General features: G+C 39.6%; 2 protein-coding genes across 4 annotated transcripts; one reads left to right on the top strand and one right to left on the bottom strand.

Annotated features, from left to right (window-relative positions):
- Positions 1–32,094: 32,094 nt before the first annotated feature.
- On the bottom strand, positions 32,095–40,307 carry dhcr7 (7-dehydrocholesterol reductase). The gene is made up of 8 exons (XM_042418432.1): positions 40,205–40,307; positions 39,194–39,300; positions 37,372–37,594; positions 37,156–37,246; positions 36,787–37,000; positions 33,619–33,823; positions 33,184–33,315; positions 32,095–32,975 (listed from the first exon to the last, which is right to left on the bottom strand). Exons 2-8 carry the CDS (start codon positions 39,298–39,300, stop codon positions 32,511–32,513), a joined length of 1,437 nt encoding a protein of 478 aa, XP_042274366.1. The 5' UTR covers positions 40,205–40,307; the 3' UTR covers positions 32,095–32,510.
- Positions 40,308–59,886: 19,579 nt separating this feature from the next.
- LOC121896885 (protein MTSS 2-like) lies at positions 59,887–137,775 on the top strand. Of its 3 annotated transcripts, none has more exons than XM_042410966.1 (15): positions 59,887–60,584; positions 82,211–82,272; positions 82,790–82,863; positions 113,144–113,228; positions 113,968–114,059; positions 114,991–115,065; positions 116,359–116,367; positions 118,919–119,076; positions 119,633–119,740; positions 119,845–119,942; positions 121,529–121,676; positions 122,402–122,476; positions 126,360–126,542; positions 127,190–127,355; positions 127,841–137,775. In XM_042410966.1, exons 1-15 carry the CDS (start codon positions 60,498–60,500, stop codon positions 128,719–128,721), a joined length of 2,301 nt encoding a protein of 766 aa, XP_042266900.1. In that variant the 5' UTR covers positions 59,887–60,497; the 3' UTR covers positions 128,722–137,775. The 3 variants fall into 3 exon arrangements, with proteins under 3 accessions (XP_042266900.1, XP_042266887.1, XP_042266893.1); XM_042410953.1 differs by having other exon boundaries at positions 121,391–121,676; XM_042410959.1 differs by lacking the exon at positions 116,359–116,367 and having other exon boundaries at positions 121,391–121,676.
- Positions 137,776–144,179: the final 6,404 nt, after the last annotated feature.

The following is a 144,179-nucleotide window of genomic DNA, read 5'->3' as shown; positions in this document are numbered from 1 at the left end:
GTCACTTTTGAGTGAATTCAGCAACTATGGTGTCGCATTTTGTTAACAACTTCAACAACAAAGTGTTTCCAATTCATTACTGCTCTGATGTGTGCTTCCGACTGGGTTCTTCTCCATAACAATGGCAACTGAGGCTCATGGGTATTTTAGTATTCTTAGCTGTTGGCCAAAATCATAGACAAAACATGATTTCTCAGAAAAGGAGTTGAAATAATTGAAGCCGGTGGTTATGATATAAACCTCCAGTAAAAGATTGTTCAAGAGTCCTGTGTCTTTATGTGAAGAAATGCTAAGGATAGATTGCTTAAAGAAAATTTTGAAATGGGAATACCGAATGGGAAACAGCACCTCCCAGTTTGCAACTCAATTGTATGATGTTTCTAGAGGATCCACTGACTGCTAAATATTAGAGTTCTAACATGACAATGATCTCTGTCTCCAGCCCTGTTGAAAATTTCTCATCAGTTACCATCCACTGCTTGAAGGGTTAAAGGTCAAGCACCCACAAGTGAATATGACGAGTTTATCTCTGCAGGGTCTCTGAAGTTGATGTGTTTGACCCACCAAAATGTCTGGATGTCTCCTCATTAGACTCAAGGGCACAGGTCATGGATGTCTGCTTCACATAAAAGTGGTGACTTGCTCTCTGCCTTTCTTCATGTCCCAAAAAGACATGAAAAAACAGCATTTACTATATTGAGTCAGCTGAGGAGCAAAAATAACAGGAGGTGAGAGTGAATCAAAAGAGGAGAAAATAGGAAAAAAAAGCAGTTCAATTTTATTGTACGTGCTCGGGAAAATAAGTTCAAATGTTTTTAAGACAATGTTTGCGCTGATGGAGAGTTTAGTCAATAACACCCCTTTAACAAACATCTATAACACTTTATTTTGTGTGAGTGTGAGGTCCCAGTGCATCCAGCCACCAAAACACTTCAACTGAAAAGTAATTATCTCCAGCACTCAGTGTGATACTGTTGTATGTACAATCAAATAAACTTTACTGAAAGCATTGTTGAAGCAGGTGTGTTTATTTGGTGTATCGCCAAGATCTATTTTATTAATGTCTGTACGCTAAATATGAAGCTACAACATGGAGATGATTAGCTTAGCTTAGCATGAAGACTTATAACAGGGGGAAACAGCTAGCTTGGCTCCCTCAAAAGCTAACAAGGTCTGTCTAGCAACACCTCTATAGTTCACAAATAAACATACTATGTCACATTTGTTTAATCTGTATAAAATATAAATGACAAGTTGTGGTTTTACAGGAGATTATGTGCTATCTAGGTGCTGGTAGGCTGTTTTTTGTTCTTTTTACTTTTGGACAGAGCCAGACTGAGAGTGGACAGACATTAAAGTGGTATCAATCTTCTTATGTAACACTCAACCCGAAAGTTAGTATGTGTATTTTCCAAAGTGCCCTTTAAGTGACATTTCCTATAAAGAAAGTTTCCAAACAAGTTCCTTTGAATTAGCAAAAAGTGAGCACTCTGGGAGGATAGGTTCCTCACACATAATGTGTGATGATTCAGTCTTGGTCACAAGCCATTTGGTTAATAGTCCTGGTAAACTTGGTTTCATGGATGTTTACTGGACATGGTAGTGTTTTATTGTTTTCCAGTATTTGACATCATTAAGGTGTGAGACTGATGGGCAGGGTGGTGACTAATATTGTTCTGTGTGTTCCTGTCTCACCACAGCACACACACGCACACACACACAGACACGAACCCACACACACACGCACACACAATGCTTACTATGCTGTACTGCATTTCTTTCCATTTGTATGTTTGACTTTTTTTTAGGACAATCACTTGTCACTTATCACTAGATTTTTGAAAAAGACATCCTTATGAAGATTAAAGTGTTAATTTTGTCCAATGGTAACTTTATAACTTTAAATTAAGAATAGAAAATAAAGCTTCCAAAAATATTGATCCTTACATACAAGGCTGCATAATTATATAAAAGCTTATGCTGTCTTTGAAGTCTGTTGCTCTTCACAAACACACATACACACTTCCTTCAGAAGCAGCACGTAGTCACAAACGTAGTTTTAAGAGGAAGGAGGTGATGTCACCTGAACCTCTTCCCCTGCCTTCCGCTCTGCACCTCCACACTTCCACCACTTTTCTCTATCTTCCGTCTGAAATGCCTGTCGTTGCGTAAGGGAAAAGTAAGCAAAAAACCCATCTCCGCCCAGAACTTCACTTTAACAGCAGTGAACCAGATCAGATAGAGGAGGGATGTGGCTGCACCAAAATGTAACTTGTCTTGATAAAGGAAAAAGAGAGGAAGGGAGGAATTAAATCCATGGTGAACGAGCAAACAAATAATGAGAATAAAATAAGAAAAAAGTTGCTGTGATAACAAAAAAACCAGGAACAGCCATTACAAAAGCTTTGATAACATCTACCTCAGTGTGAACTCATGGGTCACACATAATTACGAGTTAGCATTCCCTATTCAGTTTCCTTACTTAAGCAAGCCTGACATTAAAGAGCTGCCACTTTATGTGTGTGCACCTGTGTGTGTGTGTTTTGTGCATGTGTGTGTTGCTCCATCATTTACTCCACTCTACCTGGCTGTGATGAATTGGTATGACCTGTCACCCCTCCATCAGAGTAGTTGATGGTGAGTTATGCCTGTGGGTATCTCTGCCAGCTAAATCATTTAGCTGGAGTGACTGCTGGTAAAACATCATAGAAAAGACTTTTATTAAGCAGTGCTGTAAGGAAATATAATAGCTTATCAGCGCTTTGAACAGCAGCTGACTATTATACTGTATGTATTAAAATGTGACTGAAAAATGATCATACAAATACACATATATGAACAGTCTTTTGTACACTGGCGTCATCATCTTTGGATCAATTTGATAAGTCACAGGACAACACTGCATTATGTGGGCTTAAAGGTATAGTCCAGTGATTTACTGTATGGGGGGGGATTCGCAAGATACACATTGAAAAAGAATGATGTGTAAAGTGGGACTTTTGAGAGAAGAAATAACACATCTTGCTTCTATAAATTAAAAACTGAATTCAAATGCAATAAAACATACCCTTGTTGAATTCAGTCCACTCAGGGGTTTTCTTGATATGGCCTTACTTGGTCTGGTATGACCAGTAGCATCTGGTGGCTAATGTTAGCAAACTTAAGATAGATATTAACACTCCCCTCGACTTGTGGCTGCTGTTTAGGGCTGCAACTAATGATTTTTTCATTATTCATTATTAATCTGCGGGTTATATTCTAGATTAATTGATTAATCATTAATTCTATAAAATATCAGATAATTGTGAAAATTGGCCACAGTCCAAGGTGACACCTTTAAATATCTCATTTTGTCCAACCAACAATTCTCAACCAAAAGATATTCAGTGTTCAAAAATATAAAACAGAGAACAGCCTTAGTCTATAAGGACTAATATAAGGACTTAGTCTAAGTCCTTATATTTCAGAAGCTGGAAAAAACAACAAAGACAAATATTGTCTTATTGATTAATCAACTGATTGTTGCAGCTCAACTGCTGTTCAGGAAAAGTTACATAGTAAGCCAAAATCAGGATAACCCTGATGACATCATCAGGGTCATTTTTCTTAGACTTCATGTATAAAATCTGTGGAGTGCACCTTTAATGCAGCAAAACACAAATACCAGCTCATTTACATTGGAGACACTCTTAATACACTTATGCTGTTGAGAAATGCTGATTTAACTTGAAGTGATACATTTTCACCATATGTATTGTATGTTCACAAAGGGCAGCTAAATTCAGCTCATCTACTTCAGAACCTGTACTGACCTCAAATATTTTCACGTCCTGGACCCAATTAGAAACTGTCAGTGTCCAGATCCAGATTTGACTGATATGGGGGCTGCACATAGAACGAATACTGTTTTTATTTCTACTGAAATACACAGAGGGTGATGAAAATGAAGACAAAACCAGAATCAAGAAGGAGCAAAGGTCATAGTCAGAACACATTGCTTAATAGGGACCATTACACTAAAATGGGATCATTTGTCATTTTGCTTGAGGACCTGCACTTTGAGAGCCAATGGTCTGGAACCGCAGTGGTCAGATAATAAGCCACTGTTTCCCCTTCCGCCCCTCTTCCTTTCCTTCCTCTTTTCTCTCTTCTCTTTCTAACCTTCTTTTTTCCCCGAGGCTCTTCTCCTCTTTCCTACTCTCCAATCCATCATGATTTTGCTCTTTGCCCTTGTGGCTGTCAGAGGGGAAAGAGTGGTCATAGTGGTGAGTGAATCATGCCTCTATAGTATTTTCTAAAATACCCATAAAAACCTATCCAAAAACTTCAGTTATAATACCCATTAACAATGACAGCAATAAACACAGCAATAAATACAGGAGAGTAAGGCTGCTTATTATAGCTACTGAAGTGCCAGCAGAGATGAGCACTAAAGTAAAAGCAATCAATAAGTAAATCAATGAGGGTAGTGATTTATAGAACCAGAATGGCTTGAGTTCAATACATATTATACTTCCTCAGGATATTTGTTGCAATGAAAAAAAGATATACAGTTACCCTTTCTTCCAAAGAAGGAGAGACTAACAAACAGAGTGAACAGGGGAGTAATACAGAAAAGACAAAGATGTAAAGAAAAGTAAACCATAAAATATGACAGTATATCAATATATAGTTGTCACAAAATTATCATACATTTGAATAAACTGACCGTTGTTGAATTAAGTGTATTATTAAAATCTAAGCTTCACAAAGAAGAGACTTGTTGCAGAGCTGTTGTATTTGATTGCATTAGATTAGTGGCTCCCCTTCCGGGGGTTGGGAACCCCCCAAGGGGTTGCAAGATGATTGGTGAGACGGAAGATGGATTGCCTTTGAATTTTATACAGACATTCATGGTCCCCAGAGAATGAATCCTGCTGACTTTGGTGAGCCACTGAATTTTCCTCTAACACCACCATGAGGTCAGATGGATGGCCATGAAATTTGGTTTAGACATTCATGTTCCCCTCAGGGGGAATTATAATAACTTTGGTGACTTTGGTCCCATAACATTTCCTCAAACACATCAAGTCAAAATTTTGATTTGCCCAATGCTTTGGTTTATGACCTTTATTAACCTCAGTACTTGTGTTTAATTCAAATTAGCATGCCAACATAGTAAACGATGGTGAACATACAAAAAGACATAACCTGCTGCACATCAGTATGTTAACATTGTCACTGTGATTAGCATCTAGCTCACTGCCTCTTGGAGTCGCTTGTATATTACTTTTTAAAGACATCTTAGTTTTTTGTGAAATACTGGAAAGTATATGACCAAGGCTCCAGACTAACTTTTTTCACCACTGTCCTGGAGCTGCCCTGAAAAACAATTTTAACCATCTCAAAGTGAATGTAAACTGTCCCAAAATCAAAATGTTGTTTCTTGAACATGAGAGAAAATAATATGTAAAAGAAACACTCACTGTATGAGTTATTACATTGAGTGGCGGCTGTGGCTCAGGAGGTAGAGTCCACTAATCGGAAGATCGGCGATTTGATTCCCGACTCGTCCAGTCCACATGTCGATGTGTCCTTGGGCAAGACACTTAACCCCAAATTGCTCCTGATGCCTGTGCCATCAGTGTGTGGATGTGTATGAATGATTAGATTTCCACTGATGGGCCGGTTGGGACCTTGCATGGTAGCCCCTGTACCATTCAGCGTATGAATGTGTGCGAATGGGTGAATGTGATTCGTAGTGTAAAAAGCGCTTTGAGTGGTCGGAAGACTAGAAAGGCGCTATACAAGTACAGTCCATTTACCATTTACCATTTATTATGGTCATGACTAGAGCTCTTACCACTACATAAATAATTGCAGCTTATACATAAACACTGCAATTCCACAGAAATTTCCAGCAGATCTTACTTATCTGAACCTCATGGTCCCAACCCCACTTTCTGCCAGTCCGCTCGCTGAGTGAGAATTAGCCAATAGCCAGTGAATCATGGCATTGATCCCTCCAGAGGAAATAGCCATTGAATTAAACAGTAAGGTCACTAACAATGATGGGGACCTTCACTCTTCACTCACCTCCTGGGAATTGATCAATCCCCTTAAAAGTGGCTCAGTAGCTTAATATGAAGCTCAACTTTCCACGGCTGCATAAACACACACACACATACATGAGCACACATAAACACAGTACAGTAACAGACACACCCATAAACAGAGCAGGCAGCAGGACTATATGAAAGACGATATGCCTGTTTACTTGTTGACCTTTCAATGAACTGCGGTCGGTCTGCCACCCATGGCGCAGTGTCCCTCTGTGTAGGCTGAATAGCTAGATGTAATTACCCAACTCATATGGAAATCCTCTGAAACACAAGAGAATCACAACAGCCAAGCAGGGTAGGCAGACTCAATCTGATCAAGCCCTGTAATTTACATAAATCAGGATGAGACACATGAAAGAATCAAATGAAATATAAAAAGCCTTGTGTTTATTGTCTTTGCTTTGTGTGTGTTTGTGTGTGTGTGTGAGAGAGAGTGTATTCTGTATTCATATGAGTGTGAGAGACAGAAAGTAGGAGGCAGTAATTACAGTAACATCAACCTACATTAGAGATAGAGATTGAGATGGATGGATGAATAAGGGATCAAAGAGACAGAGTGGGGCGCATGAGCTGAGGGCAGCGATGATAAGATGGACAGTCACGTGTATGCAACCGAAAAACAGTTTCATCTTTAGGAGAAACTTGAAGACATTCAGAAATTAAAATTTTGGACGCCAACATCCAACATAATGTCAGCTGTTAACAATCTACAGCTGACTGTCAGCATATAGTACTATACACTATAATTGTAATGGATAACTCTGACTTATATTATCCTGACATCCGGTCTTTGGCTGTGTTGTTGGTCTTATTGCATGCCAAATATTTACACAGACGTATCCTGCTTGTACCAATAGGACGCTGATGTAAATGGCTTTTCCCATTTGGCATATACTCGTAAATCCAATGAATGCAGCATTATTTCCCATTACAGCCATTTTAGACTTGAAGTAGATTGGGAAGCTGCATGAAAGCCCAGCTATGGGCTGCTATTTTTAAAACACCTTGTGAGTCTGACCAACACTTTTAATTTTGCCGATTTCCGCTTTGACAATGCAAAAAGAAAATTAAAATATTTAAGAATTCAGAGCAATATGGGCCATTTTTTGAACGGTTTCCTCTGCCTGACATTGCTTGCTACTTTGATAAAGACAAGGTCTACTTGATGTTGTCACTTTACTGGAGTACTGCTATACCAACTCTGTGTGTAGAGCCAAGCATTATTTTAATTTTTTATTCGCTAAAAGTGATGTAGGTGCTAAGAATTTAAAGAGGTTCTTCCATAAAGTTGGAAGCCTTGAGAGAGACAGATAAAAAGTCAGTCAATTCAGCAGACACCAAAATATCCTGATTTTTTTGTCCCTAATATGGTACAAACTCCAAAAACACAGAGTTCTACACATCCCTCGACAGAACTTTAGTGTCTTTTGTGAGACGTTCCCTGAGTGGTAAACACCCACATCATTCAAATGACATGCCTCCAGTTTGTAACACAGAGTTTTTCTCCCAAGCCCCATCTGACCTTTCCAAAATGTATGTTTTGTTTTCAGATTTTGTAAAGGTCCTTCCAGAGCAGACAACATTATACAACTGATAATAAATGGGCGTCATGACGAGTAAACTGATATTTATGAGTCAAAATCAAAGCAGTGCCCCATAAAACTTCCATTGTATCCAGTTTGATCAGCATCATTTACTCCGGTTACTTTGTCAAATTGTGCAAGAAATTGTCTGCTATTAAGGGAATGTGATGTGAGAATTCACCAAATGTCACCAAATGTCACTACGGGTGCACAGTGGAAGAAAATGTCAATACTGTAATTTAACTCTTTTGTCATTAGTGTCATTTACATCTTTGTATCCTTGTGTGTGTGTGTGTGTTGGTGTGTGTGTGCAGGAGAGTACACACACACACACACACAAGCCCTTGTCTTTGGTGACCCTGGAAACTGGTCTCCTTAGTAACACTGACTCATTTCCTGGTTAGCATGATTGGATGATGCAAGTCAACCGATGTCCCCTTTGGGATCTTCATAATGAACTCTGTCTGGCACTCTGTCTAGATTGGAGCAAGGTACTCAATGGGACTGTAGGGAATGAGGAAATGACTTACATTAAATAAATAAATATGAAATAAATAATGAATTCATACATGAGTAACACAGTAAATATATACATTAACCAATAAATGTGATAAATGTGAAATATGATAATGAAATAACTTAATAAACTAAAAACTATTAAAGATGCTGTCTTCATTCTTATTTTTACAATTGTATTGGACTAAATCTTCATGTTAAAATGTTTTATAATTTCATAGTGACACTTTCATTTTATAATGGCGCTTTGACAGAGTTGTTGTGACCAATTTCCATCTCCTCACCCTTCAACCAATCACATGATGCATGCTGACATTTCAAAAATAATGGGTTAACCTTTAATAATAGAGTTCACACACACACTCTCAACACAGAACCTCATTAGATGCACAAACGCTATCTGGTTTTCCACCAACCTGGGTTCGTTCAGTTTTACCTCTGTCGTGTTTTTCCTGGTTAGAATAAAACAATTGTGGTTTGGTTTTAATGCAAAAAACAAAAAAAACTTCTCTGTGTCAGGCATGGCTCATTTTAAACAACTGCATTTGCTCCGGGCTTTTAAGTCTGACTAATTGGTCCCTAAATAATTAAAGACTTTCATTGCAAAATGACTTATCTCCCATTTGTACGAAAGTGACGCCTACTTTTACAAAATGATTGATGGCACCATTTAAAACAAATTATGGTTCTTTGTAAGTCCTTGACTGACAACATTACAATACTTCCACAGACTAGAATCACATCTATACTTCATTAGAGATAATGAATGATAAATCAGTTTATTGGTGTAGTTTATTATTATTTGGATGTGACTTGATCAGAGTTTGTGACCACTCTGTATAGTGCAAGAAGCAGGACAGATGCAGTGATATCTGCACACTGATATTGTTTGGATGTGAAAAGGAAGCGCTTCAATGAGAAATAGGTCAAGATAAAGCTGCCAATTTCTCCACAAATTATGTCCCGCACTTTTTTTGTTTGCTTTTACTGGGAGGAGTGCGGAGAGGGTTGAGGCACAAATACCTATCTGTTTGCCACAGGGGTCACAATTACCTGGGGGCTGCTAGCCAGGGTGTTCTCTCTGAGGGGGGCCGCTTGAACATGTAGCCCAAAAAAGTTCAATTTGCTTTTACAGAGCTGGTAGTGAGTAGTCGAGATGGGCAACAGTCAGTCTAGATCTGTGTTTTGACTTATTGAAGTTCATTGTTGAGAACAGTTTTTCAGAAGGAGAAAGGGTCTGTAAACATCTGGAAAGTGGAGCTGTCAGACTTGAAGTCAAAAAATCAGTGTCATGCACTGTGGGAGGTCTGAGTGCTCTCAGTCCTGCTAAAATGTTTATGTTGACGAGTTGTGCAATTTAGATGGGGCTTTATAAATGCTAAATGTGAATGTCAGCTTTTACGCAACAATTTCACAACCTTACTAGAACAAAAGCTTTAGTAAAAATAATAATGGGAAATTAAAACTAAAATTAAATAACTTTTATTTAATTTATTAAATGAATTTGCAGGTTGGATCTAACAATAAATTGGAAGCATGTGCAGGGCCGTATGAAATTGTCTGGCGAGCCAGATATGGCCCATGGGCCAGCAGTTTGAGACCTCTAGTTTACCATGAAGGACAAAATTTTGGCTCACCTCCCACAATGCTCTGTGCCAAGGGAGCGGGGCAGTGCATTGGCTGACCTCACAACTTGGCTAACTTTCTCCTTCTCTCTCCCTCTTCTTCTGTTTTTCTCTCTCTCACACACACACACAGCAGTTGTTGCTTAAAGATGACGTATTCTGCACATATCCAGGTCTATATTTATATTCTGGGACTCTACTGGGATATCTTTGCATGATTTACAGTTCCAAAAACTCCTTATTTATCTTATACTGACCCTTTACCCAGCCCCTCAGTTCAGCCTCTGTCTGAAACAGGATATTTTAGCTCCTGTCTCTTTAAGGCCCCCCTCCTGATGACCCACTCTGTTCTGATTGGTTAGCCTCTGGAAGTTGCATCATGGCCAACTTCTGGCCACTTGGGAGGCTACGTAAACAAACCATGAAACAAAATGTAGAAACAGGATTTTACTATTTTTTCCTGTTCTTTACTCCAAATGTCAACTTCTCAAATGTTCTCATGTTCAAGACAGAATCCAATGTGAAATATGAGAAATGGACAATGTGAACAACACATGGAAAAACTTAGCGACAACCTTAGCAACTAAGGCTACGGAGCTGACACCAGCTCGTCAGCAAGGTAGAAAAAAACAAACATGCAGTCCATTTACCATTTAATCATCATCTCTCTTCTCAACCTAGCATCCACTACTTTTTCCCATAACTTCATGCTGTGGCTGATCAACTTTATATCTCTGCAGTTACTACAGCTTGGCACATCACCCATATTCTCCTTATTCACCCCTTATTCTTGAAAATCAATACAAATACACTTCTCCTCTGCTCCTCAAGCATCCTCTCACTTTCCAAGACTGTGTTAAACAATCTAGTGAATAACTCCACTGCCATCTTTCCTAAACATCACCATGCCTCCACAGGTATGTCATCTGGACCAACCACCTTTCCACTTTTCATCCTCTTCATAGCTGCCCTCACTTCCTCCTTGCTAATCCACCACACTTCCTCATTCACTATCCACACATTTTCTTCATTCATCAGCCCTCAAAGTTCTCCTTCCACCTTCTCTACTTTCTCCATCTCTCTGGCTATCTCACTTCTTTTTCACCAACCTCCTCCTGTGTATACTTTCCTGTACTTCCTCATTCCATCACCAAGTCTCCTTGTCTTCCTTCCTCTGTCCAGATGACACACCAAGTACTTTCCTAACTGTCTCCCTCACTGCTTCTGCTGTAGTTACCCAGCCATCTGGCAACTCTTCATCTACCACCCAGTGCCTGGAGTCTTAACTCCTCCCTGAACTTCACACAAGAGTTTTCAACTTCCACCATCTGATCCTTGGCTTTGCCTTCATTCTCTTCCTCTTCTTGGTCTCCAAAGTCATCCTATAGACCAACATCCCGAGCTGCCCAGTTATGTTCTCCCCTGCCACCACCTTGCAGTCTCCAATCTCATAAAACCAAAACTATGAGCTGAGAGATGCTAAAACACTTTTAGAGATGAGGGGAACTATAGAGTCAGTTGACAATATTTGTGTTTGTCACTATAGCAGCTTGGATTAATACTTGGTTTAGCTAAATCCTTGAGTTATTTTTAAAAAAAAACCTATCAAACACTGACTATACACAACAGCCCAATATCTATTCATTGAAAGGTCAACATCAGTCTGCTTTCAGTTTTACTCAGTGTATCAGCCTGAGGCTACACAGGTGAATAAGCAGGAATAAAGCCAATGTAGAGTCATCCTGTCAATCAATACAGCTGCTTGCTGTGTCTGTGGTAACCTGCTTGTCTTGTGTATAATACTAGAAAACTCTCCCATTGCTGTTCTTTGTGAGTGATACATCCCACGCCAATTTTTCTTTCCCGATCACAGTGTGAAGTCACTGTTGGCTAAACTGACTGTTACCACATAAAACCTATATGTCCCCCTCCCCTGTCCCACATGACCCCAGCTGTGTTTACTGTCTGCTACTGTGTTTGATTCCCAGGACCTAGAGACAGGAGATCCTGGGAGAAACAGCATACACAACCACAAACACACACAGTAGCTTGAATGGATAGATGACTGAAATCCAGGACACAGAAGGCCAATCGATCAGTACAGTGGTAAATGATAAAGTCTTTGTGCTCACAGGAACTGTACAATGGATTATTTTGTAACATTTGCAGAACAGTGTGTTCTCCCTCTAGGCATCAGCACAACGAAGGAAGAAGAAATTATTTTAAAGCCAAGATCTTTATTAAAAACAAGAGAAATTCTGTTCAGGAAAATGTCTGTGAAAATGAAAAGAGTTTTTTTTAGATCTTGTAACAGATGAACAGAACCGTATCTTAAGCAAGACATTTAAACTGTCACTACACAGTAACCAGACATCTCTAGCTGCCAACCACCCTGACCAGTATTGTTTTACAGCAGGTTAGATTAGACTAGCCATTATTAATCCTTAATTAGATTGGTGCAGCGGAAAAGTGATGCGATTGAGTGGGAATAAAAGATCAAATATGAACACACAAATGAAATAGAAAGTAATTTGTTAGAAGAAAGAAACAGTTCACGAGAGGACAGTTTCATCCCACAGAAACCAGAGAGGAGAAAGAGCTGCTATATTGGTTACACTGAAAAAAATTAAAAGAATGAATCACATGAAGAAAGTTTTACCTCTTTTGTTGTTAAACTTTTTATACCACCCAAATGACTGTCTGGCATCCACAAAAAGCCAGAGGAAAGATTTAATTATTTAGGTTAAAGTTGAACTGATATTTTTTAAAAAAGTTAGAAAAAGAAGAAAGAAATCAGTAGTATATATATCCTAGGTATTTGTTTTGACTGGTATACTTATATGTTAAAAATTGTAATTACCAAAACAAAGAAATTTAAGTTTTATGTATTTTTTCTGCGGTTACAGCACCCCTACATGTACATACCAACTTTTTTTTTTTTTTTGGTTTCAATTGAGAATGTTGATACGATAATTTGATTGGTGCACTATCGTAATATTACTTCAATTCCGCTGCCAGAAACTGGCCACACAGGCAGTTGTTGCTGGTGGGGCTGACAGAAATAAGCTAATTTGGAGCAGAAAAAGCAGTTTTTACACATGATATGTGTAGGGGTGGAAAAATCTCCTGTATTAACATAATATGCCAACAAGAATGTATGTAATTATGTGTACACCAAAAGTAATAATGTAGTCTGTAGGTCCTCTTTAAAGAAAACAGATTATCTGCTGTGCAAGGTGAGGCATTATGAAAATAATAACAGGGAGCACAATCAAAAGCAGCTGGTTGAACAAGATGAAGGGTCTTATAAAACAAAGAAAGTGATTTAAGGGAAGGGGAGAACAAAGAGGAGGTTAATTATTGAGACAGATGGCACAAAACGGCACACATTAACCATTAACCAATCACAAAGGTTTAACGAATGAGGTAAGCGGTGAGGTCAGTACCTGTAACCACTTCAGCATTGGAGTTAATGTTTGAGGTCGAGTGATTTAGGAGTGAGGGTCTGTTCCCTGAAACCATGTTTGTGTGTGTGTGTGTGTGTTTGCATTAGTGTCAGCAAGTGTTTGTGCATGCTTATATATGAGGTCACATGTTTGTAAGGAGGCACTACTTTAACAAGGGACCATTTAACAGAAATATAAAAATTCTTCTTTTAACGTCTAACAGTGTAACATGTAATTACATAGAAGAAAATTACACCTGTAAACATTTTAAAATGAACATTAAGGCAAATATGTTGTGACCGATGTTGTTTGACTTAGATGTGTGTGTGTGTGTGTGTGTGTGTGTGTGTGTGTGTGTGAGACACCTGACATAGTGCTCAGCAGAACAGAGAAACCCTATCGCTGCCAAAAGTGCATCATAAGGGATGTCTGCACATAGAGACCGAGTGTCACCTTGGACAATTTAAGAGGTATGTTTCCTTTACTCAGCCATATGCACAGGCACACACATACACACACACACACACACACAACAGGACATAGCAGACGCCACCAGTACATTAGTTTGTCTGTGACCAAGGCGGTCATTATTAGAATAGTTGCTGTTGATGCAGACCTTCATTTAAACCTGGCTAATGGCTCACTGTCGCCTGCACATACCCCCACACACACTCGCACACCGATAATTATACATTCCAGGGACACATTGTCTCAGTATGGCGATTCTCTATGCCAGTCTGTCTCCATGTGTCCATCACTCTTTTCCCGTCTCACTGCAGTATTTCTCTTGTTAAGTTTCCATGTAGTCATTACCTCTATCATCTGGGTTGGACATCCCTGAATGATATGCAGTTAAGTGAACCGGTGGTAAACACATACACACGCACACACACACACACACATACGTTACAAACTGTACTTTCTAATGGCAGGCCTTCATTACATCCATTGCTGTGCCACTTACCCCACCCTTACATCGACCTTCATGTGACCTGCAGAACATGCCATGTTTTCGGGAGATTATCCCTCTCTATAATAAATGAAAAGCCAACAATGTCATCATTTTGAATGAGTTGAACTACAGGTGTGAAAACCCCAGCATTCTTACCAGTTCGATGAGAAGACCACTATGACTCTTTGTTTTAAGTAGGGAGCTGCAGTGTTAGCTTAGCATAAAGACTAGAAACAGGAGGAAACAGCTAGCCTGGCTCTGGTAAAGGTAAAAAATCCCCCCTTTCAACACCTATTAAACTGACTAATTAACACACTGTATCTTGTTTGTACACAAATGGAAATGAAAAACTGGGGAGTTATGGGCTGTATTCTTAATTCCTGGTCTAAATTCCTGCTGAACAACAGGTGGGAGAAATGACTTCCTTGAGTCTTATTGTCATCGTGATGTTGCATGCTAACAGGCTATTTGCTGTAGTGAGCCAGGATAGCTGTCTCCCCCTGCTTCCAGTCTTTATGAGAACTCCTCCTGCCTCTGGCTCCATACATACAGATGTGAGAGTGGTACCAGTCCTCTTATCAGCGAAAAAGCATTTTATGTCCAACTATTCCTTTAACCCTCTAATACAATCCAATTCTAATCTCAATCCTAATCCTTAAATAGTCCATTGTAGAAATAAGAACCAACAAATTGTCCTCACTATAAGTCTCTCTCTCTCACACGCACACACACACACACACACACACACACACACACTCCTCCTCTCACCCCCTCTGTGCTGCATTTTGTCCTCAGGCAGCATTATAAAGACTGTCATGTCTGTCAGAGACACACATGAACCAATGGATGATGGTTGATGGACCACTTTCATTTTAACATTCTTGACAACTGAAAAATAACACTCATCACGCACATGAATCCATACGTACCAAACACACACACGCAGTCATACCATGTACATACGCACATGCACGTATACATACTATAGATACACATCAGTTGCCCGCCCTGCCTCTCTCTATTTAGGGCTTGTCCTTTTTCTTGTCCGCTTCCAGATCATAACTCCAACTCCCCCCTCCCCTCCTCTACTCCCCCCCTCACTGCCTGCAGAGCCTCCGCAAATGAGATAAGAGCACTAATGTGATTGGGAGAGAGAGAGAGGGAAAGAGAGACAGAGATAGAGAGAGAGAGAGACTTTCTAATTTAATAGAAACTCCATCAGGCTAATGGAACTGTGGACTGACCGCCCAGCCTCCTACATACACACACACACGCACACACACACACACACACACACACACACAGTCATTTACTCTTCACTATATTGTACCTTGCGAGCGTGGGAACCTATTAGCATTCACCACAATACGTTGGGCCACCGAGTTAAATGAATACGCAGAAAGAGGGGACATGGGGGGTTGAAATAGAAGGATAAACCAATGAGTGTGATAGATGGACTGGCAGGGAAGAAAAATGAAATGATACTTTTAGATGGATGTTCAAGGAAAAACAAAAAGACCCCAAATTAGAGGGAACAAAGCACAAAGTGAGGCGGAGAGACGACTGATGTGGCGGTCACTCCGTGTAGACAGTTCACCAATTATGGCCGCGCAGGTTTCTGGTACTTGTTGAGGATGGGACAATGTGAATGGACACTGAGAAGGTGGAGTCAGTTTGGAGGAGAGGTGGGGATGACGGATGGCTGTTCACTCGCAATCTGTCTGGCACAACGGTAATAAATGAGTGTACTCCTACTCTTGCTATCTTACACACACAAACACTGCTGATTCTCATTCACACAGAGGCTTGTCGGCTGATTTATTTCCACTTACGCTCTCAAGTGCGGAAATTTGGACGAGTGACAAAAAGTACAAACAGGACGTGTCCTTGAGCAGCACAGTTCTTGCTCTTCTCTCTCTGTTGTTCTCTCTCTTTTCGTCTTCTTCCTTTCAGCCGCAGCACTTTTCTTTCACCTCTGGTCTGTCTGTGTCTTTTTTCTCATTTGACTTCCTCATTTATTAAAGTAAAGCTAGTACATTATGTCCCGCAGATGTTTCCCTACCCGTACCCTACGGGATGTCATCACATCTTTCTTGTTTGTGACCCTGATGAGACAAACGATCAGAGTTTGAGTAGCCATGTACAGCAGCAAACAACTCAGACAGAATGACGGTTTGTATAGCCAAATACTTTCAATCTGAAACACAGATTAGTTTAGTTTAGATAACTTTAGAAAATGAATGTGATTTTAAAAGATAAATAATTTATCTCTAAACAGAAATTCACAAGACCTCTTCAAAGGTCCAGATAGGAATGAATGCATTCTCTGTAAGTGTTGTATATTTGCAAGTAATGTTACTTAATGTTGAGAGGGGAAAAAAAGTATTTCTACTCCAAGTCTGAATTTACAAGTAGGACATCTACACTGAACCTGGCAGGTAGTCAAGTCCTCTTTTTTTCTGTCACTACTTGCGCAAGAAAGACATAATCTCGTACAAATGCACAAAAGCACATTTCTCAGAAATGATCGTTTGACCGATGAAATCTGCGTCTCTGTAAAGTTGTAAGTCGTCACCACAGGCGGAGGTCACAACAAGGAAGAGTCTTCTTTTCCCTCTGTATAGAGTCTTCGTTCAAAGCAAACTGTTTCATCTGACCTGGCTTGAGTTGTTCTTGTGTGAAATTTATTCAAACTACTGTTTTGCATCATAATTTCGCTTGGAGGGAGGCGAGCAACAGGTATAAATATGTCTGCTCTAACATAGAAAATTAGACAAGAGGAACTATCAGAACAGCTGGAGTAAACCAAAATATAATACGACTAAATGTCTTTAAAACTCAATAATCACATCACTAAAATTTTACTAAAACTAATGTACATTTTTATCTAAAGGCTAAGGTGCTAAAATGTACCAATGTATATATTGGCACCTGATTGTACACATCACATGTAGTAGTATGGATTACATGTGCATTTAAAACAGCATAAACACTATGAAAGCCTGATTCTGACTAAAAAAAACTGACCTGATAGTACATCTTAGCAGTTTTCTGGCATTTTTGAAAATCATAGGCTGGCCTAATAAGAGTGATAATTAAAGGTCAAAAATGTTATCCTAAATAGCATGATCAAATTTTAAATCGCACACATTTGTCTCTGTGCTTAATTACTTAATTGGCTTCATTGGGTTGCTGTGGTTAAGGTCAAAATATTCAACCTGATTGAGATATTTCCAACAGTAGTTTAGATTTTGATAAACTCCCTCCTCAGTGTGTAAATATGACTCAAATATCGGTGTCCTTTTAACAGCACAAGCTGTGCTTGAACCGGCACAGCGAGCAAAACAAGAATTAACATAATTGCTGGTAAAGCATGACTAGAACAAATAATTAGAGAGGAGTGGCATAAGGTGTGCAGACATAAAAATACAAGACAAAGTCAGTACAGCACATCATCTGGATAGACAACGTGGACTCAGACATCCTCAATCTGGCTAAGTAATACAATTAAACTGAAGTAAGCAAGCAAGCGAAGAGGACTGTCTCTGTCTGCAACTGTTGTGCTGTCTCACATATCATCTCTTTTTCTTTAGTCATTGTTGTTTTTGGTAAGCAAATGCACATAAGAGAGAGGATGTGGAAGCTGTTGCTCTCAGAGGAAGAAGAGGCAGGGATTTGATCACCAGACTGATTACTGCTAATATCGTTTGTAATGAGATTACTACATACTGGATCATAAAGGGTCCATTGTGTGTCACATTAATTTTTGCATGTGTGTGGTAAGGCTGGTAACAAGATCCATAACCGTCTGAATGCATTATACATTCCATCTCCTCGTAGCAGCCAAGATTTATAAAGAGATTCATACCCAGGCACATGCAGACAGACACCAACTCCCACTGGCAGCCACACTAATATCTCACTGTGACTCTGGGATCAAATTTTTATTGCTCTTAGTCTAGATAAATCTCTCCACTAAACCTTACTAGATTTCAGGTTTGTGTGTTTGACATGAATAATTACGTGCAGCATCCAAGCAGATCCCACTGTAAGTCATGAAACCTCTAGCTGATCCCTAAAGGATGCATCAGCTGGTGTACAGGATTAGATGACTCAGAAGGGAAATAATAAATATTATTAATTTCATAAACATGCTAGTTTGGAGATGTTTCTCCCATATATGTGTCTCTGATGGTTCGTGTTTTGTTTTCACCTTCAGATGGCATGAAATTTGTTGATACTGTAAGTAGACAAATTGCATCAACTACTGTCAGATAATTAGCTTTAAACAATAAGGCTGGTGCTATTTTACATGTTTGTTATTCTGAACAAATCCCATGGAAAAAAAACAAAGAATTGATCTGTCTAACAAGTGTTGCCTGTGTAGCCGGTGCCTGATAAATCTTATTCCTCTGTGAGATAGAGGTCCATTTTTGTCCAAAAAACACACCAGTGAACCGCATTGTTGCACTGGGTTACCTGTTCCTTCATTACCATGAACACACACACTGTAGTTTATTTTGAGGTAATCTCACAAACAGCATCTTACTGCTATAAAGACTCACTACTGCATCAAATGTGTATTTGTCCGCAGCTGAAAATAGTCCTCAACAATTCCACCTGTTTGAGTAACGTTTGCTACAAACTGCAGTGCACAGCTGTTTTAGAAAATTACATGGCCAGTTCAAAAAATGAAAACCTGTATTTGTGAGCCAATTTCAAAGATTTATGTCTTCAGTAGGAACAAATGGGCTTGGGGCTGACTGTAGACAATAAGAAAAATACAAAGTAACACTAGCCTTATCTTTTAAGCTGTACTCACTTGGTCTTCACATAAGACCTGACCTGGCCCAATAAGACATCAGCCTCTGGCTCAACTAACAGCGATGAACCAAGAAGCATTTTAAAGCGATCGTTCGACGTTTTAAGAAATACGCTCATTTGCTTTCTCTCCAAGAGTTAGATGACAAGATCGATACCACTCTATTTATGTGAGGAAGGCACTGAAACCTGCTCACACTTTGCAACACGTGAGACACTATTTCTGCCCCTATCTGTGTTATTAGTAAATCAGTCATTGATCAGCCAACAGGAACTTTGGATTACTATAATAAATATCCAATTACATGCTGGTGTGACGGGCCCAATTTTGTTAGTTTATCTATCTTGTGCATCTTTTTTCTTTCAAACACACACTCACAAATGCATGTGCACACACCCTCCTAGCACATACACCCCCCACACCCACACACACAGACTCCACCCACAGCTCATTTCCAGTAATGGCAGGTTCAGCTAACCGACTAACCCGTCATTGTGTGTGTGTCATGTACCGAGAGTGTGAATGGGAAGATGTGTGGATGGAGTTGTATAGGAACAGGGTGTGGAAATGTGAAGATTCGTGCCAAGGGACTGGTCCACAGGAACACACACACACAAACACATGGGGGTCCGGGCAGGGTGGGGTGGGGTGGGGGGCCCTGTGGACGAGCTGGGAACATAAATGGCAGACGGGCCTCAGAGTGGACTCTGATGGGCACTGTGCCAGCTGGCTGAGGAAGCTGGTGTGTGTGTGCGCTTTTAAGTGTGTAAGTGTGTGTGTGTGTTGGAGATAAACCCTGAGAGAGAGATTTTTAAGAGTGTCCAGATCAATCACTGCTAACTGTCTTTACTATAATATGTGTTCACTTTGTATTGTCTTAACCTTCACCTGCAACAGTTCCTGAACAACACTGACTGAATGTAGATATTAACTATACGAAGCCTCATTCAGCTATTCATGGCAGCAGCTGTTTTGGCATTAGCCACATAAATCCAGTGACATTCCCTCCTTCTAAAAACAGCTCGCTCACAAAGCCCAGCCACTAGATCACTGTGGCAGCCGCTGATGGGAATCAGCAATGAGGCCTATTTAGCCTGGCACAACGACAGAGGAGACAGAAGTGTGTTCATGAATGTTGAAACATACTTTCATTGCCCTCGGACGTTTTCATGTTTTAATTTAATAACAAATATAATGCAAAGTAGTCAATCTCTTTTATAGGACACACCCACTATAAATCGTCACTTGTACAGCCAATTGTTGCTTGGGGTGTTCCTTTGTCTTCATGGTGAAGGTTTTGCCACAATACTGACTCAAGAAAAGTTAGACTTTCCCAATACTGGTGTATTTATACAATCCAAACCCCTTAGCAACTCACAGGTGATCTTCATTTTACTAATTATGTGACTTCTGAAACCTCTGTGAAAAGGTGTTTGAAAAGCATACATCAAGGGATGGATAGAAGAACATTTCTGAGTCACCGAACATCCCTTGGAGTCCAGTTAAATCAGTGGAAGGAGTATGGCACAGCTGTAAATCTGCCTCGAGAAGGCCTTCCTCCTAAACTGAGACTAGTGATGAAGGCCACCAAAAAACCTGTGACAACTCTGAAGGAGTTATAAGCTTCAGAGGTTGAGGTTGGAGAGACTGTGCATACAACAACAGCTGGCTGGGTTCTTTAAGCTTTATAGGAGAGTGGCAAAGAGAAAGCCATTCTTAAAAAAAACCTTGCATGACATCTAGGCTACAGTTTGCCAGAAGACAAATGAGATACCAGGTTCAATGGTCTGATGAGACCAAAATTGGTCTGTTTGGCAATCACGGTCTGGCAAACACTGCACATTATCATAAACACAGCATCCTCACTATGAAGCATGGTGGTGGCAGCATCAACCTGTGGGGATGATTCTCTGTAACAGGCACTGGAAGAGTTGAATGCAATAAAATACAGTGAAATGCCAAGGGAAGACCTGATGCAGTCAACAACATTAATGTGTTAGTGGCCAGGTCAACGTCCACATCTCAATCCAATGGTGAATTTGTGGCTAAACTGAAAAAAGCTGTTCACTAGAGCTGTAATGATTAGGTCGAACAACAGAAAATTAATCAACAACTATTTTTATGATCGATTGATCATAATTTTTTAAGGAAAAATTACAAATATTTGATGGCTTTGGGTTTTGGACTGTTGGTTTGACAAAATAACACATTTGATGATGTCACTTTGGGCTCTTGGAAATTGTGTGGCCATTTTTCACTGTTTTTTAAGCCAAAACAATTAATCAATTAATAAAAAAATACTCACTGTTCATTCACGACCCCCATGCAACCTCACAGAGGTTGCGCAAAGCTGATGGAGACCTTATGAGGGGCATTAAAGGGGCTTTTTACATTAAATCCACTTGAATTCAATGTTGTAAGTCCTTATTATCATCTACCTGTACATACAGTACTGTGCAAGTGTTTTAGGCACTAAAAGTGAAGTGAGGATGCTTTCAAAAATAATGTGATGAATAGTTTTTATTTATCAATTAACTTTATACAAAGTGCAGGAAACAGAAGAAACCTAAATGAAATCAATATTTGGTGTGAACAACTTGCCTTTAAAGCAGCAGCAGTTTCCTCAGCGCACCTGCACACAGTTTTTCAGGTACTTGGAAGGTCAATCTTGAATCTTGGAGAAGTTGCCACAGTTCTTCTATGGATTTAGGCGTCTCAGCTGCTTCTGTCTCTTCATGTAATCCCAGACTGACTTCATGATGTTGAGATCAGGGCTCTGTGGGGACCAAACCATCTGTTGCAGGACTCCTTGTTCTTGTCGATGAAGATAGTTATTTACGAATCTGGCTGTATGTTTGGTGTTATTGTCATGCTGCAGAATAAATTTAGGACCGAACAGATGCCTTTCTGATGATGTTGCATCATGGATAAGAATCTATACATCTAAAGTGATACAGCATAAAAATGTGCCTGCTGTCTCACAAACCCCCCTCCCCTTTACACACACACACACACACACACACACACACACACACACATATCTGCTCTTCCTGCACATACACACAGGAATACATGCATGCAACTGTGCACAAAGTGGGTCAGATAACACAAAAGAAGTAAAGAGGGAAGGGAATCAATGGGATTTCTCCTGGAGATCAAAAGTAAATAAACACAAACACACAGGCACACATGCACAGTTTTATTCTCAGCATTTGACAGAGGAGTACCCTGGCTTTGCAGTGCCACTGGCCAGACAGGAAGTAGGAAGTGGAGAAAGGAAGCGTTGAGTGGCTGATGATAATACCTTCTACATCCTACTGTTCTGCAAAGTACAGCTCTGAACAGACTCTGGAGGAAACCCATCCACAGCCACTGCTGCTCTGAAAGATTTACAGACTAATGTTACAATGTGTGAAGACTACTGGTAAGATCACGCTCAGTGGGATAAAATAGACTTTTGAACATTTCTTCGGCTCTGCAGATTTTAAATGTCGCATAAAACAGCCATTATTCAACCAATTCAGCTTAGTCCAACCAAGACAGCTGAGTCAAGTCTTAAAATACACAGCATGTCTCTTTCCATCAGGTTATTAACATGCAGACAGCAGTGTATCTGTAATTAGACAGCGGTCAAAAAATATATTAAATTCACCTCTTAATGCACCCAAGATCACCTAAATATCTGATCACCTACACAGCCTCTGGAAGCTGTCAGAGACAGATTTGGCCATATTAAAAACTGTCTCTAAAACATGGCATCCACAGAAATATATATATATAAAATATTATACATCTTAGATAGTGATGTACATGTATATAACAAAGCATCATTGTGGAGGGGGAATAGGTTAGAAAGTTAGTTTAGTTTAATGTATAGTTTTGTAAGGATGCAAATGTTATGAGATGAAGTTGATGAAGAAAAGACAAAGTGTGCAACATTGCATAATGTGCAATAGTGACTGCTCCAAATTACAGTGGGTGGTAACCGTCTGAAAATTGTTGTATTGCTTGAGACATGTCAGTGGGTCAGTCTATGAACTTTTATCCACAGTAATATATCTGGAAATATGTCGTTCACACTTCAAAAGTAATCTACCAGGAATATGAACTTGGATGTATTTGGCCAACACTGTGCATTGCTGGATGATGTTGCATGTGCTGTAGCAAAGTTTGAGCCAGGTTCAGCCTTTTTTTCTGGAGGCCTCAGTGCATGAATGCAGTGGTCTCAATGAAATGAATATGAGTCTAAACACAATTTCACCATCAATATCAAAATTTAATCTTTTTGGAGACCTTCCTCTAGCGCCACCATCAGGCCAGAAATTCCACCTTCTGGCAAGTTTTTAGGTATTACAAGTGAATTAAATAAGTGAAATTCACTGAGCAAATGATTTCTTGAAAAGGCTGACCTCACATTTCTCTCTTCCAATTGTTTTTGGTGTCTCAGTGAGGACAGAGATCTTCATGAAAATTATCTTAAAATGTGCTGTGTGGATACAACATGTATCCACACATAAACAGTGTTTGTATATTTAGCTGGTGTGTATTTAGTGTGGACACAGTCTAAGGATAGCAACAAGTCTCTAGGGACTGCTACTGAAGCTAGACTTTCAGTCTTGTTTACTTTCATACTCAAAAGTCTTCTAAAGTGACTTCAATAATCTGTAAACTGGTTTGGTTGATGATTTAACTTTCAAATAGAGAGACCAAAAGAGCTAGAATAGCAAAACATTATAATGCTGGTGAGTTGATCCTTCTGCTGACAGAATGCTATTTACTGCTGTTACAGAGACAGTTTGGACTTCCTGTTGGTGGAGATTTCCTGCCAGTGTAAATACCAACAGCACAATTTCATCATCATTGTATCATCTTGCTTTGCTCGGTTAGATACCAACTTTGTGGTAGATGAAAGAGGGTTTTTTATTTTTTTTCACTTTTTGCAGGAAAGAAATGCATGGGCAGCTTTAATATCTGGATAATCACCATCTGCATAAAAGACACATTTTCATTCCAGGAGTAAATAAAGCCAGCATGACACTAACAAAGGTAGTAGGCAATGTACAGTACAGGGGTTTAAAATGTCCAAGTTTTATGTCTGTGTGTCTGGAAGAACAGCAACTGACAAATCCACAGATGCGTAGAGCGTTAAGAACCATTAGTGACCAATTACTCACAATCTGCTGAGAATGTAGAAATGAGCTGAGCAGCTGGAAAGGGCACCACTCCTTAGACCACAAGTTATCACTGAGGAGGAAGGGGAGTAGAGGTGACCTGAGCAGAAACGTGTAGTGGGTGGGTGGGGTGACAGAATCAAAGGACGAATCATGATACCAGTAACAAGGGAGGAATCCTGCAGTGTAAGACCACAGCTTATAGACGAGGAGCTAGTGTAGTAATGGCAGGGTGGGGAGATCAAGGTCAAATTAAGGGTGGGGATAAGAGCATGTATTCAGAACTGTCCCAGTGGGTGAAGGTGAAGATGGGAGTGGGAATAAGTGAGCAGTGAGGGGAAGGGGTGACGTATAGACAGACAAAGTTCGGGACCAGGCCAAGGGAGAGTTGCAGGGTGTGGATAAGAACGGACTCTGTGTGTGTGTGTGTGTGTGTGTGTGTGTCTGTTTATGTGTGTGTGGAGAGCCTAGCATGGTTTTAAAGTCCCAGCAGACCTGTATCCATCTCTGTATAAGTGGATTCCATGGCTGGGCTGTTCATAAAATGCAACATGTGTTAGCCCTTTATTTCTGGCTCAGGTTCTGGCAGAGTTTCCCTGGCTCGGTATCAGCGCTGGAACCAACACGCAAAGGTCAAAGCTAATAATGTGGCGAGGAAGAGCTGGGCTCAGCATTAAGATGGCTAGTAGAATAGATTGAGTTTAGGGAGCTCTGTGGTTAACGTGTGAAACAAAGCAAGAAAACACAGCTTGACTGCCAAGAAAAGGCAAGATTGAACCATTACGAGACGCATATGTGACTGAAATGCTGACTTAACACCAGACATTGTATTATATCCAACCTCTCGTTCTGCTTCAGATAATAGAAAAGACGACAGATTGGATTGCTGTCATCATGTATAATCTATACAGTGCAGCATTTTAATGGTTTGTGGTTTTTGCAAGTTTGATTGAAGGTAATGGAAGAGTGATCGCCCCTTGTGATTTATTAAAGAGAAAGCTATTAGGGGCTGTGTGAGGCGCTGCTGCTGCTTCAATTATCATTAGATCCAGTTCAGACCGGTCAGCTAATTGGTAAAGGAAGAGTGCAAGGCTCATTCAGCATTTCTTTATGGGTTCACACAACCGTGGATCTGCTAAGAGAAGTTAGGACCTACAAGGCCAGTCAAAGGTTTGGACACACCTTCCCACTCCCTTCACTGAGAAAGTGTGTCCAAACTTTTGACTGGTACTGTACAAGGATACCATGGTATTTCGAATTTTACTTTTGTAAAAGTTCTACTTTTGCTTTTTCACAAGCAGGTCAGGGTACATTGCAGAAAAGCAGTGGTGTGGCTGTTAGGTATTTAGTGCTTTTCTCAACCTCACTTAAGAAGGAAAGAGGGTTGAAACTCAAGTTTCCTAAACAAGTACCCACACTATTTTGACATCATGCTTCCATAGAAATGGTTTGTTAGCGTCTGGTATTTCTCATTTAAACCACTCAACACTCAGTGCAAACTGATGAGCAATATAGGAGGGTGAAGTATGTTGATGTGATGAGTAATGTTCAAACAAGAGTCTAAAGTCTAAAGCCTTGCAAGCAGCTCTTTAAGGCTATACCTGGGCACGACGGTGCTTTGAGCTAAATTCTCACAATGAAAATGCTAACCTCCTGATGTTTAGCAGATGAGATATATACAACAAGTCTTCCAAATTAAGCAACCAAATATGTCATTTGACCATGTACTCCTTAACGACAGCATTTTCTAATCTGGTGGCAGTAGTCGGCAGGACAACATAATTTGTCTGTACTTTCCAAGACCGTTACACTGTTAAAAAATTACTATTTTATGATGTGACAATGCTATGGTTAAGATCTGTTTAGGTTTAGGCACAAAAAATACGTGGTTAGGTTTAGAGAAAACCTATTGTGTTATTTTTTGTTGGGAAGACAGTCCCTGTGTTTTCCATTTTCACCATTTTAGTTTGGCATGTTAGCTTGCTAACGTTTGCTAAAGTCCAAGGCTTCTATGCTGAAATGAAGCCTCTCTTAATTGAAGAATCCTCATGCTAAAAAGTGAAATCATGCAGGTATTCATCTTGCAAAAAGAACTTTTTTTTGTATAGAGAGCACTGACATAGTAAACTGAAAAATCCAGCCTTGGAACATAGCCTTTCTCAACAGTATTTTGTGTATTTCATAGGCTACTGGATGTTTCGACAAGGATGGTAATTTAAAAAAAAGATCTAATATCGATATGTTTATTAATTATTTCTGTTACTTCACGGCCTTCAACAGCATCGCCCTACATAAGCCCTACACTATCACGGGTTAAACGACACGGTTCAACAGAGGAGCAGAGACCATGGGTGAGTGGAGGGGTCGCAGTTAGCTCAAGCATGTTTGTAATGAAAGCAGGACAGAGAGGAGGGAGCAGTTTCCATGTTTTTCGATAGCAGAAATCACAATTAAATAGTTGAAAAAATGACAGAAGAATGTGTTGATGAGTTTTATGGGTATGGATGATACTAAATTGCAATTACGCTGCTGATAAATTTCCATGGGAGCAGTAGTTTTTTGTATGCTTACAAAGTACAAAGTAATCATTGTTAAAATCACAAAGGTTTCAACTTCTGATAGTAAGTGCTGTAGTGGATGCTGATTTGTCTTTAACCATGGAAGGTTAACTCCAAGAACATGCTTCATTCTTTCAGAAAGACCAATGAAAGAAATGCTGAATGAGAGATTGTAGTGAGTTACAGAAGCTAGTGGAACAGAGTCTAGCACAGACATGACTTTGGCTCTCTATTGTAGTTCAGCAATGGATGCAGTAACAATGGATTCCAAGGTTTCTAAGCATGCTATGATGAGTTAAAAAAAAAACCAAAACATATTTCCAGTCTTGCTTAAAATAGTGTGAAGACTTGAGAATCCTAAATAATTTCATTGGGAACTGCATCAGAGTCTGATCCCTACTGCCAGGCTGTCAGCATCATTGGATACCACACCAGCCAATATCCCAGATACCGGAGCAGGGCGAGGCCTGATGAGGCTGGGAAAATCTGGTCAGAGGATGTCCTTGGAGTTGTTTCTCTGCCCAGTTTGGCAGCTTTGTCCACAGCCTCCAGTGCCAGCTAATATCCCTTTCCCTTACTCCCTACCCTCTGGACAACTGGCTGTCACCCGGGCAATTCTGCCACACACACACCCTCGCAACCACAGACGCGGATCCGCATGGCTGTCTCCAAAGCAACCAAACATGTGAAACAAATCCCCTCCCTCTGGAAAGTACCCACCTGTTTCTTGTGTCTGTGCCTTAAGAATGCATTCGTCGAGTGCCTATGCTTGTGTTTGTACAAGTCGTGGTGTGTGTATTTGTGAGTTCAGTGGAAGTGAATTACTCAGTTTGTCCTCTGGTTTTGTTTTCGCGAGTAAACTTCAATGTTGCTGATCTCTCAGCATCATTTATAATCCGGTAAACAGTGTAAGTGCCATACAGCCACAGCAGCTCTCCTGCAGCTCTGTCAAGCTCAATTTGGCTCAGTGTTAGCTGTGCAAAATTCAAGCTGTTCGCAAGTGGAGGCTGACTATCAGCACAGAGGAAGTAGAAGGAAGTCAGGCCCTTGACTCTCATACTCCAAACATGTGAAAAATGGCCAATTTGGTGCCTGAGCTCTGACTGGTGTGACTGCTGATGTGTGAAGAGAGCGCCTCAATGCCTCACAACCCTTGTTAATATGAGATGCAACATCTACAGCCAATCATTTTTACCACATCAGCCATGGATTTGTGGCACGGCCTGAGAATCCTTTAATCCCTCTAATTCTTTCTCTGCTCCTAATCCTTTTTTAATTCAACTCTCTGAGTGATTTACAAGGAGTCAAGCCTAAAATGTAGGCGTAGGAGTCTGTCAGCTTATTTTGGCGGGCCTCGTTTTCTCAATTTAAGGCCTGTTTCAATATGTCTGGAAAAACACAATAGAAGAAGACTTTTCAAGAGTTTAGGTGGGACGTGTTGTCTGGTCTCGAAAGTTCAAGGCGCTATTGAGTTGAGGATGAACAGATACTGGGAAGCTCTGACTTCCAAAGCCTTTTCAGCAGTCACAACACCTTTGGGGTTATCTTTAATGAATGCTATCAGTATTGACCACATGCCCTGACCTTCAGCTTCAAACTGGTGGGTCTCTTTTTGTTTAGTCTGATGGTCAGTTTGTCTGTCTCATCAGTCCATTAGCTAATGGCACAGACCAGGCTAGAGGTCAGAGGTCAGAGGAGAAAAAGAAGGAAGGAGGGAACGAAGGAAGGAAGATCAGTGGAAGAGTAAAGAAAAAACAAAATGAAGTCTTGAGTGACTCTTTTGTTGTCAGACAGATGTAGAATGAGAGAAACAGAGATACTAGGCTGTTGAAGTAGTAAATGGATGAAACAAGATTAAGTATTAGGCCTACCTATTTACTATTTATATATGTTTACCCTCCACCATTTTGCTTGAATTCTGAGTGTGGAATTTATGTGAAAAATTCTCACAAAGGAGTTTTGTCCATGGCAGACACACTACTTTATAAAAAAAAATGAAGATGATTCGTGCTCAAAAATAATATTTACTGCTCACTATAGAGTAAACAATCGAGTGTCTGTTAAATGTGGAGTGAATGAGTGAACAAGGCTGTAATTTTGGACATAGCCAGTCTGCAGCCACGCTAGCAACTCTGTGCTTTGAGCTAAATGCTAACAGCAGCATGCTAACATGCTTGTTGATGTTTGGCAGGTATAATGTTCACAAGCTTGGTTTAGCATGCTAAAGTCATTAATTTTAGTCTATGGTCATAATTCGAAGTCAAAGAAAACATTTGAGCTGATGATGGTGCTGTATGGAAGGTACAGGATCACCAAAGTTACTGCAATTCACCCTGAGGGGAACATGAATGTGTGGACCAAAATTCATTACAATCTATCCAATAAATTGTTGAGATATATGAGTCTGGACCAAAGTAGAGGACAGACAGATTGACATTGACATCCCTGGTTGGCAATGCTAGCAGTGTGGCTAAAAGCAAAAGGAAGAGTTGAGTGAGTCCTTTTGTTGTCAGGCAGATGTACAGTACAGTGAGAGAAACAAAGATGTGCTGTAAAGACAGGAAGTAAAAGAAATAAAAGAAAGACACTTGCAATAAATGTAACCCTCAAACCCAAGCAAAAGAAATCAACATTATGACGGTTAGAATTGCTCCTTTGCCACCAACCACCAGCAGCCAGTCAATCTAACCTCATCCACCACAATGTGATTACTGGGTCTACCGCTGCCTGGAATGCTCTTAAGAGGTCTGCTGTACTTTATAGTACATGTGAATCGCCAGTGCCCGCTGTTTGCTGACAAATCATGTATTTTCCTCCCTCTGCGGTGCCCCTGTACTCCTGGCTTACGACTCACCCACAAGTCTCTTACCCCCCAAACTTCTAATAAAAACTAATTTGGCCCCTCGGGAAATCAAGCCAACTTTCGCTGAGGAGTGGCACCAACTCCAAGTATCCCATTGTGCTTTCTGTATATCTCATTCTACTACTCCCCCTCTGTCTCTCACTCTCTCTTTGCCTCTTATATTCTCTCTGCCACTCACTCAAACTCCCCACTTTGCTATGGCTATTTCTTACTGCCTGACCCCCACCTGCCCCTCATTGCAGATGAATGTGCAGCTGCAAAAAGAGGCTTCCACAATATGCTTATTGTGTAACACTGAGCATTTATATGGGTGGGTGCATGATCCCGACTCGCAAATTCAATAGTCTAGCTTTTAGCGTCGTCACAAAAAAGATCATCCCTTTCTTCAGATTTCCATCTCAGTCACAGAGAGCTATTTGTCAACTCGGTGAGTGAGTGAACCCGGCCAACGCACAGCACTTCTTCGCCTTCAGGGATAATTTGAGAATCAATTAACCTGATAAAAGAATGAATGGTAACTCCGTTCCATGTAATGTAATGTAATGAATCAGGTGGATATTGCATTAGCTTTGAGCACAGGCAAGAGGAATCAATGAGTCTTCCATTATCATAACTGATTTACATCCATAACTTGTATCATTACACTGATAGGAGACCTGCTGAGGGTGAGATTCAGGGAGTAGGCCGGTGCTTTCATGGCACAATAGGCCACTTGGGAACAAGTTGTCAAATTATACACGGTGATGTCTTCACCTGCAACGATCCACTTTAAAAATATCTTTTGGATGTGATATCAAGGCTGCTTGAGCACATTTTGTTGAAGTAAAAACCCTTTGAGGATTATGTGATGTTCAATAAGTCTTTTTTTTTTTTTGGTCTTTGCTTCGGTCTCTGGTGCCTTATCATCATTGTCCTGACTTACTTACCAGAGCGGTTTTTAACGACCTCCATGAAAGAGGGCCTCTCTGTGCTATATACGGAGTATGTACAGTTAACAGTAAGTGTTTCCACGCAAACAAACAAACAAACAAACATACAAACAAAAAATGGTAGGTAAATCAAGGACATAATGCAGTGGTTTGGGTCTGGATTGTCATTTGAGGGATTATGAGTGTTTTATGTTTTTAGGTAAATCAACTCCAAATATGGGGCTTTCCTGTTTTAACCATCCCGCTGTTACACAACCTGTATTCATCTTCAACTTTCTCCATACTTGACTGTCCACTGGGATTAACTGTCATCTGCTGCCACCTAGTGTTGATATCACAAGGGACATCTGACTCTAATGCAGCCAAATACAGTGAAGTGTTTCTTTTGTTCTATAACATACTATTGATGCTATTCTTTTGGTTATTTTGACTTTCTTAATCACAAATATATCTCGGTTTTTCACCGTCATGTGGATGGATTCATTCAGAATCTCTGTCATGGAGTATTTCCCTGTATACCATAAACTCAAATTTATTAATTTCATCCAGTGGGGGAATATCACAAGAATATAAAGTGCATGGGTGAATCCATGGATGGAATGGATAAATTAACATGTCTAAGAGTAAAGATATTTCAGGAAGATGTTGTCAAAAACAATTATAGTTTATTTTCCCACTTCATCAATATAAGAAAGGCAGTGCTGGTATGAAGAAATGAACACTAGTCACAAAGCAAATATGATGGTTTGACAAAGCAAACATATTATAGAGCTCAAACAGAAGTTTTGCTCAACATGTTGGTTTAACACAAACAAAGTAAAACATTCTAACTTGTAATTGTTAAGTTTCAAAATGCTTTACAGACTTAGTGAACATCAGAAAGAGCAGATTCATAATAAGGCAGTGCTTACATGTTTGGTTTCTGGAACCCATAAAGGCTGGAAAGTGCCGTTTATTGCTGTTAGATCGTTAAGGAATTTCTGCCGTTCTTATAGTCTAATGAATCTTAAAACCTTTTTATAACAAACATGATTTATGTGAACATGCTGCTCTCAACCACAATGAGGGGAATTCTCACCAGCAATTCAAGCAATTACCTAACTCGTAAGTCTCTTGTAACAAAATTATCCTGCAATAAGACGTTAAAAAGAAGGTGAAAAAAAATCAGAGCATGTAAGACAACCTGTATTCAGAGATTACAAAGTCACTTTGTATGAGGTCTCAACAATGGAGCCAACTGCTGTGTTTTGGTCCATTAAGCCAGTAGGCCAACTGAACATTATATTCAATATTAGCTAATATATCAGTTTTTTATTAATGAAAAAATGTAAAAAAAAAAAAAAAAAAAAAAAAAAAATATGAATAGTCATATGTAACCTGAGTACTAAATGACATCTTCAAATTGTTTAAAATAAAACCCCACAGGTCTTACATTTACAATGATATAATCCAGAAAAGTATCAAATTTTCAAAAAAGAAACCTGGAGCCACATGTTTTGGTGTTGTTTGTGATATATGACTATCAAATGTGTCATTGACTTCAGTTCAAGTTGTGTTTGGTCTAACTGGGTTGGAAGATCAAATGAACTATTTCTAAAACGAGTTAAATCATTAACTGTTCACAGCTTAAAGAGAGCAGCGGACTGGTCTTTCAAAACTGCCTTCACTAAGGCAGAGAGGTATAGCAATTAACTGTTCTGTACCTGTATACACACATGTGCAGCAGTCTACACACATATTAGAAATACATACAACTGTAGTATCATATGTAGTGTTAAAAATTGGTATATTGCTGAAATGTGTAAAACAAATACACAGTCACACACACACACCGCATGTTTTTCTTGTTACCCCATTCCATCATTTCTCTATCTATTTTAACCTTTCCCCCATCCCTTCCTCCCTCCCTCCCTCCCTCCCTCCCACTCTTCTTTGTCTTCCTCTCTAAAACACCCCAGGGATGAGCCGGTAAGGTACAGCATCAGTGTAGCGTTTCCAATCCTTGCCGTACTTGCTGCTACAGCGGTGCTCGTCGCGCACGCAGCGGTGGACCAGCAGGATGGTCATGTAAACGATGTAGAAGTACGGCAGTATGTGGCCGAAGCCGCAGGCGGCACAATACGCCAGCGAACCCATCAGGTCGCCGGTGTAGTTGAAGTGCCGTGCCGTGCCCCAGAAGCCTGATGTCAGGAGCTTGCTGCGGTGAATGCCGCCGTCAGCGGAGCGGTATGAGCACTCAATGTATGTTGGTTTGCGGCCCCAGATGGAACAGGAGCCCTCGGTGCGTCGGAACAGGTCCTTCTGGTGGTTGGTGGAGCGGAAGATGTAGTATCCAACGAGACCGAGCAACAGGACGGCCAGGGCGTGGATGTTGGAGAGCTGGACTGGGTGGTACACCAGGTACAGACCCTGGAGAGCCAAAAACACATTTACTGTCAACACTAAATGTTTTACATTGTGATATTACTGTACTTTAAAACTCTACACAGAAAACTGTTTCCCCTGATATCAGTGCTTCAGTCAGATATCTGACATCTGGTGCAGCTACAGACAACTAAAGCTGTAATTTCATATTATTTATCACCTGTGTGCATGTTAGCATGCTTGTATATGTTACCTGCAGTGTGTACAGATATGGCAGCCAGACACAGTCTCCCCAGCCCAGATACCATCCAAAGTGGTCATGGCAGATATCAATGGTCTTCAGGTACCACGCCTCATTCCAGAAGAAATCCAACACATAAATGGCCTACAAGAAAACACAGTTCACATAATTATCTAGTAGTCATTAAGAAACCAACATGAGAGAACACCGGCTTCAATTTTTATTCATACTGCGGCTTCTGAGTCAAGAACGTTAATCTTAAAGTCAAGGAAAGAAAATGCTAATCTTCAGGGGCCAAAAACTCATTAAACCATTCAAGGCCAAGAGACAAATATTAGATCTTTATAGAGTTGGTAATTATCTGTGCACATCAAAGCGTGCTAGTCCTACATTAACTACAGTTCTTCAAGAGCTATAGGTTTAAAATCTACCCTTATATCTCCTCACCTGCAGCACGTTGACCAGAATCATGGAGTTTGTGACGTGGCCGTACATTTCTTGCTGCTTGGCCATGTAAGACAGATTGATGAGAGTCCAGGCTACAATGCCGGGTCGGCCATTGAAGAACAGCTTGAAGTCAAACCATTTGCCAATGCGGGGGTTGAACTCGATTCCCATCATGTAGTTGTAAAAGATGTTCCCTGTGAACTTACTGTAAAATCACAATAAAGGGTGGAAAAAAATGCAGTGCAAAAGATTATTACATTATAAATGTAGGAATCTCTTTCTGCTCTAAACTGAGACCTGACACAAGATGATCTAGTGACATCTGCTTTTCTATGAATGAAAAAAAAACAAAACAACATGTCCCTGTTATAATGTTAATTGTTATTATGTTCTGATGTGTATTTAGTCAACCCAGTCTCAATAACGGCTGTAAAATTGTGAGATGCCTATGTTTTTTGGCCTATTCTTTTCGATTGGCCTGCATCCACGTCACGTGACTGTCAATTTGAAGCTTTGTGATTGGCTGACCGGAGGACCTGCCCAGAAGTATTTTCCTCACTGTCACAGTGTTAAGGTTTTCTGGACCCTGGAGATTTTATGCATCTTTATGATTCTTAGTTTTGGGATTTTATGTCATATGACATACAGTAGCATATTCAATCAGCATCTGTTTTATTAGCCAATGCAAGCATACAAAGAATGTGTCTTGGCATTAACTCCCCCAAAAAACACAACAAAAATAGACAAAAGTAAGGTATTAATAATAATAGTATGAAATAAACAAAGTAATATTAAAATTAAACTGAAATTTTAAAATCTATTTACAGAATGGAACAGTAGTAATTTTTAAATGGGACATAACACTTGAACACCACTAACACCAATGAAATATTGACTGTACTGTGGACAAAGAAATACAAATTATGAATATATGAAGTTGACAAGAGCAAGAACTAAATGTGACATGAGCATAAATAATTAAATTATGTAACAGTGGAGGTTGAAGGCACAATCTAAAGTCCAGTTTGATAACCCCGTCTTCATCCCGTTTATATGGCCATGGTATAAAATGTGATGCACACACACATGCACACGCGCACACACACACTTCCTTCCTCCTTCACTTTTATTTTTTCCATTGTTTCTTTCTTATTTCTAAATTTAGTCTTTTCTCAGATTTTCCTTATCTTCCTGCCTCTTTAAGGACATTTGGACCCTATACTGATACAAATACAACCACTCGCCCACACACACACACACACGCAATTTGCCAGCATTTAACAGGGTTATAGGTTAACCTGGATCAAGTATAATGTAATATGTGGTAAGGATGGGGGTGTGTGATAGAGCAGTCATCCAGTCTGAAGGAGGGGGTGGGAGGATGGGGAGCAGCATCCATTAGAGACACTGCTTCAGCTTTGAATTGTGTTAGCAATCCTGGCTGCTCCAGTCAAACCCTTTGATGCTGCCTGATGCCAGTCGCTGTCAAGTGTTCTGTATGTGTGTGTGTGTCTACATACATATATGTATGTGTGTTTGGGTAGATGGATTAGGTGGGTGCATAGGGAGGAGAGGAGGGGTTGCTTCTGTTTTGGGGGAAGAACGAGAGTCTGGGTGATGCAGGTACAATTGAGAAGAGACTAGAATAGGGGTGTGTGTGTGTGATTTTGTGGAAGGGGCATAAGGAATTTTACATTACAGTGCTTTATTGGATGACACGGCTCAATATTAATTGAGGAAGACTATATATTAATTAACACATCCTCAGCCACATATTCTTGGAAATATAAAATTAAATGAGCACCTTCACATTTTACAATCACAGGCTATAAAACGCCTTTTCTTAGCAGAGATAGTGGTGTTTAGATTCGGGTTGTGGCGGTCGGCAGCAATTTGAAATGGAATAAAGCCAACTGATGATAGACAGCCCAAAAGAGTAGTCGAATGCACCAAGTCTGCCCACAAACAATGCTCTTCTGTAGCTTTCCACTATCAAAAAAAGACAAAAAAACTCTCAGAACGGAAGGAGAATTAATTAATGCTGATGACCTTCACATTAACCTATCGTGTTGCTGAGTTATCGAGGACATTTTTGTGTGGAGAAATGTTAAAAGATATCTTTAAATGAAAGCTTTAATGCGGTGAAAGTGAGGAAATACTTCCAGGCAGGTCCTCCAGTCAGCCAATCACAGAGCTTCAAATTCTAGATTTCAAATTCAATTCATCCCTGGGGCAACACTCTAAAAATCTACATTTTTTTTATTAAAAGAACATCAAACATTTACATAAAATAACACAAACAACATAACAGCTCAGATAACTACACAACACAAAGACAATGATTCAAACAACATGCAACTACGTGGTTTCAGTCATAGCAGCGTCCATAGCAACCACCATAGCAACGATAGAAAGTCGGGAAAAAAATCTTTGTAATAACTAACAAACTAAACGTCATATACATTCACCGAACAAAGATTATGGAAACAAAAACCACATTTCTCCCTAGAAATGTAAACAAAACACATTTTCATGCCAAAACTATCTTAATATATTGCATTTTCCACAGAGAATAAAAGGAATGGCAGCCATTTTTTGTTGTTGTTTTCGCTTGACAGTCATGTGACGTGGACACAGGCCAACACAACAGAACAGGCTATAAAAAAAATGTAGGCATCTCACAATTTTAGAGCCGTTATTGTGAAAATAGTTCGTTTTGCGCTGTGGACACATTTGATATATTTTGATGTGAGACTGGGTTGATTTAGTACAGCTGGTAGCTTATCTAACTTAATGCTAGTTATTTACAGACCTCACACTTTCATCATATAGTTTACATTTTATTTTGTTGAAATTAGCAGTTATGTTTAAATGGTGTAAAAGTTTACATTTAATTCTAAGTTGTACAATATTTTAGTATAAATTAAAGATTTGGAAAACTGATGCCAGTTTCTTCACATTATTATGCGATTCCACACAATTTCTTTTCATGCTACTGCATGTCTGCTACAAATTTACATTCAGTCCGCTCAATGGGGAATGTTGTAAGGCTGGTTTACAGATAATAGCTGAGGTTACACTCAGAATTAGAAATTAGGCCACAAAAGTAAAGTTCAGACACCTCTTCACCTACTTGAGCTATCCTGTCACGTGTGTATCGGTACTCACCAGTCCTCAGAGTTCGTGGGGAAGAGGTAGGCCTTTATGAAAGCAAAGGTGGACACAGCGTAGCCCAGTATGTTGGTGCACCACATCAGCGGGATCCAGTTGTCGAAGATGATGGTGGGAGAGAACCAGTGGAAGTAGTGGGCGTTTGCAAACCACAGGGCATGAGTGATCAGCCAGCACTGCAGCCCGTTGATCTCATACTTGTTAATCAGGCCTTGAGTATTGGGAGACAACACATGAGCATGTTTTAAAGAGATACTCTTGTTTTATTCCAATATGTTGTTCACCGTCTCCAAAGGGTCAGTATGATGTAACACTGGGTGTGTGTGTTAATAAACTGATGAGTGTGAGTATCGGTGTGTTCATTACCGGCAGGAGTTCTTGCTCCATCCTGCACGCCGCCAACAAAGCCAGGAATAAACTTGTGGGTGACATCAGGAACACACATATACAGGAACACCTGAGGGACAACACGGCCTCTTTTAACCTTACTTGTTAGGTTAGAGAGCAGTTTTTGTGAGCTGCACCCAGCGTCTTGTTATCTTTCCCCCCTCATTTGTCCTGCTTTTCTCTGCTGTCTCTTACCTGGAAGGCCACCCATATGGAATATATCTTGGCAGCTGACCAGGTGAAGGAAGGTGCCCGGGCCCAGATGGAGAGCAGTGTGGTCTCTCCTCGAAACAGCTCAAACAGAGGCTGGCTGATAGAGCACTGGTACTGGTCACAGGCCATCACAAAGTAGAAGACGATGAAAGGGGCAAAGCAAAGGAGGGCGATCACGCTGATCAGGGAAAACCAGTCCACCTCCCTGAGAATGAATCAGATGAACAGTATGAGGCCAACTGAACATGAAAGCTCGGTTTTGCAGTTTAAATAGTTCAAACAGCCAGTAATATTTATTACTGTCAATAATTTCTTATGCTAAATAATTCACGTTTATGCCATACTCAAACAAAAGTTTTACTGGATGTTTGGACTGTCATAGCAGGAACATGGCAGGTGTAGCTAACGATATTAACGATGACCCTGCTTCATTTAGCTGTCCCAATGAGCCAGCATGCTGAATACCATGGCCTCTAATTAAGGTTATGAGATACACCTGAACATACTGTATACAGAAGATACTCCTACAATAAACCTAAGTCATCAGATAAGAAAGACAGAATGCTGTTATGCAGCATACTGCAATGCACAACCAACTAGTAAGAAATAAAATTACTAAAAAGTTATGATAGTGAAGTAAACTAGTTTTTCTGCCATGCCTGGCAAGTTTTGTATATGTGTGTATACTTCAGCATGTGTATCTCCACATGTCTGAAGTGTGTGCATGGTGCTGTAGTGAGTGTGAGTAAGTGTTATGAAAAAACACAGCACCACAGCAGTGATGTTGTGTTTTTTTCTTTGTGTTTTTTTTCGTAGTCTTTATAAAACCAAAAATACAAGGACCAAAGTGTAAGGAATGGTTTAAATTGTGTTTATCTGCTCTAATATATATATATATTGTATTTAAATGGATATGGTGAAACTATACAGTAAGGAAAAAATTAAAGATTAGAGAAAAGTCTTTCATTTACAAAATATATTTCCTCCTGCAGCAATAAACTTGCAACCTGGAGGGGAGGTTTGGGAACTACTGGTTTTGCACAATATCACATATATAGCCATCAAGAACATTTGTAAAACCTCTTTTACCTCTTTTTTAAAACAAGTCAGCTGGAAACATATAAGTCAGCTGGGGACTGCACTTTCAACCAGTTAGCTAGCCAGCTAGCTATAGCTGATAAGTCTACTGATGACAGTTGTCATTTCAGCCCACAAAATCGAGGGTTGCTGTGTTGAAGCCAAAGGACCCATTGTTTCAAAATTAACTGAATTTTGAGTGGTGAATCTATCACCACTATCACTGTTAACCTTCTATGTGCTGTGCAAGAACAGAAAGCCTGACAGATATGGCAGCATCTTTTAATAGCCAGTATGAACAGGGGCAATAATTATAGCCAGCAAAACCTTTTTCAATGTTCATGCAGGCACCTGACTGCTGTTTCAAGACAGGGTTGAAAAATTGGAGGAATGCACGACCTGCATTCATTGTTTTGGAGCTTAAGTAGTTAATCAGTGCAGGAGGTAACCAGTCCACCATCACCTCCTTTTAGCATTCAGCAGTACAAACATCTGTGTGAGGGTGCTACCTGAGAGTTCATGTCAGTCACTAACCACAAGTTTCGGTTTGTGTTATGTTTTGTTTTAATGCTTAATGTCCACTCTCTGTTGTGCACTCTCTTTTCTCTGTCTTACTCTCTGTGTCTCTCCATCTCTCTGTATTAGGGTTTGTTTGTGTGTTAGGAGGATAAACAGAGAAAGATGATCACACCGTTAAATACAAATATGATGCTCGGCATGAACTCACCATGCTCTCCCCCACTGTGCTGGCTCCTCTCCCTGTTCGGATGTTTTCCCATTGGCACTGTGCTGGGTTCGTCTCCTGGTGGCCTCCATGGCCACTGCACCATTCATCTGTGGTGACAGATCAGATTATCAGGTTAAGATCAGTTATGCAGAGGTGTGCTGTACTTTGTACACTTCCAGCATGTGCAACATGCAGGAATTAATTGCAGAAGCTATACAGTAGGCAGCAAAACTAAACAGATGATTCCCTCTTTTTTCACTGATTGAGTGTAGTCTTTCTGAATGCTCTTTCAACAAATACTGCAAAGTCAAAGTGTCACGACAGGCCAAAAATGCAGTTCAGTCCTACATGCATTCATAAACAGATAATGAGGTAATTTGGGGAATTAAAGTGCATGTCCTTGTGAGATAACGAATACCTTGAGTGGAGGTCAATTTGATAAAGCTACAGCTTGTGTAATAGGCTATCTGAATACACTGATGCCACCATATGTTTTCAACTTTTGTTTTCTGTACTTGCAAATATGTTTCTCTCTCTCTCACACACACACACACACACACACACACACACACACACACACACACTTCTGGGGCAAAGGTAACGTCATGTTAGCTGAAATTATTCACACTAAGCCCACACAAACAAAAGTACTATAACGTGTAGCTGTATGAGGAGACCTGGATGCCTTCCAGCCTTTTCCAGTAGCATGTTCAAGTTTAGCTTCCATGTTTTCCAGCAGCTGTCCCACAGACAGATGAAACGAGGCAGGGGAGCAAACAGCCGTTACATAACGTTAACAAAACAAACCTTTTTATCTCTTTATCCAGTTATCTCTGATACTAAATCGACATTACGTCGATTAACGGCAGATATCCTTTGTACCCTGAACGATGTATCTTACAATTTAATAACCTACGTTACCAAGTTAACGGATATGAAGTAACGTTAAACACACGTTATACCGGATAATTCTGTCGGCACAGATGCATTATTGAACTGAAGCTCACTCACCAGATAACTGTACAGTCAGACAGGGAGGGTGGCAGCGCGTCTCCTCTTCACTCCAGGTGCGGCTGGTTATCAAACAACCGCTGGAGAGAACTCAGCGTAATGGTGACACACCCGCCCATAACGCGACTACGTAATAAAACTCAACCAATAGTACTTCTGTAGAGGCGGGCCTGAGAGGCTTCCCTGTCCTCTGATTGGGTGACACTAACTGGAGCCACCAGCACCTGACAAATTTGCCACTGCTTGAATGGTTTAGCCAGAGTAAACAATGAAGTGGCAGCATTATGAAATACCTGTAATTAGTATGTGTGCCTTTAGCATCTGAGCTTTTAAAACAATAGGTTCACTTGTATTGAGTTGATATTAGGCAACCAGTAAATAAATTAACAGCCAAATATGTTTTATTTTTTGCTGGCGTTTTTCTTTTACTTTTTTTTTTTTTTATAGATAACAGAAATGTAATCCTAATGTTTTAAAAAGTACACCAATGAAATGCAATAAAAACACAACAACAGAAAACTGCATTAATACATTAAAAACAATAAGACATTACTCCTTAATTCTGATTGCAAGGTGCTTTTAAAAAGAGCCAATTCATTCCCGGCATAGACAGAAAATAAAGTCACAAGCACAAAAATAGCACTAAGACAGAATTAGTATTAAACTATTATCTCTGGACAAGCATGCTTACACCAATAATTTGTGAGTTTAATCCCCACAACATTCATATAAAGAGATTATTCTTCAGTTTTGCAATGATTTCAAATCAATCTTATTTCAGAAAAGGAAATTTACAATAACACAGACTCATCAAGGACAGTTACTACCAAGAACACAAAAGCATTAAAGCACAAAAACAATCAGTGTGGGCCAAGATGTGGCACTTACTTTTTTTCTTTCTTGCTCTGCGAAAAGACTGCTGTTCTAGAGTTCTAGTGGAGGATGAGTACAATCTCCTGTTTGATCTAAATAATACTAAAAATGAAGTGCATTTCATATGTTTATGTCCATTACAGTAGATCCTGATTGTCATGAATGGATGAAGTGGTGTGCAGGTGCTACTGCTTACTTTGTATTTTCCAGGATTTCTGCCTCAGAGTTCAAAACAGCTGTTCTGCTGCCCTACTTGATGCAATGTTTTTTGATACATATGATGTCAGGAAAATGCTCACGGGTCCATGATAGCATGTGTCACACTTGGGATGGAGGCAGTCCTGTATTTTTTAAGTGCATGTGTATCAATTTACCACTAGAGGGTAGTATTCAGCTGTGACACAAACAGGCACATCACCACTGCTGTACAGGTGGACAGAAGTCATCCACAGCTCCCCATCGCCACTAGCACCTGTGTATTTGGCCTGTTTTCATTATATGTCTGTTTTGCCAGAAAAAAAAAAGCTGACAGATATGGACATGAAGCATTGTAATACATCAAGCAGAGCATAGACGTCGTGCTTGCACCATCCGATCAGCTATCATGTGTTTATGCAGGAGATAACTGTAGTTCTCCCAGCTGAATCCTCACTGCTGCTCAGATTCTTTGAAAGCCCCCTTAGACAGAGTCAGAGACAGAGTATTTTCTGCCAGCCTCCACCCACACTAAATGTCAAGACATTAAAAGATTCAGTAGTCCGCTGGTTTTGAGTGTGTTGTTATTGATATCTCTCCAGCCAGAGTATCCACTGTGAAACACCCAAGTCAGTGGGAACCAGTCGACAAGCAGATTCTGAAACTAAAGTGGATTCTCGGCAAAACCTGCTTACAATAAAGACCAGAAAAGAAAATAAACTAACCCACTGTCCACATTTGAATGTTACTTCATATCCCAAGCAAAAAAAAATATATTCAGCAAAACATTTACAGCACATTTGAGCCTTTGAATAAATCAAACCATTAGCTTTTGTTGGTGCACTTGTGTTGACAGTGCTATGTGATTTTCTTAACAGGGCTTCTTAACTGAATCTCATTATGACTTAGACCTCAAAATGTAAAAAAAAAAAAAGAAGAAGAAAGAAGTAGAGAATCCTGTTTATTTTTACGTCCCCTTTTGGAATGTGTTGAAATGTGAGCAGTTGATGAGGGATATTTTCTCTGCACAACTGGCTCTAATATTGGCCATGGGGATAAATTCCTGTCTCATTACTTGTAGCTTTTTGTGCCAAGTTAGACATTCCACCTTTGTGTTATCCCCTTCATGTAATCAACACCAAACACATACCTGCTGAAACTATTCAAGACTGACACAGCTGGTGAGAAATCCCTCCACTCATTCAGTGTCCAAAAGGTTGATTCAGTCATGTTGAAAGAGGAGAGAATATCAGAAATTTATTAAACTGAAATACAATTTTAAAAAACTGAATCGTCTTCTCCAGGTCTACCACACGAGAACTCCTCCTCATCCTCCTGTAGCATCACCTCGCATCCTCAAATGACCTCCATCTTCCTCTTCTTCTGTCTTTCATTTACTGTGCTTTCAAACATTCTGCTATGTCTACTAATCTCTCCTATTTCCCTCTGCGACTCCCCTTGTTTTTGTTTTTTTACCACTTTTCTGACAGCGTGTCGCTGCAGTCTTTACTCTGTTTCTCTCTTTCCATTTCTCTCTTTGATCAGATGCCTTGTTGCTATGCTGTATCCAGACAGTGTGATGTATCTGGGCCAAGCAGCAGACATCACTGCTGCACTATGTATCTGAAACAAAGAGGAGATTTTGCAGTGCAGGTACCTTTTGTTACTTTGTGAAAGTTTGATGTAAATATGCACCCATCTGCTCTCAAGGAGCTTGTTTATTGAGCGCTTTTGCTAACCTGTTTGACATTTTGGGGTTCTCGATGGTGCAGCAAACATTCATATTCATTATGAACCACAGCACAGTTGTCTCGAACTGTACAGATTCACACTTTCAGAAGTCTTGGTGTGTTTCTTTGTTGCCACTTAAGTTTGAAGGACATTATTATCAGCAGGATGAACAAACTGAACTAAAACAATGTGTTTGAATATGTCGCTCCTAATATGTTTGCTGTCAGCTTGGCATAAATAAAACACATGAAGACCAATAGGTGCAGATATTCGAGAATATGATTGTACTTAATATAATGAATTAGAGTGAAGGTTTAGACACACAGAAAACTGGGGTATTCATAGAGCGAGTTAAAACGACTCACACAGGACAATCAGCCCATAAGTTTAATCAAACAGTAGCGGTTGCAGACACCCTGGATTTTAATTGGCTGTGGGTGGTAAATGCTGTGCGCAGTCAGAGGTGAAGTTATTGCTTTAGGATTACTATATTACTACATTGGTGTATGTATGTATATGTGGTGAAAAGTGCAAAGAGTTGGCACAATCACACTGTAGTGCAGGCATGGCTTTTCAGCCACACCAGCAGTGTGGATCTGTGGATCTTGTCAGTGTTGGTTTGACAGTAGTGGGTCCACCACTTTGGTTCAGATTGAAATAGCTCAACAACTGTTAGATAGCTCACCATAGAAGTTTGTACAGACATTCATTATCCCCAGAGGATGAATCCTACTTACTTTGGTGATCCAATGACTTTCCCTCTACCCGCCTGCCACCAGGTTGACATTTGTGGTTTTGAGTGAAATGTCTCAACGACTGCTGAGTGACATGAAATTCTGTAGAGACATTCATGTAAGCCACAAGATGAATTGTAATAACTTTCTCGATTCCCTGACTTTTTATCTAGCACCATCATCAGGCAAAATCTTAAGTTGTCCAATATTGTGGTTCATGATCAAATACCTGTTGGCCTTTAGGCCTCCATCAGCTTTAGTTTGTTGCAATTTAGCAAATGTTAGCATGCTAACACACTAAACTAAGACACTGAATGTGGTAAACATTATATCTGCTAATCAATAGCATGATAGCATTGTCATTGTGAGTATTTTGCCATGTTGGCATTAATACTTCAAGTTCAAAGCATCACCACAGTACAGCCTCACTGTAGACTCTTCTTGTTACAATGATAGCAAAGAGGAGCCATTTTTTTTTCTTGGGAATAGAAGCTAAAGTCTACTACTGTCTGGAATTTGGAGCAGCAGGAAAGGCTGAGGTGCATTTTAAAATTAGCATGTTTCACACCAATCAGAACACAATATAATGTTCATATGTGCATTATCTTTATCATTCCTTATTATGAAATCACCACAAATAAAGTTTATATATCTGGTTTTGTGAGTTGCAGGTCTGTTTTTCCCATACAGTTCATGGGTTATTCAACAAACTGAATAGGTTAATATCAAATACGGCACCATCACTATGTGCAAGGAGGAAGGTTTGTGCTCTCTGTGTGTGTGCATATCTGTGTGATCAATATAAAAAGAGCTGGCAGTGATGGCATATATGTATAGCACATATGTGAGTGGGGGGCAGGTTGGCTGACAAATCTTACCCTAATCAGCTCCCATGGGATGGAGCATGTGTGTGTGTGTGCGTAACTGTGTCTATATACGTGCAATATTTTGAATTTATGAATTTTGTGTGTATGTGCTTGTGTTACATGTGCTCAGATTGTGTGTGTGTGTGTGTGTCCCTTTGTTGGTGTTAAGTGTCTGATGAATGTGAGGGCCTCGCTGTATCACAGACGCAGTGCAACACGGCTCTTAAATAATTTACTATAAATGAAAGTGAAAAATTAATGAGAGCAGATCCTCTCCTCTGTTTGTCTCCTCCTCTCTCCTCTCCTGTTGTCCTGATGTTAATGTCTTCTCTTCCTCTCTTCTCTCCTGCTTAGTTAGCCTTAGTGGTTTATTTGTCTGGTTGTGACCATGATAAAAAAAATACACATTTTCTACATGCCGTATGCCCACACATTATATACTCCCAATAACAGTAATAAATGCACAGTCTGGTAAGGCCAATTAAAGCCCCTATAACATGGTTAATAACAGTTATTGGAAGGTAGTTACATTTCTTAGGTGTGTGATTTGTTGCCATTCAGAATTCTCACTTCATCAGAATAAGTGTTAACCTTAAGGCCCCGGTGTTAGAGAGAGAAATGTGAGATTTTGATGTATGGGTAAATAATATATCAGGGACTGAAGAAAGGTTTTAGCTGATACATTTTGCTGCTGTGTCTCTCAGTTCGGTCATACCTTTGTAAAAGTGTTGAATAACTTTCATATTGTAGTTACACATTTTAAAAAATTGATGTTGGTGTACTCTCCACCTTCTCCACTATCTAACCTCTGAGGTTTTCTCAGGAAAAGGACTGCAGGGATGTAGAGTAGGTCATCATCATGTGGGTTAAAACCTACTAAAGTTATATAATGGTGGTAATAATAAGAACCTTATTGTATTTTTGCTCAATGTTGCGATCATGATAAATGAGCATGGTGATTTATGACCCACAGCCCTGCACAGGATAAAGCAGGTGTGAACACCATTAAGAGTCTACAGACAGACTAAAAGCTCTCTGACACACAGCAGTGCTCTAAACGCTAACGTCAGCATGCTTACAGTTAACATGCTGATGTTTAGCAGGTATGACGTTCACCATTTTGACCATCTTAATTTACTGTGTTAGCATGCTAATTAGCAATGAACACAAAGTAGGGCTGAGGCTGTCATGAGTATGGACGAATTAAAATTTTCACCTGATGATGGTGCTAGATAAAAAGTTAAAGGATCATTAACTTGAGTTATCACAGTTCACTCTGAGGGGAACATGTCTGTAACAAATGTCATGGCAATTATTCCGATTTTTGAGACATTTCACTCAAAACCGCAAAAGTCAACCTCATGGTGGAGGAAAAGTGAGAAAAGTGAGAAACACAAATCTCTGTACAAAATTTCACATCATTTCTGGACCAGAGAGGTGAGATGACCAACCGAGATTGCTGTTCCTTGAGCCACAGTGCCAGTGTGACTACAAATTGGATGGATATGATTTCAGGAGAGAAATTGTTATTGCACCCATATACTTTATTTCTCTCAGTGCAGCATAGGTTAGAATTTGTATTTTCTTTTTTCCAAAATATGTGAGTGGTTTCTCTGCTACATCTTTATTTGAACTTTTGTTTTGGTTCCACAGTGTATGGTGCACAGTCACAACTTCTAATCAGTCAGATATATCGATGTAAAGTATATGACCAGGAGACATTTCACTACAGTAAAATAGTCTTACTGTATCAGTCTTAATATCAGGTCGAGTATCAATTTTGACAATTTTAACAACATGATCATTATGTCATGGAAATTCAGACAAATAAACTAATACAAAAACATCAATCCCATGTTGACAAAATGAGCAGATGAACTCAATAAATACATGAATGTAAAATATTTGTGGTGACATTAATGAAACAAAAAAAATATAGAGAATAATAGTAATTTTACAAAATATAACAATGATGCCACTTTGTATTGCATATTACAAAATGTGTTTTGTAGGATATACACAAACTGAAGGTAATGGTTGTGAGAACATGTTGACAAGATTTAATGAAAGGAAAACACAGAGCATCTCATGGGACTTCTAGAAAGCAGCCCAGATGGGCATCATGATGAGTCACTTCACAATGATTTATTTAAAGAAATTCCAACACAGAGGACCTCTAATTAAAGCTTAGGATGTTTGTGAAAAAATATGTAATGTAAGCACAGATTGTATGATTTTTCTGATGATTTTTTAAGTTAAGAGAATTAATGCTGAACAGTTTCAGAGCAGTTTCAGAGAGAACCATGGGTATGGGACATTTGAATTGATAAAGATAAAGAGGGAGTGCAGCATGTTTTTATTCTGGCCCTCAGCATGTCCTACTGTATGTTGTATTACTATAACCAAACCAACATGTAGCTGAAGGAAATTCATCTCAAGTGGCACAGAGAAATGCACTTTCACTGTACTGTATTTTGCTTTAATGTGAAGGAGAAGGTTCAAAGGTTAAGGAGGACCACATGTAGTCTTTGCCCTCATATAAGCACTGACCTGGAAGTGGAGTCGAGTTCATTTCCTGCTTTGTGGATTATTAAAAACACTGTAAATCCCAAGAGAATCAACCCTCAGTTGTCCGTGTTACCTTTAATGTCATGAACCTATGCATAGCCATTCCTAAATTTGCCCATGGGGCACTCCCAAGAGGTTAGAACAGCACAATAACTGCGCCAGCATACTGTTTTTATATGCCTAAAGCCTCAACGGAAACAAATATACAATGGCTTACATGGTGGCCAAAGTCAATTACAGTGAAGTCTTGGAGACGTTTCCTTTCTGGTCTTCTCTCAAGAACTGAGCTCTCACTTGTCACACTTTCAGCTAAGGCTGGATATGTAACCAAAATACTGATAACATAACATAATACTATCAATACTTTTTTTTCTCAAATTTTTAAAAAGCTAATGTCATCATTGTAGACTTGTATTAGGAGGCAGCTACAGCCTCACTAGTAAACAATGTTAACTTAAAACACCTAGCAGCCGACACATCTAACCAATTTCAAACATTTGTAGTGTCCACAAATAAGAAAAAAAGCCTGAAAGATGTTAAAGAATAAAAAGAAAATGGACTCCAATAGAATGAATTTGGTTGCCATCAAAGTCAATAGCACCCATCCAACCCATGTAGTCCAAGTATAGTTCACTGTTTTGTTCACTCACACTTGTATGTGACACTTGAAGAGGCTTCAGTTTAATGGCACTATTTAGTGTGATATACAGTATCAGGCTGATGTTGGGCACTTACAATAAATCAGAAATGAACCAGTGGTTATAACCCCATCTGAAATGATAATATAATCCAATCTTATTGGTTACACATGCATTGTAGAATTGATCAATATTACACTGATTGTCCACTGGAAAGTCTTAAATTTATTCTTAGGTGATATTTGGATCAGATCCTACTGTAGTAAGCACTAATATTATGTAATATTCATAATATTCTTCATAATATGTAGCAACAGACAAGGAAGAAGCATTTATCTTAATGGTAATTTGGGGCTTCAGTGTATATGTTATATGATTTTGGCACATGTATCACACTTAAATTGAAAAAAATACACCAGTCAGATTCTGTGAATACACATTCTTCACATTTCAACAAGTTAACTTCAGCATGGTTCAAATTTCAGCAGCGCTCAGTCCAGCTGGTTAGTCAATGGTCTGCAGCTGTGCTACTGAGCTTGACCAGACTGGTGTGTGTGTCTCTGTATGAGTGTATGCGTCAGAGAAATTTGTATGCGTGTGTTTCTGCAAGCATATTGTAAGTGTGTCCGTTTCTATGTGCATCTGTGTGCGTATTTGTGCATGTTGTGACGTACGTGTGTGTGTGTGTGTGTGTGTGCGTGCGTGCGTGCGTGTGTTTAGTCTGCGAGATGCGTCAGTAACTGGGGCAGAACTGATTGTTGCTGATGGCTGTAGGCAAGCACAGACCTACATTCTGCTCTGCCATACAGAAGAGGAGGAGGTGCAGGAGGGTAATAAAAATTGGGGTCTCTCCTGTGCTCCTCTCCCTCCTTTATCTCCCCTCTTTGCATATGACAACCTCCTGCACTCCTTTTCTTGAGCTTTCAGATCTTTCTTTCCTTCCCTCTCTCTATCCCTCCCACATCTCTTCATTTTGTCTGCTTTGACACTTGACAGGCATAGAGACTTACTCAGCACGCAGAGAGGAAGGGGAAATGAGGGAGAGAAAAAACAGAACTAAAAGAGAGAAGGAGGAAAGAAAGGATAAAGAAGGCAATATCAGTCTCAGCATAGATCAATTTGTTTTCCAGTATCCTAGGATTATGCAGAAACATGTGCAGCATGGATCTAAATGAAGATCCATAAACACATACCATACACATAGACAGGTATATACTTGATAAAAGTGCATTTTAATACTGTGCGTACTTTTGTCAGCAGCAGATCCCCAGTTTAAACTTTTTCTGATTCCTGATTCAGATTCCTGATTCTGATTTTTCTGATTTTTAAATTTTTTTTTACCAGCACCTAGGAGTTTTATTCCTGACATTTTGAAACAGCGTGTACAACTTCATGTCAGGACAGAAACATGGGTAGAGAGAGGGGTATGACATGCTGCATTTTCATATTATATTTGCAAAAATACGACTCAATAGCTAACTATGAAAAATTTACTTTCCCCTAACTTTGACTCAGGAACTCTAAAATCCTGGCCCTGTTCACCCCAGCCCATGGATGATTCTGCACCTCATGATTTACGTTTATGTCAACATTCAGTGCTAATGCAGGAAGTGGTGTGCCCTATATGTAGCAAAGGGGAAAGTGAGGATGTGGAGGTCGGGCTGGTGGATGGGTGTGTACCACATCCAACTTTCATGCAGGAGACCGAAACTGCAATTAACTCGCACCTTTCTATTAACTGTAACCATGATCTTTCACTAACATCATCATTTTGAAATGTTGGCACTAGACTATAAGAAGATAATCTGAGGTTGTATAGTCATCTAATATCAATGTTCTTTTCTGCTGATGGGGTTGGTTCTCAAAAATTAAAGCTAAAGCTAAAGCTTGCACTTTCTGACTTCTGGTTTCCTTTAAATTCCTCTCAGTTCCTATTTTAACTACTATTTACACAGTGAATTCATCATTACAACATGACAACTAAAGACAAAACACTAGTTTCCCTTCATTTTCCCCTGTTACTCATAATTTTGAATGGTGAACTCCCTGTGTGCTGCAGTCCCTGCAGCTGCTGACTCCCTCGGTTGGTGTGTGAAGGTGTGTGACGTGACATGTGTCTCCTCTGTAAGTAGGATCATCCGGCTGTTTCTTTTCACTTGCCAGGAAGAGCCTCAGCAGCACGGTATAAGTGTGTTCAGACTGAGCACTCAGCCCTGTGTCAAAGAAATGGTAGAGCAAGGGGCTACGCTGGTGGGGGTGTATTCCTTCAGCTTTCAGTGAGATAGTCCAGGCTGAGTAGGTCCATGAGTTTGAAGGCTTATCAGATGCCAAAACTACACACTGGTTTATAATATTATCAGGCAGAACTTCACTGCTCTGGAATCATGGCAACAATGATTTAATCATTTGTCGTGACCTCTATGCCTTTATCTAGCAGAGTAAAATCAACCATCTGTAATTACTGCATACTGCTTTATATTGCTGACAAACGCTGCACAAGCAAGGGTCACTGCTGGTTTTAGTTCTTCAATGGCTGAAACAAAAATAACTTCCAGCTGATGATTAATCACTTTCTTAAAATTCTGAATAACTCAACAGATAACACCAGTGTATGTTCACATATTGCAGGACTCTGTCGTGTTGAGAACTGCTCACATCTGCTTTCACTAGGGAACATCAGTTGCTCAAGTTCTGCTGCTTCCTCTCTAAAGAAACGCATAGTCAACCGATTTTACAGTTAACTGACATCTGACCCTTGACCCCATGCAGGCACTCTGGTCTGAACAGATTCTGCTCTGCATAATATATGTGTGTGCCTCAGCAGAGTTCTGGCAGAACCATAATATAGAAATAGCACCAGCTTTTACTCCAATATTGACTGACTTATGACATGAATTATTTTAATACACAAACATTTCACAAGAATGCTATGGGTTTTGTTTACATCAATAATCCTGTTGACATAAAACAGATTTATATTTTTAATTATTATGACTTGAAGAACATGCTGCAATGGATGATAATGAATGAAATAATGATAATGATAATGAAATACATAAAATCTATTTAAAATCTTAAGTTCTGTCATCAGTTGTTTTAAATGTGTGTGTGTAACGTGGTCAGTGTAACAGTGCAGCATCTGTGAATAATGCACGTAACATTATTGATGGATTTTTCTGGGTGTTTTAATGTATCATGGCTCTTGGGCTTCTGTTTTGTGTGCCTATGCATAATTATTGTTTGTGGACTCAGCGTCTGATCAACAATTCTCAACATCCGCATTTTTTTGCATTTTTCACGAGTTTCCTGGCCACCATAGGTTCTCCTACATTCTTGGAAAGGGGAGTGGGGGGTGGGGGTGGAGGGGTACCATTGGTTGCAATCTGCAACCTAACTGTTAGAGGCCACCAAATCCTACATACTGGTCCTTTAAATCTCAGTATACCCTCAATCCGACCATTTTCATTTCCAAAATTAAGTGGTGTCTATTTTTTCAGTTTTTGGCTGGACCGCAACAGCAGGGGCAGCCTTATAAACATGTCCCTGACTGACTGACTGACTGACTGACTGACTGATGAGGTTACACCATTGGTTGGCCAAAGCTTGGGACAGTCAAGTATCCCAGAATGCATTTTGCATCAATTGGCAGCGATCAGCGATGGCAGAGATTTTGAGCCAGGTCAAAAGCTGTTGTAATTTTCGTTGTAGGACTGTTAATATGTCACTTGATTAAGTTTTAATATTTTTTTCTGGTGAGAAAGTAACGATGTAGATTCCCGATATGTGGTCAGTTTATCCAGTTAACAGTTGTTGTGAGGAGTTTTAGCCACACTTCCTGGGGGCTTGGACACCACATGTCGTTTCAAAAAGCCCTCTAGCATTTCATACACAGTCCAGCCATATACCAGGTTTTGACCTAGTCTTGTTAACTTTGTAAGTATTAGAGACGGCAATAGCATAATTAAGTCTCTCTCTGTCTCTTTCTTTCCTCCCCTTCCTGAAGCTGTCTGTGCTTCGGACTGGGGATTTGACTGATTCGCCTTCAAGATACTGATCTGGCCATGGAACAAGCTTACCCTCCTGAAACCCGCACTGTAATTTGAACACTGAATTTGAAGTTTCAACATCACACTTCTCCAGACTAGTTGTGATGTCACAAATCATGCTCGTAGGTACACGTCTTAAACTCCAGATGGATTCACAACAGTCAGGAGCCCAAATGAACACTGAAACTATTTTTTTCTTGCCATAATCATTCCTCCTGTTCATACTGACCATTGGAAGATTCCTTCATAATGCACTTACAATGTAAGTGATGTGGGCCAAAATTCACAGTCCTGTTCAAAAATGTATTTAAAAGTTTATCACTATTATGAAGCTTCAGTCATTGAAGCAAGTTAAGTAGATATCTTTCAACGTTACAGTCTTTTTAGTGACTGTAACAGGGAAACAGCTGAACAGGCAAACACAAAGAGGGAATCTGATGCTAAAAAGACTGTAAATGTGGCAGATATCCACTTGATATGACTAACTCAAATTGCTGAAGCCTCATATAAGCTTCAGATCAACTTTTAAATGCATTTTTGCACAAAATGACTGCATGGATACACTGTGGATTTTTGCCCCCATCACTTACATTGAAAGCACATTTGAAGGGGATCTTTTAGTAGCCAGTGTGAACAGGAGGAATGATTACAGTGAGGAAAACCTTGGTGTTCTTTTGAGCATGTGACTGTTGGTTTAAGACAGACTTGAAAAATTATGAACCTATCCTTTAAGGCAAACTCAGAGAAAATTGTCCTTCTTCAGCAGATGGATGTCAAAACAGCTTTCTACTGTATAGTTTCAAACTGCACATACATCATTCTGCACAGTGAAGCTCAAACATCCGACTGAAGAAGCAAAACACATTTTTGACTAGAGGGGGAGTTGAAGAGTTCACAAAAACACATGCTAAGTGACAAAGTGTTAGATAAATTGTTGGAAAAACTACTCTCAGAATATAAAGAATAATTTAGATGAATATAAATATTATTAAGACAACAGATTTTGGTGTGGGTTTTAAACCCTGTAAAAACATGGCAATGGTTCCAAATGACAGCAAGGAGCAGGCTAAAGCTTTCTCTATACTGGATGTGACTCAGCCTCTTTTTTTAGTTGTCTTTCTCTTGAAACAGAAACCTACACTGACTCCATACAGGCTCAGCTTTGTCACATGTGTGTCATTTCAACATCTGAATCATCTTATTGTGATGTGAGTCTGTTTAGGGCATGCAAAAATGCCATTTAAAAACCCACTGACCAATCTTCTGAGCCATTTTACCACAAGTATTTCAAAATCAACAAATAACAAGGAACTATGACAAAATACTTTTTTTTTCTTATTTTATTGCTCATATTTCACTGTTGTGCCTCTGATCTGACCTTCAGTGTAATTATCAGCAGGTGCATATGGTAGGTTCCACTTTGTAGAAACTCCATGAGAACAAACAATGAATATACATTGTCCAAAAGACTAAAAGTCTTATCGGATTTTTCTTATATTCAATTCAAAAAAAGTGAAAAAGTGAAGACAGCAGCAAAATAGAAAATGTAGAATTGTACTGTACACCTCAACAGAAGTTTGTAGACTGAAAGTTTGCTCTGCTCAGGTTGGCAAGAGCAGATGTAGTTGAAGGTGAATGCTTGTGAAAGACTCACTCACTAAAGGAGGCAGGATTATTCAGATGTGAGGACAACTCTCTGACTAACTCACTGAAAATACAGGAATATGAAAGCTGTGACACTCAAAACATTAGAGAATAGAGAAGCATTAAGTAGGTAGTTATTGTTTTTTTATATGAAAGAATGACAAGCATTTGATGATGCCTGGAATGAGCAATGCAGATTTCAATCAAACTAATCATACTACAGTAGTTTGTGGATTTAAAGTGTAACTGTTTATGTTGTGTAACATTCTTTGTGTCAGTATATGAGTCAGAATGAACTGATGAACTGATTGATCATTAAATATATATTTTTTAAATGAATAAGAACTTATGGCTAGAATGGACAGAATTCACTTTAGTTGCTATATTAATCATTTCCATTGCATGACATGAGTTTCTACAAATAAATGACATGTTGATGGACACCAGGGCAGGTGTTTATTTGCTTGTGTGTTGGACCAGAGTGCTACTTGTGACAACATGCAGTATGTTACAACATTGTAATAGCTTTCAGTCTTACAGCTTGTCTAAAGGCATGGCTTGATAATAATTAATATATGGTTTATTAAACACTATAACATAGTAGTTATAAACACATACAAGTACAAATGAATGATTGGCAATATTCATTTGAAATATAACATTTTTGTTCCGTATATGAATAGATTATGTTTATGATGCTGATGATTTTTTTTTTAGTTATTATAGATATACACTTATTGTATTTATTTATATGACTTCACCATATCAAAATAACTGAACCTGGAGATGTTTTGTAATCTTATTCATGAATATGACATTTTTTTTTCTTGTTTTATGCTGTTCATTGTATTGTCTTGTAGGCCTCTTCTTTTTAGCTTTTAGCCTTCATTAGCCTTCATCATTATTCTATTATATCTATGCTGAGCACCTTTCTACATAGTTTGTACTTTGTGTACTTTTATGCTTGGTAGGTTTAAAAAACATTTACAAGTTGTTGAGTTTTGTGCTTAGATTGAGTCAGGCTTCATTTGGTTTACCGTGCGGCAACAGAGATTAGTCATCAATTTTAAAATGGTTGATAGCATGAATAATTTACATTTTTGCTAAACACAACACGAAGGACATAAACAGAAGAAATATCCTGCATGCAAGCTCCTCTTTCTGCAGTGGAGAAGAGAAAGGACTGAGAGGAGGCTCAGGGGCAGGGAGTCTGTTATTTTTGTGGAGCACTGAGCCTCCTCCAGAAGGCAACAAAATGCAAAGGCTGCTTCTTAATATTCATCCAAACTGAGGAGAATTGCACTGTGGGATTGTTAGCAGAAAGCGGTGTTTCGTACCGCTGTGGAAGTTGTGAGGGCAGTATATAGTGGATAAATGTACAGATCTGTATGACTACAGCTGCAACACTCGGTTACAAAGTGGCCAGTAGCTGTCTGTTTGGGTTGCAAGAAATCTGTGATGTTGCAGACTATTTCACTGCAAATGTGCCTCAAATGTGGCTCTGCCTCGCTGAGCTGATCAGCCCCGCACTGCATGAGGGAGGCATCTCCATGGCAGAACTCTCTAAGCAAATCAAGACTCTGGTGCCTGTTGGGCATGCTGGTTTGCTGCTGGCACACGTCCTCACTTTGTTGTGCAACAGTATCAGGGACATTGCAGTGATGTGGAAGGATTCCCTGCACAGCAGTGTGGATGTGTGCAAATTTGTGTCAGAAGGTTGAATACACCAGGAGAGGAGACTCCAACAATCTATAGAGTTTGGCTTTCCCCATCCTCCAACCAGAAACACACCATGCCCCATCTCCCATCTCCCAGATCCTTCTTATACCATCACTTTCATTTATTTATTTATAACACATTGGTCTAATTAAGGGCATTTTTTTTATGTCAATAGCTTTATAATTTTTCATCATTGACACTTCAGACCTGAATACATATACGTAGTTCACTTCATAGTATTTTATTATTTGAATGTGTCTCCTTGGGTTTGAAGGTTCAGTTAAGCCAAATTCTGTAGCCCCTCTTCAACTGTGATGAAATAGCCAATAAGGTTCTGAGGTATATTTCATTCGTTGTTCGTTGACTCTCTCCTCCCAACTGTGGTTGCAGTTGCTGTGCCAAGTATATAAAGTCTGTCTCTTTTTCATGGGTCCAAACATAAATTTGTGGGGTTAAAGGTTACGTTGATAGCACACATACTGTATTTTCCCCACTTCTTTTTTTGACCCAGATGTTTGGAGTCATCTGGAAACGTTAAAAAGTCTGCTGGAGACTGCATTTTCAAACAACTCATAGAGTTTGAGAAAAGCAGATGAACCATCAACTACTTTTCTTAGTATTTAAAAAGGAAATAAAAATAAAGTTGAACTGAAATTTGAATTCTCTGTAAGGAAAAAAAAAAAAAAAAAAAAATCAAACCTGTGGTTGATTCCTGTGGCAGTGTCTGACTGACATCTAAGGCCCAGTGTTCTGCATGTCATTATCATATCCTACAAACATTGATATGAGGCATTTTTCAGCAAGCCCTCATATCATTTGTTATCAACCATTATTGATTTCAGCTGTCTGTCTCTTAGCAACATTCAATATTTGGAAAAACCTGTTGTGCTGTTCAGCTCAGTTCAGTTTGTATTCCACTCCAAAAATCGAAGCTAACAAGCTGGGCTAACGAGCGCCCATTCACAAATTGGAAGCTACTACACAGTAAAGTTGTAAAGTACACAGCACAAGATAAAAAATGAAAATATATTGTATATACTGACTCTAGAGCAAAAATTATTCTACTTGGTCTGTCTTCAATTTTGATCACATTCAAAATCTGCCTGGTTATAAAATAACTTTCAAGAAGAAATTAAAATATGCAGATACATAAAGTGTGTATAGAGTGAATCTCTATGCTGCATAAATTGATCACAGGTGTCTCAACATGAATCAAGCTGGGAATGTGTGGACACTTAACACAAGGCAACGAAATGGACAAAAACGTGTATTTTCCTTTAAATCAGAGCTTTGATAGATACCTACAGCATAAGGTGTGAGAAAACTTCATCAGGGTTTTCATTTGTATGAAAGTAAACACGCAGGACCGGCTGGCCCTCCAGTAGCTGTGTGTGAGACACCTTTAAATAGAAACCAGGTCCACAGTTAGGAATGCAGTAAAAACCTTGTCAAATTGATTTAACCTGGCTGGAATCTGTCACTTTACCATACACAGCTGTTAATACACCCACACTGTTTTCATGACTCTTTGAAGTATGTTTACTTTCTACACTGATCTGATCATTTTCAGGGAAAGGCCTCATGGGAGATAATGAGAACCAAAGGAGGATTTTGCTGCGGTTGAACACGTGCTCCTCTGTTTTCTGCCACATCCAAGTGAACCAGGAAATCTGTTGGGTGTTAAGATAGACAGCGTGAACTGACTGTAGGCAGGAAAGGCAAGACAATGTGTGAATTTAAGGATACACATAAACACACACAGATAGGAAGGATTAGTCGAAGACAGGAGCAGCACTGGTTATATGATATCTATTACATCCTTCCTACTTTCAAGGTCACCATAGAAGGCTATTACAGCCGCATAAAAGCTGTAGACATACAGAGTGCACATATGGTATTCACACACACACACAAACACACGAACCGGAGATGCTCCCTCTTATACCTAGCAGGTCTCTCTCAGGATGCTAAGAATTTGGCACGGGCTTTTACTGAGCATGTGTGCACCTATGCATAACACAGTGTGGCATGCCTTTTGTCAGCTGCTCTCTATAGATACAAGGACTCCAAGATTCTAGATCAAGGTTCACTCAGTGGGAGCTTGGTAAATAATAGGTAAAAAAAAAGGTAAATAAAACATCAGATTTGACTAAATTCAAACAACAAAAACACAAATAAAATAGACACGCTCTGTTTGTATTTATCATGGTCTAACATAGCCATAAGTACCTTAATGTAACTGAATGTAAAATGTAACATAAATGCCCATGGAACCCTTTCACACCAACAGAAAATATATTCATTATCAAAGTTTCTTCCTAAGTAATTAAAAAAAAAAAAACATATATATTATTTAGTTGTTTAATATGATTTGGGAGTGAGTTTCATTCTTGCATTGCTCTGTATATTACTGTATGTTGAACTGATGTGGTTTTGGATTTTAGTAAAGTAAAACAACCTCCAGCTGCATGTCTTGTTAAATAATTGTGTTTATCTGTACTAAAGGATCATTTTTTGCAAAAAAAAAAAAAAAAGGAAATGTCATTGTTGTTATGACATTCCCAATGAAAACCATCAATGAGTACAACAGTCTATTTTTAACTTCAAACCAAGAGAGAACGTCATGCATGTTAGTAACATTTGTTCTCAACCCACAAGAAAGTGCCATATGTGCTGCCTTTTCCTGGACCAGTTGCAGTTTTCTAATATTACCTGATGAAGTAATGGACTGAATGATAATCCAGGTGAGACAAAAGCAAAGCCTGAATCATTTGTTTGACAGTTAGTTGTGTCAAATATCTCTGCATTCTCTGTATATGTTTGGGGGTTGAAACTCAACACAATAAAAATATAATATTAAGACACCGCATACTGAAACCATCATAAGGTTATCATGTGACATTCATATCTTACCACCTGAAACTGACACTAAAAAAAGATCCCATCTACGACTTGCCGTTGCTGTCTTATTTCCAAGTACTTCTCTCTGACACGATCCATCTGTGGTCACAGGAATATCCAGTGCACTGTGACCTTTGACCTTTTAACCATCATTCTTAGTTGCTTACAGTATCATGTTACTTGAATACTCTGTGAGTACAGTACTGCTTACACCAGTTTTGCCATCTTGGAATTAATTAATAGGTTACAGTGTAATAGTCATGATTGTATCTGCACCTTGTTCCTGATATATAAGGAAAGATTTTCTGTTGATGTTTGCAACAAATCTAAATGATTATCTCATGAAAAACAACAGTGTTAAGGGAAGTGAAAAGTGATTTAGGTGAAAGTGAAGATGAAGTCCATCACATGTTTTGTTGTTCATTGTATGATGATTTAAGAACCAAACTATATTATTTCTGATGAGTTCTTCTGGGTGGAGCTGTGCTTTAGGAAGGGAACCTTTTCTGTAGATGTATTTGTTGAGTACTTTGTTTTATTTAAGAAGTTACTGTATGTTCATGTCTAACAAATGTTTCATCATTGTGACAGTATTCTTTGGGCTGGAACTTATATGTGCATGACACAATAAATAAGTACAGTAACATAACACATAATACATTTTGCATACAGAGACAAAAATATTGCTCTTTAACTCCAAATGTATGCTAAAAACTAACAACAAATGTCATATTATCTCAACGAGTAGTTTCCAAACTTTTTGGCTTGTGACCCTTTAAAGTTAATTGGTCTATTTGTCAACCCTCATTGCAAGTTATGGCTTCTGACTGATTTTTCCTTCAAGAATTTGTCTCATTTTAATATTTTTAGAGGCCTTCAAATCAGGTAGAATCAGGTATGTGACTTATTTGAAGGACTTAGATGAGACTGTCCGATGTTTAACTACCATTTTAGAGGTCTGAGGATGTGAAAGAATCCGGTATTTGACTTAATATATGGACTTTTATAGGCTTGAACAGCAGACAGTACCAGTAATTCAAAAGAAAAAAGCAAATAATAGAAAAAAAAGAGAAAGATTAAACCATTTTTCTATAAGATTTTTTTTCTTTATCCCTTTCATGATCCCCCCCCCAAGTGGAGCCACTCATGCAGTGGCTTTTTCATGTCAAGGGCATAGAAACAGATCCACATCACACCACAACCTCCCACTGCGAGGATTTTTTATCCATGCAAGAACTGCTTCAGGGAACATTTTTGCAGTTAGTTTTAACTTCAGAACAGTCTACATTAAAAGACATGGCGATATTAACAGGAGTTATTGTGAATGTCATGTCATGTTAATACCTTTTCTCAGTGTCGACCACTACATGAAGCATGAAACTGTTTGGTTGCATCCCAACCAAACATGCACCCAAAGAAGAAATCAATCCCATGATATTTTCTACTGAGGATCCTTCAGTCCTCACAGGTCATTGAAGGGTTATTGAAGTGATATTTTAATCAGGGTCATCAGGACACATTCTTACACACATGCACACACTCTCCTGGTAGCTAAATCTATTTGACATTTACCCCCTGCTGAATTTTTTCGAGTGGTCTATGGTGTGTGTGTGTGTGTATGTATGAGTGTGTGTCCGTGTCCGTGCGTGTGGCCATGTGACAGGCCGTCCAGAGTTGTCCAGCCTCCTTTTTTGACTCCCTTGCATGGATCGTATTACTGGCTGCTCTCCCCGCACCGCTGAGCCCACCGCCTCTGCACCAATCACAGCCTGCCTTTACCTACGCGCACATGCATGCACGGACGCACAGAAACAGACCCTGACATACACACATACACACACACACACACACACTCGGCGATCCATCGCTCCGGTTTTCTGCTGCCTTCACATGCGTCCCGACCGACTCCGCGTAGCGCTGGCTGCGCCAAGATGAGCGATGGTCGTCCCGGTACCATCTGAACGTCTCACCGCCTGACTGACCCAGAGCCGGGGACAGAGAGAGAGAGCGAGTGAGAGAGAGAGAGAGAGAGAGAGAGAGAGCGAGAGAGCGAGAGAGAGAGAGAGAGAGAGAGAGAGCGAGAGAGAGAGAGAGAGACCGTCTTCCCTCTCTCACAACCCATCTTCCCTTCGCTTGGAAGAGACCGCAGCGCAAGCCGTTTCTTTCGGCACCTTTCCTTTTTTTCATCCCCCCCTCTCCTCCTCCTCCTCCTCCTCCTCCTTTTTCTCGCTGCATCCCTCCGTTACTGTCGGTCTCTCGGTTTACAGGGGAAACCGAAGAGCCCCGTCGTGATTCTGTGGAAATACATTTTTGCATTTCTTTTCCCTGCTGGGTGTTGGTAGCGCGCAGTTGGTGCGCGCCTCTGCAAATTCCGGTGAATGGTGGATTTGGCAAACATGGAGACCGTGGAGAAGGAATGCGGGGCCCTCGGGGGTCTATTCCAGGCGATTGTCAACGACATGAAGGTAAATAAAAGCCTTTTCTGCGTTTCACTGGAACCGTTATCATGCTTTAACACATGTGCTCCCTCCCTGAGAATAACACAGCCTAATCATAATGCAGCCGGTGTCTTGGTCCTAAATAAACCATTTGAAGTGTGTAGACACTCTTCTACTCATATGCTGATGCTGACTTTGGTTCTTTTTTTAAATTAACATGGCATAATGGCACCGTTGCTGCGGCGCCCAGGTGGGTTGTTGGTGCGAAACCCGCCCCCTCCTCCTCCATCGCCAGAATATTGGCTGCGCATGTAAACGTCAATGCATCTATTATCGGACATGCTTGACGTGATGCTTAATTCCATTTCCCCAGCAAACACAGGACCACCGCACTCAAAGCAACCTTATCAGCTATTTTACACACGTTTATTAATGCGTCTGGCGTTTTTTTTAAACAATATGCGCATAATTCTGAATGTTTCAATTTGAACAACCCATAATAAGAGAGAGCCCCGTGACAGTAGCCAGTGCCTACATGAACCAGGAACCCCGTTCACCTCAACGGGTTTATGGAGCCAATGGGTTTACTAGACAGGCCTCTAAAAATCTTATTTATGTCCGACAATGGACCTATAGGTCAGTTAGGCTATAGCTTTGAGACATTCCGTTACACACACGTGTGAACCATGGGTGGATAATTGTGTGAGATGCTTCATCATCATCATCATCGCCATCAGCGTCGTCGTCGTTTTTACCTAAGCCAAAGTCTGACGCTGTAAGAAAGCAGACAGAGACATGACTCTTGCATGTTCAGCCTTGCTGTGTCGTTCTCGCCTTTTCAATGGATACTGTGCGTCTCCATGAGAGTGCAGCGTCATTGATTTTCTGTCAGGCTGATCTGGCAGGAAAACATGAAGGCGTGAGAAGCCGTGCAGCCGTCAGACACCCAGCCTCAATACCTCCATGCCTTTCTGTCGGTCTGTCTGTTTGCTACAGCCACTCTGCCTGCCTGTGTCCTGTCTGTCTGCCTGAATGACCCGTCTGTCTGTCACACTTCTTCAGCCAGTGATTCTGCAGCTTGAAGGCTCCAGCATGGCACTAGAATCGGCTGCTGCCAGGCTTCAGTACCCACCCATGCCAAATGCACTGTATGCACTGGTTGGATGAAATGGCTCATGATACAGTCTCTGTCAATATGTCTGCCTGTCAGACGCCCATGCAGCTCTGCAGGCCTCTGCCTGCCTGTCATTCCTTATCATCACTCTCCCTTTGTCTCTTCCCATCTAAATATTTTTTGTGTGTGCATCCCTGCATCATTTATGATACCATAACATGGTCAGCAGTGTCTGTAAATTATGAAATGTCCTGTTTGGAGATGATACAGATGTTTGTTCAGAGATAAAATGTAGATGGATATTGTTGGACTATACAGCTCCCTTTTTCAAAATCAGTTTTATTGGTTTCAGATGCATCTCTCTTCCAAAATCTTCACATTTTATTGTCATCCGGATGACCCCAAATGGTAGAGGTCACGGCCAGTGCTGCACTCTAATTGTGCCAAAGGCGAGATTATTGGATTTTTATTGTTACAGTGAGACATGTGGGGGTAGGAGAAAGGGATACATCAGTATCAGTGTCAATACCAATCCAACACATGATACACAGATCAAATAATTTTTCCAATAAAACTTGATACTTGGATACCAGATATGGATTCATTTCAAAGGAACTGTTAAGATTGACTGGAGCAGTGTTGACAAAGTCTTAAAATTAAGAGTAAAGTCAAAAAAGTAGTTATGTTTACATTCACTGTTTCTTACTGAAATGCAGTGTGTGAACCCTTCATGCCTAACAAGCATGTCGAGTGCATTCCCTATCTCATAAAACCTGTGCTAAGCTGATTTTTGAAATGTTTGCTAGCTGACAGTCTTCTTCGTTCCTCTTTTTCCTGGCAATTTGCTATGCTTATTGGTGCATAACGGCCTCCAACTGTGAATCATTGGAAGAGTGTGAAACCGGCAGCAGGGATGTGTATAGCATTGCCTGCGTGTCTAAGCGCATGAATGTGCATCCTCGTGTGTGTGTACAAGGTACAAACAAAAGGGGACCCACTCATCAAAACATTGCTCTATAGCACTACTAGTGGTCAAAAGCTCCACAGTGTGCCTTTAAGGTCAAGTATCATGCATCCAGTCATCAGAAATGGGAATTTCAGTTATTGCAGTGTCAACTGTACCTCAGGATCAAAATGATGGTTATTTATGAACAGAGAAATGTGCAAAGAGCAACATAATTTGAGTGTGAAGTATTGTATTGTGGGGTGTAAAATGGACACATTTTGAGTCAGTATATTACTCATTTAGTGTTTTGAGCTAGTGGGATATAATTCAGTTTACAAAATGTAGTTATTTTTCTGGAAAGATTTAGGATTTCTGTCATTAAATAGTTGTTATTCTTAAACTACTAAAATGATCTCATATTAATACTAAAATGCTCAGCTTGTTTTTATTAGTTAAACTTCAAACTTCTGTTGCATGGGTGTTGCTGTCACTGTCTGCAGTGCCTGCACTGTAGGTGTGGCAGTGACCAAAACGTTGTGCATTGCTGGTCCTGTGATGGAAATGAGCAGTTTCATTCATCTATACTTTGTTAAACATGGAGGGGATTCTTCTGAGGGCTGTATAATGAGATGCACTCACCATGCAGATCATAAATCAAGGCAATTTCAAGGGTTCTGTGCTAATGGGAAATCATTATTCTGCCAAATACAACCATTTTGAGATGATAACAGACTTGTGAAAATGTTCATCCCTTTGAAAACCATTCGGTTTGGTTGCATAGCAACATCAGCACCTATGACACAGCATCTGTAGTGCTCTTTAACAGAGTACAGGATGTAGTTAAAAAGTGCGAGGTACACAGAAGAAGTATTGCAGGATTGGCAGATATCACAGTCAAAGCAAGTGGTTTTTTCTGCTTTTTAAAAACATGTAGATGTTGCAGCACTTTTTCCTGTTGGGAAAGTGAAATCTCAACTGCTTCTTGTGAAATGACCCCATAACCCACAGTACTGAGTACAGTAATTGTCTATTCTTAGTGTTTTTTAAGATTTGCATGGAGACACTGCTGAAATGCCCCCTTGGCTACAGAGCCGTACAGTTTAAAGAAAGCTGTGGTTGCAGCTGACTCTTTGACTTTCCCAGAAATAGCTGTTAGCATCTTCTTGGCCAGACCTTCTAACATTAATTATGTTCCTTTTAATACACTTCCTGGGCATGAATGTCAAGAACAATATCACCGAAACATCAAGACAGAGGTCACACTGATGCTCACACACAAACACACACATACAACAGATTCTTCTATCGTTCTCTGCGCTGCTCCTTTTCTTATGCCATCTCTGTTTTCATCTATTATTCAGTTGGTTTCTAATGGCCGTCCTGTTTATGTTATCCAGCTCACTCAGAGATATATGGGTCACTACAACCTGGGCCAAAAAAACACTACTGTCCTCGTCTAAAATGGATGAATTCCTGAATCCCTGAGGAGGCACTGAATGAACGTCAATGAGTGGATGAGAATCTGAGTCATCAGCTCTAAAACTCACTTTGACTAAACAGGAAACAATGTGGCTTTAATCAATGTTTATAGCTCACCAAAGAAGAAGCCATTTGTCAGATGAAACGAATGGATTAATAGTTTTTCTTCACTGGTTCTCGGAAACAGATTTGGTTTTGACAGCTTTGGTTATTAAGTGGATGTGAGACTTGTGCAATCACACATTCGCTGCAGAGGAGACATGTTTAAAATACCAATGAATGTTTTGATCTGCACAGTCCACATAACACACATTCAAACGCAGAAATTAAAGTGAAACTATGATCATTTTGAAACCAAAAACACACATTCATTCACAGTAAAGCGCACCCTTACTCAATAATATTTGTGGTGGCTAATTTTAGCTAATGTTAGCAAACTGTGGAAAGATAATTCTGTAACAGCGGTTTTTCTGACTTCATGACTCTTGTTTTACTGTCACTCTGATGTATTTTTGCATTTAACATCAGCACTTGTGCCCACAGTGGTAATGATAAAGTTACATAGACTCACTGTAAGGTTATAATGTGATATTGTGGGAATGTGTGATATTTAAGTATTTCCTTTTGATGTCAATTTAATACAAACCTGTAGCAATACTGGCATTTTGTTACAAAACACTATAGGAGAAAAGTTTAGGTGTAAAAGTAACCGATCATAAAGCACTTGGCCTGAAGTGAATTGTTTCACAAAAAGAGATGGAAGACTTGCACTTTAAGTGGGTCACAGTAAGACTGGTCAACTCAACTAGTGACTGGGAAGTCAGTAACATCTCTGTCCTATCTCCTGGTGTCCTTATTCTTCTACCTAATTGCAATATCAATGTTTTCATCAGTTGCTTTTCAAATCTCCATTTTGTGGCTAAAGTGTAAAGTGAAATAACAGATAGTATTGTAAAGGTCTCAAACATTTGCTGTCTCAAACCTGCTTATAGAAGGGATCTTTATTGAGAGACTTACTTATATACAGTATTTTATTATCAAGACTATTGCTTCATCCTTACAGCATCTAGCAGTGAACCGTCTTATTCAGCAATGTTATATATATTTTAGCTGGAGTCATAAACCCTCCGTTTGTGAACACCTGCTGTAGCCAATATGCCATCCTGCCATCCCAAGTTAATCATGTGCTTTTGTCTCTGCTGGTGGTGCTTTTAGGTGTCATGCATGCTCACATGAGTTCTCAATAAGAGCCAAGCTAAATGTAAGCCATCGTCAGCAGATTGGATCTACACTGTTGAAAAAGCACTTTTTCTTCCTCTTTCCCCAACATCGTCCTCCTTTTCCTCCTCCTCCTCCTCCTCCTCCCCAGGTCCTCCCTTCCTCTTTCCTTTCTCGGTAGATCCTCCACCCAAGGCAACCAATCATGCCTTGTGTGTCTGCTGTGTGTGTGTTTGATACTTGCAAGTTACTTTTGGTTTCTTTTGTGGTGCATAGACCTCATAGTAGTAGATTTTATGTGATAATAGTTCACAGTGGGAATAGTAATTACGATTTTGTGGCATTTTAAATGTACTGTACACATGAAACCTTCCCATATGTTCATAAATTGTGTGTATGTGTGTGTGTGTGTGTGTGTGTGTGTGTGTGTGTGTGTGTGCGATCTAGTTGTCTGCCATGTATATCCCTGGAGGCTATGTCTCGTAACTTTCTAGTGAATTACACCCCCGCCCCCCTCCCCAGAGGGGTAATATGATGAGACGCAGAGGTCATGTTCACGGTCAGCTGAATATATGGACCAGTGGTTACTGGGTAATATTTTGTTGATAGCAGCAGTAGGAAGGAATAAAATAAAATGTGATTTCCTTCCCCCCCTTAAAGGCTGTTAAAGGCTTTTAAGTCTGTGTTCCTCTAGTTGTCATCTTGTTCCTTTAACTGCATATTTAATGCATCCACAAATTAGCATTTGTTTATATGTATAATAGTACTGATGCACTTCTATGGCACAGGGTCCTGAGCAATTCCCTGTATGCCTTCAGTAAGTGTCATCCTATTCAATAATAATAATAATAATAACAATAACAATAACAATAACAATAACAATAACAATAACAATACTAATAATAATAACAATAATAATAATCTTTATTGTTGACTAATGTGGGAATTTGCCTTTGGCTTTACAGGTTGGTTAAAACACATCACAGTCAATTAAAGTACATACAGTAATAAAGAACACAACATGCACAGTACAGACAACAATAATGGACATGGTTCCAGTGTGAATGGTGTTCACAAATTTAGCAACATTATTGCATTTAGTTACATTACACACAGTACAGCTCACTGGTCTCGCAGTGGTGGCGCAGCCCCCGTCAGGAGCATAAACAGAAGAAGGGGAAGCAGGTGCCTTATTATGTGTGTGTATATATAAATATATATATATATATATATATATATATATATATATAATGTATACATATATAGATACTATGTGTATATACTGTATATACACTCATCAGCCACTTTATTAGGTACACCTTGCTAGTACAGAGTTGGATCCCCTTTTGCATTCAGAACTACCTTAATTCTTCATGGCATAGATTCAATAAGGTGCTTGAAACATTCCTCAGAGATTTTGGACCATATTGACATGATAGCATCACACAGTTGTTGCAGATTTGTTGGCTGCACATCCATGATATGAATCTCCTGTTTCACCACATCCCAAAGGTGCTCTATTGGATTGAGATCTGGTGACTGGTGACATTTGAGTACAGTGAACTCATTGTCATGTTCAAGAAACAGTTTGAGATGATTTTACTTTTGTTAATAAAAAGGACACTGTCTTCGCAGCACTTAGTAAGCTCACCAATATGGTGGAAATATGAAGACTGATTAACTGTGTCCCCTGTCTGCATAAGACCGACTAGCACCATGTCATCAGCATATTTATACAATTGGCGGGCTGAATTCATAATTTGCATTTCATTAGGGTATGGGGAAAACAAAGCAGGTGACAGCACACAGCCTTAAGGTGCTCCTGTATTCAGGATAACTGTATCAGAGGTAATACCACTGCATCTCACTCTCTGTGGTCCATCTGTGAGGAACTCTTTAATCTGCTTTACAACGTGTCTGTTGGTGTTAATGTGACAAAGCCTTTTAATCAGAGTATATTTCTGCATACAATTAAAAGCTGAACTATAATCTATAAATAAAAGTAGTATAGCTCTTGTACTTCTGCAGATGTTTACTAACAGTGTTTATCAGTGTCAGTATTGCGTGTCCAGTACCTCAGACATTCTTGTATACAAACTGAAGTGGGTCAAACCATTCATTGAGAGATGCTGAAAGATGACTGACTATGACCCTCTCCATACATTTACACAGGATGCTGGTCAGCGCAACTTGTCAAAAATCATTGAGCTCTGTTGCTCTGGGCTTCTTAGGGACAGGAATGATATTGGAGAGTTTCCATGTTTTGGGAACAGAATGTTCATTCAGTAAAAGCTGGAACAATTTCGTAAAAACTGCTGTGAGCTGAAATGCACATGATTTAGTCACCCTACCCTTTAATCCATCAAGTCCAGGTGCTTTACTCGGTTTGATTCTAGCAAGGCTGGCTGCTACTTCTGCCTCTCCACGTACAATTATTGAGTGATCAGTTGTGTTAGTGAATATCTCAAAGTTATCATGATCATTAAAATTAAAGCAGGGGTGGTTATCAAATCTAGAATAAAAATGATTCAGTTCATTAGCAAAATATACACCTTTATTGTATTATATTATTTATCTTGTTTTTCCCGTCCCTACCCATCATAATATTGAATCCATTCCAGGCTTCCCTGGCATTACTGGAGCAGAGGATAGCTATTATGTTTACTGTTGTTAATTTATACAGTACATAGAGAAAATAGTTTTATGTTTTCATTACATCTTAACTGTTGTTTTTTTATAGTCGCTGTTAGAAGTTGCATCATTTTAAAATGACCTAATCCATTGGAGTAAGAAAACACTCTCAATAGTTGAAATGCATCCTTGTCAGATTTTGCCAAGGAGCATTAGTGATGAATTTGTTTTAAACGAGCACTCCAACAATTTTAGTATTGCACTTCCATAACATTGAGGGACACATTAAAAAAAGAATGATCAAAATTAAAGCAGCAATGGTCAAGATATCCCTTTAGTATGAGTCCAAAAACACAATTCCCATAATGCAACTCAATAGCATATTTTGTTAGACTCCGACTGTTGCATAAATGCCCACTTCTTTTAAATTTCATGTCTGACTAGGAACAGTTTTTTCAATAGTAAAGAAATGATTAGTTGATTAATCTGTAATGTGAAGATATTTTCTTTCCTCTATTTCATATACTGTAAATTCAGTTGGGCTGTTTGGACTCTAAATAAGGAATTTTGAAGATCTTTTTTAAGCTCTGGGAACTTGTGATGGGTGTTTTATATTTAATAGACAAAATTATTAATCATTTAATCAAAATTATAATCAACTGATGAACCAGTAATGAAAATAATCATCACTAGCTGCAGTCATGTTGAGTCTACACTGTCTGAATCCAGCAGAATTAGTTTTATGTTTTTAATGTTTTTCACCAGCTGATTCACAGTAAAAACTGCCACAAAACTTTATTTTATTTTGCTTTGAAGGAGATTTTTTTTCATTCATACAGAGATGTCACCTAGAAGTAAAGTCCTGAGCTCAGATATAGTGGGAAGCAGGAAGAGACTGCAGCTTGTTAGTCAGCCACATCTGCTCTGCTTGTATCTCTGGCCATGAGAGTAGGAAAAAAGTGTCGCACACTCTGGCTCCATACACATTTCTCTTTTTATAAAGATGACGTTTTGGCCCTCAGGCCTTCTTCAAGATCAACAATCATGCATCTCTGGACATGACCATGCTTCACACCGCACTGTGTGCACCATATGACACAAATAATACACACAACCTCACAGTTCGTGTCCCTGCAGTTCCATCATGTCCGTGAATGTTTCATCCTGGTCTTGTAGCAGCAGGTAACTAAAGGTATTCTAACATGCTCTCAGCTATATTTTCCAATTTTAGTTGTAGTCCAAAAAGCACTGTCATGGTTGTCCTATGGCATTACTTATTCTAAATGTTGACTTCACAATGACATTCATAATATCACAAATTCCATCCCAATAAGGAGGTTTTAACCATTATCCACCATTAAAATAAACAAGACAAATAATAGTATCATTACAGGTGACAAAAAAAAAATCTTATCTTCAGGTCCACTTAATGCTAAATCTTCAGTGGATGGAGTTTGCTCAGTTGTCATGGAGATATATATTTTATATCTAGTTACGTATGTGCCTAGACCTCAAGCTTCAAGAACAGTGATTACAGCTTTGAGCTCTCTCAACTTGGCACACCTGTATTGGAGGAGTTCTTCTGCTTATGGTTCTTCTTAGATATTCAATGGCTGTGTGCACTATAGAGCAGCTGTTTTTCAAGGACCCCTCTGTATGTGTCTGTGGTCTTCCCTGTCGGTGAAAGCCTCCAGATTAAGATGCTGCCAGCCTGCACCAACATACCTAGTGATGGTATAATCCAGGTGATCCTTTTTCTGTCAGAACTTTGTCAGATCAGAGGGAATCAATTGACTTGTAGAGTCCTAGAGTGCTGTTTGACAAACTCCAGGTGAGTTGTCTTATGCCTTTTACTAGTGACTTTTCCACTGGATAATGCCTTTTTGGAGTTTTAATTTTGTATTTTACCCCAAACAGGACCTAAACTTTATCAGTATTTGGGAAGGAAACAGAGGAAATTTAGTGGAAACAGTGGTATGAAGTTCAGTTGCCCCCTCATTGAAGTAGAAAACTAGAAAAACAACATCATCAACAGAACAGGAGAACTGGAAGTAAACTGGTCAGTATCCCCTTAGACACTACCCATTGTTGTTGATCCCTTTAAAAGACCATGACAATTATGTCCTATGACGCCGGGCCATTCTGCAGAACTGAAGATGCTCTGTGGAAGCGTATCATTAGTCCAATCTGTGGTGTGTTTGTGTCTGTGTGGTCCAGGGGACTTCCCACCACAGCGCTGTTGTTTAAAACAGAGTCCGGGATGCGTGTCAATAGAAAGAGGGTGGAAAAAGACAGAGACAGCTCTCTCATCATCATGGCTTGTGTATGTCCATGCAGCGCTGATTCCTTCAGACCAGTTTGGAAATAGAAAAATCAAGGACATGCAAATTCAGCTGCTATTTAAGTTGAATTCACTCCCTACATCAAAATTTTCTTGCAACAAGTGAACATTGATGAGACATTGCTACTTTGTTTCCAGTGTTTCAGAATAGATGTTTTATCGCAGCAGACTTTTTGACTTGTCATAGTAGAAAAAGCACAGATGTTACTGATAACATTAACAATGGCTCTGTTCTATTCAAGTGTCTCACTAAGCCAGTGAGCCAAGCATGTACAAATACCAGGACCCTGAAACTAAAGCAGTTAAATGTAATTCATCCATCATTAATTGTATTATTTACACCTGTGCATTTCCTACTGTGGTCTGTCAAAATGTCTGTGTTTTGCAATGAGGCAGTAAGACAGATCACTCCATTAATATGCAGTACACAACAGCTGGTTCATGAAATTTACTAAAACAGCTTAACTGAATACATATTTTATGAATTGATGCTAGCTTAAATGACTTGTTAAGATTCACATTTTCTCAGTGTGTATCTGTCTTTGTGGCAGTGGATGTGTCTGTGGAGTACCATGCTGCTTTTTTTTAGTAGTTTGTAACGTTACTGCAGCAGAGCGGGTTTGTATAAGACTGGGTGGTGTGTTTGTGTTAATATGATAGCTTCCAGTCAGTCAAGTGCCCAAATGACAAAGTGACCTCTATTCAGAGACTCTGCACAGGTTTACCCCTGAGCAAAAACACTTATCGCAGCAATGTCCTCTGAAATGATTTGATTTCAGTCATTTCAGACATTTTGCTGCTGTAAGTGTTTTGGGTGAACTGTATTTGCTGGGGAAATTCTATGCAAGTACATATGGTGAAAATTGGCTTGTAAAGCTGTTCCTTGGAACACAACCAGTTTGTAGAGAAGCAGATTTTTTAAGTCACAGAGGAAACAGTGAGTTAAGGGCAGTTCCAGTGTGTCTTGCAACTTAAGGGAAATGACCTCACATGCATGGTTTTGATTTTAAATGATACAGAGGATTTTGACCTTGAAACTTTTTCATTAAACACACCACCGTGCAAAACCATTCAGTTCACTTCATAAGTAAAAGGTGCCATCGTGCCAGCAAAATCATAGGACGCGTAAAGGAGCATCTCCCTCGTTAGAGCTTGTTAAAATCTCTGTGGTCGTTAGGGCCTCGGGGCTCGTTAAGGCCGGTAGAGATGAATGGGGAGGACTGGTCGTGGGAGGCGTGGAGGCTGCTGGGAGCCAGCCAAGACAGCCTCTCTCACTGATCCCTTTGTCAGGCCTGTCAAAGCCTTCTCATCACACTCAGCTGTTCACTGTAAAACACACTGATCATTATGAACAGGCCAGAGACAGAGACAGAGAATAACAATGAATGTTGCAAATCAATATTCTCTTGTTCATTTCGAAAAGAAGCTCCTGAAAATCTCTTCATGCTTCATATATCACATCTTCATTTTAGAAAGACATTTTTTGTATTTCATTTTGTAGCACATGTGCTCATGTATGTGTGTGTTTTACCATGATTGCGGTATTGCACTATATAGATTGATAAAGAGCTGATTTATCAGTATATGAAAATCAATGCTTATCTCCTCGCTCATGATAGAAGCTGCAGAAGTGAGTAGGATGGTAGAGAATGCTACAGCTGTAGAGGAATGAAGAGGAGCAAAAATTACAATACAGCATCTGCACTCAACCATAAAGAAACTCCACCCTTCATCTCCATCAGCACTGACAGCCTCTGCATCTCACAACATATTGTAGTGCTTTGTTGCCCCGCCTTGTTTCCTGTCATCTTTTTAAATGCCTTCACATTACAATGTCTTTTCCTGCATTGCAGGGTGGTCAAGCACAATAAAAAAAATCACATTTTGACAGCGTTGAAACAGTACGTTCTTATTAAGATATCTTTGGAAACTGTTCAGAACAGACAACAGAAAGATATTTACATCTCAGTTATGATCAGTCAGTCAGGCCGCTATATTGGCCGGCATTGGTGTATCTCTGATATATCGGTATGGGTTTATATGTTGGCCAATAAGTATAAAGGAATGTATGTACAGACATGCCAAAGATATGTTTCAGGTCTTTTAGAAACATTGTAGTCACTACAGCTGAAAGACACCAAAATGCTCCATAGAGTGAGCTGATGAGAGGTCAACAGCAACACCACTAAAGCCATAAATTGCTGCAACCACTATCAGATTATACTCAGATTATACTGTAGTTCCTCATTTTTTACAAAACAAGTTTTAATGTCAACCAAATCTGCACACAATCTTGAGTTTTTAGGACACATTTAGCCTCATCTGTTTGGGTTTCATCAGACTTAGCCATCTTAGTCAAGCTCCTACTCCTCCTCCTCCTCTCCCCCTACATATCTCTCTAAGTGCTTAGGGTCACAGGACCAGTTGCCGTCACTTACACTAAGTGGTCTTACGGACACACCTACAATGTGCATCAACAGCTCTTTTACACGATTAGAGCAGTGGCGATAATAATAACTTCCAGCTCAGCAATGGTGAGGAGAGAAACAGCTAAGTGTCTCTTCATACCTTTAAGAGCCCGGATGATTGATGGCTGCTTGTGAACATACCATGCAATGAAGCATCAATCTTGTGTTGAAATCTCTCTCTCCATTTCTATGAAATGCTACTTTGGCTTGAAAGCTACAGTATGTACAGTAGAGCTGAAAGGAGAAATCATCTCAAATCAGTTCACTTTTATGCTTTGCAGTTTACTCAGCCTGCTTGTGATTATAGTTGTATAATATGTTCTGTGGCTCTGGAGGTGCTTTGTAAAGTCTAAAATAATCTTGACAATTTGATAATAAAATTTGAGATTTACCAGGCAAGGCAGATCTAATGAAAAACTCAAGAGAAGTAAGCTTGAGTCATACTTCACGCTACAAGTGAGGATATCTTGGCCTCTGCTTCTTTGGCTGTGACCATTCTTTTTTAACCTTGCTAGCGTCATGGCTCATGGGATGGTAGTGTTGGTTGGGTGGTACCCCACTTTTATCCTGACTGAAATATCCTCATAACTATTGGATGGATTGTCATGAACTTTGGTACAGACATCCATGGTCCCCAGAGAATGAATCCTGCAGACTTTGGTGATCCCCTGACCTTTCCTCTAACACCACCATGAGGTTGACATTTTTGTTTTTTAGTGAAATATCTCAACAATTATTAGATGGATTGCCATGAAATCTGGTACACATATCTGTGTTGCCCAGAGGGTGAATCCTAATGACTTTTGTAATCTTCTGATTTTATTTAAGCACCACCATGAGGTTGACATTTGTGTTTTTTTGTGAAATTTCTTGACAACTTTGGAATAGATTGCCATGAAATGTGCTCCAGACATTCATGGTTCCAATACAACATTTCTAAACTGCAGCCACATCTCATTTTGGATGGGTCAGCTTCCAGTGACTGTTTCCCTTCTGTAGATTTTTTCAATACAAAGTATCAGAACAAGTCAGTACCAATGGCTGTATGTCATTATGTAATGTTGACTGAGTCAAAGTTATATTATGTTACATTTTCATTTCAGTGGGAAGAAAATCATCCTGTCATTTAGACACACTGGTTTTAAATCAGACAATCACAAACAGTTACAGATTTTTACAAAACAATCTATCTTGTTGTAGCTGCATCCAAAACTTATACTGTTAACCCCCTTCCATTCTTATTGCTTATCTTTCATTCCTGCTGTGATACAGTAGCAACTGATTATGTGTATACATTCATGACTGCTTCCGTCTGGCATATTACATGAGATTCATGAATATTGTTTTACCCAAAGCACAGTGCAGACACCCCATTGTGCAGATGTTTCACTGATAGGGTGTCTATGATCTCTGGCCTTGCAGCGCAGAGACACAACAACACACAGATGGTTTCCTCTTTCCTCTCATCACTATGTTTAGATTGGAATTAGCTGCTGCACTTCATCAATTATGCAGCGAGGCAGCCTCTGTCTCCTCATCTGCATGCTGATCCCTTTCCCTTTGAAACAAAGTGCCAGCCGATGAGCTGGGAGAGGCGTTTTACTCAGCATGGTGGAGGAAATCATGACTCCACTTATTTTGCTACTGCATAATTCTTTCTTTTAAAATACCATACCATATCTACTCAAAGAAAAGATGGTAGTCAATTAACAATAATGGTTGGGGGCGTGGTTGACACTTTTCACATAGAGCAGGTCTAGACCATACTCTTTAATTTACAGAGACCCAACAATTCCCTCATGAGCAAGCACTTGGTGACAGTGGTAAGGAAAAAGTCCCCTTTAACGGGAAGAAACCTCAAGCAGAAGGTGGGCGGCCATCTGCTTTGACAACTTGGGTTAAACAGAGGGAATTAGAAATAAAGGCCTCTCTTAATATAAGCCTGCTTCCAATAAAGGCCTGGGACCTTCTGCAGTTGAGGTAAATAAAGGCCAAGGCCACGATTTGAGTAAATACGGTACTTATTTTACTAAAAGCTGCTATCAAATGAATTCAAGTTACAGTTTATCCCTGGTTAGTTAATTTATCTATCCAATAATCCAAAACCCGTTGTTTGTCATCGCCTTTCAGAATGACCCATAGTAAAGTTTTCTGATCTGACAGTTCTATCAGCAGGATACATCATTTGTTAGTGCATTCCAAAAGGTGTATGACTGAAATTTTCATGGTCCCCAGAGGTTGAAGCTAGCTGACTTCGGCAATCCCCTGACCGTTCCTCTGGTGCCACCAAAAGCGAGATACTTTTTGGCCTTTATTGAAATATCTCAATAACTATTGGATGGTTTGCCATGGAATTTGGCACAAATATAAAGCTGCCAGCATAGATAGCTACATGATTCCTAATATAGCAGGGTCAAAAAATGAACCTTACTTAAAAGTGACAGGAATAATGTCTTTGATTGTAAAATTAAGTTTGAAAATTGTCCTGCATTGCCTGGTATGAAGTATTGATTATTTACATGAGACCACGATCAGATACAATGTTATCATAATGTAGCTCAATTTATTTATCTATGAACACATGCCAGTATTCAGTCCCTTTCAGTATTTAGAAGAAGTACAGTAAGCTCTACCTGTGTAAGAAGGCCTGAATCACTGTAATGGTGTAATGGAGTAAACAAAAGACTGCACCATTCTTTCTGGAAGAAGTGGAGACAGATAATATGTAGCATTTTTCTCTGTGGGTTATACATCCCCAACCCTGATAAAAATGAGTTTGATCCTCTATTTGAAAACTCCCAGCCAGTCGATTATGCATATAAAACGCTGTGAAATTAGCCTCTTTTGTTTGGTTCTTGCATTTCTCTTTTAACGTGTGAATTGGCTCGATTATACAACAAAAAATCGGGCTAATCCTTACATCCCTCTCTGCCTGCCTCCACCCGCTCTCTCTCTCCCCCTGTCTCTCTTGCTGGATTTCCTCTGTTTTTCTGTCTTGCTGTGGGGGAAACAAAGGGAACAAAAGAACGAGAGGAGACAGTAAGCTTCTCATCCACTGTAGTGAGTGGAGTGGAGCTCTCAATAGAGTGCTGGGCAGACTGGGTGGACTGGTGGTGCTCTGAGAACTAGGCCAGAGGACTGTTGACAGCACCCCAGAGTCCAGAGTCAAGACCAGATGAAACAGAGGATTACTGGAAGAAAGAGTGTAAGGGGAAGAGGGAAAAATAGTCAATATATTACTCTGTATCAGGGGTGGGAGATTATTATTGGAGGGATAGAGGAAGATGGAAGGGTCCCTGTACACTGGTTGGATTGAAAACAGGGATCAAGTGGAGGGTAAACACAGTTTACCTACCCTCTATTTTTATACACACACACACACACACACACACACACACAAATAAAGTTAACTCTTTGAACCAGATTGATGCAGTTTGCACCAGAAATTGCATCCCTTTTTCTCATAACTCAGTTGTTACACACAAGCATCTTCCTCATTACAGATACAATGTGCATAGAAATCATGTTAAATTTGACAATTATAACTTCAGATCTCCTCATAATCATCATGTTTAGATGTTTTCTTCAGTATCAAAAGTGATCCATGTGACTGTGGTCTGTACATCCATGATTACAGTGCAGAAACTGCTAACAGCTAATGCAGCATGACTTTCTCAAAAGAAAAAAAAAATTAAAGGAAAAATTCACTACTGTGAATATGATGATTTCTTAAAACTAGGTGACTTATGTAGTAGAAATGTGCAATTATTTTTGAAATTGGTGCCCTGTGACTATAGAAAACTGAGAAAAAGGCTGTAGATTCCCCATACCGCTCTTTAGGCAGAATCTTGCAACAACCAGAATGCATAGTGCACATCTTGTCCGATGAGCTTCCAGTGAGCTACTCATGGTGTAGCATTATATATCTTTACAGAGGCTTAATTGCCGTTTTTCCTCATTGAGTCTGGATATATCACATCCGTGTTTCTAACTCTAACTGCTGTTTCTTTTACCTATTTTGGACGATGATGAGCTGGGCCGGATTGTGCCTTAAAGCTGGATGCAGCTGCAAGTTACAGGTAACACAGTTGCTGATGTGCTGTTCTGATATATGGTAATAGTCAGATTTACCAAAATATCGCAAAGTTTGTTGCACTCTGTCTCCATTCTTACTGATCTTTCTGACGATCCTCACTGGACACCAGTTGATGCAGGCGTCTCTGTCTCGGCTGACGCTGTTACAGCTCCTGTGGTCGCTTCGTCCTCCATACTCTGTTTGTCTGATTACACAGCACTATATTCAGCCACATAAATTGTAATAGTATCACCATATCTCTGCTCTGGCATTATATTATAAAGCTTTGTTTGTGTTTGTGTTAGGATTGCAGAGAAACTCAGCAGCTTAAGTCAGGCTGTTGCTGTTACGTCACTCTGGTCTGGTGGTCGCTTCCTCTTCCAGACTCTGTTTTGTCTAATTACACAGCATTATAATTGGCCTCATAAATTGCAATAGTAACACCACATCTCTGCTCCGACATTATGTTAGCACCGACTCTCCATCATATCCAGATGTTTGTTGTGTGTTTAAAACTTGTGGACAAATCCAAATGATTTAAAACAGCATAAAACATGTCCTAGAGCATGTAAAGTACCACTGACATGCTGAATGATGGCATTTCTAAGTAGCTAAATTTATTCTGAGAAAAGCAGTATATAGCATGCCTAGCTGAGATGTCCAATGACAGTGACATAAGCCTGAAACTAAAGCAAGTAAAAACATTTATACAGCTTGGGTTCAAAAAGGCTGTCTACTTCATGGGGATCATCAACTGGAGATCAGAGCTTCAGGATCAGAGATGCAGGAATATGAATAGGCCTGAAGGAGGGGGAAATACAATCAGCCAATTAGCATAATTCTGAGTAGATCAGGGACTGTCACTGGGAGGAATGAAAGGAGGAACAGAGTGAGGAAGGAGGAGTCTTACACAGTTTCTGGGGTTGGGGACTTAGGTTACAGCCAGACCAAATGTGACAATGCTGCCAGGCCTCTCTGACACCATATGGGTGAATCCATCGTCCTGTCAGTCTAAATACAGCTCGCTGCTTGGTTGTTCAGTTTAATGTTCATAAGTGAAACAGATTGATACAGAGGCTATGTCAGAATTGAGTTTGTTTCTGTATTTAAATCATAGGCTGCAATTTCTATTTATTTAGACTGAATACATAATAGAGCTAATGTATGATTGGTTATCACAGTGATTTTAGGTCTTTAGTTTAAGGTCTTTAGTTTTATTGCTGCCTGTTTATAGTAATTTGGCCTTTCTTAGAAAATGAAAGGGAGGCAGCAGCTCAACAGCTCACCACATTCAATAGGGCTTTATCCTGGAAGAGGCAACAATAAAGAAGGGAGGAAGGAAGGGAGGGTATAAAGGAAGAAGGAAAGGTGAAGGAACAAGGTGACGTGCACAAAGCTGGAAATTTCCCTCATTTTATCCCATAAATGGAAGTCAAAAACATTGTGATTGTGTATAGTGCACACCCTGTGATACAGAATCTGATATCCACTTCAGTTTTAAATCAGTGATGTGGAAAAAAGAGATGGAAGAAACTGAGGATACATTTTTAGTTGTGATATGTTTACACTGGCATGAATCGGTTAGTATGTATGTGTGTGTGCGCTCTAGGGGTAATCATGCACGCTCTGCTGAGTTTTTCTGTGACACAGGAAGTGGTGATGTAATAGTATATTATCCAAAAGCTTTTTCACACACTCACTGTCTCCCGCTCTGTGTCTCTCACACGCTTATGTATTTACCCCTCAGCCTCCGCGATCTTCCAAGTCCCACAATCATATGAGTACTGTGGTTATGATTGTGGTCTTTGAGCTCTCTGGTTGAGACAAACACACACTCACAAACTCATTTATGGAGCATGGAGCTTGCAGGCAGAAAGCCTTGTAACCCTCTGAAATGCAAAACTGATTTCAAAAGAATTCACACAGCAGATCTTTGTCCTTGGATAGACAGCCTCTGTCTTTGTAAGGTTACCCAGATTGCCCAGTTTCACCACAGAAATGTTTAAAGTTTGATCTTATTAATGGAATTTTGAAAAAAACAAGTAGCTGATATGTGCTCATTAAAGAAACACTTAGTGTTACCAGCAGTCATTAAACACTAGAGACGACATCTATTATTTATTAAGTTATAATCTTATTGACAATTCCTTCTAATAGAATCAGATATCAATAGAGAGTGGAAGTCTCGTTACCACTGCTGGGTTAGCCGCAGTTTATGTAATTCAAAGGAATCTTTCATTAAGGTCATCAGACTCTCAAAAAGTGAAACATGTTCCAGGGGTTTACTATTAATATTTAAAGACAGACAGAGTGACCCAACATAATGTAAAGCAATGGTATGGTGTATGAATGGGTTTCTTATTGTTATTACAAATGTTTATTTGAACGACTACAAAACAAGCTTTAAACACAACACTGACACATTATCGACGTTTAATGAGTTCATGAGTGGTGTCTCAGATGCAATATTCACTCTCCTTTTAACTATGTTTGGTCTTCACTAACCCTTTTAGCTGCTAAATGCTCATTTTGCCAGTCTGTCGTTTGCTGTTCTGCTAAAAACAGATTCCTGCTATGCTAAAAAGAGTGGTAAGAGTCAATTAAAATTGTTGTGGGCCGTAGAAACCAAAACAATGAGCTGAAAGACACCATAATGCTCCACAGAGCTGAGGGGAACCACAGAGTTGGGTGATAATTTGTTCTCTTTCTTCATCACCACAAGTGGCACCTTTCACATTACATGTTGTTATTTGATCCATTGTTAATATATAAATATTGACTGGTTAATTGGTTTATCCATAGTGTGCAATAGATGTGGCCATAATACAGTACACCAGTGACTACTACTAACAGTGACTATAAACATTCAGTACTCTATGAAATGGGAAGTGTTCACTGTACTGCTCAGTTCTTTTCTACTTCCTCACATTTCAGTGGTGTTAATTTGGCTTGGTCAAAGTTATGAAAGGGCTCAAGTGTCCATCCGTGTTTGGGCTACTTATCTCACAGCAGCATACAGTGTGAAGATGGAGACTTGCATGTTGAGTAACAGGAAGCAACCGCACACACACATAAACACTTAACTTGGTCACTTGCCACCAGGCTTTCTTACTGGATTGAAATGCCCAAAATATGCTAATGAGATGCAGCGCTGCTCGTGTGTGTGTGTGTGTGTGTGTGCGAGGAGGAGGGCGTCACTTCGTGTTATCTACCATCCGCACTGCTTAAGCTCCGTAGTGCACTTCAAACAGCCAGCAAGGGGAGGGAGCAGAGAGAGAGAGTGTGTGTGTGTGTGTGTGTATGTGTGTGTGTGTGTATAGTGGAGGGGGTAGCTTTCGGTACCAAGGGGAAATAGGACTGTGATTTCAGACCAAATTAAGCCACATCAAACAGGCCAGATCAAAGACTAAGCAGCCCTTACTGTCTGTGCTAGTCTGACATCACAACGGGATGCCCCACCCCCCAACACACACACACACACACACACACACACACACACACATTTCCTTCCTCCCGTCCTCATTCACCTTTATTTTTTCATTATTTCTTTGAATTTTGTCTTTTTTCAGATTTTCCTTATCTTCCTGCCTCTTTAAGGACATTTGGACTTTATACTGATATAAATACAACCGCTCACCCACACACACACACACACACACACACATATCATTTGCAGGCATTTAACAGGGTTATAGGTTAACCTGGATCAAGTATAATGTAATATGTGGTAAGGATGGGGTGTGTGATAGAGCAGTCATCCAGTCTGAAGGAGGGGGTGGGAGGATGGGGAGCAGCATCCATTAGAGACACTGCTTCAGCTTTGAATTGTGTTAGCAATCCTGGCTGCTCCAGTCAAACCCTTTGATGCTGCCTGATGCCAGTCGCTGTCAAGTGTTCTGTATGTGTGTGTGTGTCTACATACATATATGTGTGTGTGTTTGGGTAGATGGATTAGGTGGGTGCATAGGGAGGAGAGGAGGGGTTGCTTCTGTTTTGGGGGAAGAACGAGAGTCTGGGTGAAAAAAGGGGGGATGCAGGGTACCAATTGATAAGAGGCTAAGATAGGTTTGTGTGTGTGTGTGGATGTGTGTGTACTTTCATGCAAGGGGCATAAGGAATTAGTTTATGACAGAAGCTGAAAGGAGACTCACAGTATAGTGCTAAAGGGAACAAAGAGTGTGACTTACAGAAAAGTCTGACTTTGAACATTTGAAACAAAGAGGTAAATTTAAAAAAAAGATTATTTCTTTGTCTAATGACTGATGATGATGATTATCATTATTAATAATCAATACTGAACCATTAAGTGTTATTCAGTGCAATATAACACTTTACTTAAGTAAAAGTTCAAAAGTATTATCAGCTAAATGTATTTACTGTATCAAAAGTAAAATGACTCATTATTCAGAATGGTCCTTTTCATGTTATACTATTGTGTTTATTATAATTTTATTTAATTATTACTGATGCCTTAACATGTAAGCAGCATTTAAATGTTTCACCTGGTCCGGATAGAGCAATTTTTCTGGGGGCTGCAACTATACCCATTATTTTCAAATTTGACTTATCTGCAGAATATTTTCTCAATTAATTGATTGGTCTGTACATAAAATGCCTGAAAAATGTGAAAATGTGTTTCCCACACTGGCAAAAGCTCTCCATTGGTACTGTTCATACAGCCTACACATGTTCAAGTAAATTCATTATCATTTAAAATGGATTGAAATAGATTAACAAAGAGAAAAACTGAGAGAGATGCAGCATAGTGCTCAGATTCTCCATGTTGGAGACAGAGAAGAAAATTCATGTGACCTTGAAATTTTATGAACTTTTGATAAATTGGCTGAGAAACATTGAAGTTGTGTAACACATGCTTCAGTTCAATACATGAGACAACTGATCAAATTAAATCCAGGTGTTATTTTAAATTAATGATTATTTTCAAAATCAATTAATCTGTCAACATATTTTTTTCTTTTTTTATGATTAGTCAAGTATCCAGTCTATAACTTTTAACTTGTATAAAATGTCCATTGAAATTCCAAAGTGTTGTCCAAGGTGACATCTTCAAATGTCTTGCTTTTTACTATCAGCAGCTCAAAATCCAGAAATATCCTCATATTTTAAAGAAGCAGGAAAAGGCAAATGTTTGGCATTTTCCTTGCCAAATGGATAAAAATGATGAATCAATCATCAAAATTGTTGACAGTCAATTAAATCCTTGTATGTTTTCATTTGTTCACATCCAAGGTATATCTGTCTCTCTCCTGGCACCCAGTGTAAGATATGGATGGAGGTTTGGGCATGTGAGAAATATAAGTTGTTTATGAATACGTGATATGTTTTGGTATTAATGTGTGTTGTTGTCTGTGTGTTGCCAGTGCTCCTATCCTGTGTGGGAGGACTTCAGCGCCAAGGCCACCAAGCTCCATTCCCAACTCCGGTAAGTTCCCCTGAGAACGAAATTGAGTAAGACATAAATATATAAATGAATCTAGCCTTTCCAATGTGAAAAACCTGTAACAGGTTCAGTGACCTCTATGAAATGTTCTTGTTGGCAGATTGTGTAAAAGCATTTAGACCAGCATATGACATCAAGTAAATGTTGTAATTTTATGCTTTGTTGCTCTCTAAATTGAGTAAATAACTCTGTGATACATGATTTTAATTAAAGTCTTAATTTACATAAATCTAAATTAAAAAATGACATTACTAAATGAAAATAACAAATTCTGCCTTTGTTACTGTTCTTCTGTAAGCTGTAAACAGGGCCCTTGCTGGATGTACCAACACTGAGATCAAGTCTGCTACTTTCAAATTCATTGAAATCACCAACACATTGCTATTGTCACATTCAATATGCAATAGCAATATGCAAATCAGACTGAAGCAGATGCTCAGTGAAAAAAGCTTAATCATAATTTAAAATTTAATTGAGGTGATGTTTTCTGTCCATGTAGAACCACTGTTCTGGCTGCTGTGGCCTTCCTGGATGCCTTTCAGAAGGTGGCGGACATGGCTACCAACACCAGAGGTAAGAAAACATTAAGTGTCTGTGTGTGTGTGTGTGTGTGTGTCTGTGTGTGTGTGTGTGTGTGTGTGTGTGTGTGTGTGTGTGTGTTACCAATTCCTGGCCCAGAAACCTAGCTATCTATGTGCATTATATGTCCCTCTGCCAGTGTTGTGTTGGTTTGGTCTCCACATGGTAGCACTATTAGGAATCTTATTATGTCCTTGAGATGTTATCAACCGGCCTGCTAAATTCTCCTCTGACTGATGAAAGTGTTTCCAGAAGATTTAAGGTACAGTTTGTCTCAAACTTCAAAGGAGTTGCACTGCAGTTTTTATAGAGTCCAAAATGACAGAAGTATAGGAGAGATCGATAAAATCTATTTTTGTAGCAATGTGTGTCAAAAAGCCGGGAATGTTTTGTTAGCCTTGTAGATGCAATAAGAATTTGAGTGTGTTTCAAACAACATGGGGTTTTGGAGGCAGATAGCAGTGTTTTTCGGTTAAAGCTGGTGTTTGTTGATATTATGTACCAGCCTGCCATATCTTTAAATCTGACAATGAGTGAACCATAAAAATCCAAAACATCAAAATTATGTCTTCCCCTCCGAAACATAAAAAGAAGTGAAACAAACATACCTATTTTGAACCTAATTCAAACATCTTAGAATCAAGTGGAATTTATAGTTAAGCCAATAATAGACAATCAGTTAGGAATTTATTAATTCTAAAAATCCTCATGGGTGACATATTAAAGAGAAAAACAAAAATATGTCTCAGGAGTACACTTTTATGACCAGAGGATTCCAGGAATATGGAAGCAGAATGACTAAACTCAGGGACTTAAAGTCCCCTTTTCACATTCTTGTTTGTGTTTATACCACATCTAAAGAACTGTGAAGATTAGGCAAATTAGACCAGATTACAGAATGACGTAGACATTTGAAACGCAGTTTTCACACATGAGTAAACAACAACAGAGTCATCTTGTTGTTCTTTGTATTTACTGTTGCGTGAATCTAATGTCTGAATAGATGAAATGAATGGATGAAAAGGAGATGTGCAGGGGTGGAAAAGGAGAGAGAGTTTTTAATAGTCATATATTTATTTTTGTTAACTAGCTGATGACAAAACTTTATGTCTGGGGTTAATAAACAGCAAGTTTTTTTGCATCATAGGTCCTCAAAAAGTTCTTGGTCACATGGAAAAGCTCCTGTGATGAAAACACCTTATAAGGTGTTGGGCTTCCAGAACAACTTCAGTGCTCCTTGGCATAGATTATCCAAGTGTTTGAAACTTTGCTGGAGGGATGAACAACATTCTTCCAAAAAACATTCCCTCGTTTGATGCTGTGTTTGATGCTAGCGAAGAGTGCGGTCTAACAAGTCGCTCCAAACTCTCTCAAAGGTGTTCAGCTGGACTGAGATCTGATATCTATGAAGGCCGAACATAAGATTCACATCATCATTCAAAGATCATCTGGATCCGTTATGTTTCTCCACTCATTTATTCAAATTTTTCCTTTAATATGTCACCTGTGTAAATCTATATAATTCAAAATTCATCACTATACATTGATATAATGTTTGATTTTTAATGAAAGCCCAGTATCAAGCAACATAATAAGCATATTTTGTACAAAATGTTGAGTCATATTGCAAAGCCAGTTGAAATATTTTGAATGCAGAACTCAATACGATGTTTTTCTTGCACTTAACTCAACCAGAGAACTCAGTGAACTTTATAGAATTGTTGTCAATGGGTTGTTTTTTTGTTTTTGGCTTGACACTCTTGATATTCCATGTGAAGGCTAAAAGCTCTGCAGTAGTTTTGATAGAGCGTGGGCTGAGAGCTGAGAAGGTCAGACAAACACTATTATGTTACCACTGAAGGCGGGGGGAACATGAGGAAGACAACTGAAGCTGTTGTGGAGGGAATTTCTCCTCCTGTTGCAACTTATTAGGTGCAGCTGCCAGACAGTGTATGTGATGATGATGTGTGTGTGTGTGTGTGTGTGTGTGTGTGTGTGTGTGTGTGGCCCCAGGTGGGCTCCTATAGAGGAGGATACAGGAAGAGACTCGTGCTGCTTTTACAGGCCAGACAGGAAATCACCGAGCACTGTCAGCTCATTACACATGCCGCTGCCACTGCCACACACACACAGGCAAAAACATAACATAAATGATGTTGGCAAGAAGATGTAGACTGTGAATGAGAGCCTCTTTGTACTTTCTGGACTGATGAGTCATTCCTATTGGAGTCCATTTGTCAGATTGCTGTACAATTGCTGCTCTTTCTCAGTGTGTGTGATGTTCTCTAATAGATTTGTTAAATGGATGGAGGCAGGAGACGGCACCAATAATGATGCTCTCTGTCTTCTTGCCATTCGCTATATCAATGTGCCACTTATTACTGTGTGTGTGTATGTGTGTGTGTACACCAAAGGGTACTGATGATCCTGTACTCTGCTCTTGTACCAGCGTTCTCATTTATGAGCCTACAATGGTTGTTTACATCCAACCGACTGAATTTTATGTGATTTTCTATTTTTGATGCTTTCATTTGTATGTGTTTTCACCAGCTGCATTGATTTAAATGTTGAATATTTCTGGAAGTCTTAGTGGTCAAGGGCACTGTGTAACCACTATATAATAGTATTGATATTGACTATATGTCTTTGTATCGTTACTTATTTGACAAACTAATTTCCATTCAAATTTGTGCCATATTTTAGCAGACTGGGGACTTCAGGTTTTTAGCTGCTATTGTGGCTCTAGGGATGTCAGTGATTACATTTATATGCATACTAATATTACACTGTTATTCCAAATATGATAATACTCAGAGTTTGATACGGGTCATGCAAACAGCTTATTCTGTTTGGATATTCCGAATTAGGCCTTATTCCGAATGTAGCATTTTCTGATAAAGACATGTTGGATGTGCTGATATTATTCAAGTTTTAGGAGCATTCTTTGACATGTATGCAGGGCATTTGGAATATGTGTTTCTCAACTGGGGTTTTTACTGCAGTTTGCGACACACAGCCTCTTGCCTGTTTACGGTCAGCTCAGTGTGTTATAAACAAACCAACTAGCCAACAGTTTGCAAGAGATGCATGATGGGCTGGTTGTGTAACACACCCCTGCGCAGGCAAGATGACATATGCTGGAGCAGGAAGGCAGGCAGAGGAGAGGAATGAGAGCGGAGAGCTGTTAAGGGCGGACTGGAAAAGCAGAGCGCACCTTCTCCACAACAAGGATGGAGGGGATTGGTTATTATCCTGACTGACAGTGACAACACGGTGTGATGCACCAAAAACAGTAGTATAGAAAACATCAAGGGAAAACCTAGGTACTGGATGTGCTTCACTGCCTGATCTTGTGATTCCCGTTCCCTCTGGCGCAGAGGGAATCCCTGAAATCCCTCTGCCTGTAAACGGGAATATTAGTGGAACATTCATTTTCATCAGCCTCAGCTGTACTTTGTGTCTAGTGCTAATTAGCTTAGCATGCTAACATGCAAACTAAGATGAAGAACATGGTAAACTTTGCATCTGCTAAACATCAGCACATTAGCATGCTGACATTAGCATTTCACTCAAAGCACTGTGTCTAAGTACAGAGCCGCTAGCATGGCTGTAGACTCTTAAGGTGCATTCAGATTTACAGATAGTAGTAGGCAGTCTCATGCAGTCTCCGGCCTCTCATGAACATGAATCTGTAGATCTGTGTGTGTAATGCATTGAGCACATCATTTACATATTCTGCTTTGACTGGACAGTTATCGGTGTAGGCTACAATAATGTCAGGGATTTGTTTCCATACATTGTTTTTAAGTCCCGGTAGCTCGTTAAATACACATAGTAGAGAATTGGGAAGTTGGAAGCTGTGATTTTTCCTTACATAGTGGAGTGGAGTAGTAAAAACACATGTGTTTCTGTTTTCACAGAAATCATAATGAGCATAATTGGCTCTCACCTTTTCCCAGCCTTTCTCAACTCTTTATTGTAGTGCAGCTGGGCACCTTTTCAGTGTCTCTGGCTCAGCAGGCAGCATGCTGGGCTGCAAAGCCAGCTTTCATTCACAATGAACAGCAGACTATTACTGTCCCAAATTTTGAGTCGGTACAGTATGTGAATGGCCCATTAGCCATGTTATAACCTCATGCATCATCATCAAAAAAAAAAGAACTTGGATGGAAACCAGGTTGCTGTAATTTGTGTTTAATGTCGCTTTATCTTTCTAACCATCTTTCTAGGGGTCAGATGAGGATATGGAGAGGAAGAATGAAAGGACATCTTAAACGCCAGCTATGAAACATGAATAACAGCAGAAACTTTCAGAGGAGAGCTCTTCCTCCTTCCTAAAACAAAAATGTGGGGAATAGGTGTCAGAAAATCCTCAGCAGCAGTGTGCTGTGTGGTGCGGTGCCAATCCTCTCATCACATATTGTGTACGGTGGCCAATAGGAAATAGTCCCATAGAAGTAGGACTAGTCCTTTTGTCCTGCTTGGATCACAGCCAGGCCTTGTTTCTCTGTTGGCTCTCTAATGTTTAGGGACCAGATATATTCAGTTTGCCTCTGAAGCTGATAAAGTTAAAGAAGGCAGCAGAGAGGGTGAGAGAAACAGTTTTTCTTGTGTTTGTATTGGTGTGTATTTGTGTGTGCGTCAAAGAGAGAGAGATTTAGCGAGTGGGTGAAATCCAGCAGGAGGAAATGTGCAAGTGTTTGTGAATTCCCTGGTGAGGGATGAATTTGAGTGCACTTTCAGATGTGCTCTCCACTCCTCTCTCACAGCCCAACACACTTTCCCCAGAGCGAACTGGCTCTCTCTATGTGTGCGTGGGTGCGTGTGTGTGTGTGTATGTGTGTGACAGCATACACCAGTGAAATGAAAGCACATAAACAAACACCTGCATCCCTGATGTGTGTTGGTGTAGGAGCCCTCTGTCTATGTTTCCTATCTTTAATAATCTGTCTATTTGGCACAGTTTTACGTTCATCATCCTCTGCATCCTTGCCATATTATCAGTAGGGAGACACACACAGACACGCGGCACTTTCCCATATATGGACACAGTCATGTTCTCATGAAGCATTAGTCTATTTGGGAGGGACGGTCTCTTGCAGTCTTTCAAAATTTAGTCATATAAACAGTCAATGCTTCACTTTAAGGTTTTCAATATTGGCAGGAAAATGTTTGAGGAATCTCTGTGTAAAGGCGGAAAACTGCATGACAGAGAGTGTGTCCAAATTTGGCTGCAGTAGTTTTACACTTGTTTATTATCTGTTTTAATGGAGATTTAGACCCAAATTTGGTTTTGTCTCTCTATTCAGATGATCCTTTTTTTTATTAATCTGAAGCAGGCACATTATCTGTGAAAGTATAGATATTTTGGTTTTAGTTCAAAGGAGATATAATATGCAAATTTACACGTCTATATTTTTTATTCTGGGGCTCTACTGGAATATCTTTGCATGATTTACAGTTAAAATAAACTCCTTATTTATCTTATACTGACTCTTTACTCAGTCCCTCAGTTCAGCCTCTGTCTGAAACAGGCTGTTTTACGTAGCTCCTGTCTCTTTAAGGCCGCCCTACCGATGAGCCCACTCTGTTCTGATTGGTTAGCTTCCAGAAGCTGTGTGACAGCTGACTTCCATCCGCTCAGGAGGCTACGACAACAAACCATGAAACAAACTATGGTAGTAGGATTTCACTACTTTTTCTTATTCTTTATTCAAAATGTCAGCTTCTCAAATACATGTTTGAACTGAAATCTGCTCCGAAATATGAGAGTGAGAATGGACAATACGAAAAAACACATGGGAGAGCCTTAGCAACAACGTTAGCAACAAAGGCAACGGAATGAACAGCGGTTTATTGACATGTGCAACAAGCCAACGTCAGGTTGCTGGAATGTTTGAAGAAAAAAAAAAACATTACAAAGCGTTCAGGGCAGGTTGAAGCCCTGGCTTTTGACTTGCAGGGAGCATTTCTACATATGCCAACTTCAAGATTTGGAACTTAGACCATGTTTAACACAGATATCCAACATCATAACAGTATATAAATAACAGAAAATCAGCCAAAGTACACGAGTCACTGACTACTGCATAAAGTATGGCTGGAAATAAACAAATTAGGCCTGCAGGCAAAAGACTGGAGAGTGGAAACCTCAGTTGATAAAACTATTTTAGGAAACCTTCATAACATTGTTGATTTGCACCTCACTGGCCATTATTTTCTGCATTCTTCTGTTGTTTACGTCTGCCAGTTTCTGTCACCGCCCTCTTCCTCCTCTGTCATGTAAAGTTGCCATCGCCCAGATAGCAATGATATCTTTCACAGTCAAGATTGTATGACAATTTGATTGAATTTTGGCAATATCACTGTTCATTTTTATTTTATCCTCATCTTATTGCAGCACTCACTTTTAAGTGCTGTTTGGGGAAATATGTAAAAATGAATATCAGTAGTCTCAATTTCTAAGATGAATCATTTCTGAGAAGCAGGATCCAGTATAGAGATGTGTTCTGAAGAGATTAATATTGAAGAAAATCACTAGTGTACCATACCTCCACCAGTTTTACTCATCAACTCCTTTCTCTTTATTCCTATAATGATAATAATGATGATGATGCATCGCTTTACTCTCTCTCTGTCTTTCTTTGGTCTCTAAACTCTCTGCACCAGTAAAACCTGGTTCAATCCCAGGATTCTCACTATGCACACTTGGCACAAGGCACAGCAATAAAGCCGCACTCCACCTATGTGTGTATGTGTGTGTCTGAGAGATGATGAGGATCATCATCTCATGGTACAGAATGTCTTGCAGTTTTATTGCCAGGCTGCCTGCCTGCATCTGAATACAAGGTTTGATAATGAATGTCATAAATCTTATTAATACATGTGTGCATTCGCTGATGCATATAAGAGCTGAAATCAAACTTCATTATCTGATGGTAACAAAATAAAGAGGTGCAGTGTGAGAGTACAGTATGTTCTCTGACAGGTTTGGATGCAATTTGAACACTGGTTTGCAAAAATAAAGTCTAGTGACCTCAAGCAGGGCATGTTTAAAAAGTACTCAATTATCAACAAACACATTTGCCACATTGCTTCATACACATAGTTGTCTTGATGCCTTTTTGATTATACTCCATATAGTTGCTAAATGGCAAATGATCTCTGTTGACTCATTAAAAGAACAAGAATGTTTGTTTCTGTTTTATAGCACTAAACAGTGGGCAGAAATAGAGCAAAAGTTTATCTCAACTGCAGAGGGAGAGAAACAAGGCTGGAAAACTCATTTTCAACATGTTTATCTTCAGTGAAGCCAAAGGAAAGGAGCTGGGGGACAGGAAGCAATGGAGTTTATGAGAAATGTGGTTTTGATTTGGCGAAACTAATAATAATAATCATACATTTAATTTGTACTGCAATTTTCATTCAAAGCGAAACTCAAAGTGCAACAGTATTAATAACACAGAACACACAACATAAAGAAAATAGTAATAGGAGTTAAGATTTAAAAAAAAAAGCTTTCCTGAATAGAAATGTTTTTAGGACTTTTATAAAAGAGTCTAGGGTCTGTGCTGCCCTCAGATGGTTAGGAAGGCTGTTCCACCAGATTGGTGCTGCAGAGCAGAAGGCTCAATCCCTCATGGTGCGGAGCTTGGTACTGTGGGCCTGAAAGAAGTAGCTGCTGGCACAGCTGAGGGTGCGGGTGGATGTTTGTGGTATGATCAGTTCCTGTTGTTAGGGAGGTGCATGTCTGTTGATGGATTTATCACTAATAATACTGCTGGTGTGACATAGAGGCTGTCAATGATTCTGGCTGTGGTCTCATGCATTTACAGTAATTTTACCAAGGTAGGAATTTGACAACTGTTTATTGGTGTTTAAAACTGTTAGACACTGCACTTTTAAAACTTGACAAAACAAATAAGAGTGCATTGATTTGCTGTAAATAAAGACCCTGATTCGAGGCACAGTGGTGCTGTGTGGAGAAATGATAGTTAATGTGTTTTAAATGGTGGTGAAATGATGCAGACCAACAGTTGAGGATTGTTTGAGGCCTCTGAGGAATGGAGGGATGACTATGAAAAGACAGAGAGGCTTGAGAGAGCATGGAGTGTAGAAAGCAATAAAAACAGAGGACGGACAGAGGACTGTTGTGAGGGATTGTGAAGAAGTCTTCAACAACAGGCCTGTGCTGTCACTGTGGATACGAGCATCAGCTAGGTCAGAGGTTCCCAACTTGTTTGTTTTTTTTAGACGTATCCCCACAGCCCTGGCTGATTAACCCTAGTACCTGTCATGTTCAAATGCCAAGTTTACATTGGTATTACTAGTTCAGTTACTTTCAGCTAACTATTTCACTGTTTATCTCTTACTTTAGCTTACTATTCTAACTATTTCACTTTTATCTTTTCACTTTTAGCTTACCATTTCAACTGTGAATCTGTTACTTTTAGCTAACTTCTTCACCTGTTTATCCATTATTTACGGTAGCTAACCTTTTTATCTGTTTATCTGTTTACTACTTTAAGCTAACTTTTTTTGGCTATTTTTTGGCTAAATCTTTTTTTGGCAACATTTTGGCCACTGTATCTATTTCAACTGTTTATCTGTTAATTTAGACTATTTTAACCATTTACCCATTATTTTTAGCTAATAATTTCAACCATTTATCCATTATTTTTAGCTAACAGGACTGACTACTTATCCATTATTTTCAGTTATTTGAATTTTTTATCAAATACTTTTAGCTAACAATTTCAACTGTTAATCAACTACTTTTAGCTATTTCACCATTTATCCAACATTCTTAGTTACTGCATCTATTTCAGCTGTTTATCCTTTACTTTTAGCGAACTGCATAGACTTCTCTACTGACTTGCTAATAAGTTTTCACTCATTCTCAAACTCAACACATGGTGTTCATGTGTTACAGCTGCCACAATCAATTGGAATTTTTATTTTTTCAAATTAGTTAAGTAGTCCTTCTTGGCAATCGTTGAGCTAAGTGTCTGCAGAGTAATGTGAGTGTGAGTGTGTGTGTGAAAGAGAGAGATGGTGCTATTGTTGCAGTGGGGGTAAAAGAAAAAAATGATTCTGCAACTAAACACAATATAAGAAATAATAGTTACTGCTTGTTGCCTTTGCTTCAAAGCTGAACTTGTTTGCTGAGTGTGTGTATGTGTGTATGTATTGTGTGTGTGTGTGTGTATGTTCATTCACTGTAATAAAAAGTATTCAACACTCCCTCATTAACTAGGCTGCCCGGCAGGGCACTCCATGCTGGCTGCACTGATGACTCCCTGGGTGGGAGGAAGAGAGGTAGCGCTCAGATGTGAGGCCACTTAAGTTAATACGGCTACCCACATAAACACACACATGGGCACACACACACACACAAGGGCACACTCACACATATGCAGCTCAGCAAGAGCGGTTTCCCCTATTCAGCTTGCAGCATGGCAACCCCCCCCCTGCAAGGACCACCTGCTAGTTAATACCACTCCTCTCTCTCTCACACACACACTCCCACTGTACCCCTACACATGCAATTCTAACATGCGTGCATATTAGTTCACAGGCGTGTGCGTGTAAACATGTAGGCACTGTACAGAGCATGCCAAGCAATTGTGAACACACACATGCACACACACAAACACATGGTTCAGTCTATTAAAACAACATGCAATGGGAACAATGAGCACTGGGTATTGCCCCAGAAGAGCATGCGTAAAGTTGCACACTCAAAAAAAATTTTTTTTCGGTCATGCAATTTCGTATATTCATGAAAGTTTATACCTCCTATGTGTGATACATGCGTGTCTTCCCTCTTTTCTCGCTCCGACTCTGACATGGATTTGCCGTCCCTTCAGCCAATCGCAGACAAGTGGGATCACATTTATGAGCATGGTTGCCAGGCAACAAGGAGAGACAGTGAGTGTGTGAGAAAGAGAGGGAAGTGGTGGCAGAGAAAAAATAGCCATGTTGTTGCCAAGAGGAGAGGAGAAATCTGAGCAAGATGGCTTAATTGCATTTCACAGATAGCATGCCATTCACGGTCAACTGGCGATACATTTGATCTGATACAGTTGATCATGCAAGCAAAGTGGTTAAACTGGGGCTTTGTATTATACAAAACTGGGTTAGTATGAGGAATAATTGGTTACTGTCCTTACAGTAACCTTACTGTGACAGCTGAATAACCATCATGACCTACAATCACAATTAGACTGTTTTTTTTGTTTTGCTTTAGTGTAGTAAACAGCATTTGTCTCTCACATGAGTTTCATTGTATTAAGGGACAAAAATATGTAATGTGTTTGTATGTAGCATTTTTGAAACATGAGGTTTCTGGCTTGCTAACATTACCCATAGGTAAGGTCACATTCAGGAATTACTTGGGTTTTTTGTTCAGGGTTGGGGGGGGTGTGTGAACCAAGTCACTGGGGCTAAGCTAGCTGTTTATGGTCAGTAAATACCTCCAAACTGTAGGATGGCTGATCAAACTAGTCAAACCAATATCATAATTATTTGGGTTACTCAGTCCTTTGTTCAGAAATGTCTCCAAAGACTAATAACAGCAATCATGTTTTCAGTCTTCGGTGTGTAGTTCTGTGTAAGACGCCACAACAACATAGTTTATATTGTAAACAATTGCCATTTTTACATGTCTTTTCAACTTGTAGGAGTTAAGTGTTAGAAAATGAAGTGCTCTGTACCTGGTTGTGGAAATGTCCGGACCACATGATTATATATACAACAAAAACTTTTTCCCTTTGTATCGTGTGTTCTGCTGGAGGCAATAAAGAATCCAAGTGTTCACCCCAAAGTTACACCAGTGCTTACGACCAAGACCAAGGTAACATTAGTGTGGGCTGTTGCCCTCAGTCTCTCTCTGTTGTATTTCCTCCTCTGAATACGGCTTATATAAGTACGCTTCTATGAATACATCACATACCTCCATTTCTTATAGTGCATCAGACGAATATTCATACTCGTATTGATCAGACTCTGATCCAGACATTGTACATTTCTCAAAGATCTTCAGTAAATAGTCAAGAAGTTGTGATATATAGCACAGCAAGCTAGTGAAGCTCTGTAAACAGCACTGCAGTGGCCTCTGCTTTACACAGAACTACTCTCCGGAGACTGAAAACATGATCGCTGCCATTAGTTTGATGAGCTGTGTCTGAACAAACACACATGCTCAAACCCTTCGTAATGAAGGAACATGTCACCCAGGGCGATGGTGTGGCTCACTGATGTGTTTTTAATAGTTTTTGGACAACAACGGCGGTCTACGGCACAGAGGAATAAGATATATCAGGCTTTGGATACACACACAATACTCATAAATATCATCAGTTCATTCACTCTTCATAACTCCTTAATCCCTCCTTTCTTTCTTTCTTTCTTTCTTTCTTTCTTTCTTTCTTTCTTTCTTTCTTTCTTTCTTTCCCTTCTCACCCTCTCTTTCTCGCCTGTAAGTAGGCCATGGCTGAGAGGCCTGTTGTTGTTGAGGGCTACAAAAACAACATTATTGTCTTTAATTAAGCCTCAGCCACACTGTGCATCTATTTCCCTCCCTCCAGCCCCCCATCCTTTTCTCTCTCTCTTTCTCTCTCTCTGTCTCGCTCTCTCTCTCTCTCCCTCTTCCATTGGAGCTTTTCTCTCACTCATCCAACTCTTCAGTCCTTCCTCCACCCTCATCACTCACCCCCAAATGCCCCTCTCCTCTTCCTTCCTCTCTTTTTCACCCTCTCGCTTCCCAACACATTTCTCCCATCAAATCCTGCCTCCCATCATTCCCATTCCTCCTTTGCCCTCCTCCTCCCCTACATCCATCTCTCAGACGTTGGCAGGCCTCTAAGGACATTTCCTGATGTCACAGTGCAGTATTGTCCCAGAGGTCAACAACACAAGACATGCTCTGTTGCACACACACACACTTGCACACAGTGCAGTGCACTCACTCAGTAAGCATGGGAAGCTGGGCTCAGTGAGTCTTGCTGCTCCAAGGCCAAGTCCTGTTAATGAGACAAGAGGCTGCATGAGTGAGGAGCGGTATGTGAGAGGGAGTGTGTATATGTGTATGTCCCCTATACATTCTGTTTACTTCAGCATTAAGATTTGTTTTTTTGGAAATGTAGGACAATGTAGGCATTCAGGAAATGTTCTTGGGTTTTATTAGTTGAAATTTATTAAATCTTGCTAAATTTGTAAAAACTAGTGAAGCAACATGCACAGAAGTAAGGGAGAACTGGGTATATTTGTGTATGTGCATGTGTGTGCAGAGTTAGTGAGAGTTAGGTGTTAATCCGCAGCATTAACAGCCATCAGCCAGGCGTGATAACTGGTTTGGCTGCTGCTGGCTCAGCTATAAACACACACAGACACACACACACACACACACCCTTATACTGCTATCCTTCTGAGGACCCTCCACACACTACATCAATCTGTAAACCCTGACCGTAACGATCAGAACTGCATGCCTAACATCAGTCCCCTCTCTAACCTTAAAATGATTCTTATAAATGAATTTGTCAAATACTTTTCAGATTAATCCATGAATTTTGTCAGTAAAATGTAAAACAATAAATAAATCATGAAAAATGCTGTTGACAAGTTCTCAGAACCCGAATGCTGATGTTGTTGATGTCTTTACATTACTTGTTTTGTTGAATCAACAGTCCAAAACTCAGAGGTGTTTGAATTACAACAGCCCTTTTTCACAGCAGACATTTTGACTTGTTATAGTAGGAAAAGCACGGGTGTTACTACTAACATTAATGATGGCTCTGTTCAATTCAAGTGTCCCAGTAAGCCATGACTGTGTGACAGTGAGCCAGCACGCACAATACCAGGACCCTGAAACTGAGACTACGTCTACATTAAGCTGGCTAAATTCTAAAACACTGTTTTTGCTCGGTATTGTGTCCACAGCAGGAGTTTCAGCTCGTTTCTGTTAATATCTCTGTCCACCTTAAAACACTAAAATGGGTAATTCTCCTACTGGGCATGCATGGAGGACAGAGGAGCAAGTCAGTCACATTAATTACAATGATTTCAGCCAGAGAAAGATGGTAAATAGCTATATTTAACTCCAAACAAGCTATCAAAGTAGACTATGAAGAGAACAACCAGCTGATGGGAACGCTCCTAAGTTACACCTTATTTGTTTTGGTATGTCAACAGTTCTCTTGAAAATCGCTGGAAGCTAGATGGATGCATTATTAGAGAGGGAGAGTTTGAGAAGGACATTAGCAGTAACAGCAGAGCAGTGTTTCCCACAGCTACCTGACCTGCTGCCAGCCAGTCTGCTCGAAACTAAAGCGTTCCCAGAGACACTCCATCACCTCCTGACCGTGTGTGTGTGTGCGTGTCTGAGAGTTACACAGAGAGGGCTTATTTGATGATTCCCTGACTTTGCTGTACAGTTTGTGTTTTACATCGTCTGTCTGTCAAAATCAGTGTCACTGTGAGAGTCGTGACCCATCGTTTTCCTGCTATCCGGTTCTTTAATGTTTTATCTATGGGGGTCAGGAGTGCGCAGAGAGGCAGAGGGGCATACATGATGCCCAGACTACGTTACCCACAATGCTATATTTAGACCACTGCAGTGTGTGACTCAGCACAGCACAGCCTAACTCTGGTCTGACAGCACAGCTCAGATTGGTTATTCCACTACAGTATATGCATAGTTATGTCATTATGTCAGTTATGTAATTCATTCTAATGTTTAATTAACAATTGAAATGGTTGTGTATCATTCACATTTTAATTATTTTAGAGGAGGCCTCAGACAATTGATCAGAAATTGATTCAGAAGCTCAGCATTGTTGGCAATTTTCAATTCATTTTCTTTCATTTGATCACACCAAGTGGATAATTATTTTCTTTTCAGAAAGACCTGGCCAAGAAAGCAGCATTATAACAATTATAAGTCCTTGAACATGGCTTCATCTACTGTTTCTGTTAAAGTGATGCCTCTTTATCATTCAGACATACTGCAAGTATCTTCCATGTTAACATTTCTTACAGCTTTATTCAGACATGACAGAACGTTTAACGAATGTGCTTGCGTGATATCTGGCACCTGATGCACAAGATGAGCCGCTGCTCTGCCGCTGTCTGAGACACTAAATGCAGCTCAGCTCAGCCAGACATAGACTTTGACTTTCTGTGTCAGTGTTTACATATTTGCATCAGAGAGCACTTCAGTTATAGTGATTGTAAAACCAGCTGACATTAAAATACACCTTTATATCTTCATTTACCAGAGCATATTATTCCCAAAACCCAATCATTTTTTCCTTCACGAGACCTTCTGTTTACATATAGCAAACCTGGTAGCTTTATGTAATGTTCTTGACATGTTAACATCCATCATCTTAAGTTCTCTTTGAAGGACATACCATACTGTCCTCTATGTGACACCCAGGAACAGGTCCACAATCATTTTTCCTTTTTCTTTTTGGAACATAAGACTGCCAGCATCACACATAACGCTTCTGTAGCCATGAGTGACAATTTCTCGACCCTCCTCCCCAACAACCTATGAACTTGTGCAAGGTCGTGAATGATGATTGGTCAGGGTCATACTTGTAGTGTTGCCAGTCTCCTGACCAAGGCATGGCAAGAATTTATAGCACTACGATTGCCTGATCTGACATGGTGACCATCGTGAAAGACAAAATATTGTGTAGTCTGTGGGGATGTGCAGAAAGCCTAGTATTTGTATTTTTATCAGTATTTGTATTCAAGTAAAGGTGGAAAGACGCTTAAAAATCCTGTCTTTGATTTTATTAAGCTTTTAATTTTAGAAAATTAAAGTGTTACAATAAATGTTCCTGAAGCTTGTTCATGAAGTGTGTGTCAGAAGGCTTTATCTCCGGGGAACATCCCCAACTCCGAGAGTGATGTCCAAATTAGGAAATGTGCGTCATGTACCAGGTGGATGTGACTCCCCTCATTGAGACCTGCTGACAGACGTTCCAGTGGAGCAGAGGACAGAGACTGAGATAGTGATGTAACCAACCTATGCGCTGGTATTTGACATGTTTTTTTGTTTTTTTTCCCCCTGAAAACAAATAATTCATAAAAACCCCACTATTTGTGCTTTGTGCAGGCACACCCCTAGTAGTCTAGTCCTGGCATTATTAGATAAGGGGACCCCAAAAGTGACACAGGAAATAGGTAAATAAAGGAATAAATAAATTACCTAAATATATTTCTGTGATTGATTAAAAATGAGTAAATTAGTAATTCTCCTGCCTGTTTTATGAAGTCCAACATGCACATGCATGAATGACAATATAGGGAGAGAGTAGTGGTCAGATTATTATTGTGTGTTTTTTTAACCTCTTCTGCTCCAGTTGCACTATGAGGGGATTATAGACCGATCTGATATGAGAAGAATCTCCTTAAGAACTTAAAATTGGATCATGTGGGCTGTGAAATTTCACAGTGTTTATAGCAGTATTAAACAGATTTTATTATTTTTGTGCATACAAGATGATGGTTGAGATAATAAATGTTTTACAGTGATCTTAAAAGGTGCAACAAGACACATTTAATGTCTCCCTCTGTGTTGGTGTGGTAATGACATTCAGTTCAAACTTGTGCTGAGAGATTTAGCAAAATGTTACGACAGTAGGTTCAACATAGTAAGATTGCTTTTGTGACTTTTATGTAAAAGTGACTCAGGCACTTATTCACACAACTGACATGTTCAATTGCCATCAGATTCATGTAAAGGCCTGCATCTTTGAAAAGGGCTATAGATGTTGGAAACCCATAAATTATATAAATAAATCATACCACCAGAATACAACAATGCATTCAAGCATCACATTAAAGATAACAAAGGATTGCTGTAATTGGTGGCATTTAGTAGTTTATATCCACCTGATAATGTAAATTGTATGTGTGTGTGTGTTTTGGTTTGTCAGACACAGAGGGATGTGTTAGTGTAAGATTAAACCCACATTTCAAGAAGAGCTAATATCCACTCATGAGGATATGTGTGTGTATAATCCTCATTCTGTGATGCTGACACACCCAGACATACATACCACCTCACTTATATCTGTGTGTGTGTGTGTGTGTGTGTGATGTACATCTTGCCCTCAAGCAGCTCATATGATGCGTCCGTGCAGATGGCACGCTGCATGTTACAGTGAATACCATCTGTAAAATGCACAGTTACCATTGTGCATGTTAACATGTGAATGCTGTAAAATAGTTTGAGAATGTGTGTCCATATTGCACATGCACTCTAGCATATGTGATGCTATGTGTCAGTAGGTGTGTCGAGGGAAATGCATGTTTGTGCTGTGTAGCAGTGTGGAATCAGTGACATGAGGGGTGGATGAGCAGTGAATTCCAAACACCTTTCCACGCAGGGCCTGATCATGTATGTTAGTCATGTTTTCAAACCTCTGGATGTGCTCTACATGCAAACCAGCGTGTGAGGAAGCCATGATAAGCATTGATCCTGAGGGCTTCGTGGAAAATGTGAGTTCTTTAGGTGCATGGTGCAGAAAGATGGAGCAGTTGACTTGACTGCTTAATCTTCATCATTCCCTCATTACTGTAAAAAAACACATACAGACTGTAACCCCCCCCCCCCCTTTTTTTTTAGCTTAAATATTCAATTATCAGCCTGGTTTACGTGTCCTTGAGCAAGACATTGATTTTCTACCACCTAGAGGGTTTTGTTTCCTGACCTCTGACCTACATGTAGGTGGGGGATTTCTTGCTTTGTTCAATAAAGCATTGCCTGACAGGAACACATGATTGCAGGTCAAAATCTCAAACTTGAAAGATCATAAATGCCATACCAGGGATGGAATTTGTTTTATGATCTACCCAAAGGATGTTTGCATCCCTCTTGGAAGCAACATGTTTTATAATTCTTTCCACATCTTTCCATTTTAAAGTAAATTGATTTTGAAAAGTGAATCCCTGTATGAATAGAATGATCTTCTTTGTTTCAAGATCATTTCTGGATTTTTTTGGAAGTAAAACTATGCTGTAAATAGCTAAATTATCTCAACCAACTATTGCTATTTTAAGGAAAAAAATTGAACTCCAGATTACATTGCATGACTCATCTGACAGATATTTTTTTTTTTTTTTGCAGTGTATTTATAAGAACCCATGACATTTTGTTAAAGTGTGTGTGCAGGCTTCAAGTGTTAACCCTCTGTTCTTTGAGCATGAATCTTTGATCCTTATTGAACTGTTGCAAATGCCAAGCCACAATACTGTTCAGCTGACCATCTTCACACATGATACTAGGAGAATACACACACAAACACACACACACCAGCAGAGTTACAAAAATATGTTATAGAGATAAGCTTTCACTTGAACCTAATACAGAGTGGCTTTCAAGTATTTGCCAGAGCAGTGAGAGCTCTTTAAGATCATGTGTCATGTAGCTTCAAGAGGTTAGGAAGTGCAGACAGCTCAGAAAATCAGCCACTCAACAGCCGTTACTGAGGGAAGCACCACAGCCTACATTGCCATCAAACAGCGACTTTGTTTGAACAGGAGTGTTTACTGTTCAGCATTCTTACCCGATTACGATCAGAGAAGATTTTCAGGTCTAGATGTTGAATTTCAGATTTCTCAGCACGAGAGACTGATACTTGACCTCATACTGAAATTCAAACTTCACCATTTATATCCATGAGTAGAAATATGTGGGATCAATATTAGGTTGCGGAGGTGCACAAATGTATTTTCAATTGATTTTACTTTTTATCGATTGTAGGAAAGTGTCAGGTTACAGGATTACTGTTACGGGAATATGAAACAGTAATGTACAGAATGATTATACTGCAATACTGCTTGTCCATGACAAAGGACAGGGTGTTTTTAGATGCATCTGTGAGGTCATGGTTGAATACAGAACTAGTACAGATTCAGTTCATTTGCTCAGGGACACTTTAGCAGGGTAGCTGCTTGCATACTGTACAACATAGGCAGGTATCTCCAGGTCTGTGAAAGTGAAACCAATGCAAAAGTGCCTTAAACCTGCGTTCTTTCTAATGACCAGCAGGGGGCAACTCCACTGGTTGCAAAAATAAGTCAGATTGTATAGAGGTCTATGAGAAAATGAGCCTACTTGTCACTTGATTTATTGCCTCAGTAAACAGTTTCCTAATGACTTTATGGTCTCAGTCGCTAGTTTCAAATCTTCCTCAATACAGCATGATGTTCATTTTGTAAATTATGGTCCAATTTAGAGTAAAATACATGATAAAGCCGGGTATGCTTTAGGGCGTGACTACCTTGTGATTGACAAGTCGCTACCATGATGACAACGTTGATAACCATATCATAACCGTACTGTTTGTTGTTGTGCTGTTGTATGTTTTGATTGTGGGGGACTACGGATGTAAATTAGCTTCAAGCTAACCCCGGTGCAGTGCATCATTTATGCTTAAAACTGCACACTGTCCTAATCAATAAATCAAATCAAATCAAGTCTGTTAATGGTGTGGATTATAACAGAGCCACACACATTCATTCTATGGAGCCCATGAATCTGACAAAATTTAAAAAGTTAAAAGACAGGTCATAAATATAACTGAATGTATTACATGATACTGTTTGTTAAGTGATGAAAATGGAGTGTTAGAAGGAAAAAAACAACTTTGTCTTATATACCCCATTAGTTTCCTTTGGCCACAATCAGTTAATAAAGCTACCTGCTAAAGCTTACTTCATACTGCTTTATATTCACTCTTGTAACAGTGGCAAAAGCATTTTAACAGGGAAGCTAACGCTAACAAAGTCAGCTACTTACTAAGAGTATTATTTATTGATGTATTCAGTTATGTTTTTGACATGTATAATAACCTTTTACCATATTTTTTCAGTTAGAATTCAGCTAAATCTGTGCTAGAGAAGCAATGATTGCTAGCTTCTAGCTTCTCTAATACTACAAAAACATGTAACACAGTGAAGCCCCTACATCTAAGACACAGGCGTAATTTATTTTCTCTGAGCCAAACCTCCAAAAAGTCTATGACTTCTTCTCATTCATTAGAAGTTATTCCAGGTGGGATCAGTTCAGTTTTTTTTCATAAAAGTGTCTGTGTAAACAAACCTGACCATCTAAAAGACTTGCCTTTTGCTTTACAACTCACATTTCTTTTGTTAAACAGAGACAGGGAGACAGATCCAAAGGAAAGCCTTTTAAGTCCTGCTGAACTTTTCCTGCACTTTTTTCTTCGTCTCTTTTTACATTTTTCCACAGTTTTTTGCGTAATGACAATGTAAGCTGGCCTGGCAGGTTTCAGTTTCTGTGTTGGACGATGTGTATTTTTAGCAGCACAAACTGCCCTTTGCCAACAGCCCCCCATTTTGGAGTAAATATGCTCTGTCTGGAGGCCTGTAGTTCAGCCCTGCCTCAATCTCTGGGGAGTGTGTGTATCTGTATTTCAGTTTGTATAAACGTGTGTTTCTCTTTGTGTGTGTGTGTGTGTGTGTGTGTAAGAGAGATTTAAAGCCTCTGTAATCAAAGCCAGAGAATGTGCATGCTTTCCCAGGCCCAGCTGACTCCACTCTAAACCATTACACCAGCGCACTCACTGTTCTACAGTATCCTGCATCTTAATGGGTCCAAGGCGCTGGGCTTTGGGGGTACATTTGTTGTTTGTGTGTGTGTGTTTGGTGTGTAAGGAAGTTGTCCGGCAGTGGACTTCCTGTATGATCAAGGCCAACCCTTTGATGTCAAGGTTGTTTACCAGCTGGTCTCTGTAATCCTGAAGAAGTGATTCCTTGCAGGTTGTGTTGAAGTCACATCAGATTTTCAGGTTTTGATAATGAACATTGAATTTGAACACCCCCGATCAAGGTGTGATGGAAATGTCATTCCTTTCAAATTGAAGAAACAGTTTTTTTTATCACATTTGTTATTTTTATTAGCTCCTAAAATGTCATGGAAGGAAACAACTGTTAGTGTGTGATGCATGCACTTTCTGTTTTATAACAAATCACGTAGATGTACATGAAGCTGTATGTGAGAAAGAAGACAATCACGGTGCATCCAGAATATACAGAAACTTTCTATTATGTTGCTTTATGGCTTTAACACTTTCAAGTCTGTGCTTTGAGCTGTCAAGTTGTTCTGATGGTTTTTCCCATATGACAGGACTCTCCTTCTGACAGGAATCTGTATGTATTAAAGACAGACAGATGAGAGAGAGAGAAACTAAGATACGCTGCTTAGAAACAGGGCTGGCAAAGTTTAGCATGCTTCTCACCAGAAAACGGTGCACACACACATACACACAGAGTCAGATACAGTATGTCCACTTACTTTTGAGCTGAAGTTTCTAGCCCTAACCTTTGACCTCATTCTGTCCAAAACCAAAGCCCTTTGGTTTCCATTCCTCCCTTGTGTGTGCTCAAGACTTCCATCAATCAAATGGTTCTGTTTGAAGAGTGAGCCAACACTAACATACAGTACTTAGATGTTTCTTTCTGTTCACCACATATAAGATATCCACATTTTTCTTATGTTAAAATAAAAAATGACACAATTGATACAACGTTCTAATTTTAAGAAGTAGCTAATTACAGATTATATGAAGACATTATTACCACAAAGTGTAATTAGATACACAGTACATGAGGTATTAATAGTGGATAATCAGAGCTGATTAAGCTATAATCACTATAGACAGTACAGTTTACAGTAGCTCAGTTTAAGCTATGCTGGCTCAGCTCTAACAAAACCAATGAACAGGACGTGTCTGAAAACCTTTGACAAAGGCGGGTTCTTCACTGTCAAGTATCCCATTATGTTGTAATATAGTTAAAGAGACCTTTTACACTAATATTTTAAAATTGGAGTTTAGTTGCATTTCATAGATTCATTTCATTTCATTTTGGGAGCCACCAAGCACATGTCTCTTTAATTTTAAAATAAACTATTGGATTGTCTGTGACACCTTTAGTCCTGGCCTGGTGAGTCAGTTGTGTGCTGTATTTTCGTTTACAGCTGTCATTTCAGACATCAAGGGTTGACCGAGTTATTTGAGAAATGTGAATGTCCAGCTCACATGCTCCGTCTCCTCTTCTCCATGACTGAAATTGATTTGATATGTGAAAGGAATATGAGGGCATGAATCTTGTGCATTTTCTGCCTATGACAGCAGGTGATCCTGGATACTCTGTATAATTTATTATTTCACTCCATGAATAAAAAAAAAAGACTGGATAGATGAAGAGATTTGTGTTCTTTTTGTTGTGGCGACACCACTTCATAATGATTTATTAACGCTGTGTGCTGTCTGAGGCGACCGAGGATTGAACTGACTGGCCGTGGAAATCAACCAGACTGGACCAGAACATTGATTGTTCAGGTTCATCACAGCGGACACTCATCTGGGTCACACTCTCCAGCGTGATGGGTCACTAAGGACAGTGTCTGATAAGCAGCAGCAGGGCTTACTGCCAAGAATCTGTATGCAAAATATTATCGATAGGCAAACAAATCATACATTTTACAAATCCTGTGCTAATTGAGGAACATAAGAATTTACTTGTTGAATAAAAATGTAGTTATCCCTCTGGGAAAATTGGACAAAGGGAGAATATGCAGAAAAAAGAGAAATATTCAAATTACATTCATGAGTTTAAAAGTATTTTACAGGTTGTCACACAGTCACACAGATAATGTGTTCTAAGTTTTTTTAGCCTTGACAGTGTGTGTCAGTTCAGCTGTCATTGCCAATCTTATCCCACTGTCACCATGGCAACAGCAGTTGGGGTGGAGAGACGTGTTTTGACAGGAAGTGACCTCGCCCTGACCTTCTGACTGATGTCATGGGTCCACAGAGAGGGTCAGTGGTCAAAGCTGGCATGTTAGAGAGAGAGAGAGAGAGAGAGAGAGAGAGAGAGAGAGAGAGAGAGAGAGAGAGAGAGAGAGTTTGTGTGTGTGTGAGTGAATTTCAGTAGACTGGGAGAATGTCTGACTGGCAGGACAACTTGTAGCCTACCCTTTGAAGCCTTATAGAGCTTTTCTAATATTGTAGTTGTATTTGGGTTCATAGAATGTTTTATTTGACTTTAAACAAAACAATGTGGAGGTCAAATCAAGTTACATTTGCTGAAGTCACATTAGGCACTGTTCCTTCCCGAGAGATATCCAAATCTTTACAATTATTACAATGTTTTAAGGATAAAATGGTCACAGTCCTGTAAGATATGTTGACTTGTGCCACAATGTTACTGGTTGAGCCAATGAATCAACTAATGTTCTTTACAAGTGTTGATGATAAATCCCCTTTCTGGTTCAGACAGGAAAACTTTTTTGAGATTGGTTTTATATTTTATTCAAATTTCCATCTCAAAAAAGTCAGAAAACTAAGCTGGAAATATACTTGATGCAAGGGTTAACGTGAAGCCCATTGTAGATACCTTCAGTGTAGGTTCTGACTATAGTTCAGGTATCGCCCATTGATATCCCCACCACAAGACTAGATGCATGTATTGTACGTGATTGCGACATATCATATTTTAAATTATATTACCAACATTATTTCATTTACTTAATGATATGGGCAGAACAGTCTTTTTTGACTTTGCTTGATTGCTGGTAAGGAGAAGCTTGCTGGGTCTATTTTTCAACTTGCGTAATGTGCTTCATCACCAAATATCATCGCTCACAATTTTACCTGCTCACCGCATTGTTAACCAACATTATTGATTAGTAAACCTAATGAGCCTTTATACTGTTACGACTAGTTTTCTCCTCAATCAAAATCCTTCCAAACCACAGCTTCTTGTGGCTCATTGCTTAAGTATAATGTTTCATGCTGTAATGCATTCCTTCAGCATGCGGTATTGGAGGTTTGCGGCTCAGCGTTTACACTGGAATACTCTTCGGTGTGTGGAGATGCTGTTGTATCAGAGACTGATGGCTTGTTTTGGTCAGGGTGACTGGCTGCCTGGTTGTCTGGGAAGCTCAATCTCAGACTTGGTTTCACAGTGAGAAGAGAATCTAGGCCTCATGAATAATTCTTCTTTATCTGGCGCTGCTACGACTGCAGTCTGCCTGCCTCTGCTCGTCTTCCCCTCTTTAATCTGTCTCCTCATCACCTCCTTCTTTGCCCTTCTTTGTCTCTGCCTGCCTGTCTTCCTTTTGGTCTCTCTGTCTTATCCTTTTATTGTTGCTGTGTCACCGTCGAGATGCTGGCGTCAGGGGGAACAGATGGGCGGTTGCCGCAGACGTCTGTAACCTTGGCAACTGCAGCCTCACCTGCTCTGGCATTAACCCTTATTCCTTGTTATGCCACCCAAGAAACAAAAACACTGTCATACCTGACTCCATCCTCCTCACATCACCTTCTTTATCCTTTCCTCTTTTTCGTCCCCCTTCCATTTTCTCTTCTTGCTCCTCTTAAGCACAGTCAGTATTTGATATGGAACTGGTTAGAGTGTATAAGCGTGTGTATGCGGGATGTTATGATTTATGATTTGCATGTGCATTTGTTGCACAACTGATCCCTTGTTCCACATATTGTAATTACCATTGTCACTTACAATGACACTGCATATCAATTAACATCTGCTGATGCACAGAGGCTCAGAGTGGATTTACAACAACATAACTCACTGGATTTAACTTGCAAGGATATTAGATATTTAATCTCTGTCACATTTATCTGTGTATCCATGTATAAAGGAAGACTTGACTTGCTAGTCAACAATAAAAGGTCACATACCTTATCATCTGTGAGGATGCATAAACATTTAGGTTGTGTCTTCCATGTTCAAACTGCACTTTTGCCTTTTCAAAGCGTTTTCAGACCTCAAAGCTCACACAGCAGATGCTGTCTTAGTTAATGAGAGCAGCAGACAGGTGTTTGTTTTGGAAGATTGTTGTACTTGTAACCAAAAATTGGAGGAGTTGATCCTCATTAAGGTTACAAAGTACCAGCCATCAGCTGACTCTGTCTCACAGCTTGTGAATGCAGACAGCTTTTATTTATATTTGACATTCTGTGTAATGTCCACAGGTTGGTGGAAAGAAGATAGTGTGTGTGTGTGTGTGTGTACCAATCTATAAAAAGTGACACACATTCTTCACTATATGACTAGCGACTATATTTCCATCACCATGAGAACATCAAAAATGAGAACTACATAATCATATCAAGTAAACACACACACATACACACAAACATGCATGCGTATAAATGCACTTAGACACGTCAGACGTGTGACGTATTATAACTAAAGCCATTCACTTTTAGCTTTGCACGTTTGCTTGCATTGCGCAGCAGCGAGACAGAGGCCGACGAATCCCTGGGCAAGATTATAGATAATAGTTGCCATGGAGATGCACTGGTGGGAAGGCCACAGATCCCCCAGGCAGAGAGAGAGAGAGAAAGAGAGAGAGGGAGAGAGAGAATGCTATCATTAGAAAGCCGACTGTTCAAAGAGGCTCATTGATATTTTCTGGGAAAGCAACAGTATACTACAGCATGTATGTGTGTGTGTTTGTAACTGTAATAGTAATCTCAAAGTACCTGGAATCCGTCTATGATATTATCAAGACAAGATGTGACTGGTGGTGTCTCTCTCTGCATTTTGAATTCCATTTTGTTGTTTTGTTTATTTTTTTTCTTACACCTAAGGTCCAAAATAACAAATGTGACAACACATACAAATACTTCTAATGTCACTATAACCTTGGAGAGCAGGAAACACTCCATGTATATGAAATATTAATAACAGACATCAAGTTATGCTGTTACTCCTTGTAGTCTAGAAAGTTATTGCAGGAGTCAAATAAACTCTTGCTTTGGTGTCACATATACTGTATGTGTAGCACACACTGAACTGCAGCATGTTCATGCCTATCCTAAGGGGACCTTTTACAGTGAATGCATTCTGGGAAATGTAGGAAATAACTGACTTTGGTGATAGTTCCTGCTCTTCATCAGAGGATATTGCCATCAGCATGGATCTGTGTTTTAAAATTTCAACCTGTATTCAGATGAAAAAAAAAAAAGAAATTAAAATGCCTATATATGTGCGTATGTGTGTGCTCGCGCTTTTTTGTTACTTCTTTGGGACCTTTTCCAGCATAAAGACAAGTAGTCCTCGTGGGGATCAAAGCCCAGTCCTAATGAGGCAAAACATGATTTCTGAGGTTCTGGTTAAGGTTATGGGTAAGGTGTGAATTGAGGCTTTGGGTTAGGGTTTGAGATAGGCTGTCCACAATGAATGGAAGTCAATGCAATGTCCGAACAAGGATAGCTGCGGAAACTTGTGTGTGTGTGTGCATGCATGTGTGTTGGTTTATCTGTTCCCTCTCTCTCAGCTCTAAGCCCTTCCGGTTTTCACAGTGAGCTTTCAGTGTGTGTGTGTGTGTGTGTGTGTGTGTGTGTGTGTGTGTGTGTGTGTGTGTGTGTTAGTGAGTGACTGCATACTGTATGTGTGTGTGTGGTATTCCCTCTCTCTCTCTCTCTCTCTCTCTCTCTCTCTCTCTCTCTCTCTCATGCAGTGCAGTTCAGACATTTGTTTCCCAAGCAGCAGACAATTTGACCTTAGCAACAAACATTCTGATTCTCACCTTAGCAACAGGCCAAGATCTACGCTGTCATGGAAACGGTAACAGAGCTGTCAGTTAAGTCAGTTGCTAGGTGACGAGGAAGAATTGTTACTTTGCTGTTCACTGGGTAGGCTAACACTTTGCCTGGTTTGTGACTAAACATGATTAATATGTTAATATGTTATAATACAACTTTAGCCATATTTAAAGTATATTACAGCAACACACACATACATACAGGTCTACACCATTTGACAAAGGTGACACCTACAGCATTCTGATAAAAACTGGCTTCACACATAGTTTTACATTTTTTATCTATTACATTGTTTTAACTGTCAGGCATGTTGTGACTATTATTTGCACCGGCCTTATTTATATTTTGGAGAGCACTGCTTTGGTTAGACCAATGTTGATACTTAATTAACTCATGTGACAAAAAGTAGCATATTTGCGGCACACAATGTAATTGACATGTAGCATTTTATAATAAAATAACGGATTTGGGTTTTCATGTGTTCTGTAATGGATGTGATTAATTGTATAAATTATATCAAATCTGTGAAACTGCAAAGTATACCTTTATCTGGGTGGGTCTCTCTCACTCACTGTCTCTCTCTCTCTCTCTCTCTCTGTCACACACACACACACACACACACACACACACACACATATTTTCATAGAATCAGTCAGGAAGCAGATCAAAAGCAGGAAAAGGCAGAGCGAGTGAGGTTGAGAGGAAGGAAAAAGAGTAAAGTCATATATCCCAGGAGGGAGTCCCTCCTTCTCTCAGCAGGACAGATAGACAGACAGAAAGGTGGTTGGATTAGAGGCTATGTCTGAATAACCGGTACATTTCATTTAGTGAAAATATATATTTTGGAACCTGTAATATTGTAATACTTTATTAAAAAATAAAACTCTCAAGGTGTAGGAGCAGAGGACAACCCTCACAATACGAAGAATTACTGTCCAACCACCTGCTGGCTGTGAGGCATTTGGTGCTGGGCAGGTAGCGTGCAGTGGGTTTAGAGAGCTTTTCACTGAAAACAGCTGCCTGCAATGAAAACAATGAACCGATACAAGCTAAAATGGGTTTGTCATTACAAGTAGTGACATAAAAAATCTTGATTATTGCAGCTTTAAGTAATAACAGCCAAGCCATTGTAGAATGTTTTAGCTAAAAGATTATACACAACATATTTCATTTTGATGAGGTTGTTGGCCTATCACCTCCACCTTTTCTGTGTCTTCACTCTTTTATTTGCTTTTCCCACAGTATGTGCACAGCTGACCCTCATACACATAAAACAGTACTGAATCAACATTAAAAATTCAGCTCTAGTTGTTTTTTGCCAAAAAAGAAGGTATCTTCAACCAGCCAGAATAGGGGATATTATACCTATTGGTAGGCTTCTTATGGTTCAATCAAATTGCTAAAACATCTTCATTTGCATTGGCAGCAAATTATAGTAACACACACATGCACACAGTAGCTGTATTCCAGATGTGAGTAGTGTGTGTTCTGTTCCGCCCCTCATCTTGTTGTTGATCTCCTGTGGAGTCTAAGAGGCATGGTAATAACAGACAAACAGGAAGAGGACCATCATAAATGTAGAGATCAAACACACACACACACACACTTGGCTGTAACTCTAGTCCCATGGTTCCCTCACCAGCAGTGAGCTCATTAAAATGTGCGAGGCTATCCCTCTCGTCTTCACTCTCTCTCATCTCTCCTCCATCTCTTCCTCTCTCATTTCTTTCCCAATCTTCCTCTTTCAACACAAAATATCACAGACTGCCTTTTTGTCAGTTTGGTGACTTTGCTTCACTCTCTAACCTTGTTCCTGTCAAGATCTGCTTATTGATTTGGGATTAAATCACACTGTCAACACACAGTTCAAAATACTGCTTCGGTTGTATGTACTGATCGGCATGCATGGTGTAAACTTGAAGTGCGTGTGTCTGTGTGTGTGTGTATTTGGGGGATGGTGGCTCTGCTTTAATGAATGGTTGCCGGGTAGAACAGGAGGCGTGAGGGAGGAATTTGTTAATTATGAATGGAGCACTTCTCTCTGAATCTGAACAACACACAGTGTAAGTATGTGTGTGTGTGTTTGGTATTTGTTAGTGTATGGGTATGTGGTGGCATATGTGAGAATGTGGCTTATGATTGTTTTAATTAGAGGGTTGCTGGTTTGAATCTGTGGACTGGCTGGTGAGGAAATTAAATGAGTAAAACTAACTAAGGTGCTTATGAGCAAGGCATTGTATGTTGATCAGACCAGGCCATTCATTTTTACATTAGCCTGAAGATATGCCACACTAGAGCTGAGTTTCATGGACTCTAAAGAAGCAGGTAATGCTGTTTTAACCAACACACTGCTTGTTAACTCTGCCAATCTAAAGTAAGTAGTTTATATAAGTTAATGATTAAATGTGATATAGATAAAGCAGATAAAGTTCTATGTTCTTACAATATGTCAATCACAAACAAATGAAGATAAATTACACTTTCAATTTGTTCTTTTGTTCTATTAAAGCTGGATTACGGGAATTTTCTGATTAGGCCACAGCCAGATAAATCTCTCTGTATTTCACAGTACTATACGAAATTTTTTAATCTGGTATGTCTGGTATGACATTTCGCGCTGGCAGGATCCCAGAATGCATTTTGCACCAACCGGCAGTGACGCGGAGATTAGCTGTTGTAAAGAATGGGGAGACAAAAGTTCTGCACTGCAGGTTTAAATACAATATTTGTAGTCTGTATCAATTTACTGTAATACAATATACTATGATGTGAAGTATTATAATGAATTTAGGTCATTTAGATTACCTGACGTCATGCTAAAAAAAAAAGGCTGAGGTATGTAAATATTCCACTACATCCCTGGTTACCCCTTTACGAGTTCCATCCACACTGTTTAGAGAAAAAAGTCTACAGCCATGCTAGCTGCTCTGTGAGGCTGTACTTAGCAGAATGCTAATGTCAGCATGCTAATATGCTCACAGTGACAGTGCTAACATTCTGATGTTAGCAGGTAACATTTAGCATGTTCCCCACTTTAGCTTTGACATTTGCTACTGTAATTAGCACTAAACACAAAGTACAGCTGAAGCTGATGAGAATGTCATTATTTCCCCATGTATCTGTCAAAAACCAAAGTATTTGACCTGATGATGCCACTAGATGAAGCATCAGGATAACAACCAAAGTACACACAATAAAGACCATGAATGTCAGTATTAAACTTTAGGCAGTCCATCCCAAAGTTAGATATTAGAAGTCCAAACCTAAAATGTCAACCTCAGGATGGTGCTTGAGGAAAGGTCAGCAGATCACCAAAGTCAGTGGGCTTCATCCTCTGGAGACCAGAAATTTCACAGAAACCCATCAGATTGTTGTTGTGATATGTCGGTCTGGACTTAAGTAGTGGACAGGCAAACAGATAGACCAGCCAACATTGCCATTGCTACAGCCACGTTCCTAGCCTGGCTAATAATCTGCTTTGTTTGTGTTTTCTGTTGCGAAATTAGAGTTCAGTCCCAAAATGGGAATGTAAATGAGTATATAAAAAAGAAAAAAAAAAAACAAGAAACACTTTTACAATATAATTACTTGGTTGAGTATAAAACCCATGACAGAATGCCATCAGGCCATTTGATCCTAAATTAACTAATGTTTTGAAGGACGAGGCTACATTGTTTGCAATTTGAATATTGTCAGATAACAACATTGTGTGTAAAAAAGCATTGGCAGTTTCCATTCCTTAACAATGTGGTCACATGAATGGCATAGCTGAAAAAGTTGTATCCTATTTATTCTGATATTGTGCCCTTGAATTATTACCATCCCTTCATTCAATCACTGGATTTTTCAGTTTTGGATGAAAATATTAATCTGGTGCATAACATTTTGGAATAACGGCCTTCCTCCCTCGGCACTCCCTGCATTTTACTGTGTAAGCCCATGTAAGCCCTTATGATAAACACTGTCTCTCGAGGAAATCCCATTTGGCTGCTGTTTAATCTGAATTTTCCAGTGTGTACATTTCAGTGGCAGCAGTGATTATGGTATTCTCTAGGCACGGTATACTGTACAAGCCTTACCTCTGCTGGAAAGTCTTTAAGTACATAGCATGAGAATGAAGCTATAATCACGTTTTCTTGTAGGCTTTCCACCTGTGCAGTAGCAGCTCTGAGCACCTTGTTTGGAAGTTAACAGTGTCTGCCATCATTTAAACTGACTTCAACTCCAGGGTCAGCTTTTTCCACATGGACCCACTCTGCCTTAAAATAGACTGGTGTTTACAGTTGCAGGTTAGCTGCTCATGAATCTAGGTCCCTTAGCAGTTGGCTCTCACACAAACACACACTCGCGAGACACTACTTTATTTGGACGAAGCCAGAGTGTGTGTATTATCTACAAGAGGCAGATCAGTGTCTTGTGTAAATACTGGCTGAATGTAAAAAGATACAAAGTCCCAGTAGTTGTTCATCTGTTTGAAGGAGACAATGCTTTTACCAGCATTTACTTTACACAGCACACTAATATCTGTCATGTAAATATTGGTCACAGCTTTGTGTGGTTTCTGTGTTTTTTTGTGGACACTTTGGTAGCATCTCTGTATATGTGTGTGTGTGTGTGTGTTTCATCATGTGAACCTAGCTGTTTTGTGTTTCCAGGGGCAACCAGAGATATCGGCTCAGCTCTGACCAGGATGTGCATGAGGCATCGCAGCATTGAGGCCAAACTTCGCCAGTTCACCAAGTAAGACACATGTCCGTTTTTGCCTCCTTTCCTTAAGTCTTGAGATGAACCTCATGTGTTTCCATGTAAAGCTGACTTTGTTTTTAGGGTCATGATGAGACAAATACTTTGATTTTGTTAGTTGTTTGGATTCCATTAAGCACTACTGTGCTACTTAATTGACTGTAAATGAATACAACCATTGGCATGCAACACGGGCCACTCTGAAAACCTCTCCAGGAGTCTGTCTTCAACCATTCTTTGCCTTTTCCTTCACTCTCCATACTGTCTAATGACTTTTCCACAGCAAAAGCTATTACATTGATGGTGATGATAATGACAATGGTGATCTATGACCATGGTAATGACAGGAGTCCTCTATCTAAAACCTGTGTGTGTCTGTGTATATGTGCACATGTTCCCATAATTCTGCATTCATGTGTGTGCATTTGTATTACGTATGTATGCATGTGCAGATAGGGAGAAGTGTTCCAGATACTAAAATAGCGAAGTGGAACAACACATGGAGGGAATTTACGTAATGATCTCATTCCAGAAATATAGGTTTGTTATGTTCAGTGGGGCTCGGTGGTCGTTACTGTAGGGTCGCTACTGCTCACAACGCTGACTTTGTCTCTTCTCAAGATACCACACCAGCAGCTAGCGCTCAGAATGTATTATTAATGATCAGAAAATGTATTATAATTATAAACTGTTCCTTCATTTGTCTAGCCTCTTACTCCATTTCTCTCTTTCCCAGTGCTTTGATGGAGAGTCTGATCACTCCTCTCCAAGACAAGATTGAGGACTGGAAGAAGACTGCCAACCAGCTGGACAAGGATCATGCCAAAGGTACAAAAACAGCCCAGTTTATGATGCAAATGCAAGTAACCGAACCATTACTAAGCTCAAGCCCACGCTTTTCTCGCTGAAGTGGCCTTAAATCCTACAACCTTGTGAGACACTGCTCTGAGGCTGAGTGACCACCGAGAAGGTTAGACAAATGAAAGGGGGATTCCTGTTTGATCACTGTGGTTAGATGTATGATATTAAATCCCTTAATTGTCAATTACCAGGAATAATCACTTAAACTAAACTCATATCATATTATCTGTTAAGACTGAACAAAGCACTACATTAAAAAAATTCAAGGTCTGTGTTGGGCATGTTTCTACAGGTACTAGCAGAACAATGAAATACAATCCAATTGGAGGCTTATCAGATGCCAAGACACTGCATAGCTGTTTGTAATACTATGACATAGGATTTTACAGTTGAAAGCAAGTATCTAAGTAGAATCTACTAGGAATGGGTGCTTTGGTAAGTGCATTGCCTTGACAGAGGATTTTGCAAAAGTGAGCCAGGGTCAACTTTTTTTATTCTTTTTGGTGGAGCTCTTTGTGTGATGACAGTTTACCTTTGAATTCATGCTAAAACATATTTACAAAGATAAGAGTCTGTTTGAAATGAATCAAACAGTTTACTATAGTTGTGAAAGCACCCCAAGACTTATTTGTATGTTTTATAATAGACTTTCTCATGCTTTCATGTAAATCTGACTGATTTCAGACCATCTGTACTGATAGCCACAAAACTGAAGATGGTGTTCCGGGCTAATCTGACTCTAATCATCAAAGATCAGCTTTTATCAGTGAGCCCTTGGAAGAGCAGCTTCAGGAAATGTTTTTATTTAAATCAATATTGGAAATACAAGATAGTATGAGTTCACACAGAGGGCCTCACATTCCTGTTACTAAAGCATCTTTGTTCATCCTGTTTCAAGAGTACAAGAGGTCACGCCATGAGATCAAGAAGAAGTCATCTGACACCATGAAACTACAGAAGAAGGCTCGTAAAGGTAACAGTCAGCAGTCGAGCTCAGGCTCTTCTCACATTTGACAGAGCAGGTAGAAGGTCACATTTTAAAAGTCAAATTGTTGTTTTCCAAGGTCGACCAGACATCATTAATTACACTAGTATCAATGGTATGTCTGTGTAGCTCATATGATGTAGCAGTTGATTCATTCAGCTAAACAGATCAGTGTGCATGACTGTTGAAAAAAGTGTTACAGTATTGCAGTGGTCCAAAAAGTCAGGTCTGGGGAGGTCGTAAAGCGGTCCATGGCATCATTAGCAAAATTATGAAGAGCTGTTTTTACTGCAGTTGTACACATGTTTTACCAATTAGAAAATCTGTTAATATTTTCATGATATATGTGATCATATGTCATCTCACCACCTTTAGTAGTGCTAGTGAACGATAACACAACATCAACATCAACGAGATCAAATGTGGATTTATGGTTTGTATTTGATTGGAGTCCATGGTAAAAACATGACAAAACAAGATACCCCATTGATCGGATTAATTCACAACCCACACATACAGAAACTTGACTCATTCTCATGACTCATTCTGAGGTCAAGAACCATTGACTGTACACAGTCTAGGTAAAAAACTGCAGGTTTATATTGCCATCTAGTGGTACTGTAGAGGTGCTCTAGGTGCAGGTCTTTTCTCATTCGTCCTGAAACACTTCACTCAATGATGCAGCAACCAATAATTAGTGTTTTCTTTCCGGAACAGCTCAGCTTCCATTCAGTTGCCAGGCAGATGAATACATGAATGCAAGACATACAAAATGTCTTTAAAGTTTCAAAATGATATATTTTGTAAAAAAAAAATAAAAAAAATGCAACTCTATGAATGCAAATAGAAAGACATGTTATGTCAGAGTGCTTATAATAATTAAATCAAACAATATTATTAACAATAAAAACATTTATTAATACAATATTTGGTAACACTGACAGTGCAGTGAGACAATGCAGTGTCCTTTGCTGTTATGTTCGCAAGTGTCTGGTTAGTTCTGTCAGCGCTGATGCTTGGTGATATTATTTCTGGATTTAGTTTTTGGTTGCAGCAGTGTTATTTTTGCTCTAACCTGTGGCACTGTGGCTGTCTTGTGATGGCTTCTTTATACTAACCTTAACAATGAGTTCTGCTATTTCTGCTTTCTCTCCCCCTTCTTCCCTCTGTCTCCCCTTTTTTCTTCTCTTTTTTTGCTTTCCTTTTGCTGTCTCCCCCTCTCACTGCCACCGTCTCTCTGTCTCTCTCTCTGTCCCTGTGGTATTTGTCTCCCTGTAATAGAGATCCAGGGTAAGTATCAGCCTATCGCTCGCTGCAGCTCTGACGCATCACCTGCCTGCCTCTCTTACTCACATTTCCAACCTTCATCTGCAGAAAACCATACAAGCATGTATGTAGTGAAGGCTAAAACCCAGCTGAACTCGCTTTATCAAACATGGTACAAATTCATATTGAAAGGATTCCCAATGGTCATGGAAATGTCTCTGGGTATATTGTGGTATATTAGAGCAGTGGTTCCACCATGTTGTAAATTTCAATTGATTTTGAACTTTTAGGTTGGTTTGGTCAAGTTTGCATTCTTACTAGCCTTGGCTCAAGCTAGATATTTCAGTCATTTATCCATTACTTTTAGTTATTTCAACCATTTATCCAATACTTTAAGCTAACTATTTGAGCTATTCATTAATTACTTTTAACTATCTGTCCATTACCTTTAGATTTGAACTGCTTAATTAAGATATCTTTAACGATTTATCCATTTATCTAAGTATTTCAACTGTTCCATTACTTTTAGTTATTTTTACCATTTATCTGTTACTTTTATCTATTCCACCATTTATCCAACAGCTGTATATTTCAGCTGTGTATCTGTTACTTTTAGCTAACTATTTCAAGTGTTCATGCATTTACTTTTAGCTATTCCATTTATCCAACCATTAGACTATACATTTCAACTTTTGTTGTTTGTCACTTCTAGCTAACTAGTTCTACTAGTTTTAACTTCTAGCTCTATTTTTAGCTAACGAGTTCAACTGTTTATGAGTTTAGTTTGAGCTATTCCACTATTTATCCAATACCCATACATTTTAACTGTTTATCCAATACTTTTAACAAACACTCTCAGTGGCAACATGTGGTGTTCAAGTGTTACAGCTAAATCAATATGTGTGGATATGTTTTTTTTTTTAATGAAAAAAAACAAAAAAACATATATATATATATATATATATATATATATATATTTTATTTTTTTTTATTTTTTTTTTTAATTAATTGAGCTACTCCAGAATCTTTCCATGTACCCCCTGGCAACAGAAGGACCCCCTGGGACATAAGTATGCCTGGTTGGGAATCACTGTGTTAGAGAATTACTTTACAATGACATTTGACTTCAGACATCATTCTAACTGAGTTTTTATAAGGACAACAGCTGTATATTTGTATATTAATGAAAAAGTAAGTCTCTGAAAATGTAATTATCTTTGAGGCTCATAATCACTAATCATTAATTATTGTATTATAGTTTTTATTTATGATCACTGTAAAATAAATGAAAGGCTTCATCGAGGCATTGTCTCCTGGTGACAGATGAGAGTTCAGCTTCTGTTGTGAGTTTAGCTCTAGAAGTTGAAGTCGTGTAGTAAATCCCGACCATGCATGATGTAATTGAACTTCTTCTTCCTTGACTCCTGCATGACTTCAGTAGCTGGTACTATTAGCTTTGTAGTGACACCGCAGGCTTTACTCGGCTCTCATACTACCCCCTCTGTCTTATCTGTCTTTTATTTTATCTGTTACTGAAGACTTCTCTGTTGCCTTTTTTGCATGCTGTAACACTACAAAGAGTTATTTCAGGTCTTGCTTTCCATTCCTTGCATTTTCATGTTTTTTACGATAACAGTAGATAGGATTCAGATTGTGTGCACCATACTTTTATGCACCTATGTCTTACCTCTTTCAATTACAGCAAGTGAGTTTTAAGACAGAAACACATTATTTATGTTTTGGCTCTGTCTTGCCTTTATCTCGGGTGTGGACTAACACAGTGATAGTGAGGGAGAATTGCACACTCTCACATACTGTGATCAACTTTTTACGCATAAATTTGACACAAAATTTAGTTGACACAAGAGAGACCACAGGAAAGCACCGTCTTTAATTACAGAATGAATGATTTTACCAGTCCCCAAAAGGTGGTACCTGTGATAAAGCTAGACATCTTCAAAGCCAGGCATAGTCGGCCACAACACTGGACGCACCCATTCACCCTGTAGTCACAGCAATGGCTGTAGCTACAGTCATAGCTCGACCTTGCTGAAAAAGATTATCTGAGAAAGATTCAGATGCCTGAGGTTCAATCCTCACATTACTGCATTTCATGCCTCTAAAACAGCTATCTATGTTATTATAATATAATAGTATAACATGCATTTATAGATTCAACATGCAAATGAAAACAAGTACAAAGCCAAAACATCAAACAAAGTGTTGCTGATTACTTTGTCTCACTCAATCTGAGTTATACAATGTATGCCAGTGGTTTGATGGAGCAGTGCATTATGGGAAGCAGAGGTCGGTGGAGAGCCTGCACAAACCACACTGGGTTAATGAGTGATTTTTTTCTACTCCTGTTTACTCCCACACACTTTCATGCACACCCTCCTGCACCTACATCTTTCTTTCCTCTTCTTCATCCACCTCTTTTGATGAAAACCTTCCTTCTATCTATCTTTTCCTTACCTTTCTACAACTACCCTTACTATTCATCTTCTTCCTGGACTTTTTGTTGCACTCTTTTCTTTCTTGTATTTTTTTCTCACCACTATCCTCCCCACCCCAGGGCGAGGGGACCTGCAGCCCCAGCTGGACAGCGCCATGCAGGATGTGACCGACATGTGCCTGTTGATGGAGGAGACAGAGAAGCAGGCAGTGCGCCGCGCCCTGGTGGAGGAGAGGGGTCGCTTCTGCACCTTCATCGGCTTCCTTCAACCAGTCGTGGTGAGGAGAGAGAGGAGATGGGGTGGAAGGGAAAGAGCACTTCCTGTCATTGTTGCACAGTATAACCACAATCTGTGTTGGCTGAGCAGCTCCACTGTGAAAGATTCAGTGCTTTGCTCAAAGACACCATGAGGGAAAGCATGGGTTGTTTGTTTGTATGATGCCAGGAAACAAAAAGTCAGACAAGCAAGGGGCAACACAGTGCTTGATTTCCATTAGGAGGCAACATTTACTATGTGTTACAGGTAATCATGAGTATAACTAAAACTAAATCCTTACATTACATTCAAACATTTATTATAATTTATTAATTACAAGATATGACTGAAAAACTGCTTGTGCTCCATTACTTTCCAGACATATGCAATAAGCGTCAAAATAGCCCAACATCAGATCTTATTTACACTTCATGCAAATCAGATGAACTGCAGCTGGACTCACTTGCATCTGTAGTCCTGGTAACTAACCAGCTAAATTGAAAAATTGCAGTGATCCTGACTGATTTGCAGCAGGCTTAGTAAATATCCCTCATTGTGTGTTTCTTGGTGTTTGTCAGAATGGAGAGATCGCTATGCTGGGAGAGATAACCCACCTGCAGGCCATCATCGATGACCTCACTGTGCTGACAACTGACCCCCACAAACTGCCCCCTGCCAGTGAACAGGTGAAACACACACACACACACACACACACACACACACACACACAGCATGAAGAACACATGCAAAGAAAGAAACACATGCTTAACGAGTTCTCTCTCTATCTCAGGTGATTAAAGATCTGAAGGGGTCAGATTACAGCTGGTCCTATCAGACCCCTCCGTCATCCCCAAGCAGCTCTGGCTCACGCAAGAGCAGCATGTGCAGGTACTCACACACAAATACACACATCTACACACACACAGAGACTTACCCTAACCCTAACCATAACCGCTGACCCCAAAAATAAGCGTTTTACCAACTGGGGACACAGCTTTTGTCCCCGGTTGCACAAGCCATCCCCGATCAACTGGTCTGGTGTGTATCCCTGAAGGTGGTTTAAGTCATACCCACACACACACACACACACACACAAATGCCTGTTCCACAGTGTTCTTTGTAATGATTTATAAGTTGTCTGAGTATCAGAAAGAGGAGCCCTCCCTGATGTTTATGTTACACTGTGATTGTCAGTCCTTCTGTCTGTGTGTCAGTCCATCATAACTGTTTGTTCAGTCATCTTCAGTTTAGTGGAAAACTCCAAATAAATGAACCACAGCTTTCAGACAGAGAAATGTTCCGTTGAATCTTGATTTTTCTTTATGAACAGCTAAACTTTCACATGCTTGTCCTTGATAATTGATAAAGAATTTTAGCATTTATATTAAATATGATTAGCTTCACTTCAAAACACTAGAGGAGTGATGTTATACACAATCTCTGTCCTCTTAACTGTAAATGCATACAGTACTTGAATTCAAAATCTTTAAATAACAACATGAATACTGCCAGAAGAATGAAACATAAAATAGATTTCTGTGGTTCTTTGTCTTAAAATTTAACTTGGTGTATGAGTGTGTGAACCGGTCTCTGTCAGTGTGTGCATGTAGTAGCAGTCGCCCTTGAGGTGAAGCTCTAAAGCATGCAAGTTCACAGCCATTTGCCTGCAGTGTTTAGTGTTTGTTTGTGTGTGTGTGTGTGTGTGTGTGTGTGTGTGTGTGTATGTGTGTGTATGCACGTGTGTGCCCTGGATCCTCATAAGCTTACACACTCTCTGTTTACCTCCCCCTCCTCCCCCCTTTTCTCTCCCACCCTTTTCCCTCACCACCACCATTCTTTTCTGTTCTTGTCTCTTTTTCCACTGCACATCTATCTCGTCTTTTTGTATCTTGTTTGTGTGCACTTGTGTGATTTGCCCTCTTTCTCTCATGCGGGGTGTTTCGTTACCTCCTTTCCCTTCATTTTCGGGGACTCTGCTTTTAACTGTGTGTGACTTTAATGCATCATCGCATCGCGGGCTTTCACTAACCTGACTGACCAACAACTTGCTGTGAATTATTCCTGAACTCCAACTCATCATGTAAACCAATCATAAAATCTTCCAATGCATCTTCCAATCATCTAATTGCCATATCCTCCAATAACCCACCTCTTATATCTTACATATTCCCCCTAAATAAAACCACATCCCTGTAATCATGCTCTCTCTTCCAAAAAACTGTCCTGACTCCACATCGGCAAATATCACCCTCATCCTCCATTTCCTCCCCTAATACTCCTCACCCCTTCATCATCCCGCCTCCCTCCTGCTCTTCTGCACCTTCCCCTCCTTGCAGCAGCGTCAACAGCGCCCACAGTAGCGCCTCCCGTTCGTCAGGGGGAGGCGGTAGTGGTGGCATTGGTGGCGGTGGTGGAGGCTCTCTGCCCCACTCACCGACCTCCTCCTCCTCCTCCTCCTCCTATCGCTACCGCAGCAGCTTGCCACACCAGCCTCCGCCACCAGGGGGCATCGCGGCCCACCGCCTCAGCAGCGTCTCCTCTCACGATTCAGGCTTCGTCTCCCAGGATGCAAACATCTACTCCAAGCCCCCCTCACCCATGCCCTCGGACATCACCAGCCAGGTATGCACATACTTATGTACACAAATAAAAAGTTATTCAGGCTTAAATTGTTGTTATTGGACTCCCTCCAGACCTCTGAAGTGTCAAGAAATCAACGTTTGATTTTAGAGTGTTTGAAATTGGCTTTTTGGCAAATTTACTCTGAATATTGATCAAAATCATCTCACTCAACTGGCATTTCTTAGCTTGTTTGGGGGAAATAAGATACATTTACAGTTTACACACACACACACACACACACACACACACACACACACACACACACACACACACAGTAATGCTCATATGAACACATAAATTGATTTGTTGTTATTTTTCTCTGTGTTTATGTATTAAAGGGAAACTTCTGTGTTTTTCAACCTGGATCCTATTGTCCCATCTTTTTGTATCAAAGTGACTAATGGGGACAACAATTTTTTAAAATTGGTCCAGTATTGAGTGAGAGCACTTCAGCCAGCAGCCAAGAAGCAGGCTTTCGCTTGATCCAATCTGTTTGTTATTGTGTCTAACCAAGTCTAGCTCAAGGAGAAGTCTCATTCTGAAATCTCACAAGAGTTGACTTGTTACCGAAATCAGCTGAATATTTAACAATGACAGAGTTGGAGAGAGGAGTGGAGAGAGGAAATTGGAGTGGCAAACTAATCTTGCTTATTTAAGTAACATGACTCTTGATCAAGATTGCCAAACCAAAGTTTTGTGTTTCTCTCTGTGTATTTCTACTGTAGAAGTCATCCAGCTCAGCATCATCAGAGGCCTCAGAAACATGCCAGTCAGTCAGTGAATGCAGCTCCCCCACCACTGTAAGTATTCTTACTCATATAATGCACACTGTAAAGCACAGAAACTAAATATGAGTTAAAAGCAGTTTAAGTGGTGCAACTTGAAAACAACAAATAGACAAATACATTTTGTTATCAAGCTTAAAAATGTTTAATTACATAAGACGGAAATAAGTAGTGAATACATACTGAATTAAATACTGAGTTGTAATTTGATCACCCTTTTTTCAATGTTCAATGTTAAATTTAAATGTTAAAAAATTCTGGAGTCTGGAGCCACTTATTTAGAGCTACATGAGACAGTTTCATCAACCCGAAACGGCAGCAAGAGGTAGCTGTGTGAAATTAAAGCTTGTTTATTCGCTTTCTGGGCAAGAGCTAGAAGAGAGGATCGATATCAATCTCATGTCTGAACGCTAAATATGAACACAGCCAGGAGCCAGATAACTTAGCATGAAGACTGGAAACAGGGTGTAACAGCTAGCCTGGCTCTGTCTAAAGGTCACAAAAACCATCTACCAGCACTGCTAAATCTCAATAACTAACATGGTATACATGTATCTCATATTTAATCTGTACAAACACCAATGTGTACATTTCTCAGCCGGGTGACGTAACTTTCAGGAGTTTCCGCTGGTCGCCTCTCACATTTACCTAGACGACCCTGACGACAAGATTTCAGGAAGTTTGTGCTCCTGTTCAAGAAATAGTTTGGTACATAATCCTCTGTAAAACCACAACTTGAAGTTTTAACACTTCGATCTTTGTATAGTTTGTCTCATCTACCTGAAATTGGTCTCGTAGTGATTTCAGAAATCCATTAAAACAGCTTGTTACATTTTCTCCATAATGCATCATGTTAACATGTATATTGATTAAATTTTCTAACATAACTTTATTCAACAGCTTATTACTGTTTTGGGTTTTTTTTTTATTTTTCCAATACTGTTTTCTGACGGCAGTGACAAACAAAAACAAAACTTCAATTCAGGTAAAATGGAACTATTCTGTGCAGCAGCTGTGTTGCTATAGAATCATTAAAAGAAAGAAGTACGAAGCACATGCTGTTTGAAATAATGAGTTACATTCATTAAGGTAGCAGGAGCTTTGTGTTAAGAGTTTAATGGATTTTTGAAAACAGTGGGAGATTTTGACTTCTGGATGTTGAGGCAAACCTGAATCTGAACAGAGTAATAGCTCCCCAACAACTCCTACTCTTAATACATTTAGCTCTTTTTGAGGGGGGTAAATGGATTCTCCAGCAGAGAAAGCTTTTCAAACAACATCAAATCAAACACCATCAACTTATTTTACAACAAAACTATGAAGAAAAATACACATCAGACATTAGGTGTTGGTCTATTAATGTATCCCAGTGTTTTCAAAATAAAAAACAAATAGTTACTTGCAGAAATTAGACTCAAAGGGCTCTACTTTTGTGCAAAATCTTATCTTCTTGAGGCACAGTTGGATGTTTTTTACTCACCTGTTACCCTCTGTGTGTTACAGTGGGAGGAGAGGGGCAGTAGAGTATAGCAATCCGGTGGCAAATTACAGTTTTGGTTTTAATATTCACAGCGTTTGCATCCTCACCAGCTAATACTTTCTACTCAGATCAGGTCAACAGCAAATTATACACAGAACCTCTGAATTCTGTGCTGCTTCTGTCACTTTAATTGATAGAAGCACACCCACATAAAGCTCTCGAAAATCACAGATTCATTTACTACTTATGTTTGAGAGCTTGTCTCTTTCCTGTTTGTCATGCATTCTTCAATCAGAAGGCACATCTGTTTATGGGGGAAAAATACAATTCCAATAATGCTCATGAGGCAAAGTGTCTGATTTTAACCAGCATCTGTTATCCACAAGAGCTTGCAAGTATGACTGCCTTTCCTTTCAATTGATTAACTCCCCTTGCAGCCATCTGAAGGCAGCATGCAAGTGATCCATCTCTAAACATTGTCAGTATGGAGTCCATGTCCCACATCCTCTGGTTCCCTTGATTAAATCTTTCACAACCACAAGGTTGTTGCCAAGCAATCACACAAACTTCTGTGCTTGTAAGCAAATCAAACTTGTTAGTTGTATCTCAATATTTTTATTCTAATTATCAGGATCATTTGAGAAGATTAAGTTTTCAGGATATACTGGACACACATACACACACACAATTTGATGAAAACTCAATCAATTAAAACTTCTCTCTCCTCTTCATCACCGAAATCCCTCAGAACAGTGTCAACAGGTTGTATCTCTGTGTCCTCACCAAACAACATCGAACAACTGGGGCAACAACCGAATGCGCTGGAGACAAAAGTAGAGCCGATAAACAGCATGACACAGTAGAGAAAGTCATGGCGTGTGTAGAAACAACACACACACACACACACAAAACAAAAAAAACATGCAGAATTATTCGTGGATCATTACAGAAATGGTCAGTATATGTAACCATTTAAGTTTTAAACTGATTATGTCTTCATTCCCAGTGTGACAGTAGCAACATGATTGCATTTACGTACTGCCAAATCTAACTGAATTCAATCTTATTCAGAAAGCACAACTGGGTGTGTTTTACACCTGCAACAAATCTAGAAAAGTGCACTGCTACTTCCTCACCACACACTGTGCATGGCACACTTGACTGCACTTTGCTCCCTGCATTTTGATTCATAAAAGTAGCACCCAAAAGGTTGCTGGTCCCATTCCCAGCATCACCAGTATTAACCTGTGGACCTCTGGGACCGTCAGTCCCAGATGCTTCCTACTGTAAAAAGAAAAACCCAAAAAACTCTGATGATGAAGCATAAACCTCACATTTGTTTTTGAATGTGGAATTTCAAATGCATGTCTGGGGCTGCTTTAACACATCCCATGACCACTCTAACATAAACATATGAAGTAGCTGTTAAAAGTAGGCTTGCTAGACTTCACTGACCTTAGACTTAGTACACTTAGTTTGCATATAGAGTCATTTTGATGCATGGACAGCAGTGACTAATTGTGTTTTGGAGGTCTTCTCTATTGTCAAATCTCCTGCTGATTTCTTCCAGCTCTTCTGTTTCACACTGAGGGCCTGGCTTGTGTATATTGATGTGTTTGGCCCAGTGGTCCTTAACCAGAGCCAGCTACCTCTCTCTCTCTCTCTCTCTCTTTCTTTCTCTCTCTCAGTCTGTCTGTGTCTTTTTCTTTCTCTCATAATGTGACTATGTCTCTTGTCCCACAGTTTGGCTCGTCCTTCGCTACCTTCCGCCCCGCTCTCTCTCACTCTGGCTCCACCAGGCCTCTCTCTGTCATTCTTCCTGTTACTGTGTCCCCATCCTATAACCGCCCCTCTGGATCCAGCTCCTCCTCTCCCACATCAAAGGTTCCTATCTGGAAGGTTTGTTCTCCATTCGCTTCCATTCCTTCAGTTGCCCGTTTTCTTCTGTTGCTGTTTAATACGTTTCATTTTCTTTATGTTAAGTTCATGCTTAGGGTTTATTTTCTTTTCATTTTTATCACCTGAGTAACTCATTCATAACCACATTGCTTTGCCTCCTTAAAATGCTCATCCCCACCTGCTGTGTGTGCATGAATCTTTTTTTCTTTATTTTTGGCCTCACCTGTCTCACTCACTGGTTTTGCAATCTACCGACTGGAGATTGGCCAAAACTGAGCAGGGTGCGGAGAGCTGACCAATCAAACTCATCAACAATAGCACACTCAAACCCAAAAAAAGGCCCCTGCCCACACACACCCACGCACACACATTCTTCCAAGCACCCAGACACAATCCACCCATACAGACCCCCTCTCTCTGCACTCAGATGAAGGGCTTCAAACTGCTGGATAGTGGACAAGTCTATTGCGCTAACCCTACCCACTACTTCCTGTTTATTAATTGCACTCACCTCTTCAGGATTGGTCCAAAGCAGGTCAGTATGAGCAGCCAGTGGCTGCAGCAGCAGTTCAGAGGAGAAAGGAACCTCTCGACAGGCTGAGGGAGAACGAGGCATCACCAAGCTCCCAGGGCTACGCTGGACCATCACACGCTGATGACGGGCAGAGGCCCAGGATGAATCCGGCTACCATCGCTGCCAAGGTAATGTGGGATAACGTTGAGAAGCGAGATGAGTATAAACTTACAGAAACACAGTCCAGTGATTCAACTTTTTTCAGAAAAATCCCCTAATTTTCTTTGTCATGTCACTGTTTTCATTTGAGGAAAAGACAATACAAAATAACAACAACCTACCCAGTATGGAGCAAATGTGTTTTGCCATTGGCAGTATGGTATGAGCCAAATTTGGAGATATTTGGTTTTGGTTTCTAAGTTTTACATAATAGACTAAACTTTACTTGTGCATTTATGTTTCTCCTGGTCTCTACATGACCAGCATTATCCTGCATTTTTGCAATTTCAAAAATTATTAAATATATCTTATATATATATATATATCAGAAAAAGGACAGAGCATTGAGTGCATTCGTTGGAACAAAATCATTTAGTTTAGATTTAATTGAGAATTTATTAGGACAACCATAAAGAAGTTTCAGCAGACTTGTAGTAGTAGACATTATTTTTTATTTTACCTTGGATAGAATAATGATCTTTATATTTGTTTGTTTTTATATAATTAGAAACTGAGAATTATTAACATATTTACTGGCTGTGCTGATGTACTAAACAATTTGTGTCATTAGTAGTGGGAGTAATTGGAGTCTTTATTGAATATTTGAACTCCTCAGCATGGAGAGGAGATTTCTCCAGCAGCCAGTGACCTGGCCATGGTGCTGACCAGAGGACTAAGTATGGAGCAGCAGAAAAGCAGCAGAGACTCCCTGCAGTACTCCAGTGGCTACAGCACAGAGACCACAACCCCGTCCTGCTCTGAGGACACAATCCCTTCACAAGGTGAAACATTTCTCTTCTTCTGCTGTAGTTTTTAATCTTGTTCAGTCAAGGGAGCCCAAATTCATAAATGCTTCCTTGCCAAGAACCTAGCCACACTCATCTACTTGTATCTTGTAAAATCTCAGAAAAAACACTTTTCAAGCGGTATTATGACCATTTTAAATTGGAAATGTTCATATTAACCAGCTCTGCAGCATTTTGACTTCATAACTTTCCCCTAAAACCCCAGTCTTTAAAATGTAGTGTGCCAAAATCAAATGGAGAGGAGTTCATTTAATCACGCTGGCAGCAAGTTCATGGCGGGTGTATTCTGACAGTGTCTTGAGATGGGAATACAAAGATGAAATTGAACAATATTGTTCCTCTGCAAAAATGCTGGCTGATCAAATAATGCATTTTTCCCTTTGTTAATCCAGTTATGTTACCACATTACATTGTCTTCCTTCTCTGTCCATTTCATCCTCCTTCCTTCCCCCCCACATCAGGTTCAGATTATGACTGCTACTCAGTGAACGGGGATGCTGAAGGCCCAGATGGACAGACCGAGTTTGACAAGTCCTCCACCATTCCTCGCCACTCCAACATCGCCCAGAACTACCGGCGTATGATCCAGACCAAGAGGCCAGCCAGCACGGCTGGTCTACCCAGCGGGGTGCTCGGCCCTGGGGGTCATGGCATACCAGGACAGCCTGGTGGAGCTGGTGGGGGTGGAGTAGGGACACCAGGCACTGCCACCATCCGCCGAACCCCATCTACCAAACCAGGTGTGAGGCGCACCCTGTCCAACGCAGGGCCCATCCCTATTCGACCACCCATTGTGCCTGTCAAGACACCTACTGTTCCCGGAGACTCACATTCGCCTGGTGCGGGTGGTAGCGGGTATGCAGGTGGAGGGCATCCAGGTGGCGTGCCTGTGCGTGTGGGCAGCGAGGAGTGCGTGTTCTTCACTGGAGTCGAGGATGCACAGGGAGCGCTTGATTATGTGAAGGCATCACCCAAGCGCCTCAGCCTGCCTAACACCGCCTGGGGGTCAGGGGCAGCATTAGAGGTCTACGCCCAGCAGCATGGGGGCCTTGCAATGGGAACAGGTTCAGGATCAGAGGAGGATCAGATGATCGCAGCGAATCGGCACAGCCTAGTGGAGAAGATTGGCGAGTTGGTAGCCAGTGCGCATGCCCTTGGAGAGGGGCAGTTTCCTTTCCCCGCCCTCCCTGATGACCCAGCCCCGCCGCCAACTGGCTCCATCGATGCTCAAACAGGGACAGAAGGGGCAGAGGGGTCCGGTGACATGTTGACCACCATCAGGAGAGGAGTCCGACTTCGCAAGACCGTCTCTAATGACCGCTCGGCGCCGCGCATCTTGTGATTGGAGTAGAAGCAGAAAGGGGAAGATACTTGTCAGCCAATAGGGAGTCAGGTGTTGGTGTGGTGCAACCCAACCGCCTAGTACATACACAAGAACTTAACCATGTAGGGAAATCTATAATATAACAGAAGATGAATGAAAACAAAACATACACAAAAAATAAGTTTAAAGACACCATTAGAGTAAATGATATATAATATAATGATAATAATAACATTAATAATGTTAACTCATGCTGACAATTAAAGTTAAATACTGAATATTGACAGGCTCCTAGCAGGCCACTATAACTAGTGTGTGTTGGACGCATGTTTCTCTTCTCTACACCCTCACCCAGGGATGGAAAGACTCATAGGAAGAACTGATACGATTTAAAAAAGAGGTAAAGACAGAGAGAAAGACTGGGTTCTGTTTGCCAACTTACTGCACACCCTTCCCCATCCTCTTCTCCAACTAACCCGACTGTCTAATCCTACATGAGAGACTGATGACTGAAGGAGGGGCCAGTGGGGGCAAGAGAGAGGGCGGGGCATCAGAGTGCCATCTGACCAGCTGGATTTGAACCCAGGCTGTCTCAGCAGCAACACACTGTACTTATTAGCCCACTGAACTGAAGCTTTGGTATTAGCACGGGGAGCTAACAAGCCAGAGGGCTCCTCTGGTTCATCCTAATGTAGAACAGTCTTTAAAAAAATACTGTTGGCATTGAACCGTGCTAGTGCCCCCTTCCCCTCTCTCTCTCTCTGTGCGTGTAGTGTGCGAGTGCATTCATGTGTATGCACGCGAGCGAGTGTGAAATGTGAGTGTGTGTGCACGTGATTGATCGTGTGTGTGTGTGTGTGTGTGTGTATGTGTGTGTGCGAGGGGGGTGGGTAGAGCTCTGCTGCAGGACAGCTGGTTACCCAATGAGGGCAGGGCTTTTCTCCTGTGTGTTGTGCGTGTATTTTCTTGTTTATATCGTGACGTCATTTACCTTGTTACCACTGTACGAGAAGTTACAAGAAGTAATCCAGGCGTATAGATATATTCATATATATTTTCTAGAACCAGAGAGAAAATGTTAATCAGAAATGGAGCAATAAATGTGTTTTATTTTCTTGTTTCGAGGAAGAGGATCGATGGAGGATTGCAGGTTCTCCTTTGTCACATTCAGGCAATCATCAGGAATGCTAAAATTACACATCGACTGTGAATTCATGCCTCGCTGGTTTTGGCGTGTGTCTCTCTCTCTCTCTGTCCCTGTCTCTTTCCAGTGGAGGAAATGGATTACAAAAAAGAAAAAACAAAAAAAAAAAAAGGAAAACTGTAAGCACTTTGATAGGTGGTAGAGTATGTGCAGTGCAATAGCCACTAGGTGTTGCTGTAGTCATACTGTGTAATAGAGAGAGTGAAAGTGAGAGAGATGGTTGCCAATAAGACCGTGTCCTGAGGAAATGATTTAATTTGTAGAAGAAGAAGAAGTAGGCAGACAGGCAAAGAGGAAGTGATAAAGAATGGTGGAATTGGAGTGATTGGTTACATGACAGATGGGTTAAGAAAGTAGAGCAACATATTTATTTAAAACAGGATTGGACGTCAAGCCATCACCTGCTGTGGGTTGTGAATAGTACTGAAGCTGTTTATGATGTGGCTGCACTGGGATCTGAAGGAAGACATAAAAATACATGGCACAAATAGCTCAGACATATTTTCTCACTAACCATGCAGATAGCTTTGGTTTTATTTGCCCAGGTTTTGACATTTCAGCCACCACTCCAGGTTAACCAATATGAATGGAATTTGTGATATTATTTTTTTTTTTAAATGACATTTTAAAAAATGAACGGCAACTAATCTTCTCAGAAACAATGTCCTTGTCACTTTGGATCATCTACAGGCCCCAATTTCATCAGAACTACCTTCAACCACAGAGACAGCCCCCTGAAAACCTTTTGACAGCGCCATTTTGTAGATCAGGCAGGGTAACAAGAACACTGAACATGGAAAGACACATCGCTTGAATCGTTGAATTTTTCAAATGACATTTTCCAACTCTGTGAGCACCAGAATTTCAATCACATTTTTCTCCATTGTACTGAAGTGGAGGCAGAAATCTACAGGAATCAAAATCTGGGCAAATTAAACCAAAATTATCTGCATGCCTAGAAAACACTAGTAGTAAATGAGAGAATATGTTTATCTGTCATTTGGGTGAAACAACCTCAATATACATTAACAAAAGACTTGAAATGTATTTGCACACGTAGATGGAACTGATGCAGAAATGTATTTTCAGTGTACAAACACTGTACTGTATATTACAAAGTATTTTTCAGCCATGTTCATGTGCAAATACATTTCAGCACAAAGGATTATCTGCAAATATATTCTTACCAGTACTGTATTTTTGCATTTTGGGAAAGGACAGTTAAGTGTTAAACATAGCTGAACAACGCTATTTTGCAATTCTGTGGTAAGAATAAAAAACACATCACCTAGCACTAATGTTACCATAGGAGACAAACAATACTGAAAAGTGTGAATGAATTCTTGTAGGAACATAATAGTTTGTTTTTTTTGTTTTTTTCACTTGTCACCATATTGCTCTGTCAATGTCTGATGGCTGATTCGTGTTTACGCTGATGATGTTTGAGCTACAGGCAGGACATAAAGAAAGCACAGGTACAATTGTTTGTTGATGAACATCATCAATTAAAACTTAAAAAAAAAACATTGAGACTAGCATTTATTCAGTCATAAGGAATGAATGTAGCTTCAGGATGCTGTGTGAACACATAATGTGCTGTCAAAATCTTTTAGAATTTACCGGACTACTCCAGTTTGATTCAGCTCAGCTCAGTGCAAATATAACCAAGTTCAGCTCAGGACACGGCTGTATGAAAGAATTATTTATGGACATTAAAATGGGAGAATAGGTGATTCGCTCGCTGATGACAAAGAAAGATTTAAATTAGACTTTGAAAGCTGACAGAGAGAGATGTGTGGAATGAGCATTTCACTGCCTGTTCATACAATATGTACTGTATGTGCTGTACTTGTAAATGAGAATCAGGCGCACAGATTTGGTATAAAGGTTTGTTAGAAAATATTACATGGGTTATTCAGTTTTATTATATATTTTTTCTTTCTGCAGTACTGTTTGAGTATTTAGTCTTACTTTTAAATAATGTAAAAAGAAGAAAAACCCCAGCTGTAACACAAACTACTAAGCTGTGTAACATACGGATGTAGGATGTGTGGGCTGAGAGTGAGTGCATCCTTGTTTGGCTGTTGAACTGTAGGCTAGTGAACTCTTCATCAACATGTCTGTATGCTCTATTAGCAGTGACCTGAACATAGCCAGTGACATCAACACTCATACATGCTCTTTTTGTGGACTTATTTCTATTTTTTGCCTCGAACAGAGCACTGTTTTAGACCTATTTCTGGCTGTTTTAAAAGAAAATTAGGATGATTTAATTAAAAGAGATGGAGAGGAGAATGTTCGCAATTTTTAAACATTGTCACCCTCTGTGAGCACGCTATTTTGTTGAACTTTAAAACAGTGCTTCAGTAAGGGGAGGTTTATTTTTTTTCCTGGGGGGAACTACTGTATGTGTGTTGTCACATGCGGATGCTGTGTGTTGTATCAGCTGAACATGACTGGGTGAGAGGGTGGAAGGGGAGAGCAGCGGGCTTGGACTCCATCCCCCCAAAAACATATTTTGGGTGAGGAGAAATGTTTCTGAAGAGTTTGTGTCAGACCGCCTGTCAAGGTCACACTGTACGTATGCTGAATGTACTACAAGGTGAAGGGGGACATGGAACTGTTTGACTTGCTTGAACTGTTGCAATGTCAGAACCTTGTTCTCGTACAACTGAATGAAGTTTCCAGTTTAACTTGCAGGAAAGCAATAGAGGGGTAGTGTGCATGTACGTACATTCACATTGATGTTCCAGTGTGGGTGTTATAAAGGAAAATATCAATGTTTTGTCCATTCTAGGATACTTGTGTTCCACATCTAAAACCTGTCCCCTATGGCATGGATCTGATGATGTAATTTGGAGTTTAGAGACCCTTTACTAAACATCCAAGAACACTGCAAGAGCCAATGCTACTAGTCTGAATGTGTATGTGTGAGCCTGTCCTCCCAAGAAAAAACGACACTATAGGTCGTAAATTCAGTGGCCAAAAACAACCTATAGTTACGTTTGATTTACAGACGCCATCTAGCAGCCATAGATGGCAAAAAGTGGCCAAAGCTATAGGAGACTACTGTTTGAGACCACTGTTCACATCCCATTTCCATCTCTCAGTGTCAACCATCGGGACATTTTTACCGTATTTGACTGCATTCATAACTGTAACATAGTGTTTACTGTTGCTGACGGTTGCCACGTTTTACCATATTTCAAGTGATCATTTTAACCCAACCATGATCTTTTCCTAACCCTAAACAAGCGTTTTTTGTTCCTAAACCTAACCAGACCTTAACCATAGCATTGTCACATCATAAATCATAATTACTTTGTAACAGCGTTTTGTAAAGCGGCATATTATGGTCCTTCTTTGGAAAGTGGTATATTACGCTCCTATGGGTTGTTCTGGAGTGCAGATACAAATGATCTATGTGGTCGTTTCATTTGGAGGACTTGTTGGTATGTGCTGTATGTGCAAACAACTGAATTCACTGCCAGTTACCTACAGAGAGTTATTGCTTGAATAAAAGGTTTATAATGCCCCACAGACACAGACACACTGCTTACAGTAATTCCAAATGATGGATAACATCTCAGGACAAGACAAGAACACTATAACTGTAGGGTTTTCATACTGAATGGGATCTAGAGAGAATCAGGTCAAACTGCACATGACCTGTCATGCTACAGGACGACTGGCTTTAGGATGAGTGTGACATGAGTGTGGGACACAACATTGCTATTTTCCTTTAAAATTCCCAGTTAACAGCACAAGAAGTTATCTAACTAAACAATAATGTCTTTTTTTTAACATGCTGAATTAACTGTGTACTGAACTAACTGTCTGAACAAGCTGAAATAACTACTCCGCTACAGATGTGTCAATATGCCCATTTTTATTGAGTGTATGTGTGTAGAAGTAGGCCTACCAGCATGTGGGCAAAGCAGGAGCTACAATGAAAAACAGGACATTCTGTAGGAACATACACACAGCACATGGCCAGATTTACATGCGTGCAGGCATGCGTGCGTACACACAAACACACACACACGCACACACACACACACACACATACAAATCCCATCTTCATTTACTGAGCACACTGCACAGTCTTAACTACAGCATGTCCAAAAGGAACAAACACTGTAAAAGTAACATTTTAACCTTCATTTCACAATTTCATTAAGTTAAAAGGTCAAGATATCCCATCTTCATTTTCTGTGAAATTACTACATTTTAAATTTCTTTTGGTATTAGCTTTCTTGGTGCCTAGCAAGGCTAGCACACCAGTTAGGCAACAATTGGACTCATGGAAACCTGGAAGATGGTACACTTATGTCATGTTACAGCTAGTTATATACAAACTTGATTAAAAGATGAAATAATGACCTTGTCTTATATACATACAGGTAGTGCAGACTATGGTGCTGTTGATTATTGGGCACAGTATGTGACAGATATCAGCTTATAGACTTTCAAATGTTGACAGAAAAGTTTTTAGGAGATACACTCACTTGCTTTCTTGTCCAGAGTGAGATGAGAACATTGATACCACTCTCATCTGTCTGTTAAATTTGAAGCTACAGCTGGTTTTCTTAGATTAGCTTAGCATAAAGACTGAAAACAATAAGAAACAGCTAGCTTGGCCTACCTGCACCTTTACATTTCACTAACATGCTATATCTCATTTATTTAATCCATGCAAAAACTGAAGTGTAAGTGTAAGTGTTAAGGGGAAATACTCTGGATGATTTTGTTGCCTGACAACCTCATGATAGCGAAAAAGTGTATTTCCCAAAATTCTGAACCACTCTTTTAATGTTTAATCAAAACTTGTGATACCCTTTTTGCAATGGTCGGACCATGGTGGGATCAAGGTGTAAATACTCAACAGCACCGTTGTCTGAACAGTCTGGAACTGTATGAAAACTGCCAACAACTCATGTCTCTGACCAACTAATGTGGGGTATGGAGGAAGCAAAGAAAACTAAATTTACATATCCTCTGATTCTAAACTTCTCCAACAGCTCTTCTTTTTCCAATATTCCTCTTTCTTTTCTTGCATACCCCTGAACTTCCAATCACTGGTTAATACACCCAGGGATGCCTTGCTGACAAGTTAAAAAACAACGCTTATCATGATGAGAGTCCCATTGGCTGTATTCTGTCTCTCGATACCTCGCAACCCATCGAAACTAATGAAAAATAATTCTAATAAAGTCTTCATTTTCACCACAGTCCACAGTGAATATGAGCTCAGCTCTGTCTCTCTCTCTCTGTCTGTCTCCCGTTCACTCTCCTCCCTTCCCTCTCACAATGTGTGTGTGTGTCAGTATCCATGTGTGCCATGGTCTAAATGTATGTGTGTGTGTGTGTGTGTGTGTCTGTAGTTGGTAATGGCTAATGGGTGGCATCATTATGGCTCCAGAGTGTGTTGTTCAAAGAAGTGTTGTAAGCGTTAGCTAGAGTAAACTTCTTCCTGCTGTAGTAACATGAGCTGGTTTCAAGGCAAGCAGCTGGAATCTCAATGCTAGATTAAATTTTAATTCATTTTGATCAGGCTTTTTAAGACATCTTTTTGGCATCATCTCAGAGGCATCTTATTTTACTTTGTTGGGTTCTTGGTGTGCTTCTTTCAAAGACACCTACAATATGCAAGTTTGATTTTAGTAATCTCCTGGTGTGTAAAGCACAAGGCTGACTGCCAAATCTACCTTAGTTTAACAAATGAAGAGTGCTGTTACTTCACTGATGATTACTTAAACACAAGTAAACCTACTAAAGTAAAAATCAACTCTAATTAAAACTAACTTTTGCTGAATAGGGCCCATTGTGGCCTCTAGTGATAATTATAGCTTAATGTTAATTGCTAACAATTTACACTTAAAACAAGCTGAAGGAGTCATTAAACCAGAAAACTGATTCAGTAACATTGGTCACAATGCTAGCTGCTGTATAGATAGGCAACAGTATGCTAACCAGTTCACCATATCAACTTAAAAGGTATGTTTACAGCTCATTTCTGCTGCCTGCTGGTGGCCAAAATATTTGTTATTTCAGGTTGAAGTATTGTAAAAAAAAAAAAAAAACATGAGATGAAAGAGTCAGAGAGATGAGGTGAGAATTAGTGTTGCGTGTATGTCATCTTCACCATAATGTAAGAATTAAGACATGCAATTTAAAAAAGTAAAAAATCCAACTCCTTCTCTCTAAAGTCCCTGCTTCTTTACCAATAGCTATCAAGAGTTTTGAATCAAGAATGTTGACTTGTGTTGAGTGTCTCTATCTACACTTTTCATCACAAGTTTGACACTATTATTAGGGCTGAGTTTAAAACAATTTCAGAAGTAGATTTGAGATCTCAGGGTAGGAGACTGTTGACTGCTAGCATCTTGGTACATTTGCCTCTTCGTTCTGATTTACTGCCTCAGGCTACAGATGCTTTTGTGTAGTGGTCTGCATTTTTTGCCAATATCTGGCATTTTCACTGCATTTCAAAATATTTTTTAACATTCCTTCAAACCAGTAACAACTCAAATGACTTCAGAGCTCACCAGTGACCCAACAACTGACTCAACTGTTCCACAATGTTTTTTGAGAAGTTCATTTTGTAGACTTTCACATCGGATTTTGCTGTTGCCAGAAGTGAAATGTATTGATATTGAATTTAAATTGTATCGATACGGTAAAACAGAAGCTCTAGCTGCCTGGTGGTGCTTGATGACCATGAAAACACTGTTGAGTTTCCCTGGTTACTCAGATTTATAGGACATTGGTGGACTTCCAACGTGAGCATTTGCTTGCAGCGTGAAAACACCAGTAGAAATCTATATCTCTTCAAATGCAACACACTGAAACTTCCCGTCTTAAATATGATGTAAAAATACCACCCATTTGAAGTAAGTGAAATCAACCCGCTGTAGTTCTTTATCTGACTGATTCAAATAAGAAAAGACTGTGTTGTTTATGATGAGAACAAATGCAGCACTCTGAGTTTGCTTTATATAAAGCCCACTCCTTTAGCCATCTGCCCATACTGAATGTGTCCTTCATGTGTGTGCGTGCATGTGTGTGTGTATGTGTCTGTTGCACAAGGACACGTTGTTAAGACCCCCACTGTTCCTCCCTGTCACCTCCCACACACAATCTGTCAATCCTTCTTGCTGTCTGATGCTAAGAAACCGACTACACACTCGCACATACACACAGTACACACACTCATCTGAAGCAAACATGACTAAGGTAGATTCTACGAAGCCACACGAGGGTCTGCTGAAATCCCCCAGGGGATCGTGATGAAACACATTGTAACTTCCTGTCATACAGCCATGCAGAACGGAGTGACCAAAGTGGCCTCCTGCTGCCATTGTAACTAAACTGAATGTCTTACTATCAATACTCCAGTTCTCGGTAGTGTCTGTTGTTCACTCGCTCGCTCTCTTACTCTTCTTCTTCCTCTGCAGACTCCATCTGAACTCTACAAAGAAATCTCTCCACCACTCACCATTGAGGCATTGATATAATTTCTATGTGGCCATTTTGTTCAAAGGATAACATTGTGACGGAGTCAACATCTGCTCTTATGTTTCTGTACAAACCGATCTTTTGCTCCTCTCTTCCTTCCCGAGTAGCCCTGCAGGCACTGTGGTCTTGTCTTTCTCTCTTCTTTCTGTCCCCTCCTCTGTTCTTCTTCTTTAATTTATTGTGAATTGATTTTCTAAGGTTCTTTCGCCTCTTGTCGCTGATGATAAGGTTTTATTTTCTGTCTTCCTTTTTGTAAAATTGACCCTTTTTTGTTAACTTTAGTCACTTGCTAATGTAACAAAACGCACTGTGATGATTCCAGTATTAATAAAAGTTGTACTTAAACTGTGTGCTGCTGTGTGAAGCGAGTATTATTACTTAAAAAGCCTGATTACTAAATATTGACCATATTTACGATTACAGAATATTTTTTAACAAATAAATCTTCCATCTTAACCCATCAGTGGATAAAAAAACAGGCTGGATATCAGTTTTTCAGTAAAAAGCAACACATTTTGTGTACTTTCAGCCTCAATTTTCAAACTGAACACATACATGTTTATACATGAACATGGATAATCCTAATTGTCTACAAGTCAATCTGCAGCTGACATCAATGCATCCATCCCTTATTACATTTCCAATTATTGTTCTCAAAAATCTGCACTTCACTCTGAGTTCTCAAAGTCATAAAAAATAAATTGTGCAGTATTTTGTCAATCAAAAAAGCGAATTTAGCTGGATTAATTTATCAACTCAATTTGTATGCAAATCTATTCAAAACAGTTAACATTAATATAGTACTGACATATTTTACGGAAATTGAAGAAAATGTATAAATATGCCAATCAGAATTGGTTCTCTTGTTCACACATTCAGTTGAAGTGACTAAGTGTAGAGACTCATTAATCAGCGGTATTAAATTGCCACTTATAATTGCATTAAAGATAATTGCAATAGTGCAATTATCTTTAATGATCAGACATTTAATAACTGAGGAGAGTCAACTTAACCTCACACAGTCCACTTTGGACAATTTTGAACAAATAATTTGTTTACTTGCATCAAAAGGATTTATTTGATATGGAAATGATATGAAAATCAACCTTTGATAGTTCTTAAAAGTAATAATGTAAATGTAAAACAAGAAACACCTGCATCATTAATGCAAAAATGTATTCAGTGTTATGAAAAAAACAGAAAGTGTTGGAAAAGCCATGTTAATTATATTTTGGAAGTGCCCCACTATTCACTATATAGAGACTGATTACGATGCCAAGAATATCAGAGAAACTAAACTAGATTCTGCACACTCTTGATCCAGCACACAGCTTAGTGGACATTACAGTTATTTTCCTAAATGAATACTGAGTGTGCGCTCTCCACCTCAATTCATTTGCCTTTTTTCCAGGTCAGTGCCCATGACAAAAAGTTGTAGATCACTCATGAAGGTGGAAATGAGGGAAGCGAGAGGAAATTAAATGCGTTCTAGTGTTTGCTGGTAGGGGGCGCCCAAGACCTTTAACTTCCCCATGCAGGAGCCAGTCTGAGGCAGACAGATCGGTTATGATACAAGCTGCTTATACAGTCAGGCCATTCCCATGCAGATATGTCAGACACCTGAGCTGTTCAGAGAAGACTGAGACAAGCAGCCAGGCTATACTCATCCTTTCTGAATATCCTCAGTTTACCTGACTTTCTGTGGTTGCTGAATGGACTGAGCTGTTGCTTACACAGCAAAGTGAACAAAGAATTGCAAGTAAGTAAATGCTGAGAAACAAAGAGAGTTTAAGAATCAATAATTTCTTTATTTTCTGAGCAAGAAGTAGCTCTTCATCCATAAAGATAATTTTCATAATCTTTAATTTATATCTATTTTGAGAGATTTTAGTTCAGTCTCCAACAAAAGCTGCTGCTGTGACCCTCATCTGCTGAGAATCAGTAAATAGTGTGTTGGTTAACTGAACCAAATCCTGTCAGTCTGTCCTGATTAAGCCACACTGACAGAACAAGGACAGACTTCTTTTACTTAACACCTACTCCCACGTTTCCAGCGTGGAACCACACAAAGAAACTTTAATTAAAAATAAATGGGCCACAATTAATCTGAGGGAGGCATGCTTCATTCAAACTCGCAGCGGCTTGAGACTGTAAGCCTGATGTCTTTTGTGACTGTGCCTGTGTGCCTGTGTGTGTGTGTGTGTGTGTGTGTCTTTGTGCTCTGCTGAAATGCTGGATAAGTGAGTGAGAGTGTGTCTCTGCTGCTTGGTCCTTCTCATGTTAGGACTTAAATTAAATATTTAAATGATGTAGTTCAGTGTTAGCACCACTAACAGCAAGCTGCTGTATGACATATTGAAAGGACTTGCTCATTGTTGTGGTTTAACAGAAAAGCAGCACAGTCTCTATTTTGTGTCCATTCGCAATTATGTATCCAAATAAACTACGGTGGCAACGTGGAGTTCCCCAAGGTTCAATTTCCAAACCCCTTTTATTCAACATTTACAATCTTTTGTTGATCAAAGTTTTGCAGAGAAACAAAGCTGCCTTCTATACAGATATTGATGTCACTTAAATACACACAACTTGTTGTAGAAAGGAAAAAATAAGAGGCTGAATGTGCGAAAACTGTGTTTGGTTACAATGAAAAGCTTGAAGTGAGTGCATACCTCAACTCTCAACTCTATTAACAATAATAATAATAAACTTTATTTATTTAGCACTTTTCATAACATAAAATGCGCCTAAAAGTACTTTATAAGAAAAGGTATTAAAAACAAACATATTTCAAAAATAGGAACCATTAAAACAACCAAAAAAAACAAAAACAACAAAAGAAACAAAAAAAGAACCCGATAGAAGATAAAAAAGAGGTAAGATGATAAAAAGAGGTAAAATCATCAGAAGATAAGAAATATAATACTGGTAGTAAAAACAACAGATAACGGTAAAAAGCAAATAAAAGGTTGAGTTAATTAAAAGCAAGACCATAAAAATAAGTTTTGAGCTGCTTCTTGAAATTATCAACAGAGGATGCTTGTCTAATATGTGGCAGGAGTTTGTTCCAGATCCTTGGTGCACAGCTGCAAAAACCTGCTTCACCATACTTTTTGCATTTTATTTGTGGCACATTTAACAAGCCAGCGTTAAGCGACCTTAGTGAACGGTTTGGAACATACTCCGACAAGCAATCTGAGAGGTATGAAGGTGCAAGACCTTTTTGGGCTTTAAAAACAAGTAAAAGAATTTTAAAATCTATCCTCAACGTTACAGGTAGCCAGTGCAATGACGCTAATACTGGTGTAATATGTTCCCTTTTCCTAGTTTTGGTTAAAATTCTTGCTGCTGAGTTTTTGAACGAGTTGCAGTCAATCAATGGTTTTATTTGGTAAACGATATAAAGTGCATTACAATAATCTAAGTGTGAAAAAACAAAGGCATGTGTCAGTTTCTTAGCATCTTCCAAAGTAAGGTAGGGTCTGACTCTTGCAATATTTCTTAAATGATAAAAGGCTGTCTTTGTGACGTTGTGGACATGACTTTTAAAATTCAATTCAGAGTCGAGGATAACACCCAATTTTTTTGCTTATCAAAAAAATCTCAGTCAGATGTCATATCACTTAACTTAACGCATAAAAGGGCCATACTGTTGCATGACATACTGTATCACTGTACTGTAATCCTTTACTACGATGAACATGACAAGTAAAGCTTATCCTATTAAATCTGCAACATTTTCTTAAAAATTCAGCAGGTTTATTATTATTTCTTTTACAGTCTTTCCTTCTATTTTTATTTTGTACATTGAAATGCACTATGTTTGATGTTTGCTTTTTACTTGCCGTGCCTTCTGCCTCGTCTTTCTCACACACCTTGCTGCTCTAGAGATGTTAAGTAGAGTGCTGTAGGTGTGTGTGATGTCCATTTTGTCCCCTTGAAGATCAGAGAAAGTGTAAAGGCATCTCTTTATCTGACACAACACTCAATGACAGTGAGGATGAAATTGACGCAGGGTGCTCTTTGTGCAGTAATGAATAATGCTACAGACATTTATGGCTTTAAAATGTACATGTGGAGCCTGCATGGAAACCTGGCATAATCAGATTATATATCAAGAAGAGTTTTGTTCCTATTTTTACTCATTTGACCGTTCCCACTTCCTTTGTTCTGGCAAGCAGTAATAGTAGTAAAGTAAAGTATCTGCTGTGTATGTATCGTCTGATGCACTGGGACATACAATATGTATTCTGTGTCCATGAGCAAGAAAGCCTGATTCCATATATTAATGAAGGTCTGATATGTACTGTACTGAAATGTTAAAAGATTCCATCACTCATTGATACTACAATTCCTGAAGCAACACTTCTGTTGGAAATACATGTTTAACCTACTGCTGTGCCATATTTGAATAATAAACTATTATTAATGAGAAAAGAAAGAAAGAATATAGAAAAGCCTTTACTAAATATGGGTCGGTCAAGTTCATATTATTTATTTATAAAATATTCACATTTTATTCATACAATGTCTGACTTTGTCAAATTAGGTTTTGGCTTGGCAATCTTGCTTTCAATATAAAAAAAAACTGACAGATTTGAGAGAGGCACATTTTAAAGCTTTATATAACTCTACTCAGAGACATAATACTTTAATGTACAGTGGGTGGACACAATTAAAGGAACACCCGTAATCCACTACTATGTGTGCAATATATACTACTTTTTTATGTTGCAGCGATTTTGGTCCTCACAATTTACTACAACATAAAACCACAAATTGCAGCTTCAGAATTACCACAAATTTGAATCAACACAGTGAGAACAAAAACTGAACCATACTTGATGTTACTGACAGGTGCACAGCACAGGTTAAATAACTTACTCCAGGGAATAAAAGAATACAGCTGGCTCACAGTGGAAGGTCATTAGAGGATTTAGTTCACCTGGGTCTGTCTGGCTATAAAAACTGGCCCATGTGGTCACTGTTGTTCTCTCTTCCTCCTGCTGACATCCACCCTGCATCATCTCATTGTTTGTGTTAGCTTTAGTTTTAATAAATTACTTTTTTTTACTATGGCAAAAACTTGAATCTGTACATGGTTCTTTAATCCCACTGTGATTTTTTTGATTTTTTTTTATTTACTGTGCAACATTTCAATCAATCATGTCTTCATCAGGCACAAAGCAGCACTGACAAGTGACATTATACATATCTAAAAAGGGGACAACCTCCAACAGAAGACCAAATGGAAAAACCACTTCAGAACAAGGCAAGCATGTATGCGTATTCAGAAAACAATGATGTAATCATCGTTCACAGGTGACAATATGATGAACAGAGAAAGGGAAAAATAACAGCTACAGGAAAATTATCAAAGGAAATTTTGTAAAAAAATAAATTTAAAAAAAGACAATACTTAAAGCAAATAAGATTAAGAAGAAACAAACAAACAAACAAACAAAAAAAGTCAAACAATGAATACACACAGTTAGTGTTATGACCGGCTCTTGGGCCACAACAAAAGAGAGAGACACGCCAAACTCAGCAGTAGCTAACTCAAATGTATTATTTATTAATTATTATCAAATAACAATAATAACTGCAATAGGGTGTGAAAGTGTATTAATGCATTGAATAAGGTGAGGTGCATGTTGTCAGTGCAAAACAAAACCAAAAAGGGTAATGCAAAAACAAACAAAGCTTGGTAAGTGGGGAAGGGATCAGAGAGCTGGAATCAGGACAGCCGAGCTTAAGTATTCTAAGTATTCATTCTGGGGCACTGGCCAGGTGTTCCCAATTAGTGCCCAAATGGCACCTCAGCTCCACCCATCCAAGGACCTGCGACACACAGACACAAACCACAGGACCAAAGGCAACAGGCCATCACAATTAGTCAAATAAATAATTGAAGGCCCGACCCTGTACACCACACGTGTAGATGTGAATTGCGTGATGTCATCATACTTTAAGGATTAATAACAGTTATAACATCAGAGGTGAAACAACACTAACAGAACAGTGAGGCAGATGTCAGACAAGCACAACAAATCCACACCGTCCTGAGAAGAGGTGTAATCAGGCATAATAAGTGAAAACACCTGTGTATTGTATAGACTACGGGTTTGTTGGTGCTTTAACATCACAAATGAATTTAATACATTTAGTGGTGAACAGTAGACCAGTAGATAATAACCAATGCTTGGACGTTATCAGTGCTGCTACCTGGGGATGCTGTTGGCCAGGGCTGAGTCGGATAAACGTGGAAGGACAGCATACACTGAATCACGAACTTTTTTAGCTGTGGCTTGGCCTGGCAGAGTTTGATCTAACCAATGTTATGGTATATTGACTGCTCAAATTTCATCCATGCTCTTTTCTGTCATATCACCAGTATCCTGCCACCAGTCAGAGCATTAGCCACCATTAAACGCTATTTTTGTTCTACAGCACTGTGTGGCCCTGTGCACCTCCACTCTTGCACTTAGTTTTCAGAACAATGTCTTTATGTTTAATGTTGGCCTACTCCCACTGCTGTCTGCTTTGTCTTGTTGATCCCTTACTGTATTCATATTTTTATATTCTCATATATTTTTAAATATTTTCATATTTTCCTGAAAGTTTAATATTTCTGCTTTAACATTTTATACATATTTCCTGATGTCTTAAATTTCCCCTTTTATGTCTTGTAATTATTTATTCCTTCTTTTTTTCATTTTGTGGTGTACAGTGTATATTCCTTTAGAATACAAAGGTC

This window comes from Thunnus maccoyii, chromosome 1 (assembly GCF_910596095.1).
Source record: "Thunnus maccoyii chromosome 1, fThuMac1.1, whole genome shotgun sequence".
NCBI classification, from domain to species: Eukaryota; Metazoa; Chordata; class Actinopteri; order Scombriformes; family Scombridae; genus Thunnus; species Thunnus maccoyii.
Note: the sequence above shows the minus strand (reverse complement) of the source record. Positions and strands in the feature narration are given on the sequence as shown.

Excerpts from the sequence above, each read along its gene's own strand:
- LOC121896885 (XM_042410953.1), top strand. The coding sequence starts at position 60,498 with ATGGTGGATTTGGCAAACATGGAGACCGTGGAGAAGGAATGCGGGGCC. Across the intron at positions 114,060-114,990 it reads GGACAAGGATCATGCCAAAG|AGTACAAGAGGTCACGCCAT; the intron begins GTACAAAAACAG and ends TCCTGTTTCAAG. Across the intron at positions 126,543-127,189 it reads CGGCTACCATCGCTGCCAAG|CATGGAGAGGAGATTTCTCC; the intron begins GTAATGTGGGAT and ends TGAACTCCTCAG.
- dhcr7 (XM_042418432.1), bottom strand. The coding sequence starts at position 39,300 with ATGAATGGTGCAGTGGCCATGGAGGCCACCAGGAGACGAACCCAGCAC. Across the intron at positions 37,247-37,371 it reads CCATATGGGTGGCCTTCCAG|GTGTTCCTGTATATGTGTGT; the intron begins GTAAGAGACAGC and ends GTTGTCCCTCAG. Across the intron at positions 33,316-33,618 it reads TTCTGGTCAACGTGCTGCAG|GCCATTTATGTGTTGGATTT; the intron begins GTGAGGAGATAT and ends GTTTTCTTGTAG.